This window comes from Patiria miniata, unplaced genomic scaffold, assembly GCF_015706575.1.
Source record: "Patiria miniata isolate m_02_andy unplaced genomic scaffold, ASM1570657v1 HiC_scaffold_25, whole genome shotgun sequence".
Lineage (NCBI taxonomy): Eukaryota > Metazoa > Echinodermata > Asteroidea > Valvatida > Asterinidae > Patiria > Patiria miniata.
This window is the reverse complement of record NW_024037064.1, coordinates 10,245,698-10,378,996: the sequence shown is the minus strand read 5'-3', so window position 1 is coordinate 10,378,996 and position 133,299 is coordinate 10,245,698. Positions and strand designations below refer to the sequence as shown.

General features: G+C 40.7%; 4 protein-coding genes and 2 long non-coding RNA genes across 11 annotated transcripts; all 6 read right to left on the bottom strand.

Annotated features, from left to right (window-relative positions):
• Positions 1-5,463: 5,463 nt before the first annotated feature.
• Positions 5,464-10,860, bottom strand: LOC119732941. 5 transcript variants are annotated; one of them, XR_005271644.1, is made up of 8 exons: positions 10,731-10,860; positions 10,118-10,195; positions 9,721-9,819; positions 9,288-9,365; positions 8,695-8,836; positions 7,574-7,839; positions 6,952-7,034; positions 5,464-6,650 (listed from the first exon to the last, which is right to left on the bottom strand). It is a non-coding gene; the product is annotated as an uncharacterized LOC119732941 (long non-coding RNA). The 5 variants fall into 5 exon arrangements; XR_005271645.1 differs by having other exon boundaries at positions 6,952-7,030; XR_005271646.1 differs by having other exon boundaries at positions 9,721-9,802.
• Positions 10,861-22,220: 11,360 nt separating this feature from the next.
• On the bottom strand, positions 22,221-32,598 carry LOC119733302. The gene is made up of 5 exons (XM_038206900.1): positions 28,938-32,598; positions 27,891-27,926; positions 27,000-27,062; positions 26,352-26,582; positions 22,221-25,297 (listed from the first exon to the last, which is right to left on the bottom strand). Exons 1-5 carry the CDS (start codon positions 29,089-29,091, stop codon positions 23,049-23,051), a joined length of 2,733 nt encoding a protein of 910 aa, XP_038062828.1. The 5' UTR covers positions 29,092-32,598; the 3' UTR covers positions 22,221-23,048.
• A 20,577-nt stretch (positions 32,599-53,175) lies between these two features.
• LOC119733200 lies at positions 53,176-56,292 on the bottom strand. The gene is made up of 2 exons (XR_005271693.1): positions 55,229-56,292; positions 53,176-54,244 (listed from the first exon to the last, which is right to left on the bottom strand). It is a non-coding gene; the product is annotated as an uncharacterized LOC119733200 (long non-coding RNA).
• A 6,742-nt stretch (positions 56,293-63,034) lies between these two features.
• On the bottom strand, positions 63,035-65,675 carry LOC119733450. Its single transcript, XM_038207013.1, has one exon. It carries the CDS (start codon positions 65,128-65,130, stop codon positions 63,286-63,288), a length of 1,845 nt encoding a protein of 614 aa, XP_038062941.1. The 5' UTR covers positions 65,131-65,675; the 3' UTR covers positions 63,035-63,285.
• A 1,978-nt stretch (positions 65,676-67,653) lies between these two features.
• Positions 67,654-88,331, bottom strand: LOC119733399 (sperm-associated antigen 1-like). The gene is made up of 7 exons (XM_038206976.1): positions 88,259-88,331; positions 85,026-85,460; positions 76,386-76,576; positions 75,802-75,994; positions 75,036-75,155; positions 73,222-73,350; positions 67,654-67,797 (listed from the first exon to the last, which is right to left on the bottom strand). The coding sequence occupies exons 2-7, from the start codon at positions 85,393-85,395 to the stop codon at positions 67,655-67,657; spliced, it is 1,146 nt and encodes a 381-aa protein (XP_038062904.1). The 5' UTR covers positions 85,396-85,460; positions 88,259-88,331; the 3' UTR covers position 67,654.
• A 3,989-nt stretch (positions 88,332-92,320) lies between these two features.
• LOC119732799 (cell surface glycoprotein 1-like) lies at positions 92,321-110,141 on the bottom strand. 2 transcript variants are annotated; one of them, XM_038206402.1, is made up of 3 exons: positions 109,960-110,141; positions 96,172-96,237; positions 92,321-93,373 (listed from the first exon to the last, which is right to left on the bottom strand). In XM_038206402.1, the coding sequence occupies exon 3, from the start codon at positions 93,306-93,308 to the stop codon at positions 92,544-92,546; it is 765 nt and encodes a 254-aa protein (XP_038062330.1). In that variant the 5' UTR covers positions 93,309-93,373; positions 96,172-96,237; positions 109,960-110,141; the 3' UTR covers positions 92,321-92,543. The 2 variants fall into 2 exon arrangements, with proteins under 2 accessions (XP_038062330.1, XP_038062331.1); XM_038206403.1 differs by lacking the exon at positions 109,960-110,141 and adding an exon at positions 101,101-101,369.
• Between the last annotated feature and the right edge of the window lie 23,158 nt (positions 110,142-133,299).

Genomic DNA, 133,299 nt, shown 5'->3' with positions numbered 1-133,299 from the left:
TGTAAAAAAGATGATAGGCTACTAATGTTAAATTTGAAGTTAATTGAAACCAATCTTGGAAACTGTCAGTTGAAGAGATGTTTTGTTGACAAGTACATGTCAACATTAAAGCTCAGTGAACCTGGGTGACCTTTGACCTCTGTTGTCTCAATAGTAGTTTATCAGTTAAAATGTCCATTCCATAGAGCTGTAGTAAATTATGAGAGCGTTTACTCCTCATTCCCTTGCACACTTCAAAGTTGTCTGAGCTCAACACAGTGCTTGAAGAATGTACATGTAGCGAGATCAATGTGCAAGTCACGTCGCCAATATGACATCAATTCTTTTGAGTTTTGTGTGTTAATGTGTTGCCAAAATGTTACAGATACATGGCTGAGCAGGCACGTGATCTACAGTGAAAAGCAATTCCCAAATCGGTTCGGTGCACTAGTGTGAAAGCACAGACTGAATAATGAAAGTTGTACTAACAGCTTTGAAATGTATCAACATCAAACATTTTGAGCTAATTCCCTTTGAGATATGCACAAACATGGATGCATGCGCCCAGCAAGCTTCATCCTATTCATATATGAATAAGCTCTCTAATAATTTACTATAGCTCTATGGCCTGATTAAGTGCACATGTGCAGATACAAATCTAGAATAACAGGGAGTGTGTAACAATTCCAATAGTTTTTGTTGCAACAATAAAACAAACACAATGGAGTGTGTTCAGTGGAAAAAGTACCATCAGAAAAATGCAAGTCAATTGAAATTTTGTTTGTTGGTTGGTTGTGATGACGAGGCCCGGATTCTCCAATAGATCTCTCTCATAGGACGCCATCTTTGTAGGAAAATTACAACTGCGTGTTCAACACCATGTGCGCATAGTTTGCAAAATGTTCTAAACATGCGCTCCTGTTGCTTGGAATGTCTCCAAAATACGGCGCAGCCGATGCGCGTCACGAAGATTTGAAAATTTGACGTCTTAAAAAGCCCAAATTTGAAGAGGAATTGTCAAATTTAATATTGTAGAGTGTGTTAATTCAGCAGGAAACAAGTAAAATGCGAATTAAATCAACCATTAAGGCAAAGTAAAAAAAAAAAGTTTCTCGTCTCCGCCTGCTTCCTTTTTGGAGGCCGCCTGGATTTTTTTATTATTTTTTATTTTTGAAAAAGAAAAGTGCAGTCAAAAAACACGGAAAAAGTCCACAAATTCATCGGAAAATAAATTGTAGACAACACAAGTCTAAATGACACTATAAAATATGTTCATTTCTCTTGTCCAACTTATCTGTCATTTTAAAAGTGTCTTTGAACAGTGAAAACACCAACAGTTGCAGGAAATTTTAATATGGCGGCCATCTTGAAACAAACAAACAAATTAAAAGCCCCGCTTCCTCCTTTTTAAAAAAAAACCAGACGAGAAACATGTTTTTTTTTCCTCGACCTAATGAAACAGCACATTCTCGTTGTCTGGAGGATATCATGAGAAATGCCCATTGTATTAAAGTGAAATTTCCTCCGTTATAAACTCACCATGACGTTTTTGTGAAGCCTGAAAAATTTTAACAGGAATATCAAACAATACAGTTAATGTAACTAAAACAAAATGTTTCTAGCGAGAAAATGGCAATGCAAAATAATGCAAAAAAAAGTCCCAAAAAACCCCACACACTGGTTTTTGAGACGATGTCTATTTAATTTCAACAGCAAATTAATTCAATTAATATAACAAAAACAACGAAGTGTGTTCTGCGTGAAAATTTAAATCGGAATGAAAAATATTCATAATACGCAACAAGAACAACACATTTGTGTGGACGACAATTCTGGAAATATATGCTGAGCTTAATTAAAAATGTGTCCATCGATTGTTCATAAAGTAAAGTCTTCAATTAAGAACTCCATAAAATTTCAAGAGGAGTCGTGTAACAATTAAAAAATGATTAAACATTTAGAAAAGTACTAATGTAAAATATAATCAAAGCCGTAGAAACTTTGCATTATACTGTTGCACTGAGAAACAAATCTAAGATTTGCAAACATTTAGGCATACCTCTAAAAATTAAGTGTAAAAATTACTCCTGTTTAAAAATCCTGAAATTTTCACCGGCACCAGACTATCATGTGACCTCTAAACACCTTAACAAGAGAGGGCGATAAGCCATACAAAATCATTGAAGCATGAAAACCCATTTTGACAGCACGCTACACGGTCAAGTGAGGAAGGCCCTTCAACCAGGTTGTATCGAGACCCTCAGGCTGAGAAGTCTACCTCCACCTCACACACCACTGGTAACCTCAGGCTACGAAGTCTACCTCCACCTCACACACCACTGGTAACCAGCATTCCATCAGTCATATGTGGTCTCTAGCAGGCTTCAACAAGTTCAGCAATCTCAAAAAAGGAAAAGGCTAACTACCAGTCTGACTGATGATTGGCTGCAAAGACAGATCTGAACTTACAGGACAGGGCAGGGCTTCAGAAAAGAAGTCTGAATATTCAGTCCAAACTTTTGTCCAACTAATAAGAGGAAATTATATTCCCAAATCTAAGTCCAGCCAAATAAACTCTTAAGTCCAAAAATCCCCAAGACCCTTCCTAGTCCTATCAACTTGCAGACCTATCAGTCAGGAAGCCCTTCAACTAATATTCCAGTTCCCTCTCAACCATCAACCAGTCAGCCCAAAGTCCCAAAGCCTACCCTCCAGCTCCAAACCCCTTCAGCTCCCAACTTCCCAACCTCCCAGCCTCAGACCCTCAGATCTGAAAAAATTTCAAGGGGTACCCCTTGATTTCTGAAATTCTGTCAAAAGCTGAAAAATTGTCTAAGTCCAACAACCTAAGGGTTTTAATTACGATAACCGGAGATTTTTTCAAGAAAGTGCCATGGCAGAGCGGAAAAGAAGAGAGCTGGCATGCAGAAGGTACGCGGTTCAACCCTGCTCCATGCTACTATTTTATATATTTTTAAAATTTTATCACTGCTGTGAGGAAAAATTCTCCTCCCGGGTCCCCGGCTGGGTTTTGAACCGGGGACCCGGCACCTGGCGGTCAGCGAGCTAGACCGCCAGGCCACTGGCCTCTTCGAAAATTTGTTCTCGGAACTTATATTTAAAGGTTAGATTGCGCAATTTAAAAAAAAAAAAAAAAATGGCCGCCTGGGCTCATTTGAATAATTGAATAATAAAATGCAGAAAACTGAATATTCAGAAAGAAACCGCAACAGACCCAAAATTCTGGTTCTCAATTTAAACATTTATTCCATATTCTTACTATTGTTGTCCTTTATTTACACTTTTTAAAAACACTTTTGTTAATATTACATTTTTTAAACACATACATGTATTTAACAAGAAACACAATTCTGTTTAATAAATGTAGACGTTAATTTACTTCCCTTTACAAGATTCTAAATTTGTCAATGCTCAATATTTCAAAAGCAAGTCCTACGTTAAATTTGTTCACTAATTTTATTCTTCGGGGGGGGGGGGGGGGGCGCACAAAGTTGTTTTTAACTATAAAAGGCCAAACTTTTGTTTGAATGTGGAAATGGAGTTTTTAAATTTGGTAATCTTGATTTTACTTGAACTTGTCAGTGATTTTTGCCTCAAATCTTATACAACTATTTTTTTTCAAATTCTGAAATGTTTTAACAGCTTCAAAAAGAAAAACAATACCAGTTCCAATACAGTAACGCCTTATTTCAGGAATAATTGCTTGTACAACTAAATTTAAATAAGTTAAACATTGATTTACAAACATATTACAGATAATATATGCATACTGTCTATAAGGAATTCATGGGCAATAGAGGGCGCTCCTCATTGAGACTAATTTTTATTTACCACAACTAGGGTGCACAACATTGTTTAACTTTATCTCATTGATATACAAACAAAAATCTCAATTTTAAATTTAAACAAATGATAACTACGCAAATGAACAAAAATACAATAATGCCAAGTAACTAATTGGGCAAAACCAGAAAATCTACAGTTTTAGCAAGTATATGGGCAATTCCATGGTGACAGACATTAGAGAGTTTCGGCAGGTTTCAAATTCGCATCAGTATCACGAATCAGAACAATTTTACGCGTGACGCCATCACTTCAATTCTTCTCGTACGCTAATCGATAAAGTGGCATAGGTTTTAATTCAAATTTTTCTCTTAAAGAAAAATGATAACCACCTCTCATTCTTAATTTGATGATGTACAAGACATAACGTCTGATTGCAATTAGAAGTAAAAGATTGAATTTTTCAGAACAATTTTACGCGTGACGCCATCACTTCAATTCTTCTCGTACGTGAATCGATAAAGTGGCATAGGTTTTAATTCAAATTTTTCTCAAAGAAAAATGATAACCACCTCTAATTCTTAATTTTATGATGTACACGACATAATGTCTGATTGCAATTAGAAGCTAAAGAGTGAATTTTTCACAATGAATTTGGAGATTTTTGTGACAAGAAATTATGACCCGATTTTCTCAGATCAATAGGTATACACAGAGACGCCATGCGAAAAACTGGAATTTGAACACGCCATTATGTTTGCGTACACTAATCAGCCGCATCATATAAATTCCAATACGCATCATTTTTTTCGGGATGAAGTGTCTTTACATTTTTCAACCTGTAGACGCATTGATCTTTTCTGTCCTTCGCTTACAGAACTCTTTCTTTATTGTGACCGACATTACATAAAAAACAACACAGGAAACAAATGATAGATCAAATTTGAAATTTCTCTTCATGTTAAAGGCTCAATGATGTCATTTTATTTATCATACATGTCATAGCCAGTATAACAGTGTTTACATGTACAGAGATGTAAAATGAAAGTTTGTATTAATCATGATAATTGAGAAATGAGACAATGTGTATCAAAAACTTTCTGTTCATATTCAGGTTTATTTCTTTATAGTTTTCAACAGTGACTGTATGCAAAGACCAAAATAATTTTTCAATATCCAAACTCAGAGTGTTTTAGAATTTAAGAAAATCACAGACATAAAAACCTACGTGTATATACCATCAACACCTAAAAGTAAATTATTGCAAAGTGAACAGAATAAATATTTAAGTTGTCTCCAATAAAAAGTGTGTAAATAGACTTGCATAATTAATACATATTTCTTTATTACTAACAATTTGAGGTCTCAACGTGTTAAACAATATTAATAATATTAAAGTTGTGTGAATAAACTTGCATAATTAATACACATGCTAAACAAATTCCATGCTCAATTTTAACTGCTTGTTCTCATAGTTTTATTCCTGCTCACTTATGAAACTCCTCATGTTCTGTTCTTTTCTGTCTATTCCTCTTGTGGTCTTCATACAATCCTTTTCTTCCAAGTTTTGTTTCTGCTGTGTCTTTCTCTGTGCTGCTGTAAGTTGCAATATGGCTGTACATCTTTCCTGAAAAATAGAAAATATTCAACAGAATTATCAATATTTTGTACATGTTTACATTAACACAATTTTACTTGATATTTTTCTAGCAATACCAAAGTTATCAAATGAACCAACAACAAAACGAACAAGATAAGTTAGCCAATGTTTAGTAATAAACAGGGAATTATGAATATCAAACTATTTGGTGCCAAACAATAATTCAGTTCTCACAGGGAAGACTTCCCCCACCCCACCCTACCCCATCAGAATGGACAATGATAGACCACTTGTGCCCAAAAGCAAAACAAATATATTTTACATTTTATCAAAGGATTACAGATTTCCAAATAAAATTTTAAAAAGACTTGTTTTGTGAAAAATATAGTCATATATGTTGCTCAGACAGTGGCTTGGCACTCAGTTGCATTTTGGTTCAAAGAGTTGACTATTTGTATGTGTATGGACTCAAATAACGTGTGTACTTGTATTTTCTTCAACTACGGACTGTGCAATGTGACTGGCATTACGTTACGCTAAGAGATTGTGACTGCATGACATTACATGTGGCCGACATTACAATATTTCATGGCTGGCCTAAGCATTAGAACTACAATGTAAACAAAATGCTAATATTCTTATCAGAACTCAAGCTAAGAAACTTTTAACATAATTATTCATTAGGCAAAAAATGTAGGTACATGTATTTACAAAGAAAAAAAGATCTGTTTTGGTTAATTATAAATAACTAAATTTGTATCTCATTTTACAAGCAAAGTCTGACGAAAATTAGCAACTTAAAAATAATATCCATTTTCACAAAGACACCCTAAAAAATGGTAACAAAATATTGAGAGAAAATATTAATGAATAGATAGCAAAAGACTATTAAAATTCAAAATTCCTTACCAGTGCATCCATAAGTCATCATGACGTCATTGCAGACTTTGATGTGATGGTGTACCGTAACTCACAAAATAGTGCGCGCATGGGACGAAACTATTCAGTTTTAAAAACGCCAAGCTATATTGTGTCACTTCAGCAAATCAAACTTGAGCAAACCGTGAAATAATTGTTTGGTCTTGTGTCTCCACCAGCATGGAATTGCCCATATAACTTTTTTCTCATTTAACAGCCTAGTACATTCTAAATAGGCCCAAGGCACCTTGGATGTAGTTTCTCTGATGTTTGATGTCATCACAAAGTGGTGCAGTTTCAGGGCATTCCAGCATCAAGAGCAACGTCTTCTTGGTAAAAGCAGGAAAACCTGCAATTCAAATTGAAAAAGAAAATAAAAAAGGAAAATTGAATATAAATAGCATATACTTGTATACATGCAGTTTATGATTACTTGTGTGCAGGCTTTTGTAGCTTTTGAGGCTCCACTGATTTGGGAGATCGACTATATGTAGGGAGGAGTTTTGAAGATAGAATTTAGAATTGTAGCTTCCTTTGCGTACACATCTACAGCAAAATTTTAGTATGAATTTATTATCAACCCATAATTCACACAAAAGCAAGTACATGAACTCAAGTATATTAAACAAGTTCTTAGCTTACAAATGTACCTGAAACATGTGTTCCTCTTCTTGTGGTTCTGATAGCAGGCTTCCGATGACTTGCAAGAAGGACAAAGTCTCTCAGGTCCTGTCTTATCAAAGAATGTACAAGAAAAGCAATATAGATTAGTTATGGTGGCAAAAAATACTCGCTAGGGTGAAGACAATGTTTGACTTCAGATGATTTTCTATCTGGAATCAATGACTGATTTTAAGAGGCAAGCGAAATTTTATAGATGCAACAAACAGAATGGAAAGTTACAGAACAGTCTATGATTGATCTTTGTGTTCATAGAGCTGTCTAACGTGCTATAATAAAAAATATCTACAGGAGCCCCACCAGGGAATGTTAATGAATGAAATCATGTCATAGGCCAATTCACTGGAGTAATCACTTTTTCAGTGAATACAAGAGAAATTTTGATTGTCTGCAAAGGTTGTCATCACAAGAAGCAGGTTATAGTAATGATCACCTGTCTTTAGGTTTAGGCATTCTCCTGATGACAGTCACAGATCACTGACTAAATCTTCAAATCATCAGAACCACTTCTCTTTTTAAAGACTGTCACTTCACATGCTGTTCATATAGAACTTTTCCCTAGTGATTTCTATCGTATTCAACATCACCTACCTAGGCAGAGTCAGCATCCAGGATCTCTAGTAGCTACCATTAAACATCAGCGTTGTTAACTTGAGCTTTGTTCCTCCACCCCTAGCTACCGACTTCCTCAACGGGATGTGCTCTAGCGCCCATCGCATGGCAGATGGCAGAGAGGTTGGAGCAAAACTACGTCACTGAAACATCCGTCTGTGGTGGCAAGAAATTGGAGATGCAGTGGAAGACCAGGAGACTACTGGTGAAAGATGCTGGTCATCACCTGGCTGTCAGCAACCTCCCTATGGATGCCACAGACAAAGAAAAGGAGACAATACCATCAACGCATGTCATTTGTAACCAGCATGCTTTATATGCAATTGTTGACCAGCTAGGAAGGCAGCTGCAGCTTGCATGTGTCACACTTGATCGGCAAGTTTCTAATATTCAAACATTTAGTTAAGTGCAGTTTTGAAATCATCAAATACTAAATTATTTGAAAATGGACAGCCCTACAAGCCATGTTTTAGTTGTAGCCAGCAGACCAGCAGTTTATAGTTCACAGTATTTCATTATAAGTTCCTCCTAACTGGAGTTGTTTCCTGCTTGGGTTTGTCTGCTTGTGGAGTCATTGGTTTGTAGATCATTGCTGTGCTTTTACAGTCATTTTCCAATAATGCTGCGTGGCTTTTCACTTTTTTCCTGCTGTCCTTTTTTTATACCTTAGTTTTTCTCTCATTCTCCAAAAATGTTATCCAATTGTTTATTATTTTTATCCTTGGCAAAGTTTTATTTTTCTCCTTCGCAAATTCCTTTTGAGTTTTTTATTCATTATTTGATCCAAATTGAGATTTCTTTTAAGTATTTAAGAAGACTGCTTCTTTTAATGATACAAATTGGTTTTATGTGTGTGAATGATCTCCTTTTTATCAGACTAAATAAAAAATTTGAGAAGTCTATTTAATTTCCTTGATTCCATTTTTTCCTGGTCCCATTTTCCAGAAGTATATTGCGACATAATAATTTCAACCAGGATTTTTTCTTATTGAGCCATTTTTTGCCGTTACACAAGTATCAAACATCTTGGAGAAAATACAATATTTACAAAATACCAAACATTTAACTAGTCATAACTAGAACGACATTCCATTTCATACCTGAAAACCTAGCTTTCCCACCACTTTCCCACCACCACTACTTCAAAAAGTTCTGATGAAGGTTGATTGGTCAGTCAGTTGTAAATCCACTCGTGAGAAACGCTCTCCTCTGCAAGGCTATCGTGCTGTCTGTGTAGTCCACCTGCAGAGGGAGATGTGAGATAGAAACAAAAAGGCATATCAGAGTCAAGTCAACTTGAATTTGATTGAGAACAGTGGGGTCTTAGAATAGTGGATCATCAGACAATTTCAGAATTTGAGAACATCTCAATTACAAAGAAGAAATAAGACATCAATGTTGTAGTTACTATCAAGAGGACATGCAGACTTGAATTGATCTCAAGAGATTATGGAGACTATAATCGGATGACCACATTTGAAAGCAATTTCTGAGGTGGAACCAGTGGATACTTTCAGGGCATATGCACAATCAGCGAATCATTTGTAGTTTGAAAAATATGTTTACAACTTGCAAAACTGTCCTTCAAATACACGTGTAAATTTTTGTGACTACAGCAGAGAGTCTACTCTCTACCTTGGAAGTCAACTACAATTGCTACTTGATTTCAAAGCACAAGTGCAAAATCAGAGACCTTATTAAACTGGTAGTTCTTGCTAACAATGACTGCGGCAGACCTTGTCTCCTGCGTGTTTCTCAGAGCCCATACTGACTATCAGGAAAGGAAGGAAAGAAAAACAAGAAATTCATGTTTGATATCTGAAGGAAATAAATGATCAGGGCTGAGAATAACAAAAAAAGTATTTTCATTACAAACAGGGGAATTTAAAAAAAAAATGCCAAAATGCATCCCAATACCAATTTTGAGCCATCGATCACGTCAAGAATAATTTTCAAAAGTCAAAATGCATGTAAAAAAGTACAAAATCCGACTTGAGTATGTATTTTAGCTCTGACAAGGACCTCTGAATTGGCAAATGTGCAATCATAATTTCAGCCTTTTCTTAGGTTTATCCGTTCCCTTTGCTGTCTTGAATTGATCATCTTCAGTCAGATGTTTTGCTCACCTTTGATTAGAATGATTCATTGTCACCACAACAAATTCCTCTACAGCCTCTCATCTCCAGTGGGGAGGGGGAGGGGTTTAAACTGCAATAACAAAATAACTTGCAAAACAACATTATCCAGTGGCAAATTGTTGAATTCTGTGACAATTAATCAATTCAAACTGGAAATTGTTTAGTTTTGAAACTGTTCAATTTGCGATTGCCTTTTGAAACAAACTGACCTGACAAAATCAATTTCCCAAGCAAAGCATCAAAAGCCATTAATTTAGAATGCACTTCAAAGTACAGAATTTGATTTGTTCACAGACAAATGTCCAATTGTAATTTCAGCCATTTTGAAGATGTTTCTCCATTCCTTTTGCTGTCTATAATGGATCAGTTGCAATCAAATGCTCACCTTGGATTGGACGATTGGATTCCCCTGAAGTTGTTGGTTCATCGCTACTTTCCCTCATGGGCGTTGCCAGGATTTTTTCTAGTGGGGGGCAAAAAATTGTTTTGCCAAAAAATGCTTGTATTTCTCAACACATTCTCGATTTTATCAGTTTCAGAGGGGGGGGGCAGTGACATTTCCCCCCCCCAAACTCATTAAATTTACACCACTTTGTCTTCGCGCCTCTTTTTCTTATTCTTTCTTCCTTTTTGTTTTTGCTTTTGGGGGGGGGGGGAGCAAGTGCCCCCCCCCCTCGCGACGCCCATGCTTTCCCTCTTCTCACATTATCCAGTGGCAAATCGTGGAATTTCTTCTTTAAATTAATCAATTAAACTGAAAAGCGTTCAGTTTTGAAACTGTTCAATTTACTGATGCATTTTTAAACAAACTGACCTGACAAAATATATTTTAAACCGTCTCATGCAGAGCATCAAAAGCCATTAACTTAGAATGCACTTCAAAGTACAGAATTCAATTTGTTCACAGACAAATGTCCAATCGTAATTTCAGCCGTTTTGAAGATGTTTCTCCATTCCTTTTGCTGTCTATAATGGATCAGTTGCAATCAAATGCTCACCTTGGATTGGACGATTGGATTCCCCTGAAGTTGTTGGTTCATCGCTACTTTCCCTCATGGGCGTCGCCAGGATTTTTTCTAGTGGGGGGCAAAAAATTGTTTTGCCAAAAAATGCTTGTATTTCTCAACACATTCTCGATTTTATCAGTTTCAGAGGGGGGGGGGGGCAGTGACATTTCCCCCCCCCCAAACTCATTAAATTTACACCACTTTGTCTTCGCGCCTCTTTTTCTTATTCTTTCTTCCTTTTTGTTTTTGCTTTTTTGGGGGGGGGGGAGCAAGTGCCCCCCCCCCCCTCGCGACGCCCATGCTTTCCCTCTTCTCTCCAGTAAGCTTCTCATCCATGGTAGGTTGTACCTTGCAGTGTAATCAAAAACAAAACAAAATAATCATTCAAGTTTTCAAGGTACATTTTTTACACAAATCTTGTCCAAAAATTTCGTATTTCCAATGTTGTTTTGTTGATTAGAAACACAAAAGCAATTTCAATTGTTTTGTGTTTTACTGTTTTGTTCTCTTTAGTGTGCCCAGAATTTTAAAGCTAGATTCAGAATGTCGAGTTAAAACTGGAGTGAAATTTTGAGAGGTGGAATCAATTTCAATTTCAACAAAAGGCCTTTGTTTAGCTACTCTGAATTCCAGTCAGAAAAAGAGGAGGCAAATGTTTTCCATTGTTAAAAAGGTTTTAAAATCTTTCCCCCGAAAAACTATTAGTTTGCTTGATGGACAATTAATTCAAGAAACAAATGGAACTATTGTTTGGTCAGAATTGAAGTCTATTTTGACTGATCAGCAATAATTTTGATGTTTGTTGAGAATTATTTTTCAAAAGTTGCATAATTTCAAATTTGACGAGTAATTCCTTCTTAAAATCTTACCTTAATGTTTTTAGATGTAAACCTTCTGGAAGCACATCCTGGTAAGATTAGTTTAAACAGGGCCACCACGTGAAGGTCCCAGGATACCAGCCCCAAACACGCTTTCAGTATCGTCAGGTCCATTGCTGTGCAAAAGGCCGGCCCCGGAGGGCCATGCACAGTTGCCGACTGTCCGGTACACCCCCCCCCCCCAACCCTGAAGGATCAGGAGAGTACCCTAACCTATATGCGTGCCCCCCTCAGTCCATCCCCCATTACAGGTTCATGGGTTCTGAGGAAGTAGCAGCGTTTGCCGGCTGTGAATACGGGGCCACGCCCCTATAAAGAGGGACGCACTACCTACTCCTTTATGCAGGGGTGTGAGTGACCACTGATCAAAATAGCTGAAAACAGCTGAAAAAGGTGTAAAAAAGCTGAACTTTGGAAAATTCCTATACTTTTGTGCACAGCAAGTGAGGGAGAAAAGCTGAAATCTAAAACAAAGAAAGCTGAAATCAGCTTTAAAGCTGAGATTTCACACCCCTGTTTATGGCACGGCATCCTAGGGTTTCCAGGCCGCTGCGTAGGACCCACGTCCCCTCGTGAAAGGCGGACCTTCCACGCGGACGCAACCCGCCCCTTGGAACTGGGTTTGCCTCGCACCTCAATCGGGCACCAGTCCAACCCCGATTAACTGGGTTTACCCCGCACCTCAACCGCGCACCAGTTCAACTCCGATTAACTGGGTTTACCCCGCAACTCAACCGGGCACCAGTCCAACTCCGACGACCTGTGGAGAAACCACCACCTACACCCCACACAAACCACCACCTACACCCAACACAATACGAAGCACACACCCACCACCAACCAGTACATCACAAACACATATTTCAACCACCCTGGACATTCTTATTGTTTAAGTAAAACATTAATCAAAATGTTGTCCAATTAAAAAAATAACAGCGTTGCTGTTGAAACCCCTCAGCCAGAGTCAAGTTATCATGCGGAAACCATTAATCTTTAACTCAACATGGTGACCTTGACCTTTGGCCTTTGACCCCAGAACCAGTCCCAACATGCCTGTATCAATGGGAAGCCCCCTACCGAAGTTACACACCAAAATTTCATTTCTAACTCAAGTTATCATTCGGAAAAATTTACATTTAACTCACCATGGTGACCTTGACCTTTGACCCCAAAACCAATCCCAACTTGCCTGTACCCAAGGGCAACCCCCTACCTGAGTCAGACACCAAAATCTCATTTCTAACTCAAGTATCATCCGGAAACCATTTACATTTAACTCACCACGGTGACCTTGACCTTTGACCCCAAAATCAATCCCAACTTGCCTACTCCCAAGGGCAACCCTCTAGTTAGACACCAAAATCTCATTTCTAACTCAAGTTATCATCCGGAAACCATTTACATTTAACTCACCACGGTGACCTTGACCTTTGACCTTTTGACCCCAAAACCAATCCCAACTTGCCTACTCCCAAGGGCAACCCCCTACCAAAGTTAGACATCAAAATCTCATTTCTAACTCAAGTTATCATCCGGAAACCATTTACCTATAACTCACCATGGTGACCTTGACCTTTGACATTTTGACCCAAAAACCAATCCCGACTTGCCTACTCCCAAGGGCAACCCCCTACCAAAGTTAGACATCGAAATCTCATTTCTAAGTCAAGTTATCATCTGGAAACCATTTACCTTAAACTCACCATGGTGACCTTGACCTTTGACCTTTTGACCCCAAAACCAATCCCAAATTGCCTACTCCCAAGGGCAACCCTTTACCAAAGCTAGACACCAAAATCTCATTTCTAACTCAAGTTATCATCTGGAAACCATTTACCTTTAACTCACCACGGTGACCTTGACCTTTGACTTTTGACCTCAAAACCAATCCCAACTTGCCTACTCCCAAGGGCAACCCCTACCGAAGTTACAACCCCAAACAACATTTCTAACTCAAGTTATCATCTGGAAACGAAGCTGCCCGGACGGACAGACGCACTTACATACAGACGGGCGTACCTCCCAGATGGACTTCCGGGGTACCTCCATTGTTGTCCCATTGTCCCTATTTCTAAAGATTTCACTTGCGGGGTACCCTATTTTCTAAAGATTTCACTTGCGGGGTACCTCGAACAAAGGACAGGTACCCCACAAGTGGTCCCTGGTCAGAACGGACGGACGGACGCCCTAGGCGATGACAATACCGCTTGAGCCTCTCGGCTGAGGGGCAAAAACAATAAAGTAATTTTTAAAAATTTGGGCTGATAAATGATTTGAATGTTTTCTCCCAATTTTCCTTTATTTCAACAAAATCCTGACAAACAAATTGACTTTTGTGCTTATTTCCAAAACATCGTTTAAACTGAAATTTTTCCAGGATGGTTCAAGTAACATAAACATGTACAAGCAAATTTGAGGGTTTTTATTGAGATATTTGATTACAAAATTGCTAAAAACTGCTGCGCTAATTGGTTCACATAACATAATAATGAACTGCAGTTGCTTCAACTTTATAGAATCAGGATAGATTCAAATTTGCTTGCACATGAAAAATACAAGAATCGTGGTTTGACTTACTCTGAACAAAACGAGCGACTCCACTTGCAAACTGTCACAATCCTGGGGAACAAGTGCATGTGGCCTTGAGCTGCGAAGAAAATGGTTACCTCACCTGAGTTAACATGCAACCTTGTTCCCCTGTGCCGATGATTCCGAACAATCCAATGAATGACTCCACTTGCAAACTGCCACAATCCAAGGGGGGGGGGGGGGAACAAGTGCATGTGGCCCTGCAAAGAAAATGGTTACCTCACCTCAGTTTACATGCAACCTTGTCCCCCTGTGCCAATAATTCCGAGCAATCTATCGAACGACTCCACTTGCAAACTGTACACTTTCACAATCCGGGGGTCTCTTGTGCATGTTCACATCTGCAGGAAATTAATGCATTATAAATTAATGTTCATTTAATTTGAAGTATTTTCCTTGTATTGCCTTTGGTCAAATAATGAAAAGCTGAAATTTATAAAATACCAAATTTGTAATATCTGCCATTTTTACACTCTAAAAACAGATTGGTTAATATAACCAATCATTAACCAATCGATTTTAATCATGCGCGTCAATCCTTTTTTTCCCCCAAATTTTCCGCGGTAGCTCCAACAGAAGCCATTATTGCCCCACCTCCTCAAATTTTTGTACCAAGGAGCACCAGGGAATGGGAAATTGCACCAAGACAAATGATCGAGGGGTCCAAGGCAAATTATGGAGGACACCAATGTACATGAGGACACCAACAAATGCAAAAATAGTACCCCACCTTGTCTGTACAATCCAAGCTTGAAAAAAAAAAAAAGAAGAAAAACAAAAAAGCCGCGTTGCCGCATCAATTCCAGAACTTTGGTCTGATCAGAGACCAAGTATTTTTTTTTTTTGGCCTTAACAATGATTTTTTTTGGGGGGGGGGGGGTTACCTCCGAGGTTTTTGAGTGATAAAGGCATCCACAAGTAGTGAGGATGGCGAATTCCACTTCTCCCAACATCAGAAAGTCACCAGAAAGTCACCAGAATCATTCCACTTGTCCCAACATCAGAAAGTCACCAGAATTCCACGTCTCCCACACCAGAATAGGCAGTGTTCCTCAAAGTTCCAGTTGGTCCTTCCAAACAAGCATCGTCCTTCCAAACAAGCATCGTCCTTCCAAACAAGCATCGTCCTTCCAAACAAGCATCGTTCCTCCAAACAAGCATCGTCCTTCCAAACAAGCATCGTCCTTCCAAACAAGCATCGTCCTTCCAAACAAGCATCGTCCTTCCAAACACGCATTGTCCTTCCAAACACACATCGTCCTTCCAAACAGGCATCGTCCTTCCAAACAGGCATCGTCCTTCCAAACAAGCATCGTCCTTCCAAACAAGCATCGTCCTTCCAAACAAGCATCGTCCTTCCAAACACGCATTGTCCTTCCAAACAAGCATCGTCGTTCCAAAACACGCATCGTCCTTCCAAACAGGCATCGTCCTTCCAAACAAGCATTGTCCTTCCAAACACGCATCGTCCTTCCAAAACACGCATCGTCCTTCCAAACAAGCATCGTCCTTCCAAACAAGCATCGTCCTTCCAAACACGCATCGTCCTTCCAAACATGCATCGTCCTTCCAAACAAGTGTCCAAACAAACTTCCAATATTGCATGGAGTTCAAGGTAGGCATGTTCTTCAGTTGTGCTTCCAACGATTGTATCAAGTTATGTAGCAGTTTGCAACGAGTCCGCACTGGAGAAACGCCATACTCAACAAAACAGTCATGTCCATCCTTTGTTCCAAACTGGTCAGATGTGCAGCAGTATTGCCTGCACTGTTAATGTCCAAAGTTCATCCAGGGGCGACTTATAATTGGAGGCGATTTTCAGAGTTTCTCCATAATGACTCTCACATTTTACTGCTCTGTACTGAACATTGTCCCAAGTATGTCAAAGGGCCAACTTGAATAAATGTCATACAAAATGTACTTCATGTGGTTATAACAAAAAATACATGTGAGCTAACTTAGTTTGTAATTGTAGTTTAAAATAAAATTCTTTCAGGTTCACTAAGTAATCCTTTTAAACACTTCATTTTATGAATGTAGTTTTTAAATTGCATTTTTTGTTTTACATGTAACACATCCTTAACTATTTAGCTAATTCAACTAATTGCAATTTTATTTTTATTTTCATTTTTAACATTATGATTTTTTTTCATAATCTCCCTTCATTAGAACATATAGTTGGAAATTTTTAATTGTCCTTTTTAATTAGTTGACTCAAATTGTTTGCTTTTTAATATTATTTTGTAAATGCTATGAACTGCTTTTACTGGCAATCCAGCTTTGAAAAACAAAGAAGAAAATGCGCTAGTGAACTCAAGTTCCCAAGAAGCGTGGAATATTTGCCCAGTCCTTGCAACATTTTGTCAGGTCTGGTTAGTGGTTAATTAGGTGGTTTATGTCATCAGTGCCAGTGGTTAATATGACTGTCCGTCTATGGATGCATGCAGATGATTGAATGACCTAACAAACGCTGCAAGGGTCCACAGTTTTACACAGAACAGTGGAAACAAAAATGACTTTGGCATACTTGAATGCTACCTCATTGTTGTCAAAACTGGATTGCCATCCCAAGTGAGCTGCCTCACATCTAAAGCTAAATTTTAATTTTATAAGCTTTGTCCTTAGGTTTTGTTACATTTATGGTTCTGCTGATGCTTTTTAAATTAACTTAAAATAAAGTGGAAGACTTAGTTTTAGGCACTGAATATTCGTAAGTCTAAACAAATACTGATTTCATTTATTAAAGTGAATTAAACATAGTTAAACATATTTGAAGTTTAAATTTACTTTTATGAGCATTAATCTAATGTTTAGGCTAGGTTTATTGTGCAACTTATTTTCAAGTTATTTAGAAACTTGACTTAGTTCCATGCATCTATGTGCTCGAGGTCTAAACATCATGAAGATTTGTTAATGTATTTGGAATCAAATCACTCATTTCAGATTTCAGTTAAACTCATAAGATTATTTCCATGCCCTAAGAAGTTGGCCCAATAGACTTTACTGGAGCTTTGTTCTAGAGCACATAAGTTCAATGAACAGAGTTTAACCATGACAAACCGAATGGCAAGGACTTTGAAAGTTGGGCATTCCTTCAGTTGAAGATCAGCTTTGTGTGGTTCACATTTCCATTCTTGACAGCATCCACTTCATTGGCTCTGAGTCTGACTGTCATGATAACCACCTGTAAATAACAAGAGTGCAACTTATCAGTTTTCAATGACAGACTTGTGAGAGCTACATTCAACAGACATGCAGGTAAATAAAATAGACATTTGAAGGAAGTGTATAATTATTTAGCAGGTTAGATTTAGCTGGCTTTCTTATACAGTAAACGATATTTAGCCAGATAGATTATACAGCACCCCCTTTTGATGCGTATACGAGTAGGCCTATATTATAAAATGTATTAAATTACCAACATTGTTTGTGCATGTGCAAGACCTGTGGCCTAGTGGATAGCATGTGAATCTTATGAGTGAGAGATCCCCAGCACAGCAGGGTTCGATTCCCAGCTTTCGACATTTTCAATTTTTTTCATCCCACACAATCAAGAATATCCTTTTATTTATTTTAAATTGACTCGAACTCCAACATTTAAGTACCGAGTATCGCATTTTCTTTTCCTGATTCTTGGCTCTGGAGGATTTTTTTTTTATTAAAGGGAAATGAAGCCCGAAATTGTAAAATGGTCAGATTCCGTCTCGTGAATACCAAGTTACAATGACAATGTTGGCGCGGAACCAGACTAAGATTTATCACTGTAAACAAGTCCCAAAAAATGTCACTGCCCATGTTCAGTGCCTATCCGGCAAAATATCATTCACTTAAAGAAAGCCGGCGCCGGCAAAATATAGGCCTACTCCCACTGCCAAATTTGAACTGCAATAAAAAAAGACAAGTCTGGGGATTTTCCTGTTTTTATCCATGCCCAGCATGCATTGCGAATGTCACAAGTGTTTATTTTATCCCTTTACCCTTCCTGCCCCCTTTTATAAACCGTTGGTCCCCCTCCTCCGCAGTCAAATTTCTGAAACCACGCCCATTTCCAGATTCTCAGAAAATGGAGAAAATAACTGACAGAATTCCTTCTTTAAAAACTTAGGATTTCGAACCGTGTTTTCCTCTGCATCAACTTCAGAAGTATCTACAGTAGTTCAGTTAATTCTACCTAACTTTCCAAGGCCACATGGTTAACTTTTCAGGCAAAAATTGGCAAACTTACTTTGACTGTTGTGACGTTTTTTCGAAGTCCTCCACCATACGTGCCCCGCCAATTTACGAACGCGCAACGAACCGCGTGAGATTGGTCGTTTGTGAACAAAAACACTTTGTCCCTGGTCCCTGCACGTACTATTGCAATGATTTCAAAAGCATTGAGAGGTGCGAACCAGTTATTTGTGCGTTGCCCTGGCTTGTTACCACTGAAAACTACCCGGCAATTTTTGTGGGGTAATGATCAGTTTCTGTTAGCTTGGGGTAAATGTCGTTTTTATTCTAATTCACAATTTTTGCATACCATCTTTTTTAAACTCTTGCACTTTTTATATAAAACAATATTGGAGACGTGCATCTAAGAAAAGATCATCTTCAATAGTTTGCTCAGATTTAAAATAAAACTGAGTTCCCTTTTTTTTGGTATTGATGGATGGTTCACCCCTTTCCAATTAAGTTGGTATAGCCAGGACTGTGCGGAATGTATATGCAAATTTACAGGTGCAATTGGTCTTTTCTTTCATCACGTGGTAACTGCGCAAATTTCCAGAGTGCCGCGATTTCTATTTATTCCTTTATTTAATAATATTCCTCTATTTCAATAATGTTCCTCTATTCATTATATATTTAATATCTAATATTCCCCTATTTAATTCAGCCATAGAGGGCGGGCTTTCGATTAGTGCGGCCAAATTAACTTGCCCTCGGATAACCCCCATAAATAATGTAGACAGCTGAATTAAATTGTACAAAAACATCTTTTAAGGGAATATGGAAGGGGGTCAAACAAAATGCGCATTTTGTTCGTTAAATGGAGTTGTTATTGGTAGTGGGGCCCAGACAACTAATATCAATCATTCATGAAAGGGGCTGGATGAATGGGGGAGGGAGGGGGGCAGTTATTTGGAATTTTTTCATGTTCCAATTGTTGGTGTTCATTGGGTGCTAGATAAATAAAAAGAAAAGAAAAAAAGCTGTTTGTTTTCAAATGTAAGAGTCACTATGGTGTCGCAAAGTTGAAACAATGATTCATTCAAGACAACTTCAACTTATATGAAGTCTTCAATTAATCAAAGAAGCTGTCTTCTTGCAGACCGAAGTGGGGGCCACTAGAAATGCTTTTTAAAATAAATCCACCAGGGAACAAGTGAAGACGACTGTTTTTAATACGAAATTATAGTCTATTCGTCGCCGTTGCCACTTTATAATACAAAGAAAGAAAGGAAACACTGCACCCCTCCCATTAAATGCGATCTAGCCCCGCCCCTCCACATAAGGAATTGGCCTGTCGGTGACCCCTTTCTTAATCCCCAAACAATAAATGCTTGTGGATCCATCAGTGATTTAGCTGTCTAATCATCATTTTTAATTGCATGAAGTAAATTTGTGATTGTGTTGATCTATTTTCTAAGGAATTTCTTTGGATATCCTCATTATGAAGCCAGCCTGCCTGATTACAAAACCCAAGTGGTGACCCAGCTGTAGAATTCAGAGACGGGAGATTGGTCCATCACTGAGGGAGGAATGGAGGCATAACACAACAATCATCTAACCTCAAAGATTGACTCAAGTCATTGAATGCAATGATTTATTACATGATAATAATCATACAAAGAACACAACGTCAAATAATAATTCCTGACGTCTTAAACTTTGCCCCAAATATCTGGAAAAACAAAAGAAGAGATCAGAAATGTTTCTGCACCAATAGCAAATAATACAAATGACTTACAAATTCCAACATATCTCTACTCATAGTTAACCAATAAACTTACTTCCGCCAAACGGTGCAAATATCAGATATTTAATTTGTATTTTCAAGTTAAGACAAGATAAGTTTGCGGTAGCACCATGTGAATAAATCTCTTTTGTGAGTATGTGTGGTTCTGAAAAGAACCGGAGGGACTTAATGTTTCGAACAGTGTGCTCTGCCCGTCGTCAGGAAAATGAGGGATTCCAACGATAATGCGATGTTATAAGGATGGGTACGGTGAGGCGTGAGAAGGATGCAAACTGGTGAAGCTCGAAACCGGTGAAGCTGATGAGAAGGATGCAAGTTGACTGATTTATTCACCTGGTGCTACCGCAAACTTATCTTGTCTTAGTGTCTTAGTATCTTCCACCATGCAAATATTCAAATCTTATTTTCAAGTGAAATAAAGAAATTGACTGTTCTTGTCTTAGTGTCTTAGTATCTTTCCACCATGCAAACCTTCAAATCTTATTTTCAAGTTAAACAAACAAATTGACTGTAGCAGGGTGACCGTTCCTGATTACCGTACCGGAACAGTTATCCGGAGGTCACAGGGTCAAACCAGCTCCAGTCAATTTCTTTGTTCAACTTTCAAGTTATTATAATGCACCGAGTCAGTTCTCCTTTGTGGTTTATTTTTATGACTGAAACCAAACTATCCAGAAGTCAGCAGATTATCCTGACTTGGAGTTCGTACCCGAGTGATGACCTTATCTTACAGAGTTGCACATTAATGATCACAAGATAAAAATCACAATGATGTAGTTTGTAAACCATGGCTTAAAGGCATAGGAACATTTGTATTTCATGCACATGGTTCGTTTCCAATACATGTAATATCATCACTGTTCCACAGAAGAATACCCTAAACCTAACATGTTGAAGCTTTGGATATTACACTTTTCAAGAAAAGAGTGAAATATCCATGCACAAACTTTTGATCAATAAACGCGATTTCGTCCATAGAACTCTAATTTCAAAAATCAGTCAATTGACTTATCATTGGAAATCACCTACATTTCTTGATTTCTTCTTAATGACAGCAAGCCAGATGGAATAATTTCACAGGGTGTTTAGTACCAGTACGATCTTTAATCCAAGTGAGCTTTTTGATTACAATTCGGTAGGTTACTTTTGGGATAAATACAAATGATCCCATCCCATATCCCTTGAAATGTGTAAATTAATGAGTACAAAATCCCCATCATTTAAAATTGCAATCAGTTTGGCTTTGCAGTTACAGCGTGTAAATCCCATTTTGATCGAAATCTTCTTTCATGTGTCATGCCAGCAACAACAGTTAAACATTATTTACATTCAGTTTACATTTCCAATGTGAATAAATCAAAACGTTGATTCAAAGTCTACTTTTTCTCTCCTGCAGAACTGCTTTTACCAAATTGAATGGTTGCATTTGGGCATGTTATAAACGAATGTTATCACCTGGGCAACTGCAAAATATCACAACTGTTAGAAACAAAAACGTCAATTTTTGTACAGAATATTGATCATACTTGGAACAAACAAATCTAGTGTCAATCAATACTTTGAAGAGGCTTGCAATGATAAAAACAAGCAAATTGTCCACATGTACCTATTTCAACATAATCAGAAACACAGAAACATTTTCGCGTATACAATTGCAACGATTGGTCCTGAATGAGCAAACATGACTGTCCTCTGACAAAAATGCGTCATTTGGCAATGCAACATTCTACATGTATACATGAATTGTTTGACAATATGAACACTGGTTTAGTAATTCTCAATATGGACATCAGCCTATAGTTGAATAGTAAACAAAATCCACGTTATACTGTCCTTACACAACTGGACCACTTTAAATGTATATTACATAAACAGTCAAGGTTAAAGATCTATACAAAAGTTAGCAAACTGGAATCATAATTTTTGCCATTTTATGCATAAATTACATTTATTTACACAAACGATTTGATAAAGAATGAAGCACAAACACTAAAAAGAAACGTCTGTTTGAAAGGCGTGAAGTTGTGAGAATTTTCCGAATTTGTACATAAGGCAAACGCAAAACAATTCAAAAGTACCCGAGGTTTGGGGTATTATTCTGTATACTAAGTTTTGCCCAGCACTGGTCTATGGAAGGGTGTCGTGCAGCCATTTGCGTGTGGTCACATTAGTTTGTTGGAATGCCATATTACTACATTGATCGGATAACAGGGTAGGAGGAGGCCTTTGTCACAAAGTTGAAGACATCTCACACAACTTTTACCTAAGATGATGCGATTCAAGATATTTTTTCAAAATAAATGGAAAGGAGAGGTGGATTCTCTTGTTTAATTGACGATTAGATTGTAGATTTATAATAGTACTCAGAGGTCACCCAAGATACATGGTCAATTTAATATCACTTTCAAGTGATACCCAGAAGGCTTAGTACAGTGCTATTATGTTTGAAGATTTCAATGAATCATTTTGTACAGGAATTGTTGATTGACTTTTCGCATTGATTGATTGATTGATTGATGGATTGAAAATTTGGTGTTTTTTTTCTTGGGGTGGGGGATGGAGGTTCAGTAGAATGAAGAACTATGCTTTGTATATTTGTATTCATAATGTAAGAGGATTCCGAATACATCTATTTGTATTGAAACCTTTTTGTTGACTTTTCTATTCATTATCGAGCCCCTTACTGTCCTCTGAAAATATAGTTTTTGTTGTTATTGATTGTTAGTTTTTTTAAAACTTTTTTTTTGGGGGGGGAGGGGGTTGGAGAGCATTGATTTTACATAACATGACCGATGATACGTGCTACTTGTTTAAACTGAATGTGCCTTGTGAGCGTGGTGCATTCATAGGGAACGGGGTAAGAGTTATGACTTGGTGGGAGATTATTTAGGCTCGGAATTCTCCCTCTTTTGTTTCCGTCAGGTGAGGGAGGTCTTGACTGACAACTCGTCTGATGAGCTCAGCATCGAGGTCAATGTTACGAAGTTTCAACCAACGTAACTCAGGGAGACCTTGGAGATGATGGGTGAGAGCCCTGACTGCATCCAAACTGAATGCATTGTCATCAAGGTGAAGCCATTGTAAACCATGCCTAGCAGGAAGGATGCTGATCAGGTCCTTCACGTCATCATCTACCAACCTGCATGCCTTGAGCTGCAAGAGTGTAAGGGATGACAGTATGTGGCTGACATCTCCCACCTGTGCATGCAGGTTGGTGCCATACAGTGAGAGATTATCCAACCTGCATCCTTCCAGTGCCTTCAATAGATTGACAACCTCATCTGGTGATCGATGGTGCATATACAAACCAAGCCTGACTATTTGTTTCTGCATGCAGAAAAAGCTGTGTGATACATGCCCCACATCAAACCAGGACTTTGCCTCAATGTGAACCACAATGTGTAATTGAGCACGGCGCTGTTCATCCACCTCACCAAGTGTTTCCTCTAGGAGGCTAAGCTCCTCCTCCTCCTGCTCAGACAAGTAGTAGTTAACCACTATCAGCCCAGCTGACTTCATGCTGTCACTCAGAAGAATTCCCCTGAGAAGGGTAAGCTCCTGCTTTCTTACATGCATTTTAAAGAATGTACCTTTAAGTGGTGGAGTGACATGCTGTAAGTAGTAGCTCAGTGGTTTCAGGTCTTCGTTACTCTCGCAGTCTACCCAAGTTGGTCTGACTAGTTTGGTTGCCAACTCTTCTGAACCAGACTCGAATAGCAGCAACCGAGCCAATCTCTGCAGTTTCTTCTCGTCACCTTGCATCTCTTGTATGTGATCCAGAATGAGACCAGCAGCCTGCCTTGATCTACCGCAACAAAATCTCAGCAGGTATTCCATTGCATGAACATTGCCTTCTCTAATCTGCTTCAACTGATGACGGAAATCATTTTCGTTATCTTCTAGTATTTTCGCCAGGTGACATGCTGCGAAGTATTCTTGGATGGTCTTGTGGAGGAAAGTAACCAACACCTTTACATCCAGACCACTAGTGTATGTTTCATGTTCAACAAAACCCAAACGAAAACACTCATCCAAGCAAGACTGACAATCCTGAAATTCAGTTTTATCGAACATGAGTCTTTCCCCTCTAGAGTCTAATAACCCTTGCAATGCAACACGCCCCAAGCCATCAATGATGGACATCAAGTAAAACATCACCTGATCATCATTCAAATCTTTATTGCGGCGCTTGAAAAGAGCCAGTGCAAACTCTGCGTACAGCTCAGTAATTCTCTCTGGCAAGGACTTTTGGTTCTTCCAAACAAGGCACAACATCTGGGAAATGATTGGCAATGCAGATATATCACTCAGATTGGTATTGACATTCAGATATGAAATCAATGCCTCTCCCATGTCATCATCAGAAAGGTTTAATCTGATGTACTGATCTCTGTCTTGTGCTGTAAAGCCACATGCCTCAACAACTGCATACTTTTGGGGACCCCTCAATACATATTCAGTCATGTGTGGTCGAGTTGTTACCAACACAAAACTTTTTGTAAGGACTCTGCTGTGTAAGATATCCTTAACCCTGTACACGCCCTCCTCAGATTGCAAAACATGAGATGGAATTTCATCTAATCCATCCAACAGCAAAGCAATGCGTGATTCATGATCATCAATGAACCCTTTCACTATGGGTTTTGTCAGTTTGGTGTTTTGTGCTAGAATTTGGTCAAATATGGCATCCAAAACACAACTAGATTGCTGCATTTGCCTCAGCTTTATCCAAAGCACAAGATCGAATCTACCAAGAAGGGGTTTTGAACTAAGTGTGATGCAAGAGTTTGCAACTTTCACTAACAGGGTTGATTTACCCGTCCCGGCCCCACCATAAAGGAGAATCTTGATTTCCTTAACTACTTCTGGATTTAACAAATCATCCAAGGAATTAAGAGTTATAGTTTGATTGACATCTAACAATCTTTCTCCTTCTCGTAATGCCACAAACCTTTCAGATTTTGTTTTGCCTGGAATGTTCTTTTGCAGACGGAGCGGAATAAAGAATTCAATATCTACCTTACGTGTCTCCAGTATAGGGTGTGCAGAAATAGTCGTTGCAGTTTGCTTGTAGTTGTCAATAATTTGTTGTCGCAAGTAGGCAAAGGTATATGGCCCCTGGAATTCGGTGATTTCTGAAACAAACCATACAATTGTAATGAGTAATTTACTAGAGAACAGATGAACATGATTCATTACAATTCTTTCGAGCTACAGTTCAACAAAGCCGACCAATCTGCTGGTCCAAGTCCTCGCACCACCAAATATTTCTTTTTTCGCATTCAGGTTTGTTATCTTTATTCACAAAAGTATTGAATTACATCTAGTTTCCCATTTAGTATGGTTAAATGTACACTTAGAAATTTTGAATAAGATTGAAAGTTACATATCCAATTTGTTTTTAAATTTGGCATTCCCAAGATTACAATACATGTATTGATAAACCATGAGGAGCATGAGATTGATGTTACACACAAATAGCCAGTCCCTTACACTCTTCAAACAAACGCAGAGGTGATGAAATCAACGCGGAAATTCTGATCACACCATGAACTAGACAAAGAAATTACTAACTGTAGCTGGCGGTTAATTCTAAAAAAAAAAGGGCGAAACTTGACAATGCTGCATGCTGTTTCCAGGCCATTTTTATTACGATCTTACGTTTATCCAACATCCACCGAACCACACACTTTTTAATGCTTCAGTGTTCATTCCTGGATGTATTCGTGGGTGCATGAGGACATGCGGACATGTGCCCTTCCCAGCCCCCCCCCCCCCCCCCCGCAAAAAAAGGAAGGTGGGCAAGCAGAAGGAAAGTTTTCAATAAGCTAACGTAAAAATTTAATTACGTTGCTTAAGAAATGAGCTAACACGCGTTTCTCTCCGAGTATGGTAATTTGATTGGTTTTAATGTGATTATATGTGCTTTACCTTTCAAACTTATTGAGTGCTGAAATTTGGTTGATAACAGAGTCTTAAGCCTTAAACAGACAGTAATTCATGTCAACAAAAGTATTTCATGTGATTTCTGGTATACCATTGTAAATTAAGCACAAAAAAATTATTCAGTAAATTAAGCAGACCTATTTTAACGGCTTGAAAAAAAAAGGTTTTGCTTTGTCAATCAATCATATGTACCAAGGCTACTAATGTCATGAAAATTATGATTGATTAAAATTTATTTGATACCTATCAATTCTTTGATAATGTCCATTCTACCGATCTCAATGAGAGCTGTGCATAACACTCTACTCTGATCCCCGCCGGTGGATTGTCGGCGCCTCCATTTGTCCAGTACCTTGAAGATCTGTTGTTTCTTGTGGGAGATCTTTGCAGCGCTTAAACCCAGATGTGTAGCAAGCTTCCGCGAATCAAAGCCAAGCATCTCAGATATCTTGTGTAGAACGGAGTCACTGATACCTGCAAACGGTCAAGAAAGTCTCTGTGAAAATGTCTGTTATGTTCAGAGTAAAAGTCAATGGTGAATGCATTGTGCCAGTTATTGTTGAGATAATTCATGGAGGGGGCAGTTACTTGAAACCATGGCTACCACAATACCGGTACTTCCACGATTAAAGGGAGCCTATTTTGTAGTGACTGTGATAGCGTGCAGAGAATAGTCTCTAGTCCTTCTTTGCTGCCTATTTAATCATTTCAAAATAAAATAAATTGATAGGCCTCATAAATTGATGAATCAATTTAATTAACAACTTGGTGGAAAAGCAAGTTGTATTGTCCATTTTGGACAAAAATAATTTCCGATGAGGAAAGAATAACAACGACAACGTTTCCTATGATGAAAGTTATCATTACTGTGAAACACTGAGAAAAGCTTACCTGTCTCAGCTTCTATTGGGGTCAGTGGTATGTTTTCCTCAAGTGACGATTGTTGACCATTTTCTGGATTCAGATTTTAGAATGAAAACAAATTGGGTTAACTGTATACCGACGCATGAATCCTCATTCCAAATACCACAGCAAGTTCATTTGAGATTCCATGATAACTGTTTCATACAATATAAAATTATCTGAATGGATTTGGTGAGAGAGTACTTAGGTCCTACATGTCTATGAATTATAATCTCATGATCATAATGGTTATCGGTACTCAATACCTAGGTCCCAGTTAAGGCAACAAAAAAAAAAGGCTCCCGTTTCTGGTATGCGCGCACGTCACCGTAGCCATGCGGGTCAGCAAAATTTAAAAAGATGATGTCTCAAAACTGCCAAACTCACTGGTTTGACTGAAATTTTAACGTGTTTTTAGATGGGGTTACAATCGAGTATAAGCTTTGTGTGGCCTCTCTGGGCTCCCATATATTTTGCACTAAATTTAGTCAGGCACCATTTGCAGCACAGCCGACATTTGAAGAAGAAAAAAGTAAAAAAACAAACAAACAAAAAAACGGCGTCGCCGCACCACTTTTGGGGCAAGCTTCATACCACAAGACTTTGGGGGGGGGGCCTAATAATGGTTATATATTATTTTAAGCAATATTGTTTTATTTTCTCCTTTTTTTCACTCATTAAACATGTCTTTACAAAGTTTTGGCCAAAAATGCAAGTCTTGCTCGGCTATAACAAGGAAGAGTGATTAAAATGTGGCGAATCCAAAATCATTTTATTCTTAATATTACGATCACGCACAGTTTTCTTTTAATAATATTTCAATTTCCATTGTTATATTGTTTTCCTTTCAAAATACAAATATCCCCTTAGGACCCTTACCTTCACGTTGACGGCGGCGTTTCTCCCTGTGTCTATCTGCAAAAACAACACAAAACACTTGTAATTACTTTGAAGAATCTCATACAACAGGGAAACAATTTTCGTTATAAGATGTATAAAGAGCACAGCCACTATCGTAGTGGTGCGATGGTAATATGCGCACAGGTTCTTGGACTGTACTGTGCAGCAATTAACCCAAGTAGGTGCTACACAAGCCGTGCAAATGACGTCCTTGTATCTTTGGGAGCGGTTCGCTGCTCTAGTCAGGTTTGTGGATGGGAAGATGCATGCTGCTGCACGGTACAAAGGCTGTACTGTCTCAGTATCGTGAATTAAGAACGTCTTGCTCCAAGACCAACACTGTCAGTGAACTATCAAACTGACCATTTTGCCGAGGAAAACTGAAATGCCATACATGTAATTAAGGAACATCAAAAGCTCAGTTTTATTATGAAATCACTAATATACACACAAAAGAACAGTAAACAAGAGAACAAAACCTCATGAAATCATGAGCTCACTTCATGTATTTTCATGTGTCAATGTTAGGGACCATTAGGAATGGTGCATCTACGGGAGAAGTATGCGGCTCAGAAAAAGTCACCTATTGAATCACTATATTGCGTAGTTAGTTTATAAGGCACACTCCCGGCAATGTACATGTAACATCAAAATATTGAAATGTATTATGTACGCCTGGTGAAATTATCACACAAATAATGAGTTAATAGGTCATTTTTTCGAGCCACGTGCGTTGTCCGTATGCATACAATTCTAATGGTACCTATTACTTTTGTAATATCTTGAGTCGTAATATTGATTATCTAGTTTCAAGGCAAAAGGTTTGAGAGGATTTCCATTGCTTCTCTAACCCTATACAATTAGAGACGTGCCATGAATACATGAACAGAAGGGGGGGAGGGGAGTATAAAACAAGTAATCAAACGTGCCTTGAATTCACTGTGGAGGGGAGCATAAAGCAAGAGAACAATATGGAAAGACAGTAACGTCCAACTCTGTGATTATACCAATAGGAACATCACTTACATATTCCAAAACAAAGTGCCGCCAGAGCCACCACAAAGGCGCCAATGCCTCCAACGATTCCAGTGATCTTGTACGCAGCATCCAAGTCATGTCCCCCACTTCCAGTTGCAGACGGCGTATTTGTAGTCGTGTTCATGCTGCCAAACTCTGCCATTTCTGTTCTTGTAAACTTCCTTTTCAATAGAAAATTACAAGCGCAAATATTATGTGAGCTACATGCGAGATAGCGAGGTGTTTGTTATCTAGACACTACAATATTATGAACGGATTTTGTTTCTAATCCGAGGGCGGATCCGAGGAAGTGATTGGTGTTTCTAACCACCTTGAAATTGGTAATTCTTTATGTAATGAAAAAAGTCTTCATTTTTGGTTTACATTCTTCCAGTGTTGTATGACTCGAGTTCAGGACTCAGACTTGAGTCACATTTTTCGTGACTCTCTGTGAATTTTTTCTTCTGACATAGGCCTACTGTCATTTTAAAGAAAACAATAAAAGAATGTCATTTTAAAGATGCATCTAAAGACTACTTTCCGATAGTAGTTCATTTTTAATTCATTGAAGGCGTGAATGGGCCCTTTATCTAGAGAACCGTACCAGTTGCACTGAAACTTTGTAGATGTATGTCTATAGATGGGAATGCGTTATTGATGAAAATCAATATGAGGTTATAGTGCTGTCATTACGTAATTTTATATAGATTTCTGACATTTTGAAGATTATCGCCATATTTCACCAACACAACATGCTCAAATCAAAATTCTTTTTGTAACAGGTTTAGGTACCGTACATGACTTTTAAAACAAACAAAAGGGTAGGTCCAATCATCATGAAACTTGTTGGAAGGTAGATAATGTTACTAGTATGCAAAATTCAAAATGACGTACATGTACAGATGGCGTCATCAACTGATTTTTAATAAATGTTTAAATTTTTTTGTGTGGCTACTAGCAAAACTTTAAAGTCAATGCATTTAATACAAGAAATTATCAATTACATGACTACGCATTGCCAAAAAAAACCTCATAAAAATCTTAGGCAGAGAAACCCTGTATGTTCTGTTTTTAAACAGACATAGACCTCTAGTTTCTTTTATGGAATTATTGTTCAAATTTTGAAGAGCTATAACAGTACCTTCTGGGATATTGAAATAGACAAAATGTATTTTCAATATAAACCGTAGTCTGCCTACTCTTAAATGCATCTACATGTATAGGTTTTGTTACATTACTTCATGTATGTACACTTCACATTTTGCAGTCTGAAGCAAACTGTTACTCCTAGTTCATAAGCTAGCCTTGAACCTCATCCAAAATAACTGACAATTTTCTTACCCCTTTTAAATTCCCAGTCAAATCACTAAAAGACGAAGTTTTTTCACTCTGATGTATGTGTAAGAGCACAAACAGTTGAGGCGTTTGATGGGGCGGATCTGGTAAAGATGGCGCTGGACAAACACAGCATCGTCATCAAGTCGCGTGACATGGTTTATATATAGAACTTGGGATTTTTGTTTTGCTGCATACATGTACCTCACACGTACCAGTACAGTCTGTTTATCTGTTTATCTGTGTAAATACAGTATTTACTTGACACTTGAGTTTTAATTTGGACCTTAGAGACAGGTAGCTCCATGCACTGATTCTATCTACAGGCGTACTTTGTTACATTTCAATCGCACACACCTCAGCATCTGTGTACATATTTATTTCACACTTGAGTTTTGGACCTTAAGATACCGTAGGTTCATGCATTCTATCTACATACATACATACAAAATGCACTTTGTTGAATTTCAATGGCATACACCTCAGCATCCATTTAATTCCACTTTTGTATCTTTAACCCTCAAATAAATGCCCTATAATATTGTAAAAATCTTGCTTGAACCCTACACATGAACTGCAGTCCCTGGGGTTCGTCATAAATTCAAATGAAATGGAAGTCCGGCTTCCTACTGATCAAATTGAACCGATTGTGGAGTTATATCGTTCCTAAATACCATAACTTGGCCGACTGCACAGTTTATTGCACAAGTAATTTTGAAACTGGTTCTTGCTTTCCAGGAGTACAATTGGGTCCCTTGTTTTACAGGAACCTTGAAATCAGTATTAGATGCAGCACTTAAGGAAAATGGAGGAATTTTCACACAAAAATGTCATCGACAAATGAAGCAAGAATTGAATTGCAGTGGTAGGTTTCTAAGTTGCCCTCTGCGTCTCGTTCTATTTGCCTAAAGTGAGCAACTTGTACATTTATAGAAATGGATGCATTCAAAAGTGCATGGGGAGCCTATGTAAATTGCCTTGCAATTAATCTTAGACTAGGTTTACACTATGTTCCCGGCGGTCACAGCAGCCCCGTTTGCCCGAAACGTAGTGCGCCGTGGGATTTTGGCAATTTTTTTTCTCCGTAGTCCAAGTTTTGTTAGGTCCTGCTAAGTTTTCTCACGGTTTATCACGGTATCTGTGATGGGCCGTTGGGAAAAGGGGCTGCTGAGTCCTGGAGGCTCAAAGGCGCACTACGGTTCGGCCCGCGATCTACCACGAATGCCCTGATGGGGTCCCTCTGGGGTCCCACACTTTCTAATCAAAGTCTGACACCTTGTTCGCGTTCTGTCAAGGCTTTCTACGGATGAAACGTGTACGCCGGGCAGCTTCGGAGCAAGTTTGTGCCCACGGTATGAAAAGAAGGCCTCCCAAGCAAAAACAATCATTGTATGCTTTTACACTCCCTCCCAGACAGCGCTCACCGTATCCGATCATAGTAGAACGCAACGCGCCGCATCGCACTGGGTCTGTAAACCATGACACATCTGGACGCGCCATGATTGAACGCGACGAAACGGCTACCGTACACCCTAGCTTGCCGTAAGAAACGAAGCAAAACGCGACAAAACGTGCAGCAACCGTGACAAAACGCCAGCTAAACGTGGCAGAACGTGACAAAACTTGAAAGGACCGGTGAGATGCCGGGGAATGCACATGCTTCCCGTCCTACTACGGATCGTCTCCAAGTTTTGTTACGGCCTATCACGTACTGTCACGTTTTGTTGCGTTCACCCGTTTTACTACGGCCTACTAGGTTTCTCATCCGCACCGTGACTGCCGTGGCAAATTTTCCGTTTCCTTGACGACAGCCTTGATCCTTGACATTTCCTGGTTTTCATGAGTTCAATTCCATACCATCTGTTTGTATTGCTTTACCTATTTGGTTGCCAGTTCAACAAACTTTGCAAAATTAAAAAAGGACCTTGACTGCAGTTTACTTTTCAACAAAGAATTTCACAATTTTTTATGAGACTTTTCTAATTCCATTGTGGCAATTACACACTCGAATTGACTGGTAAAACCTAGTTTGGAGATGAGTGGAAATAAATGCATTCTTCATTTATTCAGAATAGGAATTAACTCACCACTCTTTGTAGTTGCTCTTTTCTTGAGCAAAAAAATGAACACAAAATATGCCCTCAAATAACTATAGTGTAATACCTCTTTGAACTCTCCAACATGAGCGCACATACCTGCCCAGCAGGCCTATTAAATCATGTGACTGTTGAAATACATGTATACCGCATCAAATATACCACAGTGCTACCTGTTGTGGGATGTCGGCACAATCATTCTTTAATATAGATCCGTGCTCCCAATATTCAGTGGTGTTCAGACACCCCCCCCCCCACTCAAATAATATTCAACATTGTTTACATTGAACATTTCCCCAATAGTCAGATGGTGTTCAGACAGTTTAAAAATCTGGCCCGGCATCCATGGCAATCACGGACTGTCACGTTTGCCCATCCCGTCCCCTGGCGTTGTCTCACGTCCATACCGTTTTGCCCACGGTGGCCAGAAACGTGATTGCCGTGGCCGCCGGGCACATACATGTAGTGTAAACCTAGCCTTAAAACTAATGGCAGATGGACTGCAAATGAAACCAATGTTCACATTAATTACCAGGAGCTGTTGGCTGATTGGTAGTATGGCTTTTGTTCATTTGTATTGCACATAGACGGTAAAATACTACACAGTATAAATCATATGGGTGGATGTCATTCACTTGAACTTAATAATAATAATAATAATAAAAAGATATTATTATTATAGAGCGCCAAATTGCCATAATGGCCTCAAAGCGCTAAATACAAAGATAAAAAGCAATCAGTTGACTAAGAGAATAAAGCTGTGGTGTGTAGAACATGACATGTAGTTAATTTCACTTCATATTCCGTGATACAAAGCCATTGCTCTCTTACTCTGCCGTAATGCATACATGTAAAGGTTATATTCTTGCTGCCCGTACAGATTCCCGCTTTGCTTTTCAGGGGAAACAATCGAGGGGAAACAATAGGGTACCACCTAAGTCTCTCTGGCAATTACGCGAGTACATGAATGTCTACGGTCACCCTGATGCCAAACTGTGAAGAAGACGTTCCAAGTACAAGTTCAGAATCGTGTAACTAATGAACAATGATATTGTCGTTTCTCTTCGATCAGAAATTTAAGTATCGTGGTTTGTCGGTTACACGATTTTAAACTTGTATTTGGAATGTCTTCCTCACAGTTTGCAATCAGGGTATTGATAGACATTCATTACTGGCATAATTAAAGCAATTTACAACTCTTACCTTCTTGAGAAAAATGGAGGGCTACACTTTCAAGTATGCAAACACTCCCAGTACAAATCAATGTTATAGTACAACTCAATGTTTGTGAGCAGACTTCATAAATGAAGGCATGCAAAGGCTGAATGCCACGTCGTCAATCTGATGAAACCCTCGCATGAAAAATCTTATATATGACGGCTTTGGTATCGACATTTGCATATTATCTCTTTGCACGTGATCTCTTTGTGCCGCACCCACTTGATATCCACCAATGAAACTGACAGATATTTCTAGGTCATTGTTAATCAAAGAATCTTAACATCAACCTGTTGCGTGATACCCAGGGGCCCAGGTCTCCAATTGGACGGCGCATTAAGGAATACACACAGTACATGAACGACACCTCATTCCCAGGGATATTGCAAAGTTCACCAATCACATGACACCAGGAACCCATCAATTTAAACGGCACGTCAGCTTATTCCCAGGGGTGTTGAATCGTTCCACACTTAGGTGACACCAAGAACACTCTTGGTGGATGACACATAAACTTGATTCCCAGGGACTGTGTCATGTGACGTGATTGGAGGGTCACATGGCAAATTGTACCTCAACCAGAATGCACGTACGCTTAAAAAGCAGCGACCAAAATGGATAGTGATAGGATATGATTACAGGATTGCATGTTAGCATTACAGTTGTTAGTTTCATTCAAGAGGATTTTATCTCTTCGGGTCTATTTTGTTACCATTAAGTCACTTTGCTGTTTCAATACTGTAACAATGAACAGGAACAAATTAAGTATTAACATAACTTTCACTGAATGGGAGATTTGCGGTAACACCATGTGAATGATATCTCTTTGTGAGTTGTGCGGTTCTAAGAACCAGTTGGTTTAACTCGACGTTTCGAACAGTACGTTCTGTTCGTCAGCAGTCTCCTGATGACAAACAGAGCATACTGTTCAAAATGGCAAGCTAAACAAACTGGTTCTTTTCAGAACCACACAACTCACAAAGAGATTTCATTCACATGGTGTTACCGCAAATCTGACCTCCCATGCATTGGTCATGTCCACCACGCTAACCCTTAAAGTCTCATTTAACATTTAACTTTGTTATAAATGATGATACATGCTCACATAACTGACATATCTCAGGTTAATTGAACTTGACAAAGTTCCAACGCCACATAGGGTAAAAGAAGTCAAGACAACAATTAAAATATAGCCTCAGATATCATCACATAGTAATTCAGAACATTTTGAAAATTGTAAAAACCAATGTCAAACCAACAGCACTCTTCATTTGAATAATAGACAACAGGTGACCGAGAAAACTGTCTCTAGGGATTCCACATGTACACTGTCATTAGCTGCTCAGGGGATTGCTCTCTATTTGATATAACACCTGAACCAGTTCAATGGATAGGCCTATACCTGTACCACGTACGACAAGTTATTGCATCAAGACTAAGCTTGTCCAGTTGGATTGGACCTGAAAGTCTCATTGAGGACATTATAAATGTACCCAATGCAAGGCCAGCACATCAAAAACAGCTAAAACTTTTTGAAGGAGTATTTGGAAGTGAACGTATCCAAGATCCAAGACCCCATAGCGTGCCAGAAACCACTCAGCAATGACATTTGAACCATCTGCATCATCAATCATCCTGCATCTCTTTACAGGCTGCCGTTGTCTGTAGTCTGTAATCTATTCGAACTGACATCATCCCCAAGATAAACACAAATTATAACCAAAAATCCCTACAAATCACACTTTGAACCAGCCAGACGAAAGTAAACAAACAAAACACTTCAAATTATTCCTGGACACTCTAAAACAAAAAAAACCGCATAAGCCTAGCCACATGGAGCCTCAAAACTACAACTTACACACTTTATTTTTGTTACCTGTCATGCCTGTAGGTTTCCGTAAAGAAATAAGGCGAAGCATTTCCAGGACAGCCGTGGGATAAGTTCCTAATCCATTTACAGTCAAAATAGGGTTGTGTATAGCATTCATATCACTCACAGCCTATCCGCTAACCATACATTTATTGCCAGAAAAACGGTTCATCTTTTTGAAGATCTCTCCAGGGAGCAACTTTGTCTGAATGTGTACATGTAGGCCTAAGGACACAATACTGGCAACCAAAAGTGGGACATTAGATATATGAAGCAAGATGAAAGCTGCATGCTGTTAGTTTTCTCTGAAATTGTTGGGAGAAACGACCCTTTATGTGGAAAACAACATTGAATTCAGATAATAGGCCAACTATTTTTCATTGCAAGGAAGATCATAACCGGCGCGGATCCAGGGAGGGGGGTTTTGGGGGTCCCAATAAACAACCCAACTCTGCCAAAAAATTTTTTTTTTTATAGAAATTCCTTAAAAAATTACGAATCCCCCCCCCCCCCGACAACCAAGAAAATGATACTAAAATACGCACAGAGCCAGATTGGATAGGAGGTATTTGTACACTATTCTGTGATATAGTGGTAGTGTAAATAATCGTCGGATTTGAACAGCGCCCCCATTGAAAGTATGGTAAGCACATGCTTAGATAACTCAATATCAATATACCCAAGAAATTTGATTAATTATATATATCAAGGGTTTTGGAATTATTGCCTAAAGTGTTACACCACATGCACCCATGATAATCCTGCTTTATGTGTAATACATACATGTATGGGGAAATGCCACTTTCGCCGTGCGCAGCGTCAACAAAAGTTGTGTTGCGCAGTAACCCTGGGTTGAAATTTTATGAATTTGGTAACAAAAGATACAAAAGACTTTAGGCTACAAAGTCATGAAAGCTTGGGGAGTGGAAAAAATTGTCCGCAAAAAATATCGCAAACAAAGTATAGGGATTCCCCCTCCACCCGGCTCTTTTAGGGTTTAAGCATTGCATTTTTGTACAACTAAATCTGAAAACTCTGAAAATTGAACAACATGGATTTTATCCATTGGATCGTTCATGTGGCCTGCTGGCTACCCGTACCCGGCCAGTCATGTGTTAGCTGGTGGCGCTGTGTATGGTGGTACCCTTGCATATTACATTGTGCACGCACGCTCCACACATCGTGTGATGCAGTGATTTTTCCACGTCAAAGGTCAATATTTAACCTTTTATCCAGCCAGGAAAGGGTTCTGATCAGTGTTGGCCGAGGTTTTTCTACCGTAGAAACACTCCCTTTCAACTGGTGAAAGAGATTAAAAGTACGCTCGTGATAATTTTTATTTGCCGTTGTCATCGACCTTTTCATCGCCTTTTCTTTGAAATTATAATTCAAATATGCACAATGTAATCACATATTGCTGTAAAATCGTAAAAAAAATATAAAATTTTGTGGGGAAAAAATGTTAAAGAATTGGAAATTTTGTTGGAAAAGAACCAGTTAGTTTTTTGTTTTCCGATTAAAATTAGAAACGTTTCATCTCTGCAAGGGGCAAGTTGGATCAGTTTAACTAACTCTGAATGAACACATGCTAGTCGACGATGGTTGGACTAGTCTAGTCCACTATTCAGGACCAGCCTACCACAGCTGGTCACGCCATGATATAGCTGGTTATAGCAATTTTACATAGCAAAGTGCAGAGGGGATCAACTATCAACAAAAATGGCGGAAAAACGAAAACTGCGAGTGCTACTAATTTCATTCTCATTGCACAGTTTTTCCACTTAACTTTCACTTTTCCCACCATTGTAGAATAATAGTGGTGAGTAAGGTGTCCTAAACCACACAACCACTATTATTTGTGTAAATAATCAAAAACGTCAAGTGTTGTCAAATTGTGCGGCAGACCACTATTAACTCATGGTCGTTGACATGACTTTAGTTCGACTAGAGTCGTTGGTACGTTCACTACGTTATCTTCACTGTGCATGCACTAGGTACGTCACGAACCAACCACTAGTTAACCATTGGTCCTTGATCCAACTAGACTCGTTATTGGTGCATTATCTTCACTGCGCATGCGCTAGGTACGTCACGAACCAACCACTAGTTAACCATTGGTCCTTGATCCAACTTGCCAGAGGCTGGCTACAAATGCATAGTGTGCAAATTCATCTGCAGCATTCAGATATAAAAAGTGTGAAAGTATTAACTTATCACAGTCCTGGTTGCCATGGCAGTAGTGAGTGATGACGTTGTCTGCTGACTTTGGCTGTGGAATCGTCTTCTTGTATTATCTCTGGTAGTGGCAGACGTAACTCGTATTGTCTGTGACTAGAAGAGTCAATTCTTCCTGTACAAAAAAGGTACATTTTAAAAAACAAAACCTACAGAGTCCTACCGATGTTGTTCAATGTTGTACAGGCAGATTGGCCACATAAAGAGGTCTAGTTGTCATGCCTATCCAAGCAGTACATTTGCATTGTTCTCTAAGATGGCCGCTCAGCATGAGGTCTATTGAAGTAGTGGCTTGGCTGTACAGTACTGGATTATTCAGTACGGCAAAACCAGACATGGGATATTAGTCAATTCTTGGTGTAACACCTTAACCTTATGACCAGTTCCAGTACTTTGGCCAACACCCTGCTCAACTGCGCAATTAAACAACACACAACAGGTGCTTGTCAATGTGCCACGCCTGCTACATGTAAGTCTAACCAAATCAATCCAACGGCCCGAGAGTCTGAGCTTGCTAGTCACCACAGTATACATTATTGGATGGGACAAACTCCCATTGTCTCAGAATTGGTAGTTGAAAGTTGACTGCTGTTCGTGTTGCTCTGCTCAATACAGGGTGTATCAAAAAGGAAACCCAGATGTAAATGTAAATTATAAAAAACTAATGAATATTTTGAAATAAGTTAGAGATCATATGCAACGCCAGTGTGTCCTCTTTCCAATGATACCTTGATTGTGTGTCTGTGGTGAAGGTACAATGCACCCTAGAATAAACAAAGTCAAAGTATATCAGACTGACAGACAAACATAAAAAAGAAAGTTACAAACAAAAATAATTGTTTGCCTACCAACCTGGTATTTGTTGGGATGTTAGCGTAAACACACACATATTTTCAGCCTAAGTGAACCTACCATGATACGGGTCTTGACACACATCCATGCTTGGCCAGTGTCAATTCATGCTGTCCTCTTTGGAGGTTTGTGGCCATGAACTTCCTGTATGCATCTTCATCGGTCTCTGCAAGCTCATGCAGCATTGACCAAAAGCACTGTGCCTGCTTCATCAGGTCATGTTGGATGCCTGTCGCCATACTTTACTGAAATTGGAAAAGAAAGGAGGACAATTTGAAAATGGCGTCCGCGCGATATTCGCAACGGAGCTCTCGCCGATAAATGGTAAATTTCACTTTTCATCCAGATTGTAAGTAAAGCTTAGTATCATGATCTTCAAATCATAAATCTGTAATTGTATCTCAGGTGGCATCAAGTAATTCTGCGGCCGTTTTGAGGGTGCAATCTGATGTTTTTGTTGGAAAATGGTTGGGTTGTTAACTGTTTGAAACGCCATGTAAGTACTATCGCCAGATTATGTCCAAATGTTAAAAATAATGCAGGGGCTACTGTTGCGGCAATTGCTATCGTTACAGCAGCGTCTGGCTCCCTGACCTAATAGTTAATGTCCTTCGTACAACTGCATGTGCGCACATCACATCACATGACAGCGATAAGGGTCTGTGGATGAACAGTTTGCCACATGCATGCAAAATCATAGCAGGGTACCAACGAAATCAAAGAAAGTGTTTTTGTTTTGAAGTAGATTTTCGATTCAAAATGTTGAATGTTTAATAGCACGTTTTGTATTGATCATGTGTATGCTCCAACTTTTATGCAATTTAAGGAAAGAATTCCATAAATATACATGTATGGACATCACTAATTTTTCCGATAACATGTCCTAAAAGGCCAAATTTGGCAGGGAAAATATTGAAGCATTTACTGAGAAACACTTGGAATTTTTCAGACCAGTCTCATAGGGTTTGTGCACAGGGTGGCAAGTGCTGTCCAGGTGGGATATTGAAGTCTTTCTGCCTTGTTTATCCACAGACCATTGTTGTCATGTGATGTGCACACACGCAGTGGTACATGTAACTCCGATGGGGCTTACAATGTGTACTGAGACTTGGGTAATCGTTATCTTCAGAACACCTCTATTTTTTACCGGTTCCGTTCCGTTCAAAACTGACTTTTGCATGACTGTTCAGTACCAAAACAACTTTTGCGGGCCAGTCTTTTGTCTTCAGATTAATAACTCATGTTTGGTGAAATTTTGAAACGCACTTTCAAAGAAAATGTGACTTTCCTATTTTTTTTTTTTTTGCAATCAGCGACGCAAGCCACACAGAATGAAAGCCTGATGCTGATTGGCTGATAACAAATTTTTCAAAAAATATTATTTTTTTGATAAGCCAATCAGCATGATCAGCATCGAGCCTTCATTGCATCAAGTTTTCACTGTCGCCATAAATTCGAGCCTGTTTTCTGGTTGTCGTCGTGGTCTTTTCAAATGACTCTTTTACCCCATAATTTCCCTCATAAATCAAAGACATGCCCACTTGCCACAATATAATAAACAAAATATTCAAGAAGGTGTCCTCCCTTGAATGATTGAAAAAAAAGTGATGTACGTATTGAGTGTCATTTAGTCAGCTGTTTTGATGAGTCCTTTCTGCCTTTAACCTTATATAGGAACGGGTTCCTAAAGATAACGATTACCGAGACTAGGCCTACTACATGTACTAGGCCTAGTACATGTACTTAAAAAAAAAAGGCGAAGTTGGGCACCAAGTTACTCTGGCATGTCAGACGGAAAGAATGCAGCATTCAGCATTTGTGTTCAAAGTCAATGGAAAGTCAAGAAGATTTTCAAAGTATTTTCTAACCACATTGGAAACGCGATTCTCTGTCCCAGATTCATATCTTTTAGGAAAGAGTTCCATACTGGGCCATGACCTGAAAAGTACCAAATCTGATGAAGAAACACAATTTAAGGAGTGCAAAAATTCTTAAAACACTTTAACCACCAGTCACACAGTTTGCCAACTGCACTTGCCACACTTGCCAACTGCGCGCTGAAGCGCGCACCCGACGATTGTTTATCGGCCAACTTCGGCTGCCGTTCTACCTCTGCCGTGATGCAAGTGAAGACTCATAGTTAGTGCAGCAGTGGTGCATCAAACAGGCATCCGGTGCGCGCTTCAGCGCCATGCCGCGCCGCGCCCAGTCAGTTGCTGTGTCACGCGTAGGTGCTCTATTTTCTCGTCCACACAACCGACAGCAACGCGAGGCCAGGGAAAGATGGCCGTAAAAAAGGCTTCCAAAAATTCGTGATTTTCATGGCAAACCACAACCCATCCAAAACAAACAAAGTTGTTTTCGGTAGTTAAAGACCTACTTCATACATCCATCAAGGTATTTTTTTTCTCAAAAAAAGGATTTCGATGCATTTTGACGGTATTATTTCACAGACAAATCAACTAAAAATGAGGTCATGAATTTTTCGATTTTTTTCAACGACGACGAAAGTCTCCCAAATGTTGTCAAAGGAAAGAATGAACCTTCATCTACAAAAAATCTCGTGAACGTGATGTCGTCAATATTTTAAGAATTTGATGTACACCTAATGTTTCCAACAACTTCCATTTTTCACAATGCGAAATATCGTCGCCATTGTAAAGCATAGAGCGAGGAACCCAAACACGGTGTGACCTTGTGACCCCATACGCCCACTGAATGGTCGAGTTTGAGTATGGCCTGCTTAATATTCATAAGTCATTCATTGCACGTTCGCACGTGCTATTTGCAAGGTTTTCAAGCCAATGTACGTCAGCGTACTTACTTTCATTTACACGCGTATGTAACCTGGAAAAATGACACACCTGGGGAACTCGCGAAAACTAATACAACTATGGGGATTCTAACCAAACTAAACTCAGGATCTTTGAAGAGAAAAGGCGCGAGGAGACTGAATTAATAGGGACAAGGGACACAATTCTAGATTTCGAACAAAAAAAGACAAAAGGAATTTATTTACAAGAACTTCAAATCAAAATCAAAACAAAAGATGAAGACCAAAAACTTAAACCTAAAACCAAAGACTCAAACCAACACAGTGTGTATATTAGTAGACCTTAAAGACACTTCTGGCAGAAAATCTGTAAAACAAGATAAGAGAGTAAAGAACATAATAAGAAACAGTAAACAATGCAAACAACTCAAGCTACACTAGGTCTAAAGTAATATAAACAATGCCATGTGGAACTACTATACAGTCTTGCCAAGAACACTAAAATTTCTCGTGAATACCTAATGAGCAAGATAAACAGTGGTCCCTGTCTTCTGAATGCCAGGTGGGACTAATCACCAAGGGAGTAATTCAACATTCCTGAACAGTAAACTTGCACAGGTCCAAAGCAGATAAGAATAACTAAATGAAACAGGTGGCTAAATACAAAATAAAGGAAATGCAAGTCTACAGTAAATGAACAGCTTGGACAAGTCTAACTAATGAATAAACATGGCAAACTAATCAGTAAGAAGTCTGTGGGAAAACCACTCCTCTTGGCTTTATACATGTACAATAAAACAATAAAGGTAATGAAGAAAACACCATCCAAAATACTGAAATCAGATGTCAAAAGAAAAAGGCAATGCAATGCATCTATCCAAGTCATTCCTCGGAAATTAACTTCTGACAACACAGTTTTCCTCGAAAATAACAGAACTCTAACATGTCTAATGATCCTGATCAATCAAAATCAAACAATACAAGCTAACTTTCTTCAAGTAATTTCTAAATAAACCCAATCTCAAAACTTCAAGTGATAATTCCTACAACTTACAAGGCTGTTCAGGAATTCTATAAAACTTGATTGTCAAAACTCTGAACAATACCAAAACAGATCAAAACTTCTTTTTTAGGTAATGGTAGCGCTTCCGGTTGCACCTACATGCTCATTTCCTGGCAAAAATTGTCTCGGTTTTTGCCTTTTGATCACCGACATCAACTTAAAAAACCACACAGTCGGATCACACAGACGTAAGGATCCTCCTAGCTCCTGGATCGGAAATCCAAGTTACCAGATCGCCAAAAACCTGGAATTTTGAACAGATTCTGCTCATTACTCCGAGTACAAGTACTGTACAAGGACTACGTACGCCTATAGCATTCAGCAGTGTGTTTTGGCTCGTCATTGTGCTTCAGAAATTGATTGACGCATGGCTGGATCGGCATTGTTGGCCATTGTGCTCATCCTATTGTCAGCAGTAGTCATGGTTGCCACTACAACAAACTCCTACAGCCATGATGAGTTGCTGTCGCTCAAACCTACAGGTAAAACCACAGTGCCCCTTCACGTTCACACCAGACTAAAAGAGCTTGGAATTGGTGTGCCAAGACCAACCAAAAGGGGCCGCAGATCATGGGCTAAACAACAGAAACCCATCCCCGTACTGAGCCACCAAGACATACCCTACGAGATTCACCCTGATTTTTAAGCGGGACAAAAAGGTGCAAATCTCACCAACCTCACCAACATTTCACCATGCTTACCACCCTCAAAACAACTTGTTCCCACTACTTTCGGTCTGTGGAATGCTCGATCGATGAAAGCCAAGATCCCTATCTTATGTGATTTAATTATATCCAACCACATCGATATTATCGCCATAACTGAAACATGGCTGACTGGTGATCATCGGGATCATCGTGCTATTGCAGATCTTATGGCAACACTTCCTGACTACCAAATTCACCACATACCTCGGAAAAACAGAAATGGTGGTGGCGTCTGTGTGTATCTTCGAAGCAGCTTCATTGCCCATATGAACGAAGGTAGAACATTTGATTCATTTGAACATATTGATTTATCAATTAACGCTCGATCCCAGACCCCCCTTCGGCTCATCGTAATCTATAGACCTCAGAGACTAATCGATGGACGCATGACTTCCCCTATATTTTTTCGTGAATTCTCCACACTCCTGGAATCTGTTGTGTCTGAGCCAGGACACATCGCGGTTGCTGGTGACTTTAACTTCCACGTCGATGATCCATCTAATCGTGAAGCGGCAATCTTCTGTGATCTCATTGACTCTGCTAATCTCGAGCAGCATGTGACTGGCCCCACTCACCGCGAGGGCCACACACTGGACCTCATCTTGTCACGTTCAGCAGATGACACAGTTTCACGTGTTGTCACCACTAATTACCTGCCCTCCGATCATGCCGCTGTCAAATGTTTACTGAACGTCAGTCGGCCCGATCCGGTCAAAAGAGACATCAAACTTCGAGAAATTCGTAAGATTGACATAGATGCCTTCCGCAAGGATATCCTGGCTTCACCACTGTATACTGCCCCAGCCTCTGATCTGAACCAGTTGGTTCATCAGTACGAGAGTACTTTGAAAGATCTCCTAAATCAACACGCCCCCCTCATCTCTCGTAACATATCATGTCGCCCACACGCCCCGTGGTACAATGAACACATCCACAAAGCAAAACAAGAACTACGTAAACGTGAACGCAAGTGGAAATCCTCTAAACTGGCAGTTCACAAACAACTTCTGAATGAACAGATCTACCGGTACAATCGTATGATAACTCAAGCCAAAACCGAATATCACAGGACACAACTTGCCGACCTCGATTCTCAACAACTGTTTCGCAAAGTCGACAAATTATGCACCCCGAAAACTTCAAGAACCCTTCCGCCAGAGAATGAACCAGAGTCACTAGTGGATCGTTTCTCACAATTCTTTTCCAATAAGACCCAGACCATCATTGCAGAACTTGATAACGCTTCAACAGTTGAGACAACAGTACCAGTGGCCGACTCGTGCGAGACATCTTTCACTGGATTTGACATCCTTTCTGATAGTTCTGTCAGAAAGTTGATCACCGGGTCACCTTCAACAACATGCAGGCTTGATCCAATTCCAACATCGTTACTGAAGAAGTGTCTAAATGAACTCACTCCCATCATCACAACAATCATCAATCTCTCCCTTGAGAACGGCCATTTTCCTGATGCTTTCAAATCTGCCCACGTCACCCCCCTGCTCAAGAAACCCAACATGGATCCGGAACCACTAAAAAACTACAGACCTATTGCCAATTTGAAATTTCTCGCTAAGATAACTGAACGCGCAGCTTCGTCTCAGGTCCAAGATTATCTTCTCGAGAACAGTCTTCACAGCAACATGCAGTCTGCATACAAGCGTCGTCATAGTGTGGAGACGGCTCTTCTCCGAGTGAACAACGACTTGTTACTAGCTGCTGACAAGGGCCAAGAGGCGGTTCTTGTTCTACTGGACTACTCCGCAGCCTTTGACACCATCAACCACGAGATCATGCTTCATCGTCTTTGTCACAGGTATGGCATATCCGGCCATGCTATCAACTGGTTCGAATCTTACTTCAAACACCGTACTCAGTACATTTCAATTAATGATGACCTATCTGACGCTTATGTCCCTGAAGTCGGTGTCCCTCAAGGATCTGTGCTGGGACCCTTGTGTTTCATAATGTACACATCCCCCCTTGAGGACATAATTGAGGCCCACGGTGTTGGACAAATGATCTATGCTGACGACACTCAAGTTTACATCATTTTGAAAGAGCGGGATCGACCTACAGCCATTCCCCAGTTAGAACTCTGCCTTAACGACATCAAATCTTGGTCCACAGCAAATAAACTGAAATTAAATGCAGACAAAACGGAGGTCCTTCATATAACATCCTGCCATAGAAGCCATACTCAACTCCCCCCTGTTCATATCGGCAACGCTTCCCTCCAGCCCGTTTCTAAGGTACGAAACCTAGGTGTTACAATGCAACCTAATCTACAAATGGACACGCACATCAATAGCATCTGTCGGTCTGCATCATTTGCCCTTCATAAAATCGGACAGATCCGCAAATTCCTTGACCCGCACACAACAGAAAAGCTTGCTCATGCATTTATTACTTGTCGCCTAGATTTTTGCAACAGTTTACTTCAAGGGCTACCAGACTCACAAATCGCAAAACTCCAACGCATCCAAAACTCAGCTGCAAGACTAGTCACCCTCTCGAAGCCCCATCAACCCATATCACCTATTCTCCGTAGTCTGCACTGGCTCCCAGTCAAGAGGAGGATAATCTACAAAACCCTTCTCCTAACATACCAATGTCTCCATCGTCTCGCCCCTACTTACCTCCAGCAATTAATCCATAAATATGAACCCCGTAGAAATCTTCGATCAAGCTCACAATCCCTGCTCGCCTGCTCCATCGACAAGGTCATACGGTCAGCGAGCGTTTTCATCTGCAGCGCCCACCCTCTGGAACAAACTACCCAATCACATCAAGGAAGCCCCAACCCTGGACGTTTTCAAAGCTAATCTTAAAACCCATCTGTTCACTGCAAATGAAATATAATGTTAGTGTTTTCCTCTGTTAATTGTTCAGCGCATTGGGACCCCGTGTAAAATGCGCTTTATAAGAATGGTTTATTATTATTATTATTATTATTCTAAAAAAAACTTAATAATACACTTAATGAGAAAATACAAAAAAACATATATCAGAACTCACCAATAACTCGAGCAGATAAACTCTCACACAGGGCAAAGCGCACCCAAGAAAATCAAGGGGGAAAGAGAGGTAATAAAATGCACGGTCCTCTCTCTACTGCCGCTGGTCTGCTACTGATCATGAGGGGTCTGTGGTCTTACAGGGTGGGCAGGGCACATGGTCTTGAGACAGGGGGAACCAATGGCATGGGAACAATTTACATACAATGTGAACTGTTATTGGGGAAAGCTAATCAGGGGGAAACACTACTATGAAAGAGTAGGGGACATCTAATAAAAAGGGTGATTTATTCAGGGGACCTACTCCTATCCTAAAACACTACAAAAAATACAGTAAAAACTACAAGTAAAACTTGGCCCTGCCACACGTACATGTGATTGCAAATCATGAAATCTCGCAACGGTCTTCATTTTTTTTAACCGGGGATTTGGACCAATCATTAGAAGTCTCCTGCACGTGTTTCACATGAAAATGAAGCATATACCTTCCTCTATCTATGAATCTTTGGCCGTTGTGAAGAATCCAATGTACACCTAAAAACTATCGGCCCTCGCTTTTGTCATGTTTGTTGATAAAAAATATGATTTTGTTCGACAGGTCCTGACAACACTTTATATTTGGCAAAAGCAGTTATTTTTGGTATCAAATAAAGCACACGATTTGAACTTTTCACATATTTAGCCATCTTGGCCAAACAGTACACGTATCCAGGCACTTTTTGTGTTTTCTTTAGTCTCGCATAAATCTTGTAAAACCTCGCGTACGCTTTTGGGCCACGCATGCACGACCTCGGGACAAGAAACTGAGGTCAAACAGGGCTGTGTGCGTGTGAGACACGGCCACTGACTGGCGCCATGCAGTTGGCAAGTGTGACTGGTGGTTCACTGTGTGTGCATGGTAATCGACAGCGCTTTGCAGTTTGTTGGTGCACAAATCTAGCTCCGGGCATCATCATGACCGCACGGCTGTCGGATAGGCCCCCTATGCCTCCTTTTTTCACTGCAATTGTAGGCTGAATCTTCATCGTGGATCGTTTTTTTTTTCTTCAAAGTCCTGTGAAGTGGTGAAATGGGTAAGACCCAGTTGAAATAAGTGTGTTTAGGGGAACAAAATTACACATTTTCGAATTTTTTTTGGACGTGAAAAACTTCCTCCAGCCCTAAATGACAACCCAATGATAAAATTTAGGGCTGGGTAACTCCAGCTAGGAAAACGACTGTGTTTGGACAAAAAAAAAAAAAAATGCCAACCACCCTAGTGTAGGCCCCTACATGTATGTCACTTTTGAGTGTCATTAAGTCAGCTGTTTTGGTGAGTTCTTTAACCATGGGTCCTACAGATAACGATTACCGAGACTAGTAGTACAAAATATAAAAAGGCGATGAGTTGGGCACCAAGTTACTCGGGTATATCGAGCGGAAAGAATGCGGCGATCACGAAGTGTAGGGCCCCTGTTTTGTTTTGATCAAATCATGGGCGGAAATCCCGGGGGGGGGGGGGGGGGGGGGGACAGGGGGGACACGTCCCCCCCATGAATTTGGTAAGGGGGGACACAATGTCGAATGTCCCCTCCATGTTTTCATGTGTAGGTATGGGTGGGTGACCAACCATGGCAGAGTCTTAGGGAAAAGCCTCTTTGATATGTCGCTAAGTTGTGGCTGAGAACCAATTTGGTTTTCTTGTCGGTTCGACCACGGCTCTTGTACGCCTAGCCTACCCACGTACATGTACTGTACGTGCGTGTTGGTTCATGCGGTATACGTTACACACAATGTTGCCTGCGTACGTCATATAATTTGCTACTCCTATTTCGGCCCCACTCCGGCCCGCAATCGCTATGGTAGACTTGATGACAAGTCGTTAGACTATAGTGATTTATGTCCGTCATCGATCAGCGCCAAAATCCGCATACCACCGCCATTCATGCAACGTCAGCGCTACAACCATTCATGCAAAAGTCATGTACTAACGCGCAGCATGGTCAGTCTGTGTCTAACGACTTGACTAAGATGTTTTCAAGCGAATATTCATATATGCAGCCACTGCAATGCGTATGCATGATGTTTCCATAGCGAGGGCCAATAGTACCCCATCTGGCTTACGAAGAAACACCATTATAAATATGGGGGTAATTATTACACGATCATTTTCAAGTTTCCATTTTATTTGGCAGTCCTGTTTTTAAAATTACAGTAAAAAAGCGTATAACATTGTAGATAATATTAGTACTTTTGCAACTGTCTTTGAATAAAAGGAGTAATATTTAAGTAATTATGGAAGTTGAAACTGTTACGAATAATTGTAAATCCCCTTCAAAAAATGAAGTGCGCGCCGACTGTAAACGTAAGCTCTTTTTGGCCCATGTGGTTTGTTGTAGATTAACTAATCACCCTGAAAACGAACTCGTCCGCGGTTTGTGCCCATTTTTAAGGTTACAGAACCGCAATGACAAAATGCCCGCTGCACACAATGAGGTTCAGAAATATATTGTTGCATTATCAAGGGGGCCATGACCCCCCCCCCCCCCAAAAAAAACAAACCAATTTTTTTTTTATGTGACATCGCAATAAAGGCAGGCAATGAGTACACCCCCATCTTTTCCTAAAAAAAAAATTGGTAAAAGTGGTCAGAAATTGCCTCAGATCGCACCACAGAGCATCTAGAATCCAAAAATTTTTCGGGGCCCTTAAGCGGGCCCCGAAACCCCACGCCGTAATTTTTTGGACCCACTTTTTGGGGGGACCAAACTTTTTTTGCCCCCCCTAAAAAACCACTAATTACAGACTTGATTTCAAGTCTCTCGCTATGGCTGCCATACCCCATGGCAATATTACGAGTGGAAAGTTGTCCGTTCAGCAGTGGCGTACCCACCGGGGGGCGTGGGGGGGGGGGGACCGCCCCCATGAAACCTTGTCGCCCCCCTAGTCGCCCCCCCCCCCCCCCCCCAACTGAGATTTTGAGTTTCTAAAAAAAATATCATTGATCTACATGACGCCATGGGCGTCGATCCTGGGGGGACAGGGGACATGTCCCCCAACACCTTTTGAAGAGTGGGGGACACAATATCAAATGTCCCCCCCCCCCCCATTTTTGAACTCGTGTCTCATTTACAGGGCCCTATTATGTACAACGATGCATCTTTTGCTTAGAAAATATTGGTTATAAAGTGGTCAGAAATTGCCTCAGATAGCACCACAGAGCATTTAGAATCCAAAATTTTTCGGGGGCCCTTAAGCAGGCCCCGAACCCCACGCCTATAGCTCAGAATTCTGGTAGCTGATTCAATGACTCCAACCTCCAAAACAATGTTCAAATAATTATCTTTTGCCAAGAAAATATTAGTTAAAGCATGGAAGAAAGTCGTAAAAAATTGCTTCAAGTCACACCACAGAACATCTAGAATCCAATTTTTTTTTCGCGCTTGCACCAGTTATGATCAAGGTATGTCCCCCCCCCCACTTTTGAGAAGCGATTGACGCCCCTGCTTGACCCCCCCCATGAAATGTTCCAGCCCCCCCCCCCCCACCCCAGCGCCCCGCGCCCCCCCCCCCTGAAAAAATCCTGGCTACGCCACTGCCGTTCAGCCTGTGACGTTTTGTGAGTAATATAATTTCGGGGAGAAAAAAAAAACTGTCCCCCCCACGTTCAAGGAGCGATTTTCCGCCCTTGGATCAAATTAGAATCAAATTTTTTTTATTGTTCAAAAATCACCTTTACAATCAAAAGCAGACTTTCCTCGATTCTAATGACACCCGTTTTGCAATTTTGAACAGATTCTTGGGTTAGAAATCACGATTTTCCTGCGCGGTTTGTGCCTTGCGATTCAGCATGTCATGCGTGCCCGCTCACGGTTCATAGAGCGGTGATCGCCATCTTTATTTTCGGGCCACGTGTTGTCGCGTCACGCTGTCATCGTCATTTTACCCCCGAATTTCCCTCAGAAAATCAAAACCCTGCCCTTTATCTATGACTAACTGTTTATTGAAAATGTCGCCAAAACTAGTTTGGTACGTCCAATAATTTAAAAGTGGATTTTGTTCCCTTATAGGAACCGGGACCTACACTACACGATCGCCAAGAATGCAGTAGGCCTATTCAGCGTTTGTGTACAAAGTCTATGGAAAGTCAAGAAGATTTTCAAAGTATTTAACCAAATTGGAAATGATTCTCAGTCCCAGATTCAGGTCTTTTTAACATTTTTGTAATGACTGACCTTTATTGGGATGATATATGAAGAAAATGTGGCGTCAGGTTGCAACGTTCTTTCCCCAAACGTTCCCTTTCTTGCTGAACTTCAGGAGTTTCAACTTTCCGCACTTATGTTTACTAATCGACCAAGTTGACAAGCGCCCTCTCTAGTTGGACGTAGAAATCTTACGTTCCGATGGCGCCCTTCTCGGGGGGGGGGGGGGGGGGGGGGGGGGGGGGGGGGCGGGTTGAAAGAAAATTAAAGTAAACCGTTTGGCACATATAATGAATTTGTCTTCGTGTGCGAGAGACTACTATTTTGTCAGGCGCGCCCTTTTTCAACAGAAATGTTTAGTTGACAAAAAATGTGCAAATATATGGGGTAAGGCCTATGCCCTTACTAATAAAGTAAAACGGTTAATTTCTTAGTTTTCAAATTCAAGAGGATTGTGTTGCTTATGTTCCATGAAAACTGAATTGGATTGTATTTTCCGCATATATATTCAACGCTATTGTTTCGGTCATATTATTGTTAGACGGTTTCTTATGAACACACTATTTATTTTAACCATAGACAGCTTCCCTCAAATTTTAATAGACTTGTGTCACAAGGGCATCAAATCTCAACAGGAAACATCAGACACTATATTTAATACACTTAGAGCAGTAGAGTGGTGTCAGCGCCAAAAACCAATCCGAATTAATATAAAGGACATTTACACTTATAATTTTGCCGACTAAAATTTTATTTCAAAGGAGTCCGCGCTTCACAACCACCGGGATTTTGTCCTTGCCATTGTGCAGAAACGACCATGATAATGGACCGTAACGCTAACTCCTGAATTATCTGATGCATTGAATTCAATTTCAGCCAGCAGATTGGTCATGACAAATAGAACAAACACACAGAACATTTAGACAACAAATTGTTGTTCTCTCCGTAAATATTATTTTTGTCAACACCGGGAAAACGCGCGTATCTGCAATCACGGTCTATAGCACACTTTGCCGATATTGTACAGAAACGACATCGACACAAACCTAATGGACACGCCAACTCCTGAATTATCTGATGCATTGAATTCAAATTCGGCAAGCAGATTGTTCATGACAAATGCGAAAAGCACACAGAAAATTTAGGCAACAAAATTGTTGTTCTCTCCGTAAATATTGTATTTGTCAACAGGCCGGGAAAACGCGCGTATCTGCAATCACAGTCTATAGAACAAATCACAGTGAAGAGTAGCAAAACAATCAAGTATATAAATAGTTTATCAGTTCAATTTGTTTTGTGTTCATTGGGTCCCAGAAAAATATTTAAAGTTGTTGTTTGTTTTCAAAGGTAAGAGTCACCTTGGTGTCGCTAAGCCCACAACAGTAAAACACAACAGGTCCACAACAAAACAATGTAATCAAACAATGATTAATTCAACTTATTTGAAGTTGTCTTATTTAATCAAAGAAGCTGTCTTCTTGCAGACCGAAGTTGGGGCCACCAGAAATGCCTTTTAAGATAAATCCACCGGGGAACAAGTGAAGACTGTTTTAATGCGAAATTATCATTTCAACACCATTCTACACAATAAACAATCAAATCATCCTGATTTTGGTATTTGTGCTTGCAGCAGCAACCGGGTACGCCGACCCAATGTTTTAATTACATCTTTCAATAATTCGAACCTTTTAATAAAGACTTGATAGTATTTACAGAACTATCATCTGTTATCTAGGCGTAAGAGCCTTTCATTATAGACACATTTAAGTAATCAATTAATTATACAGAATTATACCTGAGACGTACAACACTCGTTTTTACAATTGTTATGATTATTTCTAATTATTCGTACCCCATTTGATATTATGTTTAGTGTCATTGCTGTGCATGATGACTACCAGGTACGACAGTGTTTTAATTCATCATTCAATAATTTGAACCTTAAAGACGTCTTGATGGAGACAATATTTACAGAACTAGGGTCTATCATTTAGGCGTAAGAGCCTTTCATTTAGCATATTTGCGTAATCAATAATAGAATTAACCTTGAGACTTCTCTCCTCTTTACAATTGTTATGGTTATTTCTGAATATTCGTACCACATTTGATATTATATTAAGGCAAGCTTTTCAGAACTATCTTTTTGGTTTTGTACAATACCAAATACCTTCCGCTGGGGATAAATCACGCATACTATGGTGCAAGTCTATTCAGACTTGTTTGCGTTCTGAACGCATTAGATCGCTGGAACAATTCCAGCATCTCATCTAGTAGATCTGATCTTTATGAATCTTACTGCCAACCTGCAATTCTCGTTTTATACCTCCGTCAGAGACTACTCCGACCATACCTTGATTGCCACTTGTTACGGTGGATTTCATTTGAACCTTTCAGCTTTACAAAACTGTCCTTTAGGCTTCAGAGCCTTTAGCTATACTTATAATTGAATAATCGCAAGATACCACTCGTCTATTACATTATGGCTGTTTCTGGATTTGTACCCCATCTAACATTGCTGTGTTGACTGCCAGATACGAAAAACCAAAACCATATTTGGAAAAATGGAAACGTACACCTGAACTATGCAAGACAACTCCTTCAGGCAAGGGTAGCAATGTTCGTCTCTTATAAATACTGTTTGAGACATTGAACAACTATGAAATTACAACCAGACTTAACAACTGTGTTGAAAATTGTGTGTTGTCGTTGCTGCTCGCAAGCGTGAAGTGATCTACCTTCAATCCAACCACGCACACATTCCTGTGCCACTCCCTATTCAAATTACCCGCCCTTAACCACTCTACCGTGTCTCATTTACATATCAATGATAAAGCAGATTTATTCTAATTCGTCCCGGTACTCAACCGAATAAATCAATATTTATCATTTCAACACCATTCTACACAATAAACAATCAAATCATCCTGATTTTGGTATTTGTGCTTGCAGCAGCAACCGGTATGAACTATAAAGAACGGGTCTGTAATGCTGAATCCCCAAAAGGATTTAGATATTTAACATCGTATTGCAATCACTCTCTTGGATATATTAAAGTATCCTTCGCTGTCTCTGATATAGCGTCCATGACGCTTGAACAGCCTGTTGGATATCTGCTTTGATAGCCGCTAAGACTCCAACAGCAGCATGGGGCTGCTCTAGGAAAACTCGAACCTTCCCTCTCAAACTCTCGAGTACTTCATCGGTTTATACCTCTGTGAAAACACTTTATACTCTTCTTTAACATTTGTTTAAGTTTCTGAACACAAAAGAAGGTCTTTATCTGAAGGGAAGACTTTGACTCACTTGACATACAATTCCAACATTGCAACTGTACATGTTGACAATAATTACCTGTCAATAATAACTGAATTCACATTGCCGAGTGCATGAGATAACACGTAAATACGTCAATTAAAGTGCGGCTAACTCACTGAGTCGATAAGACCCGGTAAGACCCGGTATATGAAATAAGGGCCTTGACCATGATTCTTATATGAAATAAGATGTGTACTGAACGGTTTTTACCCTATTTTGGCACCATCTCAGAAAGAATATCTGGTGTAATTGGATCTTTCTTTGGCTTAACCAGTGTTCTTGTCAGACCTTTAGCGCGGTGTATGACACGAGAGGGTCTTTGGTTGTATCATGGTCCCCAACTAGCCATGAGATGAACCCATGACATGGCAGATAAAGAGTTTGTGACTGTAGGTGCATGGTGATGTTGCAGAGTTCCAATATGGATCAGGTATAAGGCTACCGTGTAAGGATCTGCGGGTAGGGATGATATTCCGTGCAACTCTGCCTATTGTCGCCATCTCGTGAAGGATGATCTGTACTGCGAGACTGTTGATGGGGCTTGTGACTCGAGTAGCATGGAAGGCAGTTGACTGGCGAGACTATATCCAGCTCTTGACTTTTGGCTGATGGAGGAATCCGCTGCCTCCAATTATCGCTGTTGAAGATGAGCTTCCAGAAAGGAAAATAACAATGATTGTTACTTTAACGAGATTAAAATCATGCGTCAACTTATTAACCACTTTCTTTATTAAGTGCATTTAATTAAAAGCGCATTTCCCACTGCTTATTGCTATAACTATACTCTGAATACAAATAAAAGCTTATTTGCCAAATCTGAATCAACATCCGCTGGGGAGATCAATTGTAACTTTTACAATACCAAACATCCGCTGAGGATATCACCATATTTTGGTGTAAGTCTGCTGAGACTGTCTTGTTGGCGTTCTGAACGCATCTCGTTTTATACTTCTGTCAGAAACGACTCTGACCCTAACTTTATTGCCACGTAAACCACTAAACTCTTGTATGGTGATACTCGTGGCTTTCATATTAAACCAATGTGGTTATCTTGGCCAAGACTAGGCCAAGTAATAAACTAGGCTGACCATGCATGTTTCCACAGAAGGGTTAACTTGAGGCCAATTTCACTGTCTTCGATTCTCTCCGAGTCGAGCTTCGAGTCATCTCGCTATCTGACCGATGCCCAAATATTCTATTGAATCCCTTTTGTACTGCCAGTGCGTCCAGCGTCGGTGGAACAGTTTTGAAACTGAAGGAACTTTACTCCGAACAAGACTAGTGAACTTTGTTGAGAAACAGATGTAAATACATCAGTGAAACGGGATTCTAAATACCTTTGGACTTACGAATCTCAAGTTAAGCCTACTAGAACTAAATCTTCTCTCTGGTTTTGAAGGAACTGGCAAACTCAATCATCGTCTAAAAGACATCTTGTATTTCTACACTTCTCCGCCTTCGCACTAGACAAAAACACTTTGCTAATCCAAATACATTCTCCGCCTAAGTTGAGCATGTGCTCTCTGACTTTCTGAAAGCAATTGTTATAAGATGGAATAAGATGGCAAAATCTCTAAACCATCGTTAAGCAAGTCATCTATACATGACATGTATGCATAATTCTGCATTTCTCACCTTCTGAACCAACTTCCTCAACACTTCAACCCCGTTTTGCGCATTTTTAGAACCAACCACTTTTGGTTTGAGCACTGTGCTCTCTAGTCTATGGCTTTCTGAAGGAAACTGGAGTGTTCCAAGCCGTCCTCTAAGACAACTATCCTTGTTCTTGCAATTGCCCCCTTTTCCAGCGGTCGTACTATTTTGGTACACTCAATTTAAAGACACATATGATGGTAGGAATTGGAACAATTGGAAAAACCAATTTCTGTGAAACCCAGGAAAACCTGATTGGTCAAACGCTCACAAGGTGATATTAAGATTTTCAGATCAAACTTCAACGTGAATCAATGCGTTGTCAAGGAACAAAGAAATATGGGCGTATCACCAAATTTGACTGATAGTGATGCCAGGGCTATCTACTCCCTTTTCGGACGACATTCAAATGTTGTCACTGAATTGAAACTTACAAAGGATTAATGATAAACGGCTTTATTATGGGTTTCCAACAACTTATATGGCAGAACATCGATTCAATCAAGGGCCTATATTTCGTCTCAAACAAGTAGAGTGTGGGTTTTCAGAAATTGACCATTTTCTGGGACTGGTTACATCTTATAACAAAAGAACTAGTGTAAAAGTCCCCACAATTCACGGTGGGAAAGCAAATCTCCAGAACCCTCTTCGTTCGGAACCAGAATTCTCTCCGTTCTCAAAAAAATCTTCTGTGAATTTCAACATCTGCAACTACATTTTTGCAAATTAAAAAGACTGTAATTTAACTTAGCTTCGTAAACTGGCTTTCTGCTTTCTGCTTTCCGATCTTCGGTCCCTCTGCTATTGACGACTGTCTTGTCTTGATTGATACCGATGTAGGGGTGAGCTCTGTTGTCAGTAGCCTTTAATGTAATGTAGCTTCTTAAAATGAGATGTCGAATTGACTTTAGGAGAGCAAAACTGCCGTCTCTCCCATTTGCTGATATAACGCAATGGAAGTACAGCGCCACAAAAATTGTGTGTTGTCGTTGCTGCTCGCAAGCGTGAAGTGATCTACCTTCAATCCAACCACGCACACATTCCTGTGCCACTCCCTATTCAAATTACCCGCCCTTAACCACTCTACCGTGTCTCATTTACATATCAATGATAAAGCAGATTTATTCTAATTCGTCCCGGTACTCAACCGAATAAATCAATATTTGTAGTCTATTCATCCCCGTTGCCACTTTATAAATGTGACTGGGTTGATATATTTTTTAAGGAATTTCTTTTGATATCCTCATTATCAGCCTGCATGCCTGATTACAAACCCCAGGTGGTGACCCAGCTGTAGAATTCAGAGGCGGGAGATGCGTCCATCACTGAGGGAGGAATGGAGGCATAACACAACAATCATCTAACCTCAAAGATTTCTCCTTGATTGACTTAAGTCATTGCATGGAATGATTTATTACATGATAATAATCTTACAAAGTACACAACGTCAAATATAATCCCTGACGTCTTAAACTTTTCCCCAAATTTCTGGAACAAAGGAAAAGAAGAGATCAGAAATGTTTCTGCGCCAATAACAAATAATACAAATAACATACAAATTTCAACAAAAAATTCTTTCACAGTTAACCATATCAAAGCCAAATCAACTTACTTCCGCCAAACGGTGCAAATATTAGATTTTTAATTTTTATTTAAAAATTAAACAAGGAAATTGATTGTAGCAGGATAACCATTCCAGATTACGGTATCGGAACAGGAATCCGGAGGTCACCAGGTCAAACCAGCTCCAGTTAATATCTTTGTTCAACTTTCAAGTTACACATGTATTATAATGCACCGAGACAGTTCTCCTTTGTGGTTTATTTTTATTACAACATGTAACTTAAGTTGCACGAAAAGATCCAGGTCAACTTTCAATGTCTATTTGATAATAACGAAATAACGTTTGGGAAAAACAGAAGCACAGTAACTGAGGACATTTCAATAACCAGTGTTTGTGTAACAACAGCACAGTCACTGGTTGGAGAAGCGTCAGGAACTATGACAATGTTCTACATAAAGAGTGAAGGTTTTATTTCGCTCCATTTTAGTAAACGTGAAACAGAAACCAAACTATCCAGAAGTCTGCAGATTATCTTGACTTGGAGTTTGTGCCCTAGTGATGACCTTATCTTACAGAGTTGCACATTAATGATCACAAGATACAAATCACAATTATGTAGTTTGTAAACCATGGCTTAAAGGCATATAGGGACATTTGTATTTCATGCATTTTGTTCGTCTCCAATACATGTAATATATCATCACTGTTCCACAGAAGAATACTCTAAACCTAACATGTTGAAGCTTTGGATATTACGCTTTACAAGAAAAGAGTGAAATAACAACAAACTTTTGATCACCAAATGCAATTTCGTCTATACAACTCTTTTATTTCCAAAAATCAGTCAATTGACTTATCATTGGAAATCACCTACAGTTCTTGATTTCTTCTAAGTGACAGCAAGCCAGATGGAATTATTTCACAGGGTGTTTAGCACCAGTACGATCGGCCAAGTGAGCTTTTTTATTACAATTTGGTAGGTTACTTTTGGAATAAATGCAAATGATCCCATCCCATATCCCTTATAAACGACTGTTATAACCTGTGCAACTGCAAAATATCAAAACTGTTAGAAACAAAAACATCAGTTTTGGTACGAGAACATTCATCTAACTTGGAACAAACAAATCTAGTGTCAATCAATACTTTGAAGAGGCTTGCAATGGTAAAAACAAGCAAATTGTTCGACTTGGACCTATTCCAACATAATCAGAAACACAGAAACATTAGCGTGTATATATACAACAATTGGAACGATTAATTGGTCCTGAATGAGCAAACATGACTGTCCTCTGACAAAAATGTGTCATTTGGCAATGCAACATTCTACATGTATATATTATACATGAATTGTTTGACAGTATGAACACTGGTTTAGTAATTCTCAATATGGAGATACGCCTAAACATGATGTAGTTGAATAGTAAACAAAATCCATGTTATAATGTCCTTACACAACTGGACCACTTTAAAGGTATATTACATAAACAGTCAAGGTTAAAGATCTATACAAAAGTTAGCAAACTGGAATCATAATTTTTGCCATTTTATGCGTAATTTACATTAATTTACACAAACTATTTGATAAAGAATGAAGCACAAACACTCAAAAGAAAAGTCTGTTTGAAAGGCGTGAAGTTGCGAGAATTTTCCGAATTTGTATATAAGGGAAACGCAAAACAATTCAAAAGTACCCGAGGTTTGGGGTATTATTCTGTATACTAAGTTTTGCACAGCACTGGTCTATGGAAGGGTGTCGTGCAGCCATTTGCATGTGGTCACATTAGTTTGTTTGAATGCCATATTACTACAAGTACATTGATCGGATAACAGGGTAGGAGGAGGCCTTTGTCACAAAAGTTGAAGACATCTCACACAATTTTTACCTAAGATGATGCAATACAAGATATTTCCTCAAAAGTAGATGTGGATTCTCCTGTTTAATTGGAGATTAGTTTCTAGTGTTATAATCTCATATATTGGTGCCCTGAAAGAGGGGATATTGGCAAGAAACAGTGCTCAGAGGTCACCCAAGATACAGATAGGATGTGTGGACGTGACGCCATGTGATGTGTATAACAGTTAGAAACAACTGCTTTGAGAAGATTGTTGTGCTTTGGTACTATCAGAATGAATCAATGCAAATATATGACGCGAATCATACGATACTCTCGATGAACTCAAAACTGGAATCAAAGTGTAGCCATAGGCGTGGGCGGGGGAAGGGGGCCCCATGGCCCCCCTGCTGTTAAAAAAAACCCCAAAACATGTAATCCAAAATTGTAAAGACATTTAAAAAAATAAATAAAAGCAAGATGTAGAGAAGAAGAAAGACCAAAAAGAGAAGAAAGTGGAGGGAGAGACACAATTAATACGACAGTTCACGTCAGACCGTAGCCTGCTAGGATTAGTTGCACACAAGACTACAATTATTATTGGGGGATTATTATTGGGGGATCTGTCATACTTTTAGTTTTACTAAAATTAAAAAGCAACGGGATCAAGAACTGCGACAAGACAGCGTGCGGCGCGAAACCTATGTTCTTAAATATGTTGAAAATGTACCCAGACCTCTCTATAGCATGCAGGACACACGGCGGACAAGCCTTCGGCATGGGTGTCAATCGGGGGGGGGGGGGGGCATATCCCTAAACATTGGACATTTTTTAAAGTGGGGGTAGCATATCGTTTGTCCCACCCACTTTTTTCGTCCCCGAATATATCTTGTAGTCTATTACAGTTTGGTTTTAGAGTTCTAATGATAGCTGATTCAATTACTCCAAACTCGATGTTTAAATGATGATGGTTTGCTCAAAATTTTTTGTTAAAGTGGTCAGATATTGCCTGAGATCGCACCACTTTAACAATCTAGAATCCAAAATTTTCCTGATTCAAGTTTTGACTGATAACTTGAATGACGAGCTCAGCATCGTGGCCAATTCTATGAAGTGTCAACAAACCTAACTTAGTGTAGGGATGCCCCACATACTCTACTTATTGTATGTGTAATAATATGTGCATTTTATAATTATCCATTATCAATGTTATCATTGCAAATTTATTGTTACCTTGTTATCTTTATCCGTGATCTTTGTTTACAAAATGTATTCACTTGGCTTTTATACCGCCGTTTCTGCTGAAGTGACCAATCACAACACCTACCTGGAGGTCACACACAACAAACGAACTTTAGCTGATTTTAATTTTGTGCATGTAGTTTGTGGTATTACTAAAGTCGGGCACGTTGTCTAAGGTTTCATATTATTAAAAATACCTATTATTTTCCACCTTTGCTATGTAGTCCAAAATGTGAAAAAATGGTGCATTTTTGCATAAAAATAAAAGCGTGAAACTTGGCACAGATGTTTATATTCATGCGAGAAAATGTTTTAGATGTGGAGCCATCGCAAATTTACCCTTTTAGGGGCGTGGCATCCATTTAAAAAGGGGGGGACTTGTCGTGACCGCAGTAAAAATGGTTTTTCCCACTTGTTACAAAAGCAGGAAACTTCACAAAGACATAATTATATAGATTATTAGTGTTTTCCAGATTCGGAGCCACCACAAAAGTACCTTTTTAGGGGCGTGGCAGCCATTACAAGAAAAGGGGGGTTTAATTATTATGCCCACTTTGGAAAAATTGTGCCCATATTTCATGAACGAATTAAACGTCCCACAGACGTTTACATTCATGAGAAAAAAAATTCCAGATGTGGAGCCATCTCGAACACACCCTTTTAGGGGCGTGGCAACCATATAGGGGAAAAAAGGGGGCGGGGTTTTCATTATGCCCACCCTGGAAATATTGTTCCCACATTCATAGAGAAATGGAACTTTCCACAGACATTGACATTCATGATAAAAACAATTCCAGATGTGGAGCCATCGCGACCACACCCTTTTAGGGGTGTGGCAGCCATATTGAAAAAAGGCGGCGGGGTTCTCATTATGCCCAACATGGGAAAAAAATGTGCCCACATCTCATGAAAGAATAAAGCTAATTCCCACAGATATTAATATTCAAGAGAAAAAAAGGTCACACGTGAAGCCATCGTAAACACACCCTTTTAGGGGCGTGGCAGCCATAGTAAAATGGGGGGGGGGGGGGTAGTCATGATGCCCCTATAAAAGAAAGTTCTTATGTAGAGCCACAGCAAACTCATCCTTTTAGAGGTGTGAGGGGCCTACTCACTGTGCCCACAATTGCAATTTTTATATTTTGTTGTTGATTTCTTATAATGTTGATTGGCCCATAACCTATATTATTTGGTAATACAATGACTTACCCCAAAGAGCATGGGTAAGTACCGGTAGGCTAACCCGTGTTATACTGTTCAATGTGTGTACTTGCACCTATATTATCATGGACATCTAAATTCCAGAGTGATTTCATAATTACAAATACACAGCACACAATGGCAGCCCTAAACTCTAACATTTAACATTAAAGGGCCATGGAAATCCTTTTTTTACGGGGGGGGGGGGGGGGGGGGGGGGGGGGGGGGGGAGGGGGGAGGGGGGAGTGTAAAATCCCCCTACCCCTTACCCGTTGCGCTACATTGACAGCAGATTGGGTAACAACACGATGTACTCGCCTCACAAAGTGGTGGACACGTCCACTATGACTTCACATTCAATGAATCTGTGTACTCCCACCACACAACACCTCTGTTCTCTTAAAAATGGTATATCAAGCTCTTATGAGTGTGTTTTTTTTACCCCGACCAAATCCATTAAAAAAACTTATACGTTATACAGGTGCGACACTGCATATGCCTTTTGGTCTGTCAGAAAAAAAGGCAGGGGAAACAATGTATTTGAAGAAGTAACACTAGTCTTTCCAGGACTAACTGAGGTACCCCAGTTTATACCCCTAATTCAGATATTGATGCAGTTGAAAGGTTATCAATAATTCTACAGATGAAAGAACCAGTAACTGGGTTAATATAGATGAGGCAAGAATGCATAGTGTAAGAAAACAAAGGGTTTGTCCACAGTAAATTCCAACTATAAAGGCGGCCCTACTCCAACACATTAAACAGCTATCTGAGGTGGATTTTATTATATATAAAACGCGGTCAAAATTTCCCACGTTGTGCATATTGAGTACCCCCCCCTTTTAAAAATGGATGCCGCACCTCTAAAAGGGTAGGTTTGTGATGGCCTCACATTAAAAAAAAAGATTTTTATGAATGTATTGTCCGAGTGGAATTTAATCCATTTATGAAAGGTAGGCACAACTTTCTTTTATAGGGGCATCATGACTACCCCCCCCCCACTTTATTATGGCTGCCACGCCCCTAAAAGGGTGTGTTTACGATGGCTCCACGTGTGATTTTTATCTCGTGAGTATTAATGTCTGTGGAAATTAGCTTCATTCGTTTATGAGATGTGGGCACATTTTTCCCATGTTGGGCATAATGAGAACCCCGCCCCCCTTTTTCAATATGGCTGCCACGCCCCTAAAAGGGGGTGTTCGCAATGGCTCTACATCTGGAATTGTTTTTATCATGAATGTCAATGTCTGTGAAAAGTTCCATTTCTCTATGAATGTGGGAACAATATTTCCAGGGTGGACATAATGAAAACCCCGCCCCCCCCTTTTTCTGATATGGTTGCCACGCCCCTAAAAGGGTGTGTTCGAGATGGCTCCACATCTGGAATTTGTTTTCTCATGAATGTCAATGTTTGTGGAAAGTTCCATTTCTCTATGAGTGTGGGAACAATATTTCCAGGGTGGGCATCATGAAAACCCCGCCCCCCTTTTTTCCTATATGGTTGCCACGCCCCTAAAAGGGTGTGTTCGAGATGGCTCCACATCTGGAATTTTTTTTCTCATGAATATAAACGTCTGTGGGATGTTTTATTTGTTCATGAAATATGGGCACAATGTTTTCCAAAGTGGGCATAATAATTACCCCCCCTTTTCTTTTAATGGCTGCCACGCCCCTAAAAAGGTACTTTTGTGGTGGCTCCGAATCTGGAAAACACTAATAATCTATATAATTATGTCTTTGTGAAGTTTCCTGCTTTTGTAACAAATGGGAAAAACCATTTTTACTGCGGGCACGACAAGTCCCGCCCCCTTTTTTTAAATGGATGCCACGCCCCTAAAAGGGTAAATTTGCGATGGCTCCACATCTAAAACATTTTCTCGCATGAATATAAACATCTGTGCCAAGTTTCACGCTTTTATGCAAAAGTGCACAATTCATCGATATTTTGTCACATATCCGCTGGACTAATGTTAAAATTCCAGTTGTCAAAGACCAAGGCTCTGATTAAATACGTGAATTATCCACTGGACATGAACTGTACGTTTTATTTTATACCCCTCAGACCATGCGGGCTGCATGGTAGTGCCTGCCCAATTTTTACAGGTGGCCTTCAGGTTCAGCAGTCGGCAATAAAGTCATGTGAACACAGAGAAGCTGTCTGGCTTTGTTTCTTGTTGCCCTCACCGCCTTGCTAGGTCCTACTCATCTGCAAGGGGGATCCCCCACGACAGCAGTAGTCCCTCTGACTTTGTCAGGCCCCTGGTTCGTCTTAAACCCCCCCTTTCATCAGCCGATGGCAACAGCCCAATATTAGGGAGACGTCGGAGATGATGGGTGAGAGCGCTCACTGCATTCGAACTGAATGCATTGTTATCAAGAACGAGCATACTTAAATCATGTCCAGCAGGGAGGATCCTCATCAGGTCCTTCACGTCATCATCGACCAACCCGCATCCAGATAGGTTCAAGCTAACAAGGGATGACGAGATGTGGCTAACATTTCGCAACCGTGCATGCAGGTCAATGTCCCACAGTGTGAGCGAACTCAACCTGCATCCTTCCAGTGCATTCAATAGATAAAAAAACTCATCCGGTGATCGTGTGACCATAGACAAACTAAGACTGCCTGTTTGTTTCTGCATGCGGAAAAAGCTGTGTGAGATAGGCCCCAGGTCAAACCATGACTCCCGCACAATGTGAATGGTGACATCTAATAGAGCACGGTGCTGTTCATCCACCACACCAAGTGTTTTCTCAAGGAGGCTAAGCTCCTTCCCCCCCTGCTGCTGCTCAGACAAGTGGTAGTTAACAACTACCTTATCAGCTGACTTTATGCTGTCACTCAGAAGAATTCCCTTGAGAAAGGTAAGCTCCTGCTGTCTTACGTCCATGTAAAAATGTCTACATTTAAGTGGCGGAGTGACATGTTGTAAGTAGTAGTTCAGTGATTTCAGGTCTTCGTTACTGTTGCAGTGTACCATATTTGGTCTGACAAGTTTGGCAGCCAACTCTCCTGAACCAGACTCCAACAACAACCACCGAGCCAACATCTGCGGTTTCTTCTCGAAATCTAGCCTCTCTGATTGCACATTTTTTATGTGATCCAGAATGAGACCAGCAGCCTGTCCTGATCTACCGCAACAAAATCTCAGCAGATATCCCATCGCATGAACATTATGTTCTCCAATCTGCTTCAACTGATGACGGAACTTTTTTACGTCATCTTGTAGTAATTTCACCAGGTGACATGCTGCAAAGTATTCTTGGATGGTCTTGTGAGGGAAAGTGACCAACACGTTTACATGCAGACCACTAGTGTACTGTTCAAGTTGAACAAAACCCACACGACAACCCTCACGTAAGCAAGACTGACAATCCTGAAATTCAGTTTCATCGAACATGAGTCTTTCCCCACTAGAGTCTAGTAACCCTTGCAATGCAACACGCCCCAAGCCATCAATGATGGACATCATGTTAGACATCACTTGTTTACCACTCATATCTTTATTACGGCGCTTGAAAAGAGCCAATGCAAACTCTGCATACAGCTCGGTAATTCTCTCTGGCAAGGACTGTTGATTCTCCCAAACAAGGCACAACATCTGGGAAATGATTGGAACTACAGCCATTTCCTGCAGATTTGCATTGACTTTCAGATTTGAAATCAATTTGTCTCCCATGTCAGCATCATCAGGAAAGTTTAATCTGATGTACCGATCTCTGTCTTGTGGTGTGAAGCCAACAGTCTCAACCACTGCATACTGGTGGTCATCGCTCAATACATATTCGGTCATGTGTGGTCGGGTAGTTACCAACACAAAACTTTTTGCAAGGACTTTGCTGTGTAAGATATCCTGAACCCTGTACACACCCCCCTTAGAGTGCAAAACATGAGAAGGAATTTCATCTAATCCGTCCAACAGCAGGGCAATGCCTGATTCGTGATCATCAATGAACACTTTGACTGCGTGTTTTGTCAGTTTGGTGTTTCGTGCCAGAATTTGGTCAAATATGGCATCCAAGATACAACTAGATTGCTGCATTTGCCTCAGCTTTATCCAAAGCACAAGATCGAATCTACCAAGAAGGGGTTTTGAACTGAGTATGATGCAGGAGTTTGCAACTTTCACTAACAGGGTTGATTTACCCGTCCCGGCCCCGCCATAAAGAAGAATCTTGATTTCCTCAACTACTTCTGGATTCAACAAATCCTCCAGGGAATGGAGCCTAGTGGTCTGATTGATATCTAACAATCTTTTTCCTTCTGGTAATCTCACCGACCTCTTTGATTTTCTTTTGCCTGGTATGTTCTTTTTGAGTAACAGAGGGATAAAGAATTTATCAATATCTACATTACGTGACTGCAGTATAGGGTGTGCAGGAATAGTCTTTGCAGTTCGCTTGTAGTTGTCGATAATTTGCTGTTGCAAATCCTCAAAAGTACCTGACCCCTGGTGTCCGGTGGTTTCTAAAAGAAATCATGAAATCATTATGAGTAAACAATTTGAGTATACATGAACATGTTTCATAACAATGCTTTCAAGCTGCAATAATTCATCAAAACCAAACAATCTGCATGTCCATTTTTAGACCTATATGGCTATAAGTTTTCTTCTGCAAACCGGTTTATTATTTTTTTTACCTGTGCTCCCTATAAACACATTTGATTGGTTAAAGTTTCCAATTACAGGCAGTAAAATGTACATGCACACTGAGAAATTTTGCCTAGGATTTAAATTTACGTATCCACATTTCATGTTTAAACAAAGGGTCTAGATGCGATGAATTTTTCTTAGAAACACAATTTGAGCAACTTTCTACTCCCTTAAATGTATGAAAACTATTTGACATCCCTTTTTGGTTAATTTGATTGAAAAGTGCACTTCTTTAAACACTTAAACTTGTCCAAGCTTTTCCGGACAACTGAGGGTGCTGTTCCTGTACAATGTCATTTCAGGAACACACTTTTCAGTTTAGGGGTTTTCTGTTCAAATCAAGCACCTATTATTTGCTCATTGAAAACATTTGTAAGAAAGGTTTGCTCATTGGCTTACAGTCATGTACTGACACAACAACGACTAGCCAAAGAAAAGAAAGTTTACTACCACAAAATATCAAAATTCTAGCAACTTGTTGTGCTGAAGTAACTGTAACATTGAGGTTTCTGACCAGAATGACATCACAGTTTTGCTCATGAATATGGAAATATGGATTAGCATAAACACACAAAAAGCACCAAAATACCCTTGAAAATAGCAAAAAAGACAATGAGGTTAAATGGGACACAAAGGTCCATTTTCTGATTGCATTAAAACAAAATTACATTACATGGGCCCTATATTTTGGCATCCCTGAGATCACATACAGTGAAATCTCGATAAGTAAACTCTGATAACTCATAACAACTGTTAAGTCAAACAAAGAATCCATTGCCTTCAGAAGTATAACAATGATATACAACCCTGCTCAACTCAAAACTCTGCTAAGTCAAATTTAGAAACTGTTCCCTTAGACTTATCAAGATTTTACTGTATCAGTGTATTGATAAACACAGTTGCACAAGGTTTACATTGCGCTCAATAGCCATTCTCTATTCACTCTATGATGAAGTCCACTCAGAAATTTTGATCAAGCCACAAACAGGATGATACAATTAAGAACTGTTGCTGGCGGTACATCACACAGCAGAAAGCAAACCTTTGATAATACTGTACCTTGCGGTGTTTCAAGGACACTTTCAAGTCTCGTATATTTTCATGTAAATTTTTATCATCAGGGTGTGGAACCACTCAGTGTCTGTAAATTCCAGGGCATATTTAACGATGCATAGGACCTTCCTTTATACACCCCCATCCCCAAAAAGAGGGCAATGCAAGCTGAACAATACCAAACACAACCAGAGCTAAATTTGTTTATTAAAGACTTGATTCTACAGTAAAACGTAGGCTAAGTCAGTTGCGTATGAAATGAGTTAACACGCATTTGTCTTTGAATATATTAGTGGAAATTATTTTTAAAACCATTATTTTTTTTCCAATCTCCTTTCAAACTTTGCTGGTTTATAACAAAGGAATTGTGAACATTGAACAGAAAGTTATTCATGTTAATGTGGGGATCTGGGGATTTCCTTTGATCTTTTTTTGCATATTTCATTCTGACCCACACGTGCTGAATTACAAAGCATTTTCTCGACCACACTCGTCAGTCGGAAGTCGCTTACATTGTATACATTTGTATACAATGCACTTGCAAAGTCTGCACGTTTTCGGAGACAGTTTCTTGAGACACTTCCCATGCTTGACTCCTGCAGGTCAGAAGCAAGGCCTATTTGATAGGGCAAAATCACTGAAACTTGGTGGGTAGGTAGATACTTTTAATACCAAAGTGACGTCATCATGGGCCCCGATTGTCATCTGAATTTTTTGTAAGTCCTATATATCTGGGGAACTACAACAGTCATGGAACTATGTTCAACACATATTCTAAAACCGTAAACCACCCTCCCCCTGCCCCCCCCCCCCCCAATACATTAACACTTGATTTAAGATATCAAACTACTTCATTGCATCAAACAAGATTATATTTACCGCGTTCCTCCGACGACTTGTTGTAAGTGATATGAACTGCACTTGAACCAACAATGACAGGATTCTGGCTACCGCTGATCGTGCCGGTGTTTCCTATGCTGGCTCCACTTATTTGTGGGTAATCTACAATCAAAAGCAAGAATTACAATATCTGTTATAAGATGGAATTTTTGCGACGGGGTGATATAAAATCAAATTAGGTTTTGCCCTTTACCGACGTTTAAACACTGTACACTCAGTGTGTTACCTCCGGAGTGAAAGTTGGAAAAAAATCACTCGGGTGGGACTCGAACCCACGACCTCCTGCTTTCTAGTGAAGATGTCTTACCACTCGACCACCGAGCTACCGGGATCGGTTGGCTGGTTTGAATCTGATTTACATGGCAGCGGGTACCGCATAAACTATGCCGTTAGCTCGGTGGTCGAGTGGTAAGACATCTGCACTAGAAAGCAGGAGGTTGTGGGTTCGAGTCCCACCCGAGTGATTTTTCCCAACTTTCACTCGTACTTGTATGTGAATAACAGGTACATGTATGTGAATAACACCATATTTAGGTTTTTAAAATATTATCCATAAGATGGAATTTGCGTTGGGGTGATGTAAACCAATATTATGTTTTTGCCCTTCACACGGGGGCACAACTTTGGAGAATTTGCTCCAAGAACTAATACGAGCGTGAAGCCCCTGACAATTTTGGATTCTAGATGCTCTGTGGTGCAATCTGATACCATTCCTGGCCCCTTTACCCCTGAATTGTTTGAGCAAAAGCTTTTAAGATTATAAGGATTCTTTTTAAATATACTTCTGCTTTTAAACATTTAAGTTACTGTGTACTTCAAAATAGTAAACCATGTATTTTCGTATTCATATTTCTTGCATTGTATTTTGGAAAAAGATTCGTATTGACTTAGTTTGTAAACTGTTGCAAGAATGCGTTGGGGCATTTGCTCTGAGGACTAATGTGAGCGCGGAGCATAAATGCCTTACGGCGTGGGGTCAGGGGCCCGCTAATAAAAATATACTGTTGATGTTGCGCCAGTAGGTTGCACTCCTTTTTGCTCCACATTGCTTATCATTTTCTATCATTTTTTCGGCTGCCACTGCTCCAGAAAGTTTGCATAGGTCTGCTCTACTGACACAGACTCTACTAGACCAGCCTGGAGGTTTTTGATCAAGAATTCTGGTGACATTTTACACTTTGTTTTGGTGGATTTTCAAACCCCCTTGGACCATCAGCAGCCATATTCCCCATGGGGGCCTGCACACACTCACGTCCATTGTCTTTTATTTTACGGATGGCCGGTTCCAGAGTGTACTTGTGCACCTTAATGGTGCTACTGCTCTTCACATTGTTAACACTGATGACTCCACTGATTTACAATAGCCATGATCTCAAGACCATTCGCAACCATAAAGCTAGGATACCATCAGGTGTCTACCATAAACTGAAAGAACTGGGTATCTGTGCTGTAAAACCCACACGACGGGGCTGCAGATCATGGGCCAAGCAACAGAAAAGACAAATCCCTGTCTTAGTATCGTCATGTACTAAACAAGAGAGTAAACAGCCCTCGGGACAATATGGTTCCAATCCTACCAACCTTGTGCATATTTCATCTGACACCACGCTCTCATCTGGCTGTAATTTTGCTCTTTGGAATTCCCAGTCAGTAAAACGTAAGACTGCTATGATTTATGATATGATAGCACACAACAGCATTGATATCTGTGCTATTACAGAAACCTGGTTGAGTGGTGATCATCGTGATCACCATACTCTGGCCGATCTCAAGAACACCCTACCTGACTTTCAGTTTTACTACATCCCTCGCACGAATAGGGCTGGAGGAGGGGTTCTTGTTTGCCTAAAAAAGGGGTTCCATGTTCGTCGGCATGAAGTAACAGCATATGATGCCTTTGAACACATCAACTTGTCCATTAATTCACCTTCCAATGAACCTCTCCGGCTCATAGTTGTATACAGACCTCAGAGATTGCTCAACACAAAGCCCACAGCTACACTCTTTATGCAAGAATTTTCTTCATTGCTGGAACATATCGTTTATGATGCCAATCATATAATGATAGCAGGAGATTTCAACTTTCATATTGACAATCAATCTGATAGAGAGGCGTCCACATTTTGTGACCTCCTTGAATCTACGGGTCTGAAACAGCACGTGTCTGGCCCAACACATCGTGCCGGCCATACATTGGATCTTCTTTTAACGAGGTCTTCGGACACTTTTATCTCCCAACTGACCATAAGTGATTATATGCCATCTGATCACACTTGTGTCATCTGTAAGTTAGCCATTGGTCGCCCCGCTGCAGCTAATGTGGATGTCCAGATGCGCAAACTCTGTGACATTGACTTAGATGTATTCCGTCAGAACATCTTGAATTCTCCAATATGCACATCCCCTTCCACGGATCTTGACACATTGGTTACTCAGTACGAGCAGACCCTTAGAGATTTGCTTGATCAACACGCACCCCCACAAAAACGTCACATTAGAGCCCGTCCTCACGCGCCCTGGTTTAACAACGACATCCATTCGGCCAAGCGTGAGCTGCGTCGTCATGAGCGACGTTGAAAATCTTCGAAGTTGGAGGTTCACAGGCAGCTTTTCAAAGAGCAGAGTCGTAGCTACAACCAACTGATATCTGCTACAAAATCTAACTATCATAAGAGCCAACTGGAAAACTGCGACTCCAAATGCCTGTTTCATATCATCAATACAATGAGTACACCAACATCATCATCGCAAATTCTCCCCTCTGACTCAACATCTGAACTGTTAGCTTGTAACTTTGCAAACTTTTTCTCAGACAAAATCAAAGCTCTGAGAAATGAACTTGACAACTCAGATGCAGATTGTGCTCCTGTCCATGATCCTGGTTCCAGTGCATCATTTTGCCAATTCAGGGCGTTGTCTGAGAATGCAGTAAGACAACTCATCATGAGCTCAAAATCCAAATCATGCAGTCTCAATCCTGCACCTACCTGGTTGTTGAAGCATTGTTTGGATGAGCTCACTCCAACTATAACTAACATTATCAACTTGAGTTTCCAAAATGGCTGCTTTCCCAATGCATTAAAGTTTGCCAACATCACACCGCTTATCAAGAAACAGAATCTTGATCCTGACAATCTGAGGAACTACCGACCAATTGCCAACCTGTCTTTCCTCGTGAAAACTATAGAGTGTGCAGCAGTTTCACAGATACAGTGTCATCTAGCTACTCACGATCTCGCAGGTAGAATGCAGTCAGCCTACCGTAAATACCGTAGTGTGGAAACGGCTCTCCTACGTGTTTACAATGATCTGCTGCTCGCTGCTGATAAGGGTCGAGAGGCCGTTCTTGTGCTTCTTGATTATTCGGCAGCTTTTGACACGATTGATCACCATATCATGCTACAACGCTTACATCATCGCTTTGGCATCAACGACTCCACCTTGGAATGGTTCACCTCATATTTCGCAAATCGTCAACAATCTGTACTTATTAATAAGATTTCATCTCCCTCACATAATGTCAATACTGGAGTGCCACAGGGGTCTGTCCTAGGTCCACTATGCTTCACATTGTACACATCTCCACTGGAAGATCTCATTGCATCGTATGGCGTCAGCTGCATGATCTACGCTGATGATATTCAACTTTACGTCACCATGACAGAACAGCAGCATCCTGACGTCATTCAGCGACTGGAGTCATGCCTCACACACATACAGTCTTTGTCCACAACCAATAAGCTCAAATTGAATGGCGACAAAACTGAAGTCATTCACATCACATCTCAGTTTAAGCAACATATTCCAATTGAAAGTATCTGCATCTCCGACTCCTGCACCAGACCTGTCACTAGCGCCCGTGACCTTGGAACTATTATCACGTCAAACTGTAGAATGCAAAACCAGGTCAACAACATATGCCGCTCTTCTTACCTAGCTCTCCACAAAATAGGACAAATTCGAAATTTCCTCGACCAACAAACGACGGAAAAGCTTGTCCATGCTTTTATCTCTTGCCGCCTCGATTTCTGCAATAGTCTCCTACACTGTATTCCTGATTCTCAAACCTCGAAACTTCAGCGCATTCAGAATTCCGCCGCCAGACTCGTTACACGTACATCATCCAGGCAACATATAACCCCTATTCTTCGCAGCCTTCACTTGCTACCTGTCAGTGAGCGAATCGCCTTCAAGATTCTACTCCTAACTCACAAATGCATCCACGGCTCAGCACCAGCATACCTCCGTGAACTTATTCAAGTATACCAGCCACAACGCACCTTCCGCTCTAGCTCAACATTGCTGCTCAGTATGCCGGTCACTTGCACTAAGACTTATGGACATCGTTCCTTCATGCATGCATCACCATAGCTTTGGAACTCTCTCCCACACCATATTAGAACTGTCAATGCCGAAAATGAATTTAAAACACTCCTTAAAACTTACCTGTTCCATTAATTGCTTTTAATTGTTGTTTTCTGTGAAGCGCATCAAGACCTTGGTGTGAAGCGCTATATAAAAACTGTGTTATTATTATTATTATTATAAAAAGCCATGAGAAATTTTGGATTCGAGATGCTCTGTGGTGCAAATTTGAGGTGATTCCTGGCCCTCTCTTTCCCCTATAGCCCTGGGTTAAGAGTAAAATGTTTTAAGATACTAAGGATTTTTTCATTTTCATTTCGGTTTGCGGTAACACATGTTGTTTTTGTTTTCTAATTTTCTCTTGTATTTACAAGCCTTTTAAGTTTCTTCTGTCCTTCACTTGATAACCATGTATTTTTGTCTGCATATTTATTTTCATGCATTTTATTTATGAAAAGGAATTGGATAGGCTTATAGTTTGAACACTGTTGAAAGGATGCGAATAGGGGCTTCTGCCCGAGGACTAATGTGAGAGCGGAGGGGAAATGTCTTAGGGCGTGGGGTCCGGGGCGGCTTAGGGGCACCGGGAAATTTTTGGATTCTAGATGCTCTGTCGTTTAAAATACACTGTTGCTTTTACAAGCCTTTTAAGTTTCTCCTGTTCTTCACTTGAAAACCATGGATTTTTGTCTGCATAATTATTTTCATGTAATTTACTTCTGAATAACTGCATAGACTTAGTTTGTAAACTGTTGCAAGGATGCTTTCTAATGGTTTGTTTCAAGTTTAAATTGTCAGTGTATCAATTAAAACAAATTGCTTGAACATGTACATGTACGTTGAGTTCAAGTTTAAAATTTGTGTAATTTAATCAAACTACCAGTAAAACAGGGGAGTAATTAGGCCTCCATGCACACTGGAACTTCACAGATCTCTATGAAAAGTGAAAAGTCCCATTCAATCCCGAGAGCCCCCTCTCTGGGCTGACAGGGGGCTGGTCGGCAGTGTGGTCCCCCTTGTTTCAGGGACGCTGCTACGCTATATATTGTGCCTAATAGCGTCAATGCAAAGGATGGAGGGGAAGGATGCTGTCAGGGAACCGATATCAGGGCCAGGGGAGTCATAACATGCAGGGTTTACAGACAAATGTTTGTGTCTCACCCGGTCTTGGCTGTAGTTGCGGCAGAGGTTGTTGCGTTGGTTCCTGCTGGGAAGGCTGTCCACTGCCAGACTGAGTTGTTTGTTGATCATCTGGTAGTTGTTGGGTCAGAGCTGCTTGACTGTCTGTTACTGTGGTTACGGTAAGAGCAACCCACAAACCAAATTTGAAGTTCCTAAGTAAAGTATTTCTCAAGCATTCATGCTGACTATACAGCAATTAGTGACCTTGACCTAGCTGTCGGCCCCAAAAGCAACAGGCCTCTTAAGACTATCAAGAACAACAGACAACCCACAAACCGAATTTAAAGCTCCTACGTATTTATTCTCAAGTTATCGCGTTGACAAGATTCCTATTGTTTTAGCAATAGTGACCTTGACCTTTGACCTGTCGGTCCCAAAAGCAATAGGCTTCTTAAGACTACCAAGAACCCACAAACCAAATTTCAAGTTCTTTAAGTAAAGTATTTCTCAAGTTAACTCGTTGACAAGATTTCTTTTGTTTAAGCAATAGTGACCTTGACCTTTGACCTGTTGGCCCCAAAATTAATAGGCCTGTTAAAACTATCCAGAACAATCCACAAACGAAATGTCAAGTTCCTGAGTAAAGTATTTCTCAAGTTATCGTGCTTAACAAGCAGGCCATCAGCCTCGGTCCAAAATTTTGGCAACCGGTATCAAATGAGGGGAATAATCGTCATAGCAATTTTTTGCAAGGTATACATCTCCAGAGTTGGAAAATATGTGATAGCATTGCAGCGGTGGCAGCTTTTAAGGAGTTATCACCCTTTTTCTCAAATTGTCCATCAAAATGCTTGTTACCACTCTAGGGGTATGCCTTGCGCATGCCCACTATAATCATTTATGCCCTGATTCGATACCGACCAAACCCCCATGCTGATGGCCTAAAGAGTTAACAGGAGTTTTGTTAATGGTGTAAATTGAGAATTTTCTTTTGTTCCTCTTCCCTTTTCCTTTGTTTGTACCTTAACTTTTTTGCAACAGCTCTCATTGGTTTGTACACATTTCCCAACCGAGGAGTCCTCGATTCGGTTTCTGTCCTCGATTCATTGATAATGTTGCGTGTGTCCTTGACTTACACCATATAAAAAATAATGCAGAAAAGACAGACCAGCAGCCGATTTCACAAAATCTTACGTATTGGCGCAACTCTGCTTGAGCCAAAATTTATTGTGTAAGTTGCGCAACATTTCAATTATGACACAATTCACTAAAGTCACATAGTGCGTAAGTCCACAGGTTGCGCAATAAATTACGATGTTACTTGCACCATCATTTTAGGTGGCCTAAGTTGTGGCGTAGCGACTGAAAATGACATGTTTAATACCAGCATATCAGGACTGTCACAGAGCTTGTTATTGCACAACTTATCAAGGTTGATACAAGACGGACAAAATAATTTTCAAAATGGCGGGCTGAGGTGATCCAACGACTGTTTTGCAAACAAAAAAATTCACACACAAACAGCCGTCGTAAATGTGGCTTTTATCCTCGTCAAAGATGCTTAAATTATTTAAAGCATTGTGCAGCTGCGCCAAGCTTTGTGAAATCGATCGTAAGTTTATTGCCCAGCTGGGCAACAAATTTGTTGCGTAAGTCTTACTCATGGCACAAGCTGCGCACTTTTTTTTATGAAATCGACTGCTGCCCACTGCCATGGCACAACCAACAAAGGGTCTATAGTGAAACCAAAATTCAAGATTATATGAAATGCTGTAAAACAAACATTTTTGGGATAAGAAACATTCAATTTCTTATTTGTATTTTTCTTAAATTATTGCAGAGTTTTTGCTTACCATCACTGAGTCCGATCTCATGAACACCCGTTGCTTTGACGTCACCCTCACTAAACAGCCTCTCAGCCTCCGTATCAGACTTGGCTGTGGACTCGGCTAGATTCACGGCTGCAATGTAGCCTAGTACAGGGGTGAGATTGTTGGAAAATGAAAAAAAATCCACAAAAATTATCAGCAAATAAATGCACTGTGGATCTGCAAACATTTTAACTCATTTAAATACGTGTCCTGAATGACTTCAAATTAGCTTCAGATTCGCGTTCACATTCACATGTGTGATGCGATCAAACTAAATGAGTCGTTTGTTGGCAATTCTGATTTTAAGATACAGCCCAAAATAGTTCAGTCAGGGTGAAAATTTCAAAATTGACTTTTTTGTAAAATTGGAGAGCTACACGTCCTCTTTCAATGTCAACTTTTTTTCCCCGAGAAAATATCACGATAAAGTATTTAAAATGTTGCATTTTTGCTAAAGAGTTAATGTCAATAACCTGAAATAAAGCATGTTTATTGTTGTGTAATAAACACTACTATTTTGAATCGTTGATTTCTCTATTTGATTCTCTGTTTTGCCTGTGTTCTAAGTCCCATAACTTCTAAACAGAAGGTTGTATTCATGTGGGGTTTTCACCAAATATAAACTGAAATACAGCTCTATTCAAATATGTAAAAAAAAACCACAAAATTCGATAAGGGCCGACAAATGACTCATTTAGCATGATTGCATCACATGTTTGTGCATTTGGCCTGAACACTGCTGACCCACCTGCGACCATTTTCTCATATTTCTCGTCAATCTTGAGGATTTCTTGGAAAGTCGTAACAGCCACCTCGTAATCCTTCAGTCCCTGCTGGGCCTTGCCGAGGTGCACCAATGCCTTGACGTTGTTTGGTTCCAACTGCAAGGCAGTCCAGCAGTCCTCCATTGCCTCTGTAAACTTTTCCAATTTGTTGTAAGCCTGAGGGGGGGGGGGGGATATAAGTGAAAAGAGGGGATTTGAATTTGCCGCATATATAGTGAACAACGAAGCGTTGTATGTCTTAACAGGATAACAGGTGTGTTGCCTGGGATGGCAAACATACATGTAAAGATGAGTTGGCCCCCCTCCCAAAATGATATGTTTTCCTTTCTTTTTTCTCTCTTCTTTACATGAAAACTTTTCAGGAAATAAATTAAAACATTGCGTATCTCTCTCACAAGCCTTCACCTCCACTTGGATCTTGGCTCATAACTAGTCCGAGTAACTAGGACTCAACAGATCGCTTGTTTAACATTATCGCCCGACCATGTCTCTGTGGAGTCCTAGTTACTCGGACTAGCTCATAAGAGACTTGACTTGACTTGTTTACCTGTGCCCTGTTGGTGTACAGCACCACAAAGTCTTTTAGACGTTCCAGGCCCTGCGTGTAGAGTTTAACGGCTCGTGTGTAATCACCCTTGTTGAACGCTTGGTTCCCTTGATCTTTTAGAACCGTCGCCTCTGCTTTACGCTTCTTTGCGCGCTCCTTGGCATCTGCTTCCAGGGCTCTCATGACATTATCTGAAAATAAAAATGATCGCATGTAACATAAAAGGACAGAGTTTTCTACAGTATAATCCCCCGTTAACCCTAAGACCAAAACAAAGTCTGCGGTTTCTGGTATGGAGCTTGCCCCAAAAGTTGTCTGGTGACGCAGGTTTTTCTTTTTTTGGCCCCTCTTTTTTCTTCTTCAAATATCGGCTGATATGTCATGTATGTTGCAGATGACACTTCGATCCCCATAAAACCCTCAAAAATATCCTTCAGAGTGGAGCTTGAGATGACTCAGTAAGGCCATAAAGCTTGAGAAGTCTGACCCACTTACGATCTCGACCGACACGAATATTCTTCAGGAAATTTAGATAGTCAAGACAAACATCAGGGAAAACGGTAATGTCAGACCATACAGCAACATTGACATCACGCATGAGCTGCCAGGCTGGTCATTAGTCTGCTCCCTTACATATTGCGCTAATTAAAATGCATTTACAGATACACGACCATCGCTCCCTCACTCTGGCTTCCAGACGCACAATAACAAAATTACAACACCGTGTGCAAATGGTGCCCGACTAAATTTAGTGCAAAATATATGGGTGCCCAGAGAGGCCACATAAAGCTAATACTTGATCGTAACCACCTCTAAAACACGTTAAAATTGTGCAGCAGCAGGATTCCAGGCAAACCAGTGAGTTTGTTAGTTTTGAGACATCATCTTACATTAAAAAAAATCTTTTTAGCTGTTTCGGTTACAACCGAAACAGCTCTTGTTTTCGTTAAATTTTTTTTTTTTCTTTTTTTTTTTTCTTTTTTTTTTAGCTGTTTCGGTGTACACACCGAAACAGCTCTTGTTTTCGTTAAGATTTTTAGCTGTTTCGGTGTACACACCGAAACAGCTCTTGTTTTCGTTAAGATTTTTTTTTTGGCTTTTTCGCAATTTTGCGAAAAAGCCTTTCTTTCTGTTCTCATTTTTTTTCTTTCTTCTTCTTCTTCTTCTTCTTCTTTTTGTCGCCTAAATCCCATAGACTTTGTACACGTTTTTTCTCAGTGCCACTTTTGGTATTAATCTTCGTCTTACATCATTCAAATTAAGCATAGTCATAGTCCTTATAGCAGAGATGTGCCCCGAAGAGTGACGTCATGGTGACGTCATTGACTAATTTATTATAGATTTTTGAATATTTAATTTTTCCCATAGACTTTGTACACAAAAATTAAGAAAAAATTGTCGATTTTCAAAGGGCATTTTCGACTCTTTGCCAGTAATTCATTTACACCAATCTTTGTCCAAGCAAAGACCCTAATTCAAACAACATTGTGATATGATGACGTCATGATGACGTCATCCAGTGTTTATTTATAGGCAATTAAATTGTGACACTTTTAATATTTAAAAATGCATAAGAAATCAACCGTCCGCGTCCGCAGCATTCTGTTGCCGGCAAGTGGTAGAGTAGGTTGAGGTCTTTATTTCATTCAGTGTGCGTGCAATCACGTGACCCTTGCTTCCGGTCGAAAAAGGCCCAAACCGGAAGTGGCTTATTATTTAAAAGTTGTAATAGAAATGAACTTGCTTTTAACGGTGTTAGTCTCTTGGCTAAAAGTATTCTTCAAATCGTCTACAGATGACGTCATGCAATCTTCGAGCGCCCTCTAGCGACAGGTTGAAAATTAGCAAAAAAGTATTTTGAATAGATGTCTGTGGCGAAGTTTGTCGGAATCGCCTAAATATTGGTGTATATAATGACCTTGACCCACTTAAGACGTGTGCGAAGTTTTAGGCAAATGACGTCATCAGACCGGAAGTTATAATAAAAAGACCCTTTTTCATTTGAAAATTCCTGAAAAATCAACCATGGCAGTTTTTATGTTAGTTTTTACTTTAATTGTCGATTTAAGGGTAGGTCTAAAACATATCAAAGCTTCGAGGCAATAAGCGAACTCGGACATGCCCTGCGCACGCTTAAAACTTCAGGTTGACAATACCTCTGCTCTAAAACATGCACAGAACGTCTATATGTACATGTACATACACGTACGTTACGCACATACTGTACATCGTATGTCAGTCAGCCTGCAGAGCACGTGTTGACGAGGTCAAATCCTGTCCACATCACAGTGACCGTTTTAGCCGATTTTCGGCTAACCTTGACAGATTTTATGTTCATGCATACGCATAGTCAGGGGCGTATAATAAAAAATCATAATGCCGAAAAGCCCTATGTTACGTATTTAAAGGTGCAGTTTTTCTGCAGTGGGATTTTCCACAAGTCTTTTCCTACACAACACTGATATCTTACTGAGTAGTTCTGAACCTCAGCCGAGAATTACTATGAGAAGGAAAGAGAAATCGTATTTTTTTCGGTCTGTCATTCGATTGAACATATTCCTAAGGGTCAGAATATCAAGTAATATTTCATAAAAATGTTTCAGTTCAAAGGCAAATTACAAATTAAAGGTGCAATTTTTCTGCAGTGGGATTTTGTTTAGCCCGTTAACTTTGTACACGTGTTAGCCCATTGACTTTGTACACGTTTTCAAGCCACCATTTCTATAACTTGGCGATCTGGAATCGTCATCAATGTAACAGCCAAGGAAGACCCTCATACAAAAACTATGCCAAGACTATGACGTCATGATGACGTCATCACCCAATTTTGTTTATTGATTTTTGAAAATTTACGTGCATATTATGTTGTCCTATATCTACAGAACTGTAAGCCTGATTGGGTTGAAACTTGGTATGTGGCTAGACCGGGATGTGTTATAGGTAAAAAAACCAATTAGGTGACGCCATGATGACGTCATCCGGAGATTTTATATGAATATTTGAGGTTTTTGACCTTTTAGCCATATCTCATGAACGTAACATGCAAAATTAAAAATTCTTTGTGTATTTGGTCTGTTAGGTAAAAGGTATTTGCACAACATTTTGAACAAAATATCTGACATCATTATGACGTCATAAAAATGCGATTTTCAAAATACACATATAAGGAAAGGTCCGACTGTCATGAAACTTAATGGGTAGGTAAATAATGGTACTAGTATACAAAGTTTAAAGTGACGTCACGATGACGTCATCGTTTGGTTTTTATAATTTTAAGATATTTTAAATTTTATTGTGCTTCCACAAATTGCACACTTTCTTTCACCGGATTGACATTAAACTTGGTTCAAACCAAAATCACAATGACAAAATGTGCATTGAGAAGGGTCTTAAGGATGACGTCATTGCAGGGCAAGTGACATCATTTGATAAAATTATACTTTAGGAATTATTCTAAGCGTTTTGAACAACCTTTAACTGCATAAAGCACTCTGAAAAGTGACTGCAAAAGGACAAACGAAACAAATATTTGTAAAATGCGAAAAAGCCCTGTGTTCTGTTTGCAAACAGACATACAGCTCTAGTTCTCTTTCAGACTCTTCTCCATAGGGTTTGTACACGTTTTTTCTTCAGCAAGGGCACTTTGGCACTTTCTTAAATTGCATCAACCTCAGACTTGGCACCCACTTAGACCACCATCCACAGATGGTCCTAGAAGAAATTCGTAATCATGACGTCATCAAGTGTCAAGTTACGTAACATTAAAGGTGCATTTCTTGTCCATAGGGTTTGTACACGTTCTTTTCTCCATAGGTTTTGTACACGTTCTTTTCTCCATAGGTTTTGTACACGTTCTTTTCTCCATAGAGTTTGTACACGTTCTTTTCTCCATAGAGTTTGTACACGTTCTTTTCTCCTTAGGGTTTGTACACGTTCTTTTCTCCATAGGCATTGTGCACGTTGTTTTCTCCATAGGCTTTGTACCCATGGGGTCGGACAACTCAACCGTTATCCAACTTGACATTTTGACAGCGTGCGCGTGCATGCCTTGCCGCCCTACAGCTGGCCAGGTCCCCGCGCACTCTACGCGGTACAGTCATGATGCCACAGATTTATGCGGCTTACGTAAATGTGACAAACTTGTAGTTGGGTATGTGAGTTGGGATAATCATGATTTATCAGAGATTAACAACTTTAAAGAATTTCTTAAATGTTAATGTGGGATATTTTGGGATTTGTTCAAGTGCGCCACGTTAGGAAACTGGAAAGAATTCCATATAAGCCTCCACCTCTATGGGCCATGACAGGAACAGTATTTTTAAAGAAAATCTTGGTTTTTTCCCCTCCTAAATTTCCGTTTCTTCGTCACATTTACAACTTTTGGTACTTTTCAAGTCATATCTAGGAAAATAACTGGAGTCCGTATATGGAATTCTTTCCAAGACGTCATTAAATTTAATTCCCTTTTCGTCTGCTCAGTACTATTGGTATTTTCACTCTCAACATGAATCATGTTACTGTTAAAGTTGTTTGCTGCCCTCTAGTGTTTCCTGTGACGAAATGCCCAAAAATGTTCGTGACGTGCAACTGCATTGGTCCGGCACTCATGGCCATAGCCAGGACAATACATGTAAGGCCAAAGTCACAGATCGACACAAGCAAAATGACACGCAGGCCAAATGTCATGACAGGCCACTCCGTGTTGGAGGTTAGCCATGGCTTTTAGGGGGCTGGATACAAACAGGATTACATGTTTTCTTCAGCTAATAATTATATTTTGGCAGTTTGCTAAAGCTGATCGCATTAGATTTAACAACACCACACACTGATGGCTCAAAAACAATTTTCGCCACAATGACGTACGTATCATTGTACAGTATCACCTGACGGCTATAGTTATCAAGATTCTCTATCTCTAGGAGGTCCAGTCCGATTGGGTTCAAAGCTGGTACGCAAGTATTCCAGGGTGTGTTATGAGTACAAAACCACATTATACGTCATGATCACACCATGATGACGCCTTCATGACGTCATCGCATACCATGTGACCAAACATTCAAGTTATAGTATTTATTATATTTCACACCATTTATCTCTGAAAGTGCTAGTTCTATTGGCTTCGAACTTGGATTTGCTTCAAACATTATCACGTCATGTGCCGTCATTAAAGGGATAATTGTCAGGGCCTATATTGTATGGTATTTGTATAACTAGAGATTCCATTTGCTTGTAACTAATGTACGTATCAAATATCTATGAAATTTGAGGTGATGTCGTCATGTCATCAACACACGTCACAGCCGAAACAGCTTGCGTTTGTCCACAAACGCATACCTCTAATTTTTTTTTTTTTTTGTTCTTTCTTTTTCTCTTTCAGACTCTTCTCCGTAGGATTTGTACACGTTTTTTCTTCAGCAAGGGCACTTTGGCACTTTCTTAAATTGCATCAACCTCAGACTTGGCACACACTTAGACCACCATCCACAGATGGTCCTAGAAGAAATTCGTAATCATGACGTCATCAAGTGTCAAGTTACGTAACATTAAAGGTGCATTTTTTGTCCATAGGGTTTGTACACGTTCTTTTCTCCACAGGGTTTGTACAGGTTCTTTTCTCCATAGGTTTTGTACACGTTCTTTTCTCCATAGGGTTTGTACACGTTCTTTTCTCCATAGGGTTTGTACACGTTCTTTTCTCCATAGTGTTTGTACACGTTCTTTTCTCCATAGGCATTGTGCACGTTATTTTCTCCATAGGCTTTGTACCCATGGGGTCGGACAACTCGACCGTTTTCCAACTTGACATTTTGACAGCGTGCGCGTGCATGCCTTGCCGCCCTACAGCTGGCCAGGTCCCCGCGCACTCTACGCGGTACAGTCATGATGCCACAGATTTATGCGGCTTACGTAAATGTGACAAACTTGTAGTTGGGTATGTGAGTTGGGATAATCATGATTTATCAGAAGTTAACAACTTTAAAGAATTTCTTAAATGTTAATGTGGGATTTTTGGGGATTTGTTCAAGTGCGCCACGTTAGGAACACTGGAAAGAATTCCATATAAGCCTCCACCTCTATGGGCCATGACAGGAAACGTCAAAGTATTTTTAAAGAAACTCTTGATTTTTTCCCTCCTAAATTTCCGTTTCTTCGTCAGATTTACAACTTTTGGTACTTTTCAAGTCATATCTAGGAAAATAACTGGAGTCCGTATATGGAATTCTTTCCAAGACGTCATTAAATTTAATTCCCTTCTCGTCTACTCAGTACTATTGGTATTTTCACTCCCAACATAGTTGAACACATTTCGTTTTTCCTACTTCAAATATAGACACCAGAAATAAGTTGCTAAATACAGGTACACTTTGACACTTTCCTAAATCTATCCTCGACCCGCTATCATCATCTGCGCACCTGGGTATGTCCATAAATAAGGGGTCCAAAAGTGTGACATTTTTGGTGTCCCTGTTACACCGGACCTGTTAATTTGCCATTCAAGTGTCAATAAAAATGACTTCACACTATTTTTTATTTGTTTACCAGGTAGTTTGCTTTACATAATCACTCTTAGAATCAGAGACATGTGTCCTGAATTACAAAATCTTACATAAGTCAGATGTAACTCGGACACCAAAATTGGACCCTAAATTTATGGAATCACCCACCTACATGTACGCTTTGCACGCGCACCCGTTCCCAAACGCAAAGAAAAGAGGACTGCGCACACATTGAACCACGTGGATTTAGGACGTCCGACATAAATCGACTTCACACACTTGGCACACGGCAAAAACTTGGAATCCCCACACAAAGGTTCTGGGTTCGATAGCCGCCGATGGCCACATCAATCTTTTTCATTCAAAGACAGAAAAAACACCGGAACAGCTCGGTGTTTGTTTACCTACAAACACAACGTCCGTCTAGTTAATTTTGCTGACGGGCATGGCTACAGCGACGCACGTGCAAACCAGAAACTGGAAACTTTTTAGGGCCTAACCTCCCCATATCCTCTCGGCAAAATGGAACATTTTGCAGAAAATTGAGGCTTTATGGCAGAAATGTGTGTCTGATTTTGCAGGATGCACTGGACCTTTTGTTGTTTATGCTCAGCCACACATATTTAGGCCTACATTATACATGTACTAATCATGGGCGTCGCGAGGGGGGGGGGGGGAAGGGGGCGCGCTTGCCCCCCACCTGGAAAAGCAAAAAAAAAAGGAAGACAAAAAAAACAGAAGAAAAAAAAAAAGAGACGCGAAGTCATAGTGGTGTACATTTAATGAATTTTATTGGGGGGCAAAATGTCCCAGCCCCCTTCTAAAACTGAGAAATTCGGAATATGTTGAGAAATACAGGAATTTTTTGGCCCCCTCTAGAAAAAATCCTGGCGACGCCCATGGTACTAATCCTCCGCACTGCTCCAGGATGTCACTGGCTCTGCCTCAACAAATTAACAGTGATTGCCGAAGGATTTTGCAGGATTGAGGCAGTGGTCACATAAAACAGGGTTTTATGCCTTTCTTTCCTAATGTATTCAATAATAGATGAGTACTAATACGTAAGTATAGTGAATTATGTTCTGTGAAGAGGCACCAATCAGAAAAATGCAAAATATGGCTCAATAGGTCAGTTAATAGAGCACTGGAACGGTGATTCAGAGGTTGTCTGTTCAAATCTCACTCTAGTGAATTTCTTTATATACTAATCTGCTGTAAAAAATTCAAAGATAAAAAAACCAGATACGACTTTTTCGTCAACGTTGCTGGGCAGAAAGCATGATTCATTTGAAAATTTGTATTAACAAAAAGCCGTATCCTCTCTGAGTGATCCTCATTTGCATTTTCCAGGTCTGATGACCTTTTCTTTTTTATTTCTCTCAGTACTGAGGCCCTCGGTTTCAGTGCCAATTTGAAATTTGCAGAATCGCACCGGAAGTTGAATATCAGTCCAAACTTCAACGGGGTGAATCTTTGTTTCTTTTAGGTGGGAAGGATTTAAGCGTTAACTGTTAGAGGGATTGGAATAGTGTGACCTTATCGGTGTTTTAATTAGTTACTAATTGGTTGTGGTATTGTGTAGTACGGATGCTCCGAGTAATTCACCATGGGGTGAGGGGGGCAGGTCACCAGTGCGGTCCCCCTTGTTTCAGGGACTCATGCTATTCTGTATATTGTGCCTAATAGCGTCAATGCAAAGGATGGAGGGGAAGGATGCTGTCAGGGAACCGATATCAGGGCCAGGGGAGTCATAACATGCAGGGTTTACAGACAAATGTTTGTGTCTCACCTGGTCTTGGCTGTAGTTGAGACGGTGGTTGTGGCATTGGTTCCTGCTGGGAAGGCAGTATGCTGCCGGACTGAGTTGTTTGTTGAGCATCCCTCACTCCATCAGCCGGTGGTTGTTCGGTCGGAGCTCCCTGACTGGTTGGTGCTGTGCTTGGACCAGGGTTAGTTTGTGTCTCACCCGGTCTTGGCTGTATATGCGGTGGTGGTTGTTGCGTTGGTTCCTGCTGGGAAGGCTGTATGCTGCCAGACTGAGTTGTTTGTTGAGCATCCCTCACTCCATCAGCCGGTAGTCGTTGGGTCGGAGCTTCCTGACTGGTTGGTGCTGTGCTTGGACCAGGCTTAGTTTGTGTCTCACCCGGTCTTGGCTGTAGTTGAGACGGTGGTTGTGGCATTGGTTCCTGCTGGGAAGGCTGTATGCTGCCAGACTGAGTTGTTTGTTGAGCATCCCTCACTCCATCAGCCGGTAGTTGTTGGGTCGGAGCTCCCTGACTGGTTGGTGCTGTGCTTGGACCAGGGTTAGTTTGTGTCTCACCCGGTCTTGGCTGTAGTTGTGGCGGTGGTTGTTGCGTTGGTTCCTGCTGGGAAGGTTGTTCATTACCAGCTGGTACTTGTTGGGTCGGAGTTGTCTGAATGTCTTGTGCTGTGCTTGGACCAGGGTTAGTTTGTGTCCGCAGCGTTTGTGTCTCATTTCGTCTTTGGGCTCCCTCATCCAGTGGTTCTGCCATTTAGCGCTGGTGATGTGGGCACAGTTTACTTGCAGACAGCTTCGGTAGTCCAACCTGGTATAATCCTGTGTGTGCAAAGTACAATCGGGTAAAATCACAAAATGGATGCTGTTGGTCAGTCAATTAGTCCATCAGTCCGTTGGTCGACCGGTTGGTCATTATATCAGGCATGCAACTGGGAATTAAAAAAAACCCCAGGGATTTCCAAACCCCACAAGACTTGGTACAGTGTTTTGCAATTTGTAATGGTATTCACGAGAAGCAAAACACAAGAAAATTAGCGGATCTGAGGAATTGTTGCATGCCTGCTATATAGGTCAGTCAGTCGGTTGGTCAGTCTGTTGGTTGGTCAGTCAATCTGTCGTTCAGTCGATCAGTTCGTTGCTCTGTTGGTTGGTCAGTTGGGTGGTCGATTGGTTGGTCAGTCAGTCCATCGGTCAGTTGGTCGCTCTGTTGGTCGGTCGGTCAAGCGGTCGATTGGTTGGTAGGTTGGTCGGGTCGCTCTGTTGGTTGGTTGGTCGGTGGGTTGGTTGCTCTATCAGTCGGGAGGTTGGTTGGTCGGCCAATCGATCAGTTGGTGACTCAGTCGGTTGGTCAGTCAGTCGGCCAGTGAGTTTACCAGTCGGTCGGTCAGTCAGTCAGTACGGAGCGACCAACCGATCGACTGACTTAAAGTCAGTCGATCGGTTGGTAGCTCCATCAGTTGGTCAGTCAGTCAGTAGGTCAGTCGATCGGTTGGTAGCTCCATCAGTTGGTCAGTCAGTCTGGTCAGTCGATGGGTTGGTAGCTCCATCAGTTGGTCAGTCAGTCAGTAGGTCAATCGATCGGTTGGTACATGTAGCTCCATCAGTTGGGGAGTCAGTCAGTAGGTCAGTCGATTGATTGGTCACTCCGTCGGTCAGTCAGTCAGTAGGTCAGTTGATCGGTTGGTCACTCCATCGTGGAGTCAGTCAGAAGGTCAGTCGGTCAGTTGGTCACTCCGTCGGTCAGTCAGTCAGTAGGACAGACGATCGGTTGGTCACTCCGTTGGGGAGTCGATCAGTCAGTAGGTCAGTTGATCGGTTGATCTCTCTGTCGGTCAGTCAGTCAGTAGGTCAGTCGATCGGCTGGTCACTTCCTCTGGAAGTCAGTCAGTAGGTCAGTGGATCTGTTGGTCACTTCGTCGGGGAGTCAGTCAGTAGGTCAGTCGATCGGTTGGTCACTCCGTCTGTCAGTCGGTCAGTAGGTCAGTCGATTGGTTGGTCACTCCGTCGGTCAGTCAGTCAGTAGGTCAGGCAAGTGGTTGTTCACTCCATCGGTCTGTCGGGGAGTAGGTCAGTCAATCGGTTGGTCACTCCATTGGGGAGTCAGTCAGTAGGTCAGTCGATTGGTTTGTCACTCCGTCGGGGAGTCAGTCAGTAGGTCAGTTGATCGGTTGGTCACTCCATCGGTCTGTCAGTCAGTAGGTCAGTCGATTGGTTGGTCACTCCGTTGGGGCGTCAGTCAGTAGGTCAGTCGATTGGTTTGTTACTCCGTCGGGGAGTCAGTCAGTAGGTCAGTCAATTGGTTGGTCACTCCGTCGGTCTGTCAGTCAGTAGGTCAGTCGATTGGTTGGTCACTCCGTCGGTCTGTCAGTCAGTAGGTCAGTCAATCGGTTGGTCACTCCATTGGGGCGTCAGTCAGTAGGTCAGTCGATTGGTTTGTCACTCCGTCGGGGAGTCAGTCAGTAGGTCAGTCGATCGGTTGGACACTCCATCGGTCAGTCAGTCAGTAGGTCAGTCGATTGGTTGGTCACTCCGTTGGGGAGTCAGTCAGTAGGTCAGTCGATCGATTGGTCACTCCATTGGGGAGTCAGTCAGTAGGTCAGTCAATTGGTTGGTCACTCCGTTGGTCAGTCAGTCAGTAGGTCAGTCTATTGGTTGGTCACTCCGTCGGTCTGTCAGTCATTAGGTCAGTCAATTGGTTGGTCACTCCGTTGGGGAGTCAGTCAGTAGGTCAGTCTATCGGTTGGTCACTCCGTCATTCTGTCAGTCAGTAGGTCAGTTGATTGGTTGGTCACTCTGTTGGTCAGTCAGTCAGTAGGTCAGTCGAACGGTTGGTCACTCCATCATTCTGTCAGTCAGTAGGTCAGTTGATCGGTTGGTCACTCCATTGGTCAGTCAGTCAGTAGGTCAGTCGATTGGTTGGTCACTCCGTTGGTCTGTCAGTCAGAAGGTCAGTCGATTGGTTGGTCACTCCGTTGGTCAGTCAGTCAGTAGGTCAGTCGATCGGTTGGTCGCTCCATCCGTCGGTTGGGGAGTCGGGGAGTCAGTCAGTAGGTCAGTCGATCGGTTGGTCGCTCCATCAGACAGTTGGTCGGTCAATCGGTGGATCGATTGGTCGCCCTGTCGGTTGGTCGGTCATCGCTTGATCGGTTGGTCCTGTCAGTTGGTCAGTCGGTCAGTCTGTCAGTTGTTTGGATAGTTGGTTAGTCAGCTAAAAGCAATACACTAAGCTGGCCCTTCAGTGATATAGCACCCCACCCCCAAAAACAATTCTTGCTACGTGACCAGCAAAACTTCCTGCCACCTTGACAATAAAAGTCCAAAGTAGTTTTTTATTTGAGCATGTTGGAGCTTTAAACTTTAAATTGGAGACCCAGTTTATTTTACAAGTCACATCATTCAGTCACAATGGTTTAAATAAGGTGAACACTCCTTATCAGCAGAAAGGAAAGTATTGCAGTCATTAATAGAACTATTGACGTCACGCTTTGTTTACATGTGTGCTTTTCTATCAGAGCCAGGTGGGCATGAGAGCCACCAAGCTCCCGTAGGAAAGCACACATGTAAACAAAGCGTGACTTCATTATGTCTAATACATGTAGATCAATTAGTTCACTCACCTTTAACCCATGGAAGGCGTTACTCTGTAGCTGACTGTGGCAGTGAAGGAGTTCACACGTCCATTACTGTTTGGATATAAAGACATAACAGTTAACTTTGTGTGGGAAGGAACTTAAACACCATTTTGGCAACCTTCATTCTAGTGCATAAAATCATCCAGAACAGCAGTGGGTGGAGGAGGGGCATGCCCCGCCCATGTTTTCCCTCTCCTCATTTACCCCCATGCTCCGTATCAGAGCCTCCATGTCCATACTCATTATTTGCTGATGGTACATTTATCATAAGAACCTGTCTGGAAGGGACCCTCATCATGCCAATACATGTATGAACTTTGGACAGCCACACCCACCTCCCCAACCCCAAGCATCGAAAGATTCAACCCCACCCCTACCCCACTTCTTTATTTTGACTTTGAGGACACAAATACCATCAAATGCACGTAGTGATGAGCAAATATCCAATCTTGTCATACCATCAATGAGTGCCTACAGTAAGTGTAGTGATGAGATTCACATCACTGATGCAATGTAAGCAAGCACCACTCAGCAATGACATTTGAACCGTCTGTAATTATCAACCTCTGTCTCGCTGCCGTTGTAGGTGGCCTGTATTCTGTCAACTATTTGAACTGATATCGGTCCAAGTATCCACCCACAACAAACATAAATATAAATCATATCACTGAAAATGATACTTAATTTGAACCAGCCAGACAAAAAGTAAACAAACAGAACACTTCAAACCACCCCTTTGACACTCTTCACATACAGTAACAGGGGCAGATCCAGGAATTTTTGCGGGGGGGGGGGGTCATCAGCAAAAAAATCTGAAAATGTACACAGGTTTTTTTCCGCCGGACACTTGGCCTCCATAAAATAAAATACTGGGAGGGGGGGGGGGGGGGGGGCGGGCTGGTACCACATTTCAATAGGGGGCGCTGTTCAAATTCGACGATTATTAACACTACATTACAGAATGGTCTACCGTATTTTGAACAGGCGGACATTATACCGTCAAATTTTTTGGGGGTGTGACAGCAGGGAGAAGGGGGGGGGGGGGGGTTTGCATTAATTTTTGGAATTTGTATGATAATATTTTTTTTGGACAGAGCTAGGGTGTTTTTTTTCATATTCTTTGTAGAGTGTCATTATATGTAATTTTGTGTGTAATGTGTCAAGTTTTTTTCTTCAAAATCGAAAGACGCCCAGAATAAATACACTACAGAAATAAACAAAGTACTTCAAGATTTTATCTTTGAACGAAATCAAACGCACTGTGCACATGTCGGACAATTGTTCTCCATAATGAGCATGAATAGGACGTTTATTCAGAAATAAATCGTCGTCTGAACCATCCATTTTGATGTAAGGAGCCTATACACACAAAATGACTTGGTTGTACGGGTGTGGCGATACACATGCTAAACACGCCAGGAAAAAAAATTTGCAACCTGATGCCACTTTTGGGCTTATGAACAAAGTCTATGGTAAGTCATTTCAAGTATTTCCTAACGAAATTGGAAACATTTCTCAGTCCCAGATTCATGTCTTATCATCATTTTTGCAACAAATGCTTCATTGAGATGATATATCTCAATATCTTGTCCATAGGGTTTGTACACGTTCTTTTCTCCACAGGGTTTGTACAGGTTCTTTTCTCCATAGGTTTTGTACACGTTCTTTTCTCCATAGGGTTTGTACACGTTCTTTTCTCCATAGGGTTTGTACACGTTCTTTTCTCCATAGTGTTTGTACACGTTCTTTTCTCCATAGGCATTGTGCACGTTATTTTCTCCATAGGCTTTGTACCCATGGGGTCGGACAACTCGACCGTTTTCCAACTTGACATTTTGACAGCGTGCGCGTGCATGCCTTGCCGCCCTACAGCTGGCCAGGTCCCCGCGCACTCTACGCGGTACAGTCATGATGCCACAGATTTATGCGGCTTACGTAAATGTGACAAACTTGTAGTTGGGTATGTGAGTTGGGATAATCATGATTTATCAGAAGTTAACAACTTTAAAGAATTTCTTAAATGTTAATGTGGGATTTTTGGGGATTTGTTCAAGTGCGCCACGTTAGGAACACTGGAAAGAATTCCATATAAGCCTCCACCTCTATGGGCCATGACAGGAAACGTCAAAGTATTTTTAAAGAAACTCTTGATTTTTTCCCTCCTAAATTTCCGTTTCTTCGTCAGATTTACAACTTTTGGTACTTTTCAAGTCATATCTAGGAAAATAACTGGAGTCCGTATATGGAATTCTTTCCAAGACGTCATTAAATTTAATTCCCTTCTCGTCTACTCAGTACTATTGGTATTTTCACTCCCAACATAGTTGAACACATTTCGTTTTTCCTACTTCAAATATAGACACCAGAAATAAGTTGCTAAATACAGGTACACTTTGACACTTTCCTAAATCTATCCTCGACCCGCTATCATCATCTGCGCACCTGGGTATGTCCATAAATAAGGGGTCCAAAAGTGTGACATTTTTGGTGTCCCTGTTACACCGGACCTGTTAATTTGCCATTCAAGTGTCAATAAAAATGACTTCACACTATTTTTTATTTGTTTACCAGGTAGTTTGCTTTACATAATCACTCTTAGAATCAGAGACATGTGTCCTGAATTACAAAATCTTACATAAGTCAGATGTAACTCGGACACCAAAATTGGACCCTAAATTTATGGAATCACCCACCTACATGTACGCTTTGCACGCGCACCCGTTCCCAAACGCAAAGAAAAGAGGACTGCGCACACATTGAACCACGTGGATTTAGGACGTCCGACATAAATCGACTTCACACACTTGGCACACGGCAAAAACTTGGAATCCCCACACAAAGGTTCTGGGTTCGATAGCCGCCGATGGCCACATCAATCTTTTTCATTCAAAGACAGAAAAAACACCGGAACAGCTCGGTGTTTGTTTACCTACAAACACAACGTCCGTCTAGTTAATTTTGCTGACGGGCATGGCTACAGCGACGCACGTGCAAACCAGAAACTGGAAACTTTTTAGGGCCTAACCTCCCCATATCCTCTCGGCAAAATGGAACATTTTGCAGAAAATTGAGGCTTTATGGCAGAAATGTGTGTCTGATTTTGCAGGATGCACTGGACCTTTTGTTGTTTATGCTCAGCCACACATATTTAGGCCTACATTATACATGTACTAATCATGGGCGTCGCGAGGGGGGGGGGGGAAGGGGGCGCGCTTGCCCCCCACCTGGAAAAGCAAAAAAAAAAGGAAGACAAAAAAAACAGAAGAAAAAAAAAAGAGACGCGAAGTCATAGTGGTGTACATTTAATGAATTTTATTGGGGGGCAAAATGTCCCAGCCCCCTTCTAAAACTGAGAAATTCGGAATATGTTGAGAAATACAGGAATTTTTTGGCCCCCTCTAGAAAAAATCCTGGCGACGCCCATGGTACTAATCCTCCGCACTGCTCCAGGATGTCACTGGCTCTGCCTCAACAAATTAACAGTGATTGCCGAAGGATTTTGCAGGATTGAGGCAGTGGTCACATAAAACAGGGTTTTATGCCTTTCTTTCCTAATGTATTCAATAATAGATGAGTACTAATACGTAAGTATAGTGAATTATGTTCTGTGAAGAGGCACCAATCAGAAAAATGCAAAATATGGCTCAATAGGTCAGTTAATAGAGCACTGGAACGGTGATTCAGAGGTTGTCTGTTCAAATCTCACTCTAGTGAATTTCTTTATATACTAATCTGCTGTAAAAAATTCAAAGATAAAAAAACCAGATACGACTTTTTCGTCAACGTTGCTGGGCAGAAAGCATGATTCATTTGAAAATTTGTATTAACAAAAAGCCGTATCCTCTCTGAGTGATCCTCATTTGCATTTTCCAGGTCTGATGACCTTTTCTTTTTATTTCTCTCAGTACTGAGGCCCTCGGTTTCAGTGCCAATTTGAAATTTGCAGAATCGCACCGGAAGTTGAATATCAGTCCAAACTTCAACGGGGTGAATCTTTGTTTCTTTTAGGTGGGAAGGATTTAAGCGTTAACTGTTAGAGGGATTGGAATAGTGTGACCTTATCGGTGTTTTAATTAGTTACTAATTGGTTGTGGTATTGTGTAGTACGGATGCTCCGAGTAATTCACCATGGGGTGAGGGGGGCAGGTCACCAGTGCGGTCCCCCTTGTTTCAGGGACTCATGCTATTCTGTATATTGTGCCTAATAGCGTCAATGCAAAGGATGGAGGGGAAGGATGCTGTCAGGGAACCGATATCAGGGCCAGGGGAGTCATAACATGCAGGGTTTACAGACAAATGTTTGTGTCTCACCTGGTCTTGGCTGTAGTTGAGACGGTGGTTGTGGCATTGGTTCCTGCTGGGAAGGCAGTATGCTGCCGGACTGAGTTGTTTGTTGAGCATCCCTCACTCCATCAGCCGGTGGTTGTTCGGTCGGAGCTCCCTGACTGGTTGGTGCTGTGCTTGGACCAGGGTTAGTTTGTGTCTCACCCGGTCTTGGCTGTATATGCGGTGGTGGTTGTTGCGTTGGTTCCTGCTGGGAAGGCTGTATGCTGCCAGACTGAGTTGTTTGTTGAGCATCCCTCACTCCATCAGCCGGTAGTCGTTGGGTCGGAGCTTCCTGACTGGTTGGTGCTGTGCTTGGACCAGGCTTAGTTTGTGTCTCACCCGGTCTTGGCTGTAGTTGAGACGGTGGTTGTGGCATTGGTTCCTGCTGGGAAGGCTGTATGCTGCCAGACTGAGTTGTTTGTTGAGCATCCCTCACTCCATCAGCCGGTAGTTGTTGGGTCGGAGCTCCCTGACTGGTTGGTGCTGTGCTTGGACCAGGGTTAGTTTGTGTCTCACCCGGTCTTGGCTGTAGTTGTGGCGGTGGTTGTTGCGTTGGTTCCTGCTGGGAAGGTTGTTCATTACCAGCTGGTACTTGTTGGGTCGGAGTTGTCTGAATGTCTTGTGCTGTGCTTGGACCAGGGTTAGTTTGTGTCCGCAGCGTTTGTGTCTCATTTCGTCTTTGGGCTCCCTCATCCAGTGGTTCTGCCATTTAGCGCTGGTGATGTGGGCACAGTTTACTTGCAGACAGCTTCGGTAGTCCAACCTGGTATAATCCTGTGTGTGCAAAGTACAATCGGGTAAAATCACAAAATGGATGCTGTTGGTCAGTCAATTAGTCCATCAGTCCGTTGGTCGACCGGTTGGTCATTATATCAGGCATGCAACTGGGAATTAAAAAAAACCCCAGGGATTTCCAAACCCCACAAGACTTGGTACAGTGTTTTGCAATTTGTAATGGTATTCACGAGAAGCAAAACACAAGAAAATTAGCGGATCTGAGGAATTGTTGCATGCCTGCTATATAGGTCAGTCAGTCGGTTGGTCAGTCTGTTGGTTGGTCAGTCAATCTGTCGTTCAGTCGATCAGTTCGTTGCTCTGTTGGTTGGTCAGTTGGGTGGTCGATTGGTTGGTCAGTCAGTCCATCGGTCAGTTGGTCGCTCTGTTGGTCGGTCGGTCAAGCGGTCGATTGGTTGGTAGGTTGGTCGGGTCGCTCTGTTGGTTGGTTGGTCGGTGGGTTGGTTGCTCTATCAGTCGGGAGGTTGGTTGGTCGGCCAATCGATCAGTTGGTGACTCAGTCGGTTGGTCAGTCAGTCGGCCAGTGAGTTTACCAGTCGGTCGGTCAGTCAGTCAGTACGGAGCGACCAACCGATCGACTGACTTAAAGTCAGTCGATCGGTTGGTAGCTCCATCAGTTGGTCAGTCAGTCAGTAGGTCAGTCGATCGGTTGGTAGCTCCATCAGTTGGTCAGTCAGTCTGGTCAGTCGATGGGTTGGTAGCTCCATCAGTTGGTCAGTCAGTCAGTAGGTCAATCGATCGGTTGGTACATGTAGCTCCATCAGTTGGGGAGTCAGTCAGTAGGTCAGTCGATTGATTGGTCACTCCGTCGGTCAGTCAGTCAGTAGGTCAGTTGATCGGTTGGTCACTCCATCGTGGAGTCAGTCAGAAGGTCAGTCGGTCAGTTGGTCACTCCGTCGGTCAGTCAGTCAGTAGGACAGACGATCGGTTGGTCACTCCGTTGGGGAGTCGATCAGTCAGTAGGTCAGTTGATCGGTTGATCTCTCTGTCGGTCAGTCAGTCAGTAGGTCAGTCGATCGGCTGGTCACTTCCTCTGGAAGTCAGTCAGTAGGTCAGTGGATCTGTTGGTCACTTCGTCGGGGAGTCAGTCAGTAGGTCAGTCGATCGGTTGGTCACTCCGTCTGTCAGTCGGTCAGTAGGTCAGTCGATTGGTTGGTCACTCCGTCGGTCAGTCAGTCAGTAGGTCAGGCAAGTGGTTGTTCACTCCATCGGTCTGTCGGGGAGTAGGTCAGTCAATCGGTTGGTCACTCCATTGGGGAGTCAGTCAGTAGGTCAGTCGATTGGTTTGTCACTCCGTCGGGGAGTCAGTCAGTAGGTCAGTTGATCGGTTGGTCACTCCATCGGTCTGTCAGTCAGTAGGTCAGTCGATTGGTTGGTCACTCCGTTGGGGCGTCAGTCAGTAGGTCAGTCGATTGGTTTGTTACTCCGTCGGGGAGTCAGTCAGTAGGTCAGTCAATTGGTTGGTCACTCCGTCGGTCTGTCAGTCAGTAGGTCAGTCGATTGGTTGGTCACTCCGTCGGTCTGTCAGTCAGTAGGTCAGTCAATCGGTTGGTCACTCCATTGGGGCGTCAGTCAGTAGGTCAGTCGATTGGTTTGTCACTCCGTCGGGGAGTCAGTCAGTAGGTCAGTCGATCGGTTGGACACTCCATCGGTCAGTCAGTCAGTAGGTCAGTCGATTGGTTGGTCACTCCGTTGGGGAGTCAGTCAGTAGGTCAGTCGATCGATTGGTCACTCCATTGGGGAGTCAGTCAGTAGGTCAGTCAATTGGTTGGTCACTCCGTTGGTCAGTCAGTCAGTAGGTCAGTCTATTGGTTGGTCACTCCGTCGGTCTGTCAGTCATTAGGTCAGTCAATTGGTTGGTCACTCCGTTGGGGAGTCAGTCAGTAGGTCAGTCTATCGGTTGGTCACTCCGTCATTCTGTCAGTCAGTAGGTCAGTTGATTGGTTGGTCACTCTGTTGGTCAGTCAGTCAGTAGGTCAGTCGAACGGTTGGTCACTCCATCATTCTGTCAGTCAGTAGGTCAGTTGATCGGTTGGTCACTCCATTGGTCAGTCAGTCAGTAGGTCAGTCGATTGGTTGGTCACTCCGTTGGTCTGTCAGTCAGAAGGTCAGTCGATTGGTTGGTCACTCCGTTGGTCAGTCAGTCAGTAGGTCAGTCGATCGGTTGGTCGCTCCATCCGTCGGTTGGGGAGTCGGGGAGTCAGTCAGTAGGTCAGTCGATCGGTTGGTCGCTCCATCAGACAGTTGGTCGGTCAATCGGTGGATCGATTGGTCGCCCTGTCGGTTGGTCGGTCATCGCTTGATCGGTTGGTCCTGTCAGTTGGTCAGTCGGTCAGTCTGTCAGTTGTTTGGATAGTTGGTTAGTCAGCTAAAAGCAATACACTAAGCTGGCCCTTCAGTGATATAGCACCCCACCCCCAAAAACAATTCTTGCTACGTGACCAGCAAAACTTCCTGCCACCTTGACAATAAAAGTCCAAAGTAGTTTTTTATTTGAGCATGTTGGAGCTTTAAACTTTAAATTGGAGACCCAGTTTATTTTACAAGTCACATCATTCAGTCACAATGGTTTAAATAAGGTGAACACTCCTTATCAGCAGAAAGGAAAGTATTGCAGTCATTAATAGAACTATTGACGTCACGCTTTGTTTACATGTGTGCTTTTCTATCAGAGCCAGGTGGGCATGAGAGCCACCAAGCTCCCGTAGGAAAGCACACATGTAAACAAAGCGTGACTTCATTATGTCTAATACATGTAGATCAATTAGTTCACTCACCTTTAACCCATGGAAGGCGTTACTCTGTAGCTGACTGTGGCAGTGAAGGAGTTCACACGTCCATTACTGTTTGGATATAAAGACATAACAGTTAACTTTGTGTGGGAAGGAACTTAAACACCATTTTGGCAACCTTCATTCTAGTGCATAAAATCATCCAGAACAGCAGTGGGTGGAGGAGGGGCATGCCCCGCCCATGTTTTCCCTCTCCTCATTTACCCCCATGCTCCGTATCAGAGCCTCCATGTCCATACTCATTATTTGCTGATGGTACATTTATCATAAGAACCTGTCTGGAAGGGACCCTCATCATGCCAATACATGTATGAACTTTGGACAGCCACACCCACCTCCCCAACCCCAAGCATCGAAAGATTCAACCCCACCCCTACCCCACTTCTTTATTTTGACTTTGAGGACACAAATACCATCAAATGCACGTAGTGATGAGCAAATATCCAATCTTGTCATACCATCAATGAGTGCCTACAGTAAGTGTAGTGATGAGATTCACATCACTGATGCAATGTAAGCAAGCACCACTCAGCAATGACATTTGAACCGTCTGTAATTATCAACCTCTGTCTCGCTGCCGTTGTAGGTGGCCTGTATTCTGTCAACTATTTGAACTGATATCGGTCCAAGTATCCACCCACAACAAACATAAATATAAATCATATCACTGAAAATGATACTTAATTTGAACCAGCCAGACAAAAAGTAAACAAACAGAACACTTCAAACCACCCCTTTGACACTCTTCACATACAGTAACAGGGGCAGATCCAGGAATTTTTGCGGGGGGGGGGGGTCATCAGCAAAAAAATCTGAAAATGTACACAGGTTTTTTTCCGCCGGACACTTGGCCTCCATAAAATAAAATACTGGGGGGGGGGGGGGGGGGGGGGGGGGGCGGGCTGGTACCACATTTCAATAGGGGCGCTGTTCAAATTCGACGATTATTAACACTACATTACAGAATGGTCTACCGTATTTTGAACAGGCGGACATTATACCGTCAAATTTTTTGGGGGTGTGACAGCAGGGAGAAGGGGGGGGGGGGGTTTGCATTAATTTTTGGAATTTGTATGATAATATTTTTTTTGGACAGAGCTAGGGTGTTTTTTTTCATATTCTTTGTAGAGTGTCATTATATGTAATTTTGTGTGTAATGTGTCAAGTTTTTTTCTTCAAAATCGAAAGACGCCCAGAATAAATACACTACAGAAATAAACAAAGTACTTCAAGATTTTATCTTTGAACGAAATCAAACGCACTGTGCACATGTCGGACAATTGTTCTCCATAATGAGCATGAATAGGACGTTTATTCAGAAATAAATCGTCGTCTGAACCATCCATTTTGATGTAAGGAGCCTATACACACAAAATGACTTGGTTGTACGGGTGTGGCGATACACATGCTAAACACGCCAGGAAAAAAAATTTGCAACCTGATGCCACTTTTGGGCTTATGAACAAAGTCTATGGTAAGTCATTTCAAGTATTTCCTAACGAAATTGGAAACATTTCTCAGTCCCAGATTCATGTCTTATCATCATTTTTGCAACAAATGCTTCATTGAGATGATATATATGAAGAAAAAGTGGCGTCAGGTTGCAACATTCTTTCCAATACTTCTGTTGACGCAATGGTTTAAGTCGAAGAATACGCTCTTAATTTACGAACTCACTCGGCGCTTCGCGCCTCATGAATTCTTAAATTACGAATCCACACTTTCTTGTGTATTCTCTTAAACCTAAAACAATTACCATTGGTTGATCTTTCTTGAAGTTTATTTTTGCCAGATTTAAATTGTCTCTCTGAGCTTAACAACTAGCCTGTAAAATTAAACGTATTTGAGAACCAGGAAAATTAGGACGTCAGAATAGGGGGAAATTTGTGTGGTGGTTAAAACAAAACCCATGTTTTACAAAATTTAACTATTTTTGAAAGTTAAATTTCAACATGGAGTCAGACAAAATCACACCATTCCACTAAAAGAAATTGATGTTGTGTTAATAAAACTAGCTATAGTTAGTCCATGTACACATGTATGTTTCTTTTCCCCAAACTTTGGTAAGCTACATTGTAGGGGCATCGATTACTTTATTGCGGAAATGAACTGTCTGTCAATATAAATTGAAACCTGCAAAAGAGATCTTGATAAAGTAACACCAAATTCATTTGCTTTTTGAAAGAAAAACTGTAATTGTATTTCAAAAAAGATTGAAGTATAAAGTAGGGATCTTAGCAAAATAATTCAAAAAAAATGCAGGATTTCAGAGGGCTACTCCATTTTTTCCCACTCAGAAAATTGCTTCAACTGACTTCTGACAATTTTTTCCATAAGATTTGCTGGTTGCCTCCACCCTAGAAATAAGGGTTTTTTTGTGTGTAAAGCATGATTTTTTTTGTGAGGGGTTGGGGAGGGTTGGTTATCGTTTCAATACTGCATAGTTTGTAAATTACAGAGAGACATCTCTTATGGGAAAAATGACACTCCGCCCAAAACCAGGCACATTGAACAATGGTGTAATAACCTGCTCAAACCTCCCCCCCCCCCCCCGCACAAAAAAGACTTTGATAGTAATATCCAAACAATGTATTATTGTATACTGCAATATTTGTCCATACTCCAAACCAGTCTTAAACACAGTGTTTAAAGCCGGCCAAGCACCTATTTATTCCCTATAATGCACACAAGGTTTACTTATGCCTTTGATACAAAACCAATGAATACTCGGCAGTAATGCATAGGGTTATATTCTTGCTGCCCATACAGATTCCTGCTTTGCTGTTGAGGGGGAACAAAAGGGTACCACCAAAGTCTCTCTGGTTATCTAATACACGAGTAGGGGCCTACGTGAATGTCTACTGTCACACTGATGCCACACTGCGAAGAAGACGTTTCAAATACAAACTTGTTCAGAATCGTGTAACTAATGAACTACGATATTTTCATTTCTTCGATCAGAAATTCAACCGTGGTTTGTCACTTAGGGCCTACATGATCTTGAACTTGTACCATATGGAATGTCTTCCTCACAGTTTACAATCAGGGTATTGATAGACATTCATGTACTTGCATAATTAAAGCAATTTACAACTCTTACCTTCTTCATGTTCTTGAGCAAAATGGAGGGCTATACACTCTCAAGTATGCAAAAACTCCCAGTACAACTCAATGTTATAGTGGAACTCAATGTTAGCGAGCAGACTTCATAAATGAAGGCATGCAAAGGCTGAATGCCACGTCGTCAATCTGATGAAACCCTCGCATGCCAAATCTTATATGTGACGGCTTTGGGTATCAAAATGTGCATGCTGAATGTGCACGTGATCTCTTTGTGCCGCACCCACTCGATATCCACCAATGAAACTGATGGAATTGTTTACGTCATCGTTAAATAAAGATGGTTATCACCAGCCAGTCGTGTGATACCCAGGGTTCCAGGTCTCTGATTGGACGGTGCATTCCCTAAGTCAGTTGTGTGATACCCAGGGGCCCAGGTCTCTGATTGGACGGCGCATTCCCTCAGCCAGTTGTGTGATACCCAGGGGCCCAGGTCTCTGATTGGAAGGCGCATTCCCTCAGCCAGTTGTGTGATACCCAGGGGCCCAGGTCTCTGATTGGACGGCGCATTCCCTCAGCCAGTTGTGTGATACCCAGGGGCCCAGGTCTCCAATTGGACTGAGCATTCACTCACTTCCTGGATGTTGCATCGTTCAACAATTATGTGACTTGGGTTTGTTTTAGGTTCAAGTTGATGGTGTATACATGAAAGGCTTGATTGACAGGGTCAAAGGTTCCTATTCTGCAATGCTACATCACGCCACCACCAGATTCCTACATCACATGTATATATATAGTACATGTACATTTGTACCTATCATCAAAGTACAAGTTTGTAATCCATTGGTTACACACCTATGTTCCGACACACCTATGTTCCGACACACCTACCGGTACATGTATGTTCCGACATACCTATGTTCCGACACACCTATGTTCAGACACACTTATGTTCCGGCACACCTATGTTCATATAGTGTAAAGTAGGAATGTTAGCAAAATAATTAAGAAAAAAAACCCAAAACAATTGCAGGATTTTAGAGGGCTACTCCATTTTTTCCCACTCAGAATATTGCTTCAACTGATTTCTGACAATTTTTCCCATAGGATTCGCTGGTTCCCTCCACCCTAGAAATAACGCTTTTTTTTTTGTAAAGCATGAATTTTTTTGTGAGGGGTTGGGGGGGTGGGTAGGTTATCATTTCAATACTGCATAATTTGTAAAATACAGAGAGACATTACTTATCGGGAAAATGACACTCCGCCCAAAACCAGGCACATTGGACAATGGTGTAATAACCTGCTCCCACAAAAAAAGACTTCGATAGTAATATCCAAACAATGTATTATTGTAAACTGCAATTTTTGTCCATACTCCAAACCAGTCTTAAACACAGTGTTTAAAACCGGCCAAGCACCTATTTATTCCCTATAATGCACACAAGGTTTACTTATGCCTATGATACAAAACCATTGAATACTCTGCAGTAATGCATAGGGTTATATTCTTGCTGCCCATACAGATTCCTGCTTTGCTGTTGAGGGGGAACAAAAGGGTACCACCAAAGTCTCTCTGGTTATCTAGTACACGAGTAGGGGCCTACGTGAATGTCTACTGTCACCCTGATGCCACACTGTGAAGAAGACGTTTCAAATACAAACTTGTTCAGAATCGTGCAACTAATGAACTACGATATTTTCATTTCTTCGATCAGAAATTCAACCGTGGTTTGTCACTTAGGGCCTACATGATCTTGAACTTGTACCATATGGAATGTCTTCCTCACAGTTTGCAATCAGGGTATTGATAGACATTCATGTACTTCCATAATTAAAGCAATTTACAACTCTTACCTTCTTCATGTTCTTGAGCAAAATGGAGGGCTACACTCTCAAGTATGCAAAAACTCCCAGTACAAATCAATGTTATAGTACAACTCAATGTTAGCGAGCAGACTTCATAAATGAAGGCATGCAAAGGCTGAATGCCACGTCGTCAATCTGATGAAACCCTCGCATACAAAATCTTATATATGACGGCTTTGGGTATCAAAATGTGCATGCTGAATGTGCATGTGATCTCTTTGTGCCGCACCCACTCGATATCCACCAATGAAACTGATGGAATTGTTTAGGTCATCGTTAATTAAAGATGGTTATCACCAGCCAGTCGCGTGATACCCAGGGGTCCAGGTCTCTGATTGGATGGCGCATTCCCTCAGCCAGTTGTGGGATACCCAGGGGCCCAGGTCTCTGATTGGACGGCGCATTCCCTCAGCCAGTTGCGAGATACCCAGGGCCCCAGGTCTCCAATTGGACGGCGTATTCACTCACTCCCTGGATGTTGCATCGTTCACCAATTACGTGACTTGGGTTTGTTTTAGGTTCAAGTTGATGGTGTATACATGAAAGGCTTGATTGACAGGGTCAAAGGTTCCTATTCTGCAATGCTACATCACGCCACCACCAGATTCCTACATCATCAGGGATATATAGTGCATGTACATTTGTACCTATCAACAAAGTACAAGTTTGTAATCCATTGGTTACACACCTATGTTCCGACACACCTATGTTCCGACACACCTATGTTCCGACACACCTATGTTCCGACACACCTATGTTCCGACACACCTATGTTCCGACACACCTATGTTCCGACACACGTATGTTCCGACACACCTATGTTCCGACACACCTATGTTCCGACACACCTATGTTCCGACACACCTATGTTCCGACACACCTATGTTCCGACACACCTATGTTCCGACACACCTATGTTCCGACACACCTATGTTCCGACACACCTATGTTCCGACACACCTATGTTCCGACACACCTATGTTCCGACACACCTATGTTCCGACACACCTATGTTCATATAGTATAAAGTAGGGATGTAAGCAAAATAATAAAGAAAAAAAAAACCCAAAAACAATTGCAGGATTTTAGAGGGCTACTCCATTTTTTCCCACTCAGAATATTGCTTCAACTGATTTCTAACAATTTTCCCCATAGGATTCGCTGGTTGCCTGCACCCTAGAAATAACGCTTTTTTTTTTGTAAAGCATGAATTTTTTTGTGAGGGGTTGGGGGGGGGGGTGGGTAGGTTATCATTTCAATACTGCATAATTTGTAAAATACAGAGAGACATTACTTATCGGGAAAATGACACTCCGCCCAAAACCAGGCACATTGGACAATGGTGTAATAACCTGCTCCCACAAAAAAAGACTTCGATAGTAATATCCAAACAATGTATTATTGTAAACTGCAATTTTTGTCCATACTCCAAACCAGTCTTAAACACAGTGTTTAAAACCGGCCAAGCACCTATTTATTCCCTATAATGCACACAAGGTTTACTTATGCCTATGATACAAAACCATTGAATACTCTGCAGTAATGCATAGGGTTATATTCTTGCTGCCCATACAGATTCCTGCTTTGCCGTTGAGGGGGAACAAAAGGGTACCACCAAAGTCTCTCTGGTTATCTAATACACAAGTAGGGGGCCTACGTGAATGTCTACTGTCACCCTGATGCCACACTGTGAAGAAGACGTTTCAAATACAAACTTGTTCAGAATCGTGTAACTAATGAACTACGATATTTTCATTTCTTCGATCAGAAATTCAACTGTGGTTTGTCAGTTAGTGCATACATGATTTTGAACTTGTACCATATGGAATGTCTTCCTCACAGTTTGCAATCAGGGTATTGATAGACATTCATGTAATTGCATCATTAAAGCAATTTACAACTCTTACCTTCTTGAGCAGAATGGAGGGCTACACTCTAAAGTACGCAAAACTCCCAGTACAAATCAATTTTATAGTACAACTCAATGTTTGCGAGCAGACTTCATAAATGAAGGCATGCAACATGTGCAAAGGCTGAATGCCACGTCGTCATTCTGATGAAACCCTCGCATGCAAAATCTTATATGACGGCTTTGGGTATCAAAATTTGAATATTATATAAGCTCTTTGTCTACATATGCACTCTATATTCACCAATGAAAAAATGACGAATATTTTTAGGTCATCGTTGAATAAGGATGGTTATCACCAGCCAGTTGCGTGATACCCAGGGGCCCAGGTCTCTGATTGGACGGCGCATTCCCTCACTCCCTTGATGTTGCGTCAGTCAACAATTACGTGACTTGGTTTTGTTTTAGGTTCAAGTTGATGGTGTATACATGAAAGGCTTGATTAACAGGGTCAAAGGTTCCTATTCTGCAAGGTTCATGTTCTGGTTTAGAGATAAACCCTCCCTCCCTCCGAGGGGGTTTAAGTTGCCATTTTAGCGACAAGTTGAACTTTAATTTTTGGAATTTGTATGATAATATTTTTTTTTGGGGGGGGGGGACAGAGCTGGGGTGTTTCCCCCCCCCCCCCACCTAGATACGTGCCTGAGTAATTACACTTAATTCCTTGCAGGAAGCCAACTTAAAGGGTCTGTTGATAAAAATATCATTTTTATCTTCTCTTTAAGAAATAAAATGGACCAATTCCAGGGCAGTTGTTTGATAAGTTACTAGTCCATGTAAGGCAAGCATGTGACCATTAGTCAGAGCCTAGCCATGACCAATTTATCTACCCCCCCCCCCCCCCCCACGTAGCCACTCGCAACGTGCCTCTGTGACTCGTACCTCTGTGACTCGTAACTCTGTGACTCGTACCTCTCAGTCTCGCCAGCTCAAAATTTTTGAGTAAACTACAGGAAATCACACAGATTTCACACAGAAATCACACACCCTGACAATTTGGGTCATTGATTGTATATTCTTTGTAGAGTGTCATTATATGTCATTTTGTGTGTCAGTGTAATGTGTCAGTTTTTTTCTTCAAAATCGAAAGACGCCCAGATTAAATACACTACAGAAATAAACAAAGTACTTCAAGATTTAATCTTTGAACCAAATTGAAAGAAATAGGACAAATGCACTGTGCAGTGATGCCCTGCCCCCTCACTACACACACTCTTTATTTATGACCTTAAACTATTATTAGGCCAACATCATGCCAAATTTTATAGGCCCAAATTATTTCTATGCAGATGTACATGTATAACTCTACGGATTCAATCCTGGGTTCTGTTGTTATGATAGCTTAAACCGTTGCTATGACGTCACACTATTGTTAAAAGTGTGGATTGGGATCTATGAATCTCTTACACTGGTCACAAAGTGTGGGTTCGGAACGACGAATCTTTAGTAAAGTGTGGATTTGGAATTACGAATCCACACTTTGAACACATCGGACAATTGTTCTCCATAATGAGCATGAATAGGAACGTCTGCGTGAAAATTTGAGGGCTACTCCATTTTTTCCAACTCAGAAAATTGCTTCAACTGATTTCTGACAATATTTTCCATAAGATTGGCTGGTTGCCTCCACCCTAGAAGTAACAGATTTTTATTTTGTGAAGCATGATTTTTTTTGTGAGGGGTGGGGGGGGGGGGGGGGGTTGGATATCGTTTCAATACTGCATAGTTTGTTACATACAGAGAGACATCTCTTATGGGGAAAATGACACTCCGCCCAAAACCAGGCACATTGAACAATGGTGTAATTGTATTTCAATAGTTCAGTAGTAATATCCAAACAGTGTATTATTGTATACTGCAATTTTTGTCCATACTCCAAACCAGTCTTAACCATATTGTTTAAAACAGACCAAGCACCTATTTATTCCCTTCATGAATGCACACAAGGTTTACTCATGCCTATCCTAGTGGAAAAAAAAAACATTGAATACTCTGCCGTAATGCATAGGGTTACATTCCTGCTGCCCGTACAGATTCCAGCTTTGCTGTTGAGGGGGAATAGGGTACCACCCATTCTCTCTGGTTATTTAATACACGAGTAGGGGCCTACGTGAATATCTACGGTCACCCTGATGCCCCACACTGCGAAGAAGACGTTTCAAATACAAGTTCAGAATCGTGTAACTAATGAACCACAATATTTTCATTTCTTGGATCAGAAATTCAAAAGTAACGTGGTTTGTCAGTTACATGATTTTGAACTTGTACCATATGGAATGTCTTCCTCACAGTTTGCAATCAGGGTATTGATAGACATTCATGTACTTGCATAATTAAAGCAATTTACAACTCTTACCTTCTTGAGCAAAATGGAGGGCTACACTCTAAAGTACGCAAAACTCCCAGTACAAATCAATGTTATAGTACAACTCAATGTTGGCGAGAAGACTTCATAAATGAAGGCATGCAAAGGCTGAATGCCACGTCCTCAATCTGATGAAACCCTCGCATGCAAAATCTTATATATGACGGCTTTGAGTATCAAAATTTGAATATTATATTAGCTCTTTGTGTACATATGCACTGTATATTCACCAATGAAAAACTGACGAATATTTTTAGGTCATCGTTGAATAATGATGGTTATCACCAGCCAGTTGTGTGATACCCATGGGCCCAGGTCTCTGATTGGACGGCGCATTCCCTCAGCCAGTTGTGTGATACCCAGGGGCCCAGGTCTCCAGTTGGACGGCGCATTCCCTCACTCCTTGAATGTTGCATCAGTCAACAATTACGTGACTTGGTTTTGTTTTAGGTTCAAGTTGATGGTGTATACATGAAAGGCTTGATTAACAGGGTCAAAGGTTCCTATTCTGCAATGCTACATCACGCCACCACCACATTCCTGCGTCAGGGATATAGTACTTACAAAACACAGTACTTGAGTTTTAATCCAGAAACCATTACATGCAGTCTTTGAAAAAGAAAATTTAACTTGACAAAGTTCCGACGCCGAATGAGAAAAAAAAAAGAGTCAGAACAACAATTAAAATACAGCCTAAGATATCATCCCATTGCAATTCGGAACATTTTGAATTGCATTGTAAAAACAACAGCACGCTTCATTTATGATAATTAATGTGCTGAAATGAAGACACATTTTTTTTTGCCTACGTAAAATTAAATAAAGGCGGGGGGGGGGGGGGGGGGAGGGCTGGTGCTATCTGACGATGGGGCGCTGTTCAAAACCAAAGATTATACACAAGGCACAACTTCCTTGACAAACAGGGCACTTGTGCAGAAAAGGGCACTTCTTCAAAACAGAAGGGCACTTTTTACAAATATTTTTTTTGGGGGGGGGGGGGGAGTTAAACGCTGATGAAAAAGGAACATTTGAATGGAAAAGGGCAGTGTTTACAAAATATTGAAACCGAAGATAAACACACATAACAAACAAACCCCTAAAAATCATACTTTGACCCAGCCAGACGAAAGTAAACAAACAAGACACTTCAAATTATTCCTGGACACTCTTGCAAAAAGCGTGCATGCCAAACGGCATGAAGCCTCAAAACTGCAACTTAAACAGTCTATTGTGTTGTTTCCGTAAAGAAATAGGGTGAAACATTTCCAGGGTAGCCATGGGATAAGTTCCTAATCCAATTCAAGACAAAATACCATCGTGTATAGCATCAGTCACAGTTTTTCTGCTACCCATTTATAAAATTCCCCCACGTATACAGCCTGACAGTCAAAGCTCATGTAGAGAGCTCTCAGAATTCTTGCACGGCCCGTGAAATTTCTTTTCCTAAACTTTATCCACTATGGTTGTTTAGCACCCTCTACGATACTTTTATGATACGTACGCAGGTATATATTTAATTTTTTTTGAAGATTTGCGAGCAGTGCGATAGCTCTTGTGGTAGGGTCGTGATTTTGAACCACGTGGCCGGATTCCTTGCGTTGTGGGTCCGTGACACCATTTTGTACCCATTTTTTTTCTTCTAAATCTGAGGTTTTGGAGGTTTTTTTTTAAAAGGCAAATAAAGTCTGATTTTCATTACGTTCGAATTCATTTTTTGTTTTCTAATTTTATATTTTCTTCTCATGTTTTTTTTTTTATCCAAAACGACATACAGTACACCATATGCAGATGTCGTTTGAGAAAATTGCGCACGGCCCGCAAATTTGTTTCCCCTTAGGTGGGTTAATAGGGGAAAATTATAAATTATTCACTGTGACATGTGACCTATTTGTATACTCACTGTTTGCCAAGTCCATAAGTCCATAGGGGACATCACAAGAATGTTGACCAAGCCTTGTTTTCAGTGGGTCATCGTGGTCATTCCATGGTCATGCATTCTCAACTTACATGTATGTTCCCAGCATCATGTGTGTGTTCACCTATTCATGGAGGAATAAGAACGAACCCTCCATATGTGTTTGTCCATTGTCCATCACAGGTGATGAAGACCACTTCAGTTGCCCACATCCCACACCAAACTGTCTGGTCTTCATTTTTGCAGCCACAGTTTAAAATGAATGCATGTGCTTTCTTTCAAGTTTGGTCATCGGGAGTTGCAACATATATTTTCAATAGCCAGATAGTGTTAACAGTTGGCTTTTGCATTTCCTACTACATGTACCATGACAACATGTTATTTTGCATTGCACGGAAATATGAGCGGCATTCATTGCAAAAGGTCCAAATGTAATTTCCTTCAAATTTTGTAGGGATTAGCAAAAGTACACATTTTTGGAAACTGAGTTGAAGGCCTGTATGTACCAGTACCTAGCCATGTTTACATTTTCCCCAAACCATGTATGGCGGCCATTTTGGATTTTAAAAAAAAGGCCGCTATAAAATTGTGATTTTCAATATCTGGCACGATCTTGATTTCAAAGACTAAACCAGCATTTTCAGGTTCAAGCAATCCATTAGTAAAAGTACAATAGACTGAAGGTGATCAACGAGGTGATCTTTTCATGATATCACTTCCAGTCACTGAGTAACGACTATATCTAACAGTGGATGAAAACAAAAATCACCGCCATTTTGACTTAACAAGTGTGTGTGTGTGTGCCGTGTGTGTGCGTGTTGAAGTTCATGCACATGGGGCAGATAAACACAATAGAACAATAGACCTATAAGGGAGTCTGTAGAAATCTATCTGCCCCATAAGGGAAACACTATGGACTTTGAGATTTCAATAGGAACAAAGGGGAACAAAACTTCAGGGAAACTAAGGTCATCCCCCGTATGTACGCCCTGTTTTCTTTTTTGTGGTCGCTACTGTGGAGTTGTTTTCACCCAGTGGATTAGCAGGTCACCAGATCTGGGCAAAGTGCCTGGGGTTTTCGGCCCAGAGAGCAAATGGCTTTTTTATTATTGTGAAGGCAATCTCTAGCAATTGACGATCTCTAGCAATAAATTACTTTGCCTGGCCTTCAGAAAAAAACTTATCCATGTCATGTATGTAGAAGAAACCAACATCTATGTAGGATCATGTAGAATCATTATCATTCAAGCATTCATGAACTTGAATTATAAAGTTCTATTTCTTACTGAACTTGATGCATCATCATCACTTTCAGACTTGATCATGACATCCTGAGAGTTCTCATCACTCTGGTACACTGACAAAAGTCCGTGTAGTAACAATGATAACATCATTATATTTACATGTAGCTCAGAAAACACCCAAAAATGGGAACAAACAAGATGTGTCCGTAAATTGGGCTAAAAATTAGGAGAAGCCTTGTCTTACATGGGAGACTAGAACAACTTCAAAGGAATCCCCAAAATATACGAGATTATGGTTGTTGATAATACATGTAATTATGCAAACGTCAAAGGTTTTCTTACCAACATGTAGGCCTACATGTAGGTAAATGGAGGTTTCTTTGAACTTGTGGAAGTCCCCCAGGTTAGGCAACCCTTTACAGACACCTCATTCCCCCCCCCACCCCTTTTTTGTTTTCTGGGCTATACTTGTATCATGATTTTATCATTGTTCAAATGATTTTCCATACAGGGTGAGTAAAATAAAAAGAAACCCAAATGTCGGGACTATTGTTTTAGTGAGGTTTTGCATGTAGCACTTTAAAAATCTAGGATATGACAGCCCAATTCATAAACTTTCTTTTAGGCCAAAAAAAAAAAGTCTCCGGTTTCTGGTATGCACGCGCGTCGCCGTAGCCATGCGCGTCGGCAAAATTAAAAAGTTTTTTTCAATGAAAGATGATGCCTCAAAACCGCCAAACTCACTGGTTTGACTGGAATTCTGTTGCTGCGCAATTTCAACGTGTTTTTAGATGGGGTTATGATCGAGAATAAGCTTTATGAGGCCTCTCTGGACTCCCATATATTTGCACTAAGTTTAGTCGGGCACCATTTGCAGTCACCAGCCGACATTTGAAGCAAAAAAGTCAGGTAAAAAAAAAAAAAAAAAGCCGCGTCGCCGCACCACTTTTTGGACAAGCTCCATACCAGAAACCGGAGACTTTTTTTTTGGCCTTAGTAGAAGAATCATTCAAATCACTCATGTACTTTTCAAGAAACAGAATTTCAAACACAACCACCGTTTTAAAGTTCTGTCCATGGATCACAAAAGAGGTGTGCGTTCTTTCAGTAATTTAACAAAAACAATTATTAAATACAGGTGATTTTTTTTCATTTTCCTGAAAGAACACTGAACTTTTTGGTGTTTATGGTGTAAATCAAGGATTTTCTATTGTTCCTCTTCCCTTTTCCTTTGTTTATTCCCCTAACTTTTTTGGAACAGCTCTCACTGGTTTTGTACACGTTTTCTAATTGAGGTCGTCCTCGATTTTGGTTCCTGTCCTCAATTCATCGATGATGTTGCACGTGTGTCCTCGATTTACACCAGAAAGTTTATGGCATAAACCCACACATATTGGGGCCTAATTGAACCTACCTTGATACGGGTCTTGACACACATCCATGGCTTGGCCGGTGTCAATTCTTGCTGTCCTCTTTGGAGTTTTGTGGCCATGAACTTCCTGCATGCATCTTCATCGGTCTCTGCAAGCTCATCCAGCATTGACCAAAAGCACTGTGCCTGCTTCATCAGGTCATGTTGGACGTCTGTCGCCATAGTTTCCTGAAATTTGTGAAAGGAGGAAAATTTTGAAAATGGCGTCCGCACGGTATCCACAACAGAGCCCTCACCGATAAACGGTAAATTTCACTTTACATCAAGATTGTAAGTAAAGCTTAATATCTTGATCTTCAAATCATAAATCTGTAATTGTATCTCAGGTGTCATAAGTCGTAATTCTGTGGCCGTTTTGACAGTGAAATCTGATGTTTTTGTTGGCAAATGGTTGGTTGTTAATTATTTGAAATGCCATGTAAGTACTATCGCCAGATCATGTCCAAATGTTAAAAACAATGCTGGGGCTACTGTTGCGGCAATCGCTATCGTTACAGCATCGTAAATGTCCTTCGTACAACTACATGTGCGCACATCACATGACAACGATTAGGGTCTGTGGATGGACAGTTCGCCACACGCATGCAAAATCATAGCGGGGTACCAACACAATCAAAGAAAGTGTTCTTGTTTTGAAGTAGATGCAAAATGTTGCTTTGTGCACCATGGTTTAAGATGTTTTGTATTGATCATGATGTCTATGCTGCAACTTTTGTGCCAACAAAAGTTCCATCTTCTTTTTTGCCATAGGAAAGAATTATATTGTACATGTATGTATGGACATCACTAGTTTTTCTGATAATGTCATGTCCTAAAAAGTCCAATTTTGCCGGGGAAATATGGAAGCATTTACTGGGGGTACATGTTCCAAGTGTGGGCTTTATTTACGGAGGTAGTCCAGTAAATTGGCCACATTTGCAATTTTTCAGACCCGAGTCTCATAGGATATTTTTTTTTGCACAGGGTGTCAAGTGATGTCCAGGTGGGGTATGGAAGTCTTTCTGCTTTGTTTATCCACAGACCATTGTTGTCATGTGATGTGCACACGCACAGTTGTAACACCGATGGGGCTTACATGTACATTGTGTACTGAGACTTGGGTTATCGTTACCTTCAGGACACCTCTATTTTTTACAAATTCCGTTCAAAAATGACTTTTACATGACTGTTCAGTAGGTCTACCAAAGTGACTTTTGCAGGCCAGTCTTTTTTCTTCATACTAACTCATGTATGTTGTAATTTTTGAAACGCACTTTCAAAGGAAAATGTGACTTTCCTATCTTTTATTTTTGCAATCAGAGACAACGTGCATGTTGTACTTCTCACAACACGCGTGCAAGCCAGACAGAATGAAAGCCTGATGCAGATTGGCTAAGTAACAAATTTAAAAAAATATTAATTTTTTGGCAGTGTATATTTTGCCGGAGACGGCAAACCTTTAGTAAACGTTAGTTTGCCGGATATGCACTGAACATGCGCAGTTACTGGTTTGTACTTAAACATTTTCCGGTGACAAATTTTAGTCTGGCTCCATGCCAAAATTATCGTTGTAACCTTGTATTCACAAGATGGGATTCAGACCATTTTATAATTTCGGACTTTATTTCCCTTTTAAAAAAAATCCTCCAGAGCCACAAATCTGAAAAAGAAAATGTAATACTCTGCCAAAAAATGTTTGAGACATGTTAAAATAATTAAAGAAGAATATTCTTATTTATTTGGGGATGAGAAACAAAAACTTAAAAATGTGCTGCGGTCGGAATCGAACCCGAGTCATCCCGCTTACTAGAGCCTTTGCTTAACCATTACACCAAACGTGCCTACACAACTTTTGGTGGGAATTTAATCTATCTTATAATTCAGCCCTATCTTAAAGAGTACAGCGCCCTCTGTTGATATGGATTGCCGCCGGCAAACCTTTAGTAAACGTTAGTTTGCCGTCATTACCTCTGGCAAAATATCCACTATCTAATTTTTTTATCAGCCAATCAGCATGATCAGCATCGAGCATTCATTGAGCTTTCAAAGTTAACATCTTGTATTTTTGAACCCGTTTTCTGGTTGTCTTCCTCTTTTACCCCGAAATTTCCCTCATAAATCAAAAACATTCCCTTCTTTCCACAAAATACTAAACAAAAGGAAGGAAAGAATGCAGTATTCAAGAAGATTCTCAAGAAGATTCTCAATTTAAGTTTTAACCAAATTGGAAATGATTCTCAGTCCCAGATTAATATATTTTACATATTTTTACAATGACTGACCTTTATTGACATGATATATGAAGAAAATGTGCGTCAACGTTGCAACGTTCTTTCTCAAAACGTTCCCTCTCTTGCTGAACTTCAGGAGTTTCGTCCACAACTTTCATGACATGCATGACTTTTGTTTACGATCGACCAGTTTGACAGGCGCCCTCTCTAGTTCTAGTTGGACGTAGACATCTTACATTCTGAGGGCGCCCTTCTCAATTAACGGTGGGGGGGGATGGATTAAAGTAAGATTAAAGTAAGGCACATAAATTTGTCTTTGTGCTAGACTATTTTGTCAGGCGCGTCCCTTTTCAACAGAATTCTTAAGTTGACAAAAGTGTGAAGGTAAAATGTATGGGGTTATGCCCTCGTAAACTAGTGTAACAAACGACTTTCAATAAAGTAAAACGGCCATAATTTTCTTAGTTTTCAAGAGGATCATGTTGCCATTTTCCATGAAAATTGATTCGGATTGTATTTTTTGCGTTTAAACACTATATTGTTTCAGTCAGATATAATTTGTGTTGTTCAACGCTTTCTCATGAGCACACTATTTATTTTAATCATATTAAATTCATTTTAGACAGCTACCCTCTAATTTCAATAGGCTTGTGTCACAAGGGCATTACATTTCAACAGGAAACATCAGACACTATATTTAATGCTCTTAGAGCAGTAGAGTGGTGACAGCGCGAAAAATTCATCCGAATTAAAGTCAATTCATTTGGTTGAAAACACAACACACTGGCTTAAAAGAGGTACATTTTCAAAAGTGCCACGTGTTATGAACTCAAAATTTGGCTCAATGTTTGGTCACGGTCGTGATGTCATCATGAGGAAGTCCACATTAAATTGCGAAAGGGAACATCAAACACTATATTTAAAACAATTCAAGCAGTAAAGTGGTGCGAAAAAAAAGACGTTTTCCGTGGGCACACTTTTAATTTTGCCGACAAAAATGCTAACTTATTTCAAAAGAGTTCACAACCACCGTTAATAAGGATTTTACCATTGTACTGAACGACACAGGCCATAGTCCCCAGGCCGAACGTTACTTTCAATTTGTTTCCAATAGTACTATAGCAGCGAGGGCGTACCGCTTGACTAGAAGAGAACGAGGACAGACTTGACTCCTTTAATTGTGAAGAGCGCCACCATTTGTTAAACATGCCTGTGGCGGACAGTACGTGTTATCTGTTTTCTGGCGTTAACGTAAGGCACAACGACGTTAATTTCCCCGATTTGGGTTGCCACATTTATTCGTTGACGAACTTCAACTGCATTCATTAAAATGCTGGTACTATTAGTTACTTTAATTATGCTTTTTGTTGAACCTTTGTGAACAATTTCAGTGTCTTTAAATTGAGTCCGAAAAACAACTTTGAAAACGGTGGCGTCCGGAAATTGGGCACACAATCGGCTCAGTAAATGTGGCGTGCTTGAATAAAACAAAACTAAAAAAACTCCGAAGTCAATGCCTCAGAATCTTTGGTTGATAAATTCTGATTAACCGGCATCATTATCTTTACTTACACAGTACTTAAAAGTTTGTTAGTCCGAGTAACTTGGACCCAACTTATTGCCTTTTTAACATTCGGACATGGTCTGGCAAGTCTGGTGGGGTCCAAGCTAATGCTGTATGCCCAGCAACACAATTCTGTCACTGACCCCAAAAATCCTACATAGCCCAACAAAAAACATAAGATTTTACCTCAAAACGGCCTCCAAATTACTAGATACGCCACCTACGGTACAAGTAGACATCGATAATTAAGATGCTTGTAATGAAGTTTACTTACAATCCGGATGAAAAGTGAAATTTCCCATTAAATTCCGAGAGCTCCCCTCAAGATCGATTGTTAAATTTTTGAATGTTGGACAACTCGTACCCGAGACAACTCGTACCCGAGACAATTCGTACCCAAGACAATTCGTACCCGGGACAACTCGTACCCGGGACAACTCGTACCCGGGACAACTCGTACCCGAGACAACTCGTACCCGTCTGAAAATAAAACACTGTGCAGCGTACTCGTATCTGTGCCTTACTTGTGCCGACTAGAAGGTGACATAATTATGTAACATTTCATAATGACTCGGTACACTTATTTAGTAATGCAATAACTGAAGATCAAATAAGTTACGAGCAAACTCCGCCCTAGTAGCTGGCGTTATAGCCCTGCAAACGGGAACACAATGACGCGTGAAACATGGCATCTCAAGCTACTCACTAAGCTAACAATTCTAATTAAGTGACTTTTGAATTATTTCACATAATTATGCAAAAGACTGACACGCTACTGGGATTGTTGATGGTTATCAAAATTAATGTCATAAAAAGTGTAGAAGGTGACATATGTAACATTTTTATAATTTTAATGAATCGGTCCACTTATTTTAGAAATAAGTTTTCGCAATAAATGAAGATCAAATAAGTTACGAAGCTCATGATTGCTATAGCTCCTTCCGCAAATTCGGCGAACTCCACGATCATCGGCCAGCTGCCAGAATCTCTCCAGAACAATCTCTTGCTTGTCACCACTGGCAATTCCCCAAAACTCAACGGCTTTTGGTTTTCCACATCTTCGGATTTGTCAATAAGGGAACAGAAAAGTAAATGGTAAGAAAAGTACAAGGTACGAGTCGTCCTGGGTACGAGTTGTCCCGGGTATGAGTCGTCTAGGGTACGAGTTGTCCCGGGTCACAAATTTGGGGTACGAGTTGTCCCGATACCAAATTTTCTACTCGTTATCATAATCGATGCGTGGCACGCGCTCGGTAACGGAATCGTATTCGGGATACGGGAACCATCGAATGTACGCTGGGCATGAAGATGGCATCGCGTCGTTCAAACATTAACACGAATCGGTCAACTCGTACGCGAGCCAACTCGTATGCAACCAACTCATACGCAGGACAACTCGTATGCGGACCAACTCGTATGCGAGGCAACTCGTACGCGGGATAACTCATACGCGGGCCAACTCGTACGCGAGCCAACTCGTACGCGTGAGTATAGACTAGCGTAAGGATATAAGGTTTGGACTTCAAATTTTTTTCAGCAACTCCAATTCCTTTTGTGCTGCTTCGTTCTCAAATAATGGACCCCCACTCAGTGATTCCAACCGCGTAGCCAGAGATTTTAGGGGTGTATTTCCGAGTGGCGGGGTATTCTGCAATTACTCTGATTATTTTGTGCTACTGAGGCATCCCAATTAGTTCATTTTAAATCAGCTTGTTTTGCTCATAACTGTAAAGTTATGATTTGTTTTCCCGGGCCACTCGCACACTGTCCGATCCTTGCTCACACCATACGCTATACGACATAATGCCACGTAGTGAGAATTTAAATCGTACAATGTCCGCTGCATTTGCAGACTTCCAACAATACACTGCTATAGTGGCCCCGCTCTATGTGTAAATAAAATTGTTGTATGTCTTAGCCTTGGTCAATGCTCTCGTCGTTATTCGTCCCGTACGCGGTCAATCGTCGGCATATATCCTCACGCGCTATGCACATGCATGTAAAATTACAGCGCGAACAGCTACCTCACGCGGCCACTATTTTTATATGCAAATCAGTTGGGGACGATAGAGAACCTTGGTTCAATCGTCCATGTGAGGTTTTGGGGGTGGTGCTCTTTATGTTAATAGCCTTAGCTGACCTTAAATGTCGTTTTCTTATTGGTCGATCGTTGCGTGGAAACTTGCATAGTGAAACGTGGCACCGTACATAATCCATACACGTACACGTTGTGTGTCTCTGCACATGGCACCAATGCACAAAAACTGTGGTTCCTGTCACGTCCGCAAAAGGCGAATAGCTGCAAATAATTTGATGACGTCCGGATTTACCAAGGTGTGATTGGACACTCCACATATTAGCCCCGCCTACACTTATCTGTATTCGCATACGAGGTCATGCGCTAGAAATCCAGCGCAAAATAAAGAAAAACATAAGCTTTTGCCGACGATTGAATGAACCAAGGCTCGAGATCGTCCTCAACTGATTTGCATAAAAAATAGTGGCCGCATGAGGTCGCTGTTCGCGCTGTATTTTAACATGCATGTGCATAGCGCGTGAGGATATATGCCGACGACCGCGTATGGTACGAATAACGACGAGAGCATTGACCAAGGCTATGTATGTCTTGACAAAATCTCCACACTAGCTGCATGGTTGGAAGTGCATGCCGCAGCATTGCACTACACATCGGTTGCGAAATGGATCATGTTTTTTTTTTAATTTATCTTTGAAACTTTTAAACTTGTACATCGTTGTTATGGAATTTAAATTGTTGAAAATACATATGGCTACAATCACAGTCATTCAGTCATACAATCAGACAGTGATAAATCGTTTAAACTTTGGCATCTGTTTTGGGCATGGAGAAATAAAACACATTGGTTTTAGGGTAAACTCTTGGCGATCGTAAACATCGTTCAATTTCTTTACATTTGCTAATTTTGGTCCGCGTACGAGTTGGCTGGTGTACGAGTTGGTTCGCGTACGAGTTGGCCCGCGTACGAGTTGTCCTGCGTACGAGTTGGCTGGCGTACGAGTTGTCTCGCGTACGAGTTGACCAATCCGCGTACGAGTTGTCTCGCGTACGAGTTGGTCCGTGTACGAGTTGCCCTGTTTCCATGGCTTCCAAATTAACGTGTTTACAATCGTGAGGGGAGTTCTCGGAATTGAACGGAAAATTTCACTTTTCATCTGGATCGTAAGTAAATTTTCAGTACAACCATCTTAAAGCTATAGTCCATCATTTGTAATTAGTGCATTTTGTTCGTTTGAAGCAACAAAAGTGTTCAAAATCTAATGAAGGATACTGAGCAACTAACCTGATGAAGTTTCAGCTAAGCTTCAGCTGTACATTTCGAGAAAAGCAGCATTCTAAGATCTCAATTTCAAATCAAAAGTTACTGAATCATGTTTTGAATTGTTTTGAATTGCAGCTATACGCGGCCTCACGCACTGATCCGACAAATTATAACAACCGCGCGCGCATGTGCGTCGTTCCAATACTTGTGCGCGCTGCGCTGAATAACAAAACGAACTACTAATTTAAATTTCCCTACGGTGCTTCTTAAGAATCACCATTGGGAATGCCTTCTTTCGTTGATTACTTCAAAATGACAGCTTCCCAGAAAGAATAATTTCACAGGGAGTTTAGTTCCCTTACTATCTTTCAACCAAGTTTGTTTTTCAACAGTAATTACGCCAGTTACTTTTCGGATGGCTGCAAATGATGGACTATAGCTTTAATTATCAGTGTCTACTTGTACCTCAGGTGGCGTATTTAGTAATTTGGAGGCCATTTTGAGGGTGAAATCTGATGTTTTTGTTGGGCAATGTTGTTTTTTTGGGTCAGTGACAGAATTGTGTTGCTCTGCATAAACCATTAGCTTGGACCCCACTATCGCTAGACAATGCCCGTATGTTAGGGCGATAAGTTGGGTCCAAGTTACTTGGACTAAAAGTTTGTCAGAAAATAATTTTTTTATGGCAGTGGATATTTTGCCGGAGACGGCCAAACGTTAGTTTGCGGAATATGCACTGAACATGTGCAGTTATAGGCCTACTGTTTTTTGGTACTTAAACATTTTCTGGTGACAAATTTTAGTCTGGCTCCATGCCAATATTATCGTTGTAATTTCGTATTCACAAGATAGGAATCAGACCAATATTATCGTTGTAACTTCGTATTTACAAAATAGGAATCAGACCATTTTATAATTTCAGACTTTATTTCACTTTAAAAAAAAATCCTCCAGAGCCACAAATCTGAAAAAGAAAATGTAATACTCTGCAATAAAATGTTTGAGACATGTTAAAATAACAAAAGAAGGATATTCTGATTTATGTGGGGCCATCCCCCCCCCAAAAAAACCTTAGAAATGTGGCAGGGATCGGGAATCGAATCCGGGTCATCGCGCTCACAAGGGCCGTTGCTTTACCACTACACCAAGTGTGCTACACAACTTTTGGTGGGAATTTAATACATTTTATAATTCAGCCCTATCTAAAGAGTGCTGCGCCCTCTGTTGATATGATGATTGCCGTCGGCAAACCTTTAGTAAACGTTAGTTCGCCGGCATTACCTCCGGCAAAATATCCACTATCTTTTTTTTTACTTGGATGCATATAGCTTGAGTTAACTTGAGTAACTCCAGCTCCAATGCTTATTTATCGCATTAAATTAGAGCTGGAGGCAGAATTACGTTAAAAAAAACTAGATCGTAAGATGCCCGAAATCCGGGACCGTGTATCCCCAGTGTTTCAAAAATGGTCCATTTTCTTTCTATTATCCCAACCAAGATTCTTTAATCCATATCTCATGCAGTGAAACGCTACTATATTCAAATGTATAGTATTAGCCTTGAACATAGTATTGTATAATGAACACCACTATAACAAAATTATTTGACTATAACAAATAATCCCCATGGGCTCCCAAAATAGTAAATTTTATTATAGTTAATGCAAAATCAATATAACCATGCTATAACGAACAACCACTATAATGAATACTGTCTGTTGACTCCACAATGTTTGTTATAGCGGCGTTTCACTGTTAGTAACTTCAGCTCCAATGCTTATTGCAATTAGAGCTGGAGGCACAACTACGTTAAAAAATCTAGATCGTAAGAGGCCGGAAATCCAGGACCGTATATCCCCAGTGTATTCCAAAATAGTCCATTTTCCCTCTATTAATCTAGGATGCCACTTTTTAGGTTAACCTGAATTCAGAGTTGTTTTTTTTTTTAAATGAGACAAATTAAAAAATGTTGGATTTGGTCTGAAACATCCAGAAAACACATTTTTAAAAGGGGGTAATTTTAAGGGTAGTTTCAGGTTTTTTTTGTAATGTTTCAGGCTGATTATCCCACCCCAAATTCCATAATCCATACCAAATACCATGCAGCAGTCATTCATGAAGCTAATAATCGACTTCAAACTGAAAAAAAAAGAGTAAAAACATTTATTTCACTGACAAATTTTCCATTTGACTTGATCATCCATCCTTGCACTATTTCATGCCGGAGTATTATAGACTCTGATTTTGTTACCAACGGACTTTGAATGATGCCATTTGACCCCTGAAAATTGGGAATCAGCCAAAGCAGTCCTGTATGGCGGTCGTGTGGAAAGGATGCAACCGTGTGGGATGGCCGTCACTACAAGCAGTCACTTCTCGGTAAGCCCAACGTGATCATTTATTAAGTTGCCCCATTCATAGGGAGGGGGGGAGGGGGGGGGTTTGACTTTTTTAGAGGGAGGGGAGATGGGGCAACTAGAACCAACTTTTCAGCCCTTTTCACACTAGAGCCTCTCAACCTGGGTTGAACTCAACCCTGGGTGAACCCAGTGCCGCCCTGGGTTGAGTTTTTTATTTCAACCCTGTGTTCAACCCCACATCATTTCACACTTGTTTCATGCAAATCAAGCTTGTCATGCTCAGGTACTACTGTTTTGAACCCTGGCCAAAATTTCAACCTGGGTTGAAAATCTCAACCCTGGTCAGGAGCAGGGTTGAGTTCAACCCGTGGTGAAATCAATCTCAGGGTTGACACATGGTTGAAATTCTTAAAGTGTGAAACGATACATGTTTTCAACCCTACGTCAACCCCGAGATTTGTCTAGTGTGAAAAGGGCTTCACTTTAATAGAGAGAAAGTAAGTTGAGAAACCATAGTCGCAAGCCTACTTCTGGACCCCTTTCCCGCAAGACTCATGAAAATCCACTTTGTTCACCAAGCTAGCTGGCATGTTTAGAGTAAAGAATAACTAGATGTGTATGTGTTTTGAACTCATTACAAGTGTCCCCAAATAGGGTAAAGTCACAGAGTTTCGTGGCTGTCCTTTAAAGCAATATGCCTTCAGAAACCACCAATGTGGATACAATTGGGACCAGAGTAGTAAGGGAGGCGGGGGTGCTGGACTTTTGTCATAGGTCTGTGGGTAGTACAGGGCCATTAATGAGAAGTCAGGGTACCAGACTTTGTCATAGGTCTGTGGGTAGTACAGGGCCAATGGGAAATCCCCCGATCTCAAGAAAAAAAAAAAAAATAAAAAAATCTGACGCCGGGAGAGAGAGAGAGAGAGAGAAAAAAAAATATCTGACGCCGGGAGAGAGAAAAAAAAAAAAAAAATAAATCCTGACGCCGGGAGAGAGAGAGAGAAAAAAAAAATATCTGACGCTGGGAGAAAAAAAAAAAAAAAAAAAAAAAATCTGACGCCGAGAGAGAGAGAGAAAAAAATAAAAAAATCTGTCATCGCTAAAATGAGGTGATGTCACCACCACGTGACCTTGAAAAATGTGGGAGTCACCACCACGTGACCTTGAAACGTGTTGAGGCACGATAAAATTTTGGCGTAAACAACGCGACCTTGAAAAATATGTGAGTCACCACAACGTGACCTTGAAACGTGTGTGAGTCACCACAACGTGACCTTGAAACTCGAGACAAAAAAAATTAGCTCCTTACCCTGTAAAAGGTGAGGAGCTGTTTTTTAATATAAAAATGGAGAGTAATATGTTTAGACCGACGAGTATTTGAAAAATGAATAAAAAATAATATCGGTTTTTATTAAATAGATGGAATACTTTGGGACGTCACAACTTGGGGATAAGTGCGATCATCATATAATCATCGAGAATGGTTTTTTAGTTTGTGAAACGTGCGGTGAAATAGTCTCACGTTATTTTGATTTTTCGGCAGAAAATGTGCAAGAAGATCGTATCAATTGGTCAACTTTAAAGAGAAACAAAAGAAAAACTGTGGAGAAACTTATTTTGTCTGTGTGTCCAGAGCAAGACTTAGAAGATGTCCAAGAAACAATCAATAAATATAACGAGCTCGTTAATTACAAAACATTGAGGGGGAATGGTTGCGTCAAACGGTCATTAATAGCGGCGTGTTATCATCACGTCGTTGGATTAGACAAAGAACGAGTTAGAGATTTATTTAAAGTGACTCAAAATCAATTTAATAAAGCACTAAAAATATACGATGACCACTACAATAAAGGCGGGGCCGAGGGTAACACCCTAAGAGGTGAAATAGAGGTATAACTCGGTGGTTCGCTTTCATAATGTTTATTTACCGTGAATTTGAACTTGTAAGTTTTTCGATAAGAGATTTTTTTTCTTTTGCCAGCCGTTCGTCTACCCGTTTTTTAACTTCTTTTTCAAAGTCTGTATCGTTTTTAATTTTTTGAAGCTTTGTGCTGGTTTTTGTTCTAATTTTCTGCTTAAGCTCGTTAAATTTGGCGAGCTCTCTCGTAATCAATAAGAACTCTTCGTGCGATATATCTCCGTCGTTGATGGCTTGAGACACGTATTCTTCAATCGTGTTAAGTTTGGAGTCTGCTAATATTTTAATCTGGTCGTGCTTTTTTAGCTTGGCGGATAATCGCCTAGACGCGATTCTAAGCAGAATATCTACACCAAAAGCGCCTATAAACGTTCCTTCTAGCACCAATCCAACGGGGGCTGATATAACACCCAAGAGAGCGGGAATACTGACAGCCCCCGCTACAGCCCCCAATCCTTCTAATCCTATCTCTACGTAATTAATAGTGTCGATCACTCTCTTTATTTTTTTATAAGTGCGCTCTCGGTGGTCTCTCTCTTTCAAGATTAAAGATCGAATCTCTTCAATCTTTTTAAGTCTGTACACTTTTGTTTCTTCGTTACTATTTAATCGGAGTACATCTCCAGAAATATCGGGGTATAACGCCTTACCATCTACACTCATGTTTTTAATATAAAAAGATTTTAAAATTAAAAGATCTCCAACTCGATAATGATACCCTCACCCTTATTGTTGAATACCTGTCCTTTTTCACCGCTGATAGAAAATGTCAGTTTGTCGATTATACCGTTTTTAAGATTTTTGAATCCCTCGGCTCTATCAATATCGGGTTTGCGCGTAGCCACGGGTACGATTTTTAAGATGTCAGAAGGACGACCATTAAAAAAGTTTTCACTCGTACTTAATTGCGGGCAGTGAATAAACAAAAATTTAAACGGATTAACGTCGTAAGACCCCGTATACACCACTTTGGGTACCAGTCTTCCTTTGGGTAAATTGAGTAATCGAGAGACTTCTCTGTTCAAGCGCAATTTGAGATTGACGTCGGTTATCACCAATGTCACCTTTTTAGATTCTCTAAATATTCGAAAACTTACCCCGGGTATAGAATTTAAAATGAAATCGAACCAATCGACGTCGTACCACCCCGGTGCTATGATGACCGAACCGGTGACTCCGAGTGGCAACGGCTCTAAATGACTCGGAGGAATAAAATCTAAATCCTCACCCGTCACGATAAGACTTCCCCTGATAATTACCCCTGCTTCCCTACTATCTCTCAACTCGCTCAATTCGCTCGCACCCATTTCTCCTTCAATAAACTTTAAAGCCAATTCCTCACCTTCAAAGATTTTTCTTTCTCTAACAAATAATATTCTTACTAAAGATTGAAGCGTATTAAGTTCTAATTCAGTTTTTGGTATTTCTGAAGACATGGCGGCTAAAATCAACCCTCGCCGTTCAGCTATAATAGCTCTTTTTCTTTTGTTTGATTCTAAAACGGATTCTAGTCTATCGTCTTCGTACGCTTTTATAAGATCGTTTATAGTTTTTTGTAAAACATTTTCATCGTTAATTAAAAAGTGGTATGGTATATCGGGTAACAATCGCTCTATAAAATCTCTATCCGGCGTTCTTATGTGTACATCTGAAAGAAACTCCGCGGGTATGGGGGGAGGTTTATCTGTGGTAAATGCGGGTCTCCCATCTATTTGCGTAAACCAATCAATCTCCGTGGCGCTGGAAATATTAAAATATCCGGCGTTAAACAACACCCTTTTTACGCGTAAAGATTTTTGGCCGTTTAAATTATCTACGACGTCTTCTAATTTAAACGTCTGCTCATTTTGAAACAAGTGAAACGAATGCATTTATTTTAAAGTCTTTTTATATTAAAACTGAAACTAAAATAATGAGTGATTTTAAGTCGTTAAAAAAGCAGATACAATCGATAGCTGATCAGGTAACGAAACAAGTAAATCAAAATGTAGCCAAACGACAAGCTATCACCCCAGCGCTTGTACTAGACAGTCCGTATCTCAGTGGCGAACTCGAGATTACAGTCAACGCGTCTAACACGTTTTTAACCCCGTTTCCCGACTTAATCTCGGACTATAAAATATCTCGCCTCAATACCAACGATGCTGTACTTCGTTGGAAAATAGACCCCATGTCTTTTTATCAAAATCAGTTAAACTTTGCGATCTATTGCGCTACAACGGGCTGTGGTGTTGGAATCGATATTTTAAACTCGAACAACCGTTACGTTAAAGCCTTATTTAATTTTCATCTATACTTTACGGTGAGAAGGATATTAAACGACATGGCCGTAGCAATACCGGGAGAAGACTCGTTTGACGCTCTCAGCAACACCTATGATCGTGGAGCATTTACCAACATCTGTCGGACGTTTGCCATCGATCAAAATAAGTCTTTTAAACAGACGAGAGATCAAAAGACTTATGGCTTAGGTCGGCTTTTTCTTTGGAACGAAAAAACAAAATCATTTTTACTCTTGCCGTTAGACTATGATAAAAACACGACCACACTCGACGATTTTATCAACCCCACGGGTGATAAAAATTGGGGTTTAGACGATCCAAAAAAACACGATGCTTTTTTTAAGCATTGGAAGGGTTATCTCGAACAAGACGACATCGTCAAAATGGCTTGGTTAGATTTTATACCCGCCAAGAGTTCGTTTACCTCCGCGGGAATCATAAAGATCAACGAATCGATCAGATCTTACGTGTACGCTTTACTCGGTGCGCAGGCTCAAACAAAAACGAGCGTATTATCACCGGGCACCGGATTAGACGCTCAGAGACAATTTAACGTCATCGTTGAAGATATCATCAATGCAGTAGACGACATGGAAACGAGTATCGATCAATTTCAAGACTCTTTGCAGTATGCCAGAACGCCTTTAAATTTTGTCGTGAAACCGGGGTTATATTTAATTCCATCGGATATGAACTTGAGGGTTGGAACGCACGACGGCTATAACAACAATCTTCAAATCGCTACCCAGAGTATGAACACTGGTTTGGTACCAGATTTAAACTCACAACCTCAACCGGACGACTCTTTTGATGACACCGATGACGTCGCGCCACCAACACCCCTAGAGCCTATGACCGATGTTGTATCACCAACACTAACACCAGCACCAACACCAGCACCAACACCAACACCTACACCCTCACCAACACCAGCACCAACACCTGCACCAACACTAACACCAACACCAACAGTTTTAACCCAACCCACGAAACTACAAACTCACCAAGACGAAAAATTATCGTTGACGGTAGGAATATTAGCTATCGTTGGCATGGGTATTTTAGCTTACGAGGCAACGCGATAAGTCACACTCTAATCTCACAACACAAAAAAAAAGCCTTACCAGCACAAAGTTGGTAAGGCTTATTTTTTTGTTTAAACTTGATTACAACTATTACTACCATCGTTTTTGCAGGTACGCAAACACCAAGGCCCCCACACCCAAAAACAAAGCCCACACGTGTTCGGCCAACCACGATACGGACTTACTCAGCGCGTTAAATATCCAACTCAGTACGCTGCCTATGATACCCGGCAGAGCACCCAATGCGCTCACTCCGAGTTTTTGAAGAGCAGATGCAAAATTAGCGAGTTGTTTTGAAATCCACTCTTTGATACCGCCTTTTGGTGTTGGTGTTGGTGTTGGCGATGGTGCGGGTGGGGCACCAGCACCTCTCACGCTAGCGACGATGCTACTCACTATCGTGCTGATGGCTAAACTCAAAGCGGCTAAAATACTCACTACGGTCACACCTTGTTCTCTAAACAGAGTTCTAATCTTTTCTGCCAGAGTCGTGTCGTTGCCTAATATTTTATTAATCGTTTCTTTGATTCTAGCGATCTGACTTTTGAGCCCTCGTTCGTTGGTTTTTGCGGTTTCTAATCTGGCGGATCTTTCGACGTCTAAGTCGCTCAATTTATCGTTTAACTCTCGTCGTTCTTCTTCGCTGATCCTATGATCACCTAATTCATGTTCGGCATCAAATATCTCTTGGTCTAGTTCTGTGAGACGCGCTAAATTAAGTTCTAGGTTACCTCTCAACGTCTGAAGACTTTTGTCTAAACCCTGGAGTTCTCTGTAATTTAATCCTTCTGTTTGAGCGCCGGTGTCGCGTTGTAAATCGTCTATAATCTCGGTTACCTCATCGGTGGCTCTGGGTAGTTCTGTCATGGGGATACTCTCGGGTTGTACCTTTTCGAGTTTATCTTTTAGTTTGACAAGTAGTGTTGGTTTATAGTCAGCGATTTTGAGGGTGTCGCGAATAAATGCGGTACCATATTTATTTTGTAAGGTACTTAATTTGTAATATATTCTTTGACCACCTCGTCTATAAGATAATGGTTCTCGACCTTTATATGTTTTAACGTATAGATTTCTGTCTTTACCAATTTCAAAATCGTTGGGGTCGATAAACGCGGGGTCTATATTATTTTGTTTGTAAAATGAATCAACATCTTCTTTTATTACTTTTATAGATAATCTGCTTATTGTTCCCGTGCCGAGGACGCTTTCTGTGTCTACCGGTGGTGTAGTAGTATCAAAGTCGTCATCTACATTGGTCTCTGCTACATCATCATCGTCATCGTAATCGTAATCATCAACAGGGTCAAAGTCAAATCCTCCCTCATCCATTTATTTAATAAACCTATTTAAATTATGCCGTTTTCATTATACTGCCCGGTAGTATACCCTGGGTCACCAACCAATTTTGCGTGGCCAGAGCTCCACTTATAATACCCGTCAATTTACCCGCATCTTCTACGCTTAGTTTGCTTAAATCCGGCGCTTTCATTTTGAGTAGTTTAGCTCCTACCATGGCGTATCCCATCACCAGACCCGATATGACGGCTCCGTGATAAATCGTATTTGCTATTCCGTTGGTGTCAAAGTTACTCATCGTTTTTAATATAACAGTTTTTAAATTGCTGGTTTAGCTACAGACCTAAAAGGTCTGATCTATTCCATGTCTAGCGTTTTGGGGGCGCTGGGTGTAGTGGGTTGCGTGACTGCCGGCACTGGCTGTACGGCCGGCGCAGTTGCCTTACTTTTTAGTAACAGCAACCCCACTCCTATTATAGACGCTATAGCCCCCCACATCACCCAAGAGTTGTAGTCTGGTGAGCTCGTAGCTTCGTCCGATGTTACGTTCATTTTTGCTAATTTTAATTTCATCTGTCTATTGTGCTCGGCTAAAGCTTTACCCTGCTGAATTCGTTTAGGATTTTTAGTCTTGGTCACTCTCGTTACCGTCGGTGACGACGTTGTTTTTATCGGTTGGGGCGTCTCTGTCTCTGCTGGTTGAGCTGTGATCGGTGCTGTCGCTGCTTGTTGATCTTCCATTTATTATATGAGGTTTATTAAATTTCAAATGTTTTGTTGTGATAATCGTAGCAACTAGGGGCGATATTAAAGTTCCGTACTTGTAACAAACGTCGCTCAACATACCAGCCATACTCGCGCTTATAATAGGATCGGAACTCAAGTCGTTGGTGAGTTCTTCTTCAGAATCTATAGTGACGTTATATCCTAAAACTTGTACGGGTGTAACCACAGCTAACACTCTCGAAAATAGACTTAAAGTGTATTTACCAACGGTTTTAACAATTTCATTTCCAAATTTAGTTTCGTACAGATGATATAATTTGTCGAGTTCTTTGCTGTCAAGAGCTTCGATATATTTAACGGTGTATTCCTTTCCCAAGTACTTTCTAGAGTTTCCGGCTGCTACGACACCGCACAAACGATCTTTATGTTCTGCGTTGTGATCTTGTTCGTTCGTTAAGGTCAGTTTTAGGTCCTCCATTTAATTAGAAAGGAATTTAATTTTGTTGTAGCTGTTGCAACTTTGTTACACAAGCGAAGGTACTCGTAGGTGTAAAACGATAAATTAATCGATATGACGATAATAGCCAAAAACTGCAAATACTCGAATATTGCTATCATTTACTAACAGCAAAATGTATTTTGTTGACGTTTGTTGATTAACAAATTGTAATACCTGTGTAGCTTGTTGAATAGGTTATTACTCAGCTAGGTTATTTTAGTTAAGCAGCTAGGTTATTTTAGTTAAGCAGCTAGGTCATATTTGTTGATGAGCTAGGTCCTATTTGTTGATGAGCTATGTTATTGACCTACTCAAGTAGCTCGTAACTAACTGGAGGTTCGGTGTATACGACTAATTTACTATATTTCACATCTCTCAAACGTCGTTTTATATAATCTCGTTCTTCAATGGGTACGACGTCATTTTCGTCTAACGCTTGATCAAACGATGTTTTATCTTTGCAGTAAAATAACGCCAACCAAGCCGTGTTTTCTCTATAATCTTTTAAAACGCTGTTGTACTTTTGGGTCAGTAACCAACAGCTGTGATTTATGTGTCTTCCGCTAAACGCCATCTTGCTTAGCGCGCACGTCTTTTTACGATATTTAATCTCTTGATCCGAAGAGCAATCGTCCACGATAAACAGCGTGGCAACACCTTCGAATATTTTACTGTAAAAATCGATCGCTTCGTTGAGCGTCATCTTGTACAAATCCGGATCGCAGAGGTATACCTCGGGATCTGCTTGAATCCACTTTCTTTCGATGTACGTTTTGTTTTTAAATATGGTAGGGCAAATGATGACTATCGCTTCAAATGTATTTTTATAGTCTGACTCTAACAGATCCAAAATCCATTTGGTTTTACCCGAATTTGTTTTGCCGACGATTAAAGCGCAATGCGGTTGTGTCATTTTAACTTAACAGAGATTTAAAATTCCCGTCTTCCAAGTTCAATTGAGCATCCATGACCAAAAAGACGTACATCGTGAGGTCACCTTGACTTTCGGCTTCTCTGTTAAATTGAATGTTGATGCCTCCTCCGTCTCCGAGTTTCCTACCGGATCCGTGAGCGGAATTGTCGTCGTTACTTCTAAAATCGAGCCACAGACCGTACTTGTCTTTTAGGTAGTCTCCGAGGTCAAAACCCGTCAAATTTAAGTCTTTAGCTACTCCGCGCCCGCTTTCGGTATCGCTGTCTCCAAAGAACTTGCTGATTTCATTCCAGTGTTGATACTGAAACATGCCTTGACTGTAGAGTTGATTGGGTTTACCTTCTACGGTCACTGATGTTTTGGTTATTTTTGGATTGTAAAATCGCTGCGGATTTTTGATCGCGGGATCTTTAAACAAAAACAAAATACCCTTGAGACTCCTGATGGGTTGATTGACGCTGACGTTCCAAAGCGTGTCCGATTTGTTGACGGATCTAACTTCTAGCGAGTGGATTTTATCAAACAGATATTGCATTAACCCCTTGTGTTTATTCCTGATGGTGATAGCTAGGTCTCTGTTGGTCACCACTTCGTATTCGAGAGACAAGTCTGAGATAGAATACATCGCCGCCGTATCTGAACTGTTGACTACTTTTTCGTGATCGTTAAACTTTATCTCGTACGTCAGAGGTTGTTTTAAACCGCTGGGGTAAAAAGGGTGATGCGAAGTCAGTATGTCAATGTCTAGGGGAATACAATATCTGTTACCATAGGCATCCGCGATAGCCTGATCTTTACCGCTGTTGGCGCCCGCGTTAGCATCTCCAGCCCCAATTCTTAGTTTAGACACGTTTTCTTTTTCTATGCCCGAGTACGCCATGTTTCGAGTTGCCGAGCTGTTGATCCAATTGTCTTTAAAGTTGTGATACACGTCGGCGTGACGATAACTTATAATTTCGTGACCTTGAAGCCTGACGCTGATTTCGCTGACTAAATTTCTGGCCAAATTGCTAAAAATGGTTCTATTGTCGTCGCTTCCACCGTCGAGTTCTAAACTAAAAGCTAATTTACAAGTGCCGGGTACGATCACGTCGTCTACGCCCAATTGAGGAAACTTAACTCTCAGCGTTTGCCCCGCCGATATACTACTAGGATTGTGGGTAATGACCACCTCTTTTCTCTCACCCTTGATAGATCTGGGTATTTTTAATAGCCTGCTGGGATTGAGCTTTTTTCCATACGCATTCATTTTATTTATACGAGTTTTAAATTTAAAGATATCTGTAAGCCAAGAAGCCCACCAAAAGCGTTCCTCCCGCGATAAACGCCAGTTCTTTTTCTATTTGTTGGTCGCTAGGCTCGTAAAAATCTTCGAGTTTGGGTTCGCGGGGTAACTCGACGTTTTCTCCGGTCATTTCGTTGTAGTAACGCAACGCTTGGTCTACGTTGGAAAATGTTTCTTTAGAAGCATTTTGTTTTCTGATACGTTCGTTGAGAAAATCGAGTCGTTTTGTTCGTTCTCGTTGCCACTGATCTTTGGCGGCCGAGAGTTGTTCTGTCGCTAAATCGTGTCTCTTACGCTCTTTGCTGCCATCATCCCTTAGACTTGAAAATAAAAAGTTTGAACCTGTAAAAGCTAAGGCGTTTATGATCGCACCTCCAACCATCATAGCAACAGCTGACGCCATCTATTTAATGTATAAAGCCTTTTAAAATTATTATTATAGTAAATGATGGATAAACTTCAAAAACTGTATTATAGCCCGAGCGGTTATTGGAGAGGTGAAAGCGCCGTCGACCATTTACACGATAAAACCAAATTCGATAAAAAGGTAATCAGAGATTGGCTTAAAAAACAAGCGATCTGGCAAATTTATCTACCGGGTCCCGCGTATGTACCCAGGCCTACGAGTACTTCGCGAGAGTTTGAAACACCAAACGACTTTCACCAAATGGATGTGCTATACCTACCCTGGGATAAAGTAAAACGCAAGACTTATAAATACGCTTTGACGGTTGTCGACGTTGCGAGTCGATACCACGAAGCAGAACCTTTGGTTTCTAAAACGGCGGATTCTACCCAGGATGCTATCGTCAAGATTTACGCGAGATCGCCTTTGAGTTACCCTAAAACGTTGAGAGTAGATGCCGGTACCGAATTTAAAGGTGCATTTAAAAAATGGATGGCTTCAAAAAACGTCGAGATTATCGTAGGTGAACCAGGAAACCACCGATCGCAGGGTATCGTAGAAAGATTTAACCGAACGCTAGCCGAGAGACTGTTTGGTCATCAGTACGCTCAAGAAATGTTAAATCCTGAGAGTAGAAACACGCAATGGGTCGAGCGATTACCCAGCGTGATCAAAGCTATAAACGATGAAACGACGAGATTAATAGCTAAAGCACCGTCAGAGGCGGTTAAACTTGAACAGGTCCGGCAATCGCCGGCTAACCCCGTTAAAACAAAAGAGCAACAATTACCGCAAGATGCCATGGTTAGATATTTATATTACCCGGGCGAGCAAGAGGGTGGAACCTCGAGAAGAGCCACGGATCCCATTTGGAGCGTAGACATCTTTAACGTGGAAAAAAGAACGAGTCAATTTAAAATGATTAACGGTAAAAAAGTCACGACGGGTCCTACTCTTTATTACCTTCAAAACGGTCCAAAAAGGAGTTTTGTGAGACAAGAGCTTCAAGTCGTACCCGAGGACACGCAATTACCGCCTAATTAATATCTAGATTACGGTGACCATAAGCGAGCGTGTGTATTCCATCCGATAAAATGTACCTCTTGGTATCCAACGGACTCAACGATAGTTTATTTTGAGATATGGTGTAAAGGATGTGATTTTCCGACCGAATGTGAGTCATCGTTTCTGTTTTAGATTTATTTTTAAAGATGCAGTCGTAGTAGTGCCGGTGTTTTAATTTTTTGTCAGTGACCGATTTTGTGACCCCCTTGGCTTTTTTAAGAGTGATGTTGTTGTCATCCGCTAAAATCGAGTACATCTTAGGTCTTACGCAAACGGCTTCTTGAATGACCTTACCTCCAAACTCGTCTTTAAATTTACCGATCACTTTCTTATTGGTTGGATCGTACAACTCGTGATCCAGATTGTAATTCGAAAAGTCGTAGTGTCGCCCGTGAGATTGCATGTCTTTGTATATGTCATCCGTGTAAACGACAATCAACAGACTGTCCGTATCCGTATACATCAACCTGATTTGATCTCCGTACTTGTCTTTCAATCGATTGTAATAAAAATCGTACATCAGCGTCTTTGAGAGATCTAAGATACTCACTCCGCAGTAGATTGGTTTGTTTAACAAGGTTTTAGTCTTGTACGTTTCGACAAACGACAGGTCACATTCTGGAAACGGCATTGTTGTTTTATAGCTCGGTTTTTGAATTATTTTTTTGTATTTTTCTTGATCGCTCTCGTTATTGTCTCTCAGTAGGTAACCGTCTATTCGATTTCTAACGTTTTCCATCGTCTTACCAAACACGCTGTTATTCATCAGTTTAAAAAAGTCTTTCTCAAAATCAGAGGTCGCTTTGGTTCGGAGTTGTGTGTTTTTGTCGATGTAAGATTTCATCCAAGGCGCTTGTTTAAATTTTAACACGCGATGTACCTTTTTTAGTTTCAAACCAAGTTTGAGATACAATTGTAATGTGACGTAGTGCAACACGTATTTTTGTTTTGGATTGAGGGTACACGTTAATTTTTGTACGTCGCTACTAGGTTCGGTATCTAATAATTCGTTTTGATAATCAGACATCCACTCTTGGGGTATGATGATGTTTTCGGGTGCTAGGGGAAAATCGTTATGCTTGGTGTGTAGATCGTTCGGGTAATCGAGGTCTACTTCAAAGCAATAACCGGTGTTTGACGTTTTCTTCAGCGTTAATATTCTTTCTTCGGTAAACGGTTTCGAGGGTGTCCATTTAAAATCGCTGTACGGTAGATATTGACTCATAGCCCAACCGTACAGATTGTTGGCATCCAGATAAGCGATATAACTCGAGGGTTTGTTTGAATCGTAGTCATCGAGATAGTGATTATTTGCTTTGTGGTATCTCATTCCACCCACGCTCGAGATACCTCCTCGTTTTGCCTTTTCAAAAAATAAATGTTTGTCTACGTCTTGCAATAGTTCTAGTTTAACTTCTGAGTGTTTCAATAGAGCATCCCAGGATAATCCGGGTGCGGTGTAATAATTGGCTGGATCTAACCCGTAGTTTGTAATACACGTTCTTCTAAAGTTTTCAAATACGCCTGCCAGTAATAACGTATCGGTAGTCACGTACAAGTCGTGATATTCTCCTAGATTTTGTATATTAAACTCGTTCCACACGCGTTGAGCTCTGTCGTAGTCTTGTTGCGATATATGTTTGTCTTTTAGTCTGCTGTAAAACTTGCCGATGGGTGGTAGGCTGGTCTCTTGAAACTTATCAAACGAGTTCATATATTCGTAGGGATAAATTCCTTTTTGTAATAGCAAGTCAGAATGTTTAAAATGCTTTTTGAGTAGCTGAAACGACTCTTTTGGGCAAGCTTTCACTAATTTATCCAACGACGATGCCATAAAACTTAACGAGTCTAGAAATCGTAGATTTCCTATGGAAAACGAAATATACTTTTCTGAATTTTTAGCGATCACTTGTATTTCTGTTTGGCTATCGTATTCTGTCATTCCCTGCATAATTAAATGCGCGTCGTAATTTTGTAAATTGTGAAAAAAGACCGGTATCGGTGTACAACCGGGTTTAATTTGTAGTTTGAGGTTACAATAAGCGTGTGCGGCACCCCTATATTTACCAGTGACGTGACAGTGATCTCTCACCTTTCTAAATTTATTGATTCTCTTTTTACAGTCGAGACATTTAGACTCGGTAAATCCTTTTTTGTTTTTGCACTGATATTCTTTTATTTGTTTTATCGTCTTGGGTTCCCTGGGTTTCTGGCACTGACAGTTGCTCGAATAATTGGGATAAATTGGTTTTTCGCAAATCCAACACGCGTTTGTTTTATCGTGATGGTCTTTAGCTCGCTCGTTAAATTTCATGGGTTGGGGTTTTTCAAATATGCAATTAATATCGCTTTGTAATTGTAACAGCGTCGTTATAAATCTAGTTGAAGCGTCTT

Excerpts from the sequence above, each read along its gene's own strand:
- LOC119733302 (XM_038206900.1), bottom strand. The coding sequence starts at position 29,091 with ATGGCAGAGTTTGGCAGCATGAACACGACTACAAATACGCCGTCTGCA. Across the intron at positions 27,063-27,890 it reads ACGCCGCCGTCAACGTGAAG|AAAATGGTCAACAATCGTCA; the intron begins GTAAGGGTCCTA and ends ATCTGAATCCAG. Across the intron at positions 26,583-26,999 it reads CCCAATAGAAGCTGAGACAG|GTATCAGTGACTCCGTTCTA; the intron begins GTAAGCTTTTCT and ends GACCGTTTGCAG.
- LOC119733399 (XM_038206976.1), bottom strand. The coding sequence starts at position 85,395 with ATGGCAGAACCACTGGATGAGGGAGCCCAAAGACGAAATGAGACACAA. Across the intron at positions 75,156-75,801 it reads ATATGAGAAAATGGTCGCAG|GCTACATTGCAGCCGTGAAT; the intron begins GTGGGTCAGCAG and ends CCCCTGTACTAG. Across the intron at positions 67,798-73,221 it reads GCAACTACAGCCAAGACCGG|ATTACCCACAAATAAGTGGA; the intron begins GTGAGACACAAA and ends TTTTGATTGTAG.
- LOC119732799 (XM_038206402.1), bottom strand. The coding sequence starts at position 93,308 with ATGGCAGAACCACTGGATGAGGGAGCCCAAAGACGAAATGAGACACAA.
- LOC119733450 (XM_038207013.1), bottom strand. The coding sequence starts at position 65,130 with ATGCAGCAATCTAGTTGTATCTTGGATGCCATATTTGACCAAATTCTG.